This window comes from Oryx dammah, unplaced genomic scaffold (genome assembly GCF_014754425.2).
Source record: "Oryx dammah isolate SB20612 unplaced genomic scaffold, SCBI_Odam_1.1 HiC_scaffold_28, whole genome shotgun sequence".
Lineage (NCBI taxonomy): Eukaryota > Metazoa > Chordata > Mammalia > Artiodactyla > Bovidae > Oryx > Oryx dammah.
This window is the reverse complement of record NW_024070212.1, coordinates 9,340,927-9,483,509: the sequence shown is the minus strand read 5'-3', so window position 1 is coordinate 9,483,509 and position 142,583 is coordinate 9,340,927. Positions and strand designations below refer to the sequence as shown.

The following is a 142,583-nucleotide window of genomic DNA, read 5'->3' as shown; positions in this document are numbered from 1 at the left end:
ATCACCAGATGGTCAACACCAAAATCAGATTGATTATATTCTTTGCAGCCAAAGATGGAGAAGCTCTATACAGTCAACAAAAACAAGACCAGGAATCGACTGTGGCTCAGATCATGAGCTCCTTATTGTCAAATTCAGACTTAAGTTGAAGAAAGTAGGGAAAACCACTAGACCATTCAGGTATGACCTAAATCAAATGCCTTATGATTATACAGTGGAAGTGAGAAATAGATTTAAGGGACTAGATCTGATAGACAGAGTGCCTGATGAACTATGGAATGAGGTTCGTGACATTGTACAGGAGACAGGGATCAAGACCATCCCCATGGAAAAGAAATGCAAAAAAGCAAAATGGCTGAGGAGGCCTTACAAATAGCTGTGAAAAGAAGAGAAGTAAAAAGCAAAGGAGAAAAGGAAAGATATAAGCATCTGAATGCAGAGTTCCAAAGAATAGCAAGAAGAGATAAGAAAGCCTTCCTCAGCAATCAATGCAAAGAAATAGAGGGAAACAACAGAATGGGAAAGACTAGAGATCTCTTCAAGAAAAATAGAGATAGCAAGGGAACATTTCATGCAAAGATGGGCTTGATAAAGGACAGAAATGGTATGGACCTAACAGGTGGCAAGAATACACAGAAGAACTGTACAAAAAAGATCTTCATGACCAAGATAATCACAATGGTGTGATCACTCACCTAGAGCCAGACATCCCGGAATGTGAAGTCAAGTGGGCCTTAGAAAGTATTACTATGAACAAAGCTAGTGGAGGTGATGGAATTCCAGTAGAGCTATTTCAAATCCTGAAAGATTATGCTGTGAAAGTGCTGCACTCAATATGCCAGCAAACTTAGAAAACTCAGCAGTGCCCACAGAACTGGAAAAGGTCAGTTTTCATTCCAATCCCAAAGAATGCTCAAACTACCGCACAATTGCACTCATCTCACATGCTAGTAAAGTAATGCTCAAAATTCTCCAAGCCAGGCTTCAGCAATACATGAACCATGAACTTCCAGATGTTCAAGCTGGATTTGGAAAAGGCAGAGGAACCAGAGATCAAATTGCCAACATCTGTTGGATCATCGAAAAAGCAAGAGAATCCCAGAAAAGACATCTACTTCTGCTTTATTGACTATGCCAAACCCTTTGTGTGGATCACAGTAACCTGTGGAAAATTCTGAAAGAGATGGGAATACCAGACCACCTGACCTGCCTCTTGAGAAACCTATATACAGGTCAGGAAGCAACAGTTAGAACTGGACATGGAACAACAGACTGGTTCCAAATAGGAAAAGGAATATGTCAAGGCTGTATATTGTCACCCTGCTTATTTAACCTATATGCAGAGTACATCATGAGAAATGCTGGGCTGGATGAAGCACAAGCTGGAATCAAGATTTCCAGGAGAAATATCAATAACCTCAGATATGCAGATGACACCACCCTTATGATGATGACACCACCCTTGCAGAAAGTGAAGAGGAACTAAAAAGCCTCTTGGTGAAAGTGAAAGAGGAGTGAAAATGTTGGCTTAAAGCTCAACATTCAGAAAACTAAGATCATGGAATCCGGTCCCATCACTTCATGGGAAATAGATGGGGAAACAGTGGAAACAGTGTCAGACTTTATTTTTTGGGGTTCCAAAATGACTGCAGATGGTGATTGCAGCCATGAAATTAAAAGACGCTTACTCCTTGGAAGGACAGTTATGACCAACTTGGATAGCATGTTAAAAAGCAGAAACATTACTTTGCCAACAAAGGTCCGTCTAGTCAAGGCTATGGTTTTTCCAGTGGTCATGGATGAATGTGAGAGTTGGACTGTGAAGAAAGCTGAGCACTGAAGAATTGATGCTTTTGAACTGTGGTGTTGGAGAAGACTCTTGAGAGTCCCTTGGACTGCAAGGAGATCCAACCAGTCCATTCTGTAGGAGATCAGCCCTGGGTGTTCATTAGAAGGACTGATGCTGAAGCTGAAACTCCAATACTTTGGCCACCTCATGCGAAGACTTGACTCATTGGAAAAGACTCTGATGCTAGGAGGGATTGGGGGCAGGAGGAGAAGGGGATGACAGAGGATGAGATGGCTGGATGGCATCACTGACTCAATGGACATTAGTTTGGGTAAACTCCAGGAGTTGGTGATGGACAGGGAGGCCTCACGAGCTGCGATTCATGGGGTTGCAAAGAGTCGAACACGACTGAGCTACTGAACTGAACTAAACTTCAAAATGTCCCATGCACAAAGTGCCTCACTCACTGCCTCTGACCCTGCAGCAGGCCACCACTGACCCACCCCTCCTCTCATACCCAAAAAGGGAAAAAAATTACACCAAATTGAAAATGGGATTTTATAGCCACAGATTAAAACTAAAGGTCTAAGATTAACACATCAGATTAATTTTTTTTAATCGATATAAAACCTCATGTCAACTTATTTGCAAATATAAACAAAATGGGAAATTTATGGGAAAATAAAAAGTGTCAAAATTGACTTAAGAGAATGTAGAAGGCCTGAAAAGACTAACAAACAGGGAATAATTTGGGAATCATTGCCAATGAATCTGTCCTCCAAATATAGTAGGTCTAGGTATAATCCCCAGGTATAATGACAAAAACCATATATTTCAAACCAACAGCCAGTTGTTAAGGCTAACAAAAAAAAAACTACAATATTAACAGTAGATGAAATAGATTTCAAGTCAAAAATCTGACTAAAATAGCACCCAAAAGAGAAAATTACAGACTAGCTTGACTTATGAATATAGATGCAAAAATTCTGAATAAAATATTAGCCAATTAAACGCAGCAGTGTGTTAAAAGAATAATGCACTGTGATCAAGTAGGTTTATTTTTATAAGACTACAAGGACTAAAATTAGAAAATCTATTAATATGTTATTACCCATAGGGAGAAAAATAAAAAGATCAACTCAATAGATACTAAAAACATCATTTTCTGATATTAGTAGAGAAAAGCCTAAATAAACTGGAGATGAAAATAGACTTATTTAATAGAAGAAAGAATATCCGTTTCAAACCATTAGCCAATATTGTATTTAAAGGTAAAACGTTAGACTTTCCCAATAAAGTAAGGAGTAAGATAATGATAGTTGTTATTGCCATTGTTAGAAGACATTGTTGTGGTAGTTTCAACTGTATGCAACACGACAGAAAAAGTGCATAAATGTATAAGTATTGAAAAAAGAAAAGTCTTCATTGCAGTTCACATTGTTGTCTGCCTGTAAAACCCAAGAGTATTGTGGAAATGAACAAAGGCTACCCAGGTGAAAACAATTAGGAGGCTATTTACTCAGAACTTGCTGTAGGAGGGGCATCAATCACATTCACTGGATTTGGTGGAACTCAAATGCAAGCAGGAAAGGTTTATAGTCAACAAGAGGTGGGAAGGTTTCAGATATGCTTTGATAGAAGATTGTTGGCACGGGGATGTTGGCTAACTAGATACATCCTATGTGATTGTTTGGGGCAGTATATTTGTTGGTTGGTCTTTCTGTGGTTGGTCTTAAGCTGGAATTGTAGCAGAAATTTGGCCTCTGTAGACTGGTACCAAATTAAATTTCGGAGACAGAGTTTTGGGTGAAGTAGAAAAGAATAGCTTTATTGCTTTTCCAGGCAAAGGGGGACAGAGTGGACTATGCCCTCAAAACTGTATGTCCTGACCGAGAGGAGGTAGTAATGGTTCCAAGAGCAGGGCATGGTCAGCTCATGAATATTCTTCTGATTGGTTGGTGATGAGGTAAGTCTGAGTCAGCATCTTCAACCTTCTTGTTCCAACCAGTCTAGGGTCTATGTGCTTGTGGGTAGCATACATTTAAGTTCAGTATCTGCAAAACAGCTCAAAGATACTGCTGTGAGTATCTCTTGAGTGGGAACCAGGGCCCTGGCTCATGGTTGTACTATTGTTTCTTTTCTTTCTTTTTTTTTCGGGGGGTGGGGGGCGGCGCTGTGCAGGGTCTTCATTGCAGGTGCATGGGAACTTTTCTAGTTGCTGAGTGTGGACTTGGTTGCCCCACAGAATGTAGGTGTTAGTTCCCCATGGTGGCAGGTGGTAGTTCAGTCACTAAGTCGAGTTTGACTCTGCAATCCCATGGATTGTAGCTTGCCAGGCTCCTCTGTCCATGGGATTTCCCAGGCAGGAATACTGGAGTGGGTTGCCATTTCCTCCTCCAGGGAATCTTTCCAACCCAGGGCTTAGAACCTGGGTCTCCTACTTGGCAGGCAGATTCTTTAGCACTGAGCCACCTGGAAAGTCCAAGGATCAGACCGTCATCCCCCGCATTGGAAGGTGGATTCTTAACCACTGAACCACCAGGGAAACCCCGTACTATTGTTTCTTGGCTGCTTCTCCCATGTCTCTGCATCCCCTCCTTCCCTGAGTAGCAACTGTATGAACACGCCCTTTGGAACTCACAGAAGGTCATGGAGGCTGAATGAAGTCTGTTTCCCAAACACAAGAAACAGTAACACAGAAAGGCTTTTGTGTCCCACAGGGTCCTGCTCAGTTCAGAATCAGGAGCAAAAACTGGAGGAACTGATCACCACGGATCAAGTCCTGACTGTTCTGGTCTGATTGTCGCAGAGTCTGGTTCAACTTCCCAGGTTGCTTGCTACAAAGATTGTGGGTCATAGTGCTGTGATCATATATGGTCTAACCATTTCCATTTGTATATTTAGTCTCTTAATGTGCTCAGTTGCTCAGGCATGTCCGACACTTTGTGACTCTATGGACTGTAGCCCGCCAGGCTCCTCTGTCCATGGGATTTCCCAGGCAAGAATACTGGAGTGGGTGGCCATTTATTCCTCCAGGGGGTCTTCCCAACTCAAGGGTCAAACTCATATCTCCTGCATCTTCTGCATTAGCAGGTGGATGCTTTACCACCTGAGAAGCCCTGTTTCTTAATATCGACCAAAAAATAAATGAAAACTAACCACAAATTAAGGTAACAAAGTATAGATGTAATCTAGATTTCTGCAACTAGAGTCTCTTGAAGTCATCAGACTTCTTGGTTATGTTTCTCTACAATTCAAACAAAACAGTTTGATTCTCCATCCCATGTGGAAAATCCAGCATCCTTCCAATTAAACAATATTGTATTTCTCCTGGTTATGTCTTGCTATAATTCCTAGACTAAACCAGGTTCTTTGTCTTTGCTTTTAACTGGTCTCTCATAACAACTTCATTTTCCCATCATGTCTTAGTCCCACACTGGACTTTGCCCCTATTCCTTCATTCATCCAAACCCTGTAATCCAAGCCTGTTATATACAACAGATTTTTCATCAAAGCAACTGAGAAAATAGATTTTTTATTGCAGAACAGTGTAAGTGAAAATATTGAAGGCAAGTTTCCATTGTCCTAAAGGACAATGCATGCCTAAAAGGAGTGCATTTCCATTCCTCAGCGTGGAGATGTCCCTGCTAGCCTTATTCTTCCTTAGGCACCAAGTACGCTCATATCTCCACTGCTTTCTCTCCAGTCCCACTCCCATTCTGTCTCTAGGCATTCCTCACACTCCTCTTACCTTTCTGTTCTTGGCCCCGCAACCATTCTTCCAGCCTCCCTGCAGACTCTTGAAATTCTTCCCACTTTATAATAATGCATTCAGGCCTCTTTGAGTCTAGCCAACCCAAATGATTGGATGGCATCACTGACTCAATAGACATAAGTTTGGGCAAACTCCAGGAGATAGTGAAGGAGAGGGAAGCCTGACGTGTTGCAGCCCATGGGGGTCACAAAGAGTCAGACACGACTCAGCGACTGAACAACAAAACCCAAGTTTTTTTGTTTGCTATAATTGACTTTCTCAACCAGAGTGCCCATGGAGGCATTTTCTTAAGACAGACAACCATGAACCCCAGAGGTGAGTTATGACATTCCTGTAGGAAGCAGAAGTAGCTGAGTTGAATTTTTTGTCTGTTTTTTTCCTACTCTCTACACAATATAAATTTGCAAAAATCAACTACATTTTAGAGTAATAATTCATGGGGTAAGTTCCATTTGCAATATAAACAGTTTAAAAAGTTAGTAGTAAATATAAGAAGTATATGGCACACAAAAAAAAAAGTATATGGTAACTCAGCTCGTGAGCCCCAACTACTGAGCCCAAGATCTAGAGCCATGAGCCCCAACTACCGAGCCCACATGCCCTAGAGCCTGTAACCCACAGCAAGAGAAGCCGCTGCAGCAAGAAGCCCCCTCACTGCAACTAGAGAAAGCCTGTGCACACAAACAGAGACCCATCAGAGCCAAAAATAAATTAATTTAAAAAGTATATGGACTGATACAAGGAAAAATTATACCGAGGAATATAATAAAAAAACTTTAAGAGAGATGTACTATATTCCTGGATGGTAAAATCATAAAAATAACTAATTTTATACTAACTTATAAATTTAATGCAATTTTAATCAGAATTCCAAAGGAAGTTTTTGTTTTTGAACTGATTTACTTATCATAAAATGTACCAAGAAGAATAACAGACAAGAATAATTGGCAAAATATTTTAAGAGAAGTATCTGCATTGCCACATATTAAAATATGACACAATGTTAAAATCTAATTTCATAGCCTTGTTACATGAATATGCAGATACCAGTGGAGCCTAATGGAAAGACTCATCAGTTAGAATTAGGTTCACCTGCAATGACCAATAAAAACAATATAACAACAATGTATCAGTCAGTTCAGTTCAGTCTCAGTCCTGTCTGACTCTTTGCGACCCCATGAATCGCAGCACCACAGCACGCCAGGCCTCCCTGTCCATCACCAACTCCTGGAGTTCACTCAGACTCACGTCCACGAGTCAATGATGCCATCCAGCCATCTCATCCTCTGTCGTCCCCTTCTCCTCCTGCCCCTAATCCCTCCCAGCATCAGGGTCTTTCCCAGTAAGTCAACTCTTCACATGAGGTGGCCAAAGTACTGGAGTTTCAGCTTTAGCATCATTCCTTCCAAAGAAATCCCAGGGCTGATCTCCTTCAGAATGGACTGGTTGGATCTCCTTGCAGTCCAAGGGACTCTCAAGAGTCTTCTTTAACACCACAGTTCAAAAGCACCGATTCTTTGGTACTCAGCCTTCTTCATAGTCCAACTCTCACATCCATACATGACCACTGGAAAAACCATAGCCTTGACTAGACAGACCTTAGTCGGCAAAGTAATGTCTCTGCTTTTGAATATGCTATCTAGGTTGGTCATAACTTTTCTTCCAAGGAGTAAGCATCTTTTAATTTCATGGCTGAATGTATACACAATAGAAATTTATTTTTCTCTTCTTTATTAGAAATCTAAAGGCAAGCAATCCACAGCTGATAGAAAGTGACCAAGATCTCCTCAGACACCAAGACTTACTCTATTTTGCAATAATGCTCAACATGTAGCTTCTACCTATGGTCCAGAATGGCTGCCAGAGTGCTTGTCATCACGTTTACATTACAGTTGTCAGAAATGAGGAAAAGACCTAAAGAAGAGCATGGCCCTTCTTATTCAGGATCTATCTTGAAATTTACAAATAACATTCTCCTTGTATCTCAGTGAGCAGAATAAGCCACATGACAACACCCATCAGAAAAGGAGGCTGGGAAACACAGTTTTGATTTAGGGGAATCAGGTATCCAGGTAAATTAGAAAGTTTTATTACAAAAGATGAAGGGGAGAAGGGATATTGGGATGTCTCTTGTAGTGAAGCCCAGATCGACGTACATATGAACATTTAACATAATCCCTGGAGGAGGGTATGGCAACCCACTCCAGTATTCCTGCCTGGAGAATCCCATGGACAGAGGAGCCTGGCGGGCTACGGTCCATGGGGTCACAAAGAGTAGGACACGACTGAGGATTAAGAACGGCACCACACAGCATACTGTAGAGACAGCACTTACATCAGTAGAAAAAGATGGATTATTTGATAAAGGGTGCTGAGATACTTGGATAGCCTTTAGGAGAAAAGTTAAGCTAAAGTTTCCCCTCATTCCTTAAATTCCAAAAGGAATAAAGAATTGAACATTTAAAAAACTGAAATCATAAAAAGACTAGACAAAAACCTATAATTGTGGGTTTTGAAAAAGTTGAAAATAACTATAACATCAAATGTAGAATCCATAAAGGAGTAGGCAGATATGACTGCATGAAAATTTAAAATATCTCTTGGTCCCAAAACACTAAAAGTGTTTTAGCCAAAAGTAAAAGCAAGTGACAAATTAGGACAAAATGCCTGCAATGTATTAACCAACAAAGAGTTAATATTCTTATTTTATGGGATCACAAAAATCAATAAGAAAAAAATGAACCCTCTAATAGGCAAAGGATAGAAACAGACAATTCATAAAGGAAAAAAGCAGATGGGCAGAAAAGTGTACAACCTCACAAATAGTGATCAAAAGTAAAAATAGAAATGGTTGTGTGCTTTTTTAAAACTATAAACTGTGAAAAAATATGAAATAATGTTGATACTCAGATTGAGGAAAGACAGTTGGTTTTTTAAAGTAACATTGCTATCGGACGTCCACTCATCTCCTCCTGCGAGAGCACCCAAACTGCAACTAGCTGTTGAACAACCATCAACAGGAGGACACTGGACCCACCAAAGAAAGGTACCCCACATCCAAAGACAAAGAAGAAGTTGCAGCAAGATCGTAGGAGAGACACAATCACGATAAAATCAAACCCAATACCCACTGGGTGGGTGACTGGAAAACAATAATCCCAAAGAAGTTCTCCCACTGTTGTGAAGGTTTTGAACCCCATGTCAGGCTTGCTCAGCCTGGGGATCTGACAAAGGGACTGGGAATCCCCAGGGAATCTGCCCTGAAAGGTCAGAGGACTGGGAGAAACAGAGACTCCAATCTGGGAGGGCCCAAACCAAATCTTGCATATACCAAGACCTAGAGGAAAGGCGCAGTGACCCCACAGGAGAGTGAAGCAAAACTACCTGCTCGTGTTGGACAGGAAGAGGCTCACCGCAGGGATGGGAGCGCTGGTGGCAGCAGGCTGGGAAGGTCCCCGTTGGTATAAACCCTCTTGGAGTTTGACTTTAACCCTGCCATAGAGCCCATAGACCCCAGAGCTGGGTCACTTCAGACCAGACAACTACCGGGGAAGGAGTGCCACTGCACCAATCAGCAGATAATTGGGTTAAAGCTTTACTGAACAAGGCCTCGCGTCACCAGTCCCTCCCACCAGGAAGCTTACACAAGCCTCTTAGCCTCATCCATCAGAGGGCAGACAAAAGAAGGAAGAAACAGCACAATCTTACAGTGGCTAAAATAAAAACCGCATTACAGAAAGGTAATCACGATGAAAAAGCAGAAAGCTGTGTCCCAGATGAAGGGACAGGATACAACCCCAGAAAAATAACTAAATGAAGTGGAGATAGGCAAGCTTGCAGAAAAAGAATTCAGAAACATGATGGTAAAGATGATCCAGGATCTCAGGAAAACAATGGAGAAGATGCAAGAAATATTTACCAAAGACCTCCAGGAAGCGAAGAACAGACAAACAGAGATGAACAACACCCTGCTGCTGGTGCTGCTGAGTCGCTTCAGTCCTGTCCGACTCTGTGCGACCCCACAGACGGCAGCCCACCAGGCTCTGCCGTCCCTGGGATTCTCCAGGCAAGAACACTGGAGTGGGTTGCCATTTCCTTGTCCAATGCATGAACAACATGCTAGAAGGAATCAACGACAGATCACTGAGGCAGAAGAACAGATAAATGAGCTGGAGGACAGAATGGTGGAAATCACTGCTGCAGAGCAGAATACAGAGAAAAAAATGAAAAAAAATGAAGACAGCCTAAGAGACCTCTGGGACAACATTAAACACACCAACAGTCACATTATAGGGGCCTAGGTAGGCGAAGAGAGAGAGAAAGTACCTGAGAAAATATTTGAAGAGACAATAGCTGAAAACTTCCCTAACATGGGAAAGGAATTAGTCAAACAAGTCCAGGAAGCACAGAGAGTCCCAGACAGGATAAACCCAAGGAGGAACACACTGAGACAGACAGTAAGCAAACTGAGAAAAATTAAAGGCAAACATAAAATATTAAAAGCAACAGGGGAAAAACAACACATAACATACAAGGGAACTCCCATCAGGCCGTCAGCTGATGTCTCAACAGAAACTCTACAAACCAGAAGGGAATGGCATGACATATTTAAAGTGATGAAAAGGAAGAACCTACAACCAAGAATCCTCTACCCAGCAAGAATCTCATTTGGATTTGATGGAGAAATCAAAAGCTTTCAAGACAAACAAAAGTTAAGAGAATTCAGCACCACAAATGCTAAAGGAACTTCTCTAGGCAGAAAACACTAGAGAAGGAAAAGACCTACAGAAAATAAACCCAAAATGATTAAGAAAACGGTGATAGGATCATACATATCAATCATCCCCTTAAGTGTAAATGGATTAAATGCAAGAATCAAAAGGCATAGACAGGTTGGGAGGATGAAAACTTGTGTGTGTGTGCACTGACCACATCACTCTGCTTGACCCCCCAAACTGTATGTAATTATTTTATATTGTTAAGTTAATCATTTTCCCATTATGGCTCGCAATTATAATTATCTTTTACTTTGTATCTGACTATTGATTGTGAAAACTGATAAACATCTTTACTATTGCGATTATGTTAACTATTACTCAGAACAATTGTATCACGACTGGTCAACAGAAAAATAATAGAAATCTGTATCACCAAAACTGTCATTTAACAGAAAAAACCTGTAATCAGTTTAAAATCCAGATGGATATCAAAATTATCTTGAAATTTTTCGAAAAATACAAATGACCAGGTATTGCTTTTTTTTTTTCCCTCCAGAGCTCCAGATGTTTCTAATGAGAAGTCATGTTTAAAAACAACTGGATTATATGAGGCTCTTTTACTTTTATCTAGTTTATCTCACTTTTTCTACTTCATATTCAGTGCTCCCATTTCATTTCGTTTATATTTTCCAATTTCTCGACCTCTTCTTTTTTTATATTATTTCTCAAGCCTTCATCAAGTGTAGTATAAAGCCTCTGTATACACATATATATAATATGTATAATATATATATTTCAGAAAATAAGAATTTTTGCTTAACTAAAAAATTAATGACATTTTGATTCCAGTTTGACTTAGCATGAATAGAAAGCTAGATTTCCAGTTAAAAAATAGATATGCAACAAGCAACAAAGATTTACTGTATAGCACAGAGAACTATAGTCAATATTTTATAATAACCTATAATGAAAAATAATATCAAAAATAATATATGTGTATATGTATAACTGAATCACCTCGCTATGTGCCTGAAACATTGTGTCAACTATACGTCAAGAAAATATATATATTAAGAAAAAAAATAAGGTAACATCACTACCTCTTTGGGGGAAGATAATAATGCCAGTGAAATGTTCTGAAATACTTCTCTGGCCCTTGTAAAATCCACTTCTGGGATATAAAGGGAAATAACTAGAGATGTTGGTAATGCTGTGGGTACAAGGATGTTTATTATAGGTTACGTATATAACTTAGGAGCAGGGTGTCTACCTAGACCCTGGGGGAATAAACTGTAAGTGCTATTTCACTGCATTCCCGCTTGTACCATAATTATTGTGGATTTATTAAATGTTGTCTTGAGTCTTCTCCTTCTTTCAACTGTGCAGCTAATTCTAAAGGGTGCTATAAATACGAGGTTGAATACCTGGTGATGTGAAAGAGTAATGATATGCAGGCATGCTGTTGAAGTTTTTTGCTCAATGCATAAAGCTGACTACAAAATTCTTCAAGCACAGTATATCCTAGTTCTCCCTAATGTCTGCTCCCAGCCTCCACTCCCAGCTCCTTTGCTCCCTTGCCACCCCACTTTCCTCCAAGCTTCATTTCAACCAAAGCAACCAAACCCCAGGGTGTTGTTAATAGCATACTGTTACTGGAGGGTTGAGTCATGGAGTACAATTACAGCACAAGGCAAGCAGGAAATCGCTTCACATTTAATATCAGACACTATCTGCCACAGGGAATTCCTCACTAGTGTTTCTTCACAGAATCTACCCTTTCTGCGCTTCCACTGTTCCCCTCCATTGCCCTCCTCACATTCTGCATGCTCACCCCCACCCCTCACCCCAGTCTCTTGAGCTGCTAGCTTAAGCTTTCCTCCTGTTGGGAGTAATTTATTTGTCTTGCCCTGGAAGGGAGTAGGGTTTAGAGGTGTCCACCATTCACACTTTATACAGACCATTAGGAATGCTTCTAAGTCAAAATAAATCTTCCTTGAATGAGATAAAACCATTTGCAGCAACACGGATGGGCCTAGAAAGTGTCATACTGAGTGAAGTAAGTCGAGCAGAGAAGGAGAAATATTGTATGATATCCCTTATACACGGAATCTAAAAAGAAATGATGCAAATGAACTTACTTGCAAAATAGAAAGAGACTCACAAACTTAGAAAATGAATTTATGGTTGCCATAGGAAAGGGATAGTTAGGGAGTCTGGAAGGGTCACGTACACATGACTATATTCAAAATAGATAACCAATAAGGACCTATTGTATAGCACAGGGAACTACTCAATATTATGTGCCAGCTGGGATGGGAGGAGGGTTTGGGGGAGAATGGATACATGTATATATATGGCTGAATCCCTACACTGCTCACCTGAAGCTACCACATCCTTGTTAATCGGCTATACCCTAATACAAAATTAAAACTTTTAAGTTTGGAAAAAAAAAAAATCTTACTTGAGATGAATTCTATCATCCTTCTAAAGGCAGAAGCAGCTGCAGTCCTGTGAATGTATATATATAAACATGTCTCCTTTTCTAGACACATCCTATTTACATGTGCATATGGCTAGAAAGAAAGACTGAAAAAGTACACTCCAAAATGTTAACAACAGTTCATTCTGATTGTTGGAACTACAAGAGCATTTGCTTTTATTTTTAAGTTTTGGCTGCGCTGAGTGGTCATTGCTGTTCATGGGCTTTCTCTAGCTGTGGCGAGCGTGGGTGCTCCTCTCCAGCTGCAGTGAGCAAGCTTCTCACTGTGGTGGCCTGTTGTGTTGCTGAGCACGAGCTCTAGGCACATGGGCTTCAGTAGTTTCATGATGTATTTTGATGTATTTTTCCAAGTCTTCTGCAATGTGTGTATAAATTCATTTTATATTTATGAACCTTGTGTTTTTAAGGAATCATCTGTAGCAACAAAAATATTCTTTTTTTTGTTACAAAATTTTACTTTTCAAATGTAAATACCTTCCACATTATCTTAGCTTCCTTTAACCTCAACACTCACCAGTACATTTAAGGGGAAAACAGGTTTATAGACAGCTATTGTTACAGTATAAAATCTTAAAGGTGAAAGAAAAAGTAACCATAAGCTGATTTGCAACACTGATCCTTAGGTTCAAAATGTGGGTGAAGACTGGGCTGGATTTACACCAAGTATTTCCTGGATTTATACCATAGGTTGCCTCACAGCAGTGTTCAATCAGACTTGCAGGCATTTGGCCAGATTTATGGCCCATGAGTTTTAATCAGAGATAAAATTTGGTAAAATCTATCAGTCTTGATCTTTAGGTTTATAAAAATATTTGTATCAGCCATTTGTCTATGTAAAGTACATAAGGAACAATAGACTGTTAGGCTGAATCAAATATGTAATAATATCATATCTGGGGGAGGGCACAGTAAGTTGAGTGTGGATGTACTAAGTCGCTTCGGCCGTGTCCGACTCTTTGCAACCATATGGACTGGAGCCCTCCAGGCTCCTGTGTCCATAGGATTCTTCAGGCAAGAACACTGGAGTTGCCATGCCCTCCTCCTGGGGATCTTCCCAACACAGGGACCGAACCCACATCTCTTAAGTCTCTTGCATTTGCAGGTGAGACTGGACCACTGACTCCACCTGGGAAGCTCAGTAAGTTGAATAGTATCCTCCAAATTCATATCAACCTAGAACCTCAAAGTGTGTCCTAAAAATGCACAGATATAATTAATCCTCCATTGGTTGTGAATTTAAAACAGAGTGAGTGTAAGACAAAAAGTGTAGTTAATTAGTAGAAGAGATTACACCAAGGTCCATAGATGCAGGAGGTTCTCACTGGGGTGCTCTCGCCTTTAAAGAGGAGAGGGGATGTGAATATCATTGAGTTGGAGGAATGAGCACTTGGGCTTCAGTCTGGGTGCCATTTAGTCCCAAACAATATGATATTCCCTTAAAGAAGAGAGCAAGAGGGTACAACTGCACAGCCTTGGCAGCCCTGGCTGGCTGGATGAGAAGGGCTGGGCCCCCAGGGATCAGGATGGACGGGCAACTGAAGATTACCAACTCCCATCAGAGAAGAGAAAGTTCAAGAAGTCTGAAAGGTGTGTCGGTGATGAGAGAGCTGTGTGGATATTGGAACAGTCTAAGCAGAAGCTCCCCAGCTTTAGGGTCCAGCTAGAATGTGATTAGTATGGTACAGGCCTATTTGAAATACTTACCCAAGGGTGCAAGAATCTAACCCACCAATATCACCATCTGCCTCACCTGTCTCTGCAGAAAAGACTGTGAATAACTCAGGGTCAGATGCTGTTTTTATATTTACTACATCCTGCGTGGAAAGTATTCAGTTCATAAATGGTGATAATGCAAAACCTTCTCATCTTCATTGCAGGCAGAGCCAGTAGCCACAGGACCAGGTGGACTGGGTACCCAACATTGGTAGTGCCCGGCCTGGGAGAGATTTACCCCAGGTTCCTCGATTCAGAGAAGTTACCTGATTAAGATGTTTCCAACCAAATCTCAGTTAATTGCAATTGAAAATGTGGATTATTCCCTTTATGGATCATGAATAGTTTTTTTTTTTCTTTTCATTCTAAGCAGATTTGTCCTTATCATCCCAGCAGAAATTTGTGAAATGATGCCTGTGTTCAAGAAACCCAAAATGATTTAATTAATAACTAAAGAAAAACATAATGCAAGAGGTTAGAAAAAAAGATCTCCCGGGAAAAAAGGATCTATCTGCTAAAAAGGAAAAATGGAGTGCAGTAGTTTAAAATGATAATACTATTACTCTGTTTTTATTACAGCTTTTGATAGAGTGATCTACTTTTCAGGTGTGCTCCTATTACAGTCTGGGTCGTTGAGTCTGTGTGACAGACATAGGGTGGTGCCTATACTGTATTCTCTCTCTCCTGGCTTTGAATGTGGATTCATTCCCTTTCTGTAAAGAACCCATGCTATTACAGATACCCCTGCCTTCCCAGCGGCCCTCCAGTCTTTCTGAGGAACCTCGATTTAATAAGGAGAGTGGCATGGCTCCCTATCAGGCATGCTGGCTGTAGATTTCTCTGGCTCTGAGACTCTCTGGGACTAGGTATGGTCAGTGAGACCTCACCTTAGGTACAAATTTCAGAACTGCCCCCAAACTCAGCAATCAAGATCAATAATATTTTGATGCAATATTTTTAAAATCTTAAACCAGTGCCCCCCCAATTCTTTGTGAACAAAATATCAAAATTTGAAGATAGGATCAATATTATCCATTTTTCCTTTGGTTTCCAGGTTCCAATACAGCTCTGTTTGTTGATCAGTCGCTCAGTCACGTCTGACTCTTTGCGACCCCATGGCCTGCAACACACCAGGTTGCCCTGTTCTTCCCCACCTCCTGGAGTTTTGGACTTGCTGGTCTCCATAATCTCAAGAGCCAACTCCTTATAATAAATCTCTTTCTACATATATCTTTAAATGTCCATATTTCTATTTTAATTCTAATAGTTCCAACATGTATGGTTTTCTCCATACCTCCAAGCAATTAATTCTGACATTATCTACTCAGAAGCAGGTCCCACAGGTCAAGTCCTCAGCCCCATAAGACTGCTTGCCGCACCTCCCCCCCAACCCAAGCAGACTTCAGACACCAATTGCAAGTCCAGATTGTCACCTGTGCTTCTGACCAGCAACAGATTGTAGGTTCCCACAATTGAACCTTCCTCAGGTTCAGTTAATTTGTTAGTGTGGTTTACAGAACTCAGCCTCCTCACTCGATTACAGTTTACTGCAAAGCATCTAATGCAGGAACAGCCAATGGAAGAGATGTGTAGGGCAAAGTATAGGAAAAGGGGCACGGAGTGTCCATGCCCTCTGCAGGCAGCCCTCTCCCAAATCTCCAAGCGTTCACCAAGCTATAAGTTCTCAGAACCCAATACTTTTGGGGGATTATGCAAGCTTCATTACACAGGCATGACTGATTAAATCACTGGCCACTGATTTTGAACTCAGTCTGCCTCCTTTCTTGCCTCCCTGAAGGCCAGTGAATGGGACTAGAAGGTAACCAAGCCCCATCCTAAGGTAACCAAGCCCCATCCTTAGGTTACCTAGGCGCTTTGTTTCATTAACAAAAAACACGTTTACGTCTCTTACCACAGGAAATTCCAAGGGTTTTAGGAGCTCTGTGCCAGGAACAGGAATGAAGACCAAATGTCTATTCCTTATTATAAATCATAACATCAAGGGGCAGGGGGATAAATTAGGAGCTTGGGATTAACAGATACACATTACTATATATAAAATAGATAACAACAAGGTCCTACTATGTAGCACAGGGAATTATATTCAATACCTTGTAATAACCTAAAAGAATCTTCAATATATGTATTATATAATGTGCATATATGACTGGATCACTTTTCTGTACACCAGACACTAACACAATATTATAAGTCAACTATACTTCAGCTAAAAAAAGAAAATAAAAAACCCATATCACTCATCTCCATTATCTATCTATCATCCATCTGTCTAGCCACCCTACTGGTTCTGCTTCTCTGGAGAACCCCAACTAATACAGATACCCCCCAGGAGCTCTCATAGGGCAGTGCTCCTCTCCATCTTGGTGCGATTCTTCAATTAACATAAACTCCCCGGAGGCTCAGATGGTAAAGAGTCTGCCTGAAATGTGGGAGACCCAGGTTCAAGCCCTGGGCCAGGAAAGATCCCCTGGAGGGAGGGCATGGCAACCCATTCTAGTCTTCTTGCCTGGAGAATCCCATGGACAGAGGAGTCTTGCAGGCTCCAGTCTATGGGGTCACACAGAGTCAGACATGACTGAGCAACTAACACTTTCAACACTAAGATCCATGACTGCACTGCTGGGGCTCGTTTGCCCCTCACCCTGGCATCTCAAGAGCCTAACTGTTTCTGGCTTACCAAGCAGGCTTTGGTAAATATGTATTTAATATCTAATGAATAAGAACAGACCCTGCACTTATGTAGCGTACAGTCTAGTAGGAAAAGATGGCAAACAATGAGACAATTTCAGTGCTCTATGACAGGGGGTTACTTCCAGCATGAAATGCCACCACAGCTTGGAGGTACAGCTCCTAACCCAAGCTATGGGGAAGGAATAGGTCACAAAAACCTGTCTGAAGGATGTGACAGTTGAGCTGTGCCTTCATGGGAAAATAAGGGTTAATCATGAGACTGAGAGGAGGGAGATGTGCTAGGCAGAGGAGCAGCATGGGCAAAGACTTCAGGCATGAAAGCATTATGGGGACTGGACAAGCCTGACCCGGGACCTTTAGGCTAGTGTGCTTGTGTATTACCCACAGGTGGTGGGGGGCGGGGGCAGCTGTTGAAGTAGGCACGACATGCTAAGTTTGTGTTTTATTTTTTAAATATTTATTTATGGACTTGTCGGAACCAGGTTTTTAATTGTTGCACATGAGTTCTTTAGTAGAGGCATGCAAACTCTGTTGCAGTGGAATCTAGTTCCCTGACCAGGGATCGAACCCCCCGCCCCCTGCATTGGGAGCACAGGGTCTTAGCCAGTGGGCCACCGGGGAATTCCTTAGCTTTGTACTTTAATCAGGTGCATGGAAGACAGATTGCAGCCAGAAAGGGAATGGAGTCATGGAGCTCAGTTAGAAGTCTTTAAGTCTTTGCCTCAACCATGGTTGAGATGGTGTTAGCGCTAATGCTGAGAAAGACTGATATGAGCTAGAGGCAGAGGGGATGGGATTGGGGAACCCAGGGGACATAGGGCAAAAGGAGAAAATGACTCCAATCTCTGGGCTGGGCAGCCCTTGGTACCACACCCTGATAAAGGAAGTGCAGGTGGTTGCAAGTGTGAGGTCGTGAGTGGGTGGAGGAGCGACTTGAGGGGAGTTGGGAACAAGCTGTGTTTGAAATTTCAGTCACATGGGAGGGAATTAACATTTGTTGAGCAGTTGCCATATCCCAGCTCCCTTATTGGGTGCTTTCTGTTGATTATCTCAGTTACCATTTATAACTGGCCATCTAAGAGTTGAGGATGTGGTTTGGAAGCAAGGTCTCACTTTGATCTCTCAACCAGACAGAGGTCATATCTCCATTTCACAGGAGGAAACCCGGAAAGGTCAGATTTCTTCCCCAAGGCCACACAGCTGGGAAGTGGCAGAGCCAGGACTAGAACAGAGTCGAGAGAGTCTCCCGGGAGAGAGCCCCACCCCAGGCTGCCTGCCCAGACAGATGAACCCCACATTGCCAATTCTGCAGGAGAAATGGCCTGAGGTTCACTCTTGGGGAAAACACAGGACCATGTGGGGTGACCCCCAATCTCTCCTCTCCTGTCTGCCCCAAAGGTCGTCTCTCCAAGACTGAGCCACACTCGCCTTCCCTGCTGCCCAGGACCTCTGCTCCAGCTCCGCCTTGCTGTACTCTGACTTCCATCTTCACGCCCAAGCCTGGATGAAGGCCAGCAGCAATATTCCTCGGAAGACACCGCACTCGGCACAGAGGTGGGGCTTACACGGACCACACAGGACCGGAATCTTACCCTGTATTGGAAATCAGGAGAAAGGTCTCTGAAGAAAAGCTGCAGTGATGGAACGGGGGATATTTGTCCTGGGGTTGAGCGGGGACTAGGAATCGACTCCTGGGCTCTAAGAGCTGTGGTCAAAGTAGGAGTCCTTAATCTTCCTAACAGCCTCTGGGGGTGAAATGCCAGCAGTGACTCTGGCCCCCAGAGTTCCCAGCAGTGCCAGGATGGGGGCGGGGGGCGGAGACCCAAAGCGTCCTCTGAGCCGGTAACAAAAAGGGGGAAGAGAAGGCGCTCTGCAGGACATGCCCCTCACAGAAGCTGGCGGTCAGCCCAGAAACCCGAGGGGCCAAAGCAGGGCCCGCAGGGATGATGAGCCGCCCGTACTGCAGAAAGCTGCACCTCTTCACAGAATGTAGGTGTTTGAAGGGGCCTTAAGGGTCCCATTTCTTCTCCAACTCCTTCACTGTGAAGAGGAGAAGAGCAATTGCTTAGCGAACTGAATAGCCTTATCCAAGGCCACTCTGCAGAGAACACAGGCAGGATGAGGCCCAACCCTTCAGAGTTCAGGGTTCTAGTCCTTGAGAAACTTGGATCCTGAGAGGGTAACAGGCAGGAAGGCCAGGGATCTCCAAATGGAGGGAATAAGCTGCAAGTGTCAGACATTTTCTCTCTCTCTTAAGAGGCAGGAGGAATCAAACTAGTGATATATTTTTTCTCCTTCTCTATACAAATTAGCAGAGACATTACTTTGCTGACTAAGGTCCGTCTAGTCAAGGTTATGGTTTTTCCTGTGGTCATGTATGGATGTTGGAGTGTGAAGAAGGCTGAGTGCCAAAGAATTGATGCTTTTGAACTGTGGTGTTGGAGAAGACTCTTGAGAGTCCCTTGGACTGCAAGGAGATCCAACCAGTCCATTCTGAAGGAGATCAGCCCTGGGATTTCTTTGGAAGGAATGATGCTAAAGCTGAAACTCCAGTACTTTGGCCACCTCATACGAAGAGTTGACTCAATGGAAAAGACTGTGATGCTGGGAGGAGTTGGGGGCAAGAGGAGAAGGGGACGACAGAGGATGAGATGGCTGGATGGCATCACTGACTCGATGGAAGTGAGTCTGAGTGAACTCTGGGAGTTGGTGATGGACAGGGAGGCCTGGCGTGCTGCGATTCATGGGGTCGCAAAGAGTCGGACACGACTGAGCAACTGAACTGAACAGAACTGGTACAAATTTAAAAGGAGGTTTCTCTGAAAATTCTGTGTTGCCATAATGACACCTGGTTCCACCTGAACTTAACTTTTCTCAAACCCTGAGCTAACCAATGCATTTTTCTTATGGAAATGTTTGTCTTAAGCTATGCTAATGTGCTCTGTATTTACCCCAGACTCTGTCTTCAAGTTGGTTAGCCTAAAGACTCAGAACCCACTTGACAAACCAGTATGTTATACATTGTTCTCCTAAGCTATGTTAATGAAACTATATATTTGTACAGAAATCTGCCTTTCTTCAAGATTCATGTCAATCACTTTATGGCCCGGGATGACTCCCCTGGTGCCAAAGTCATCTCAAAATGCATCTTGTGGGTGAGGGGCCTGGTGCCATTCTCCGAGTTTTGAGACATTTCCTTTAATTAGCAGACTGCTAGTAGCTGCCGTCCACGGGGACGCACAGAGTCGGACACGACTGAAGCGACTTAGCAGCAGCAGCAGCAGTAGCTATATAGCATCCAGCTAAAGACTAGCAGGGGGGCACTCTTTCTGCCCTCTTCTGATGTCTATGTCAGAAGCTTTCTCTATCTCTTTTATACTTAAGACTTTATTGCACTAAAGCTCTGAGTGATCAAGCCTCATCTCTGGCCCTGGATTGAATTCTTCTCCTCCAGAGACCAAGAATCCCAGCGTCTTTCATGGTTCAGCAACAACCTTTCAATCCCTTCCTTCCCTCAGTCAACTGCTCTGGGCCCTGAGCTCTCAGGCCTGCTTGTGCAAGACCCCCCCACCCACCCACCACCACCACCTACCTCCCTGTGAGTCTGGCATAGGGAGAACTATGACCCAGGGCTGACATTCACTACCATCCTCTGGGGCCTTCCTGGGGGCCAATGAAACAGACACCAGGGGGCCAGACCTTGTTGGGAAAAGGGAAAAGCAGGCGCTGGGTGGCGATTCAGGTAATTAAACCAGATCACAAGCCACACAGAACAAAGGACTAGGGCAAGGGGGTGCCTGGCTGCTCGACCCTCCCTGGTCATACACCCCAGCCTCTGAGTCTCTGCAGCCTCCGTGACAAAGGCGTCCTTGCCCTTCCTGGGAGCATGTACGCCTGATTCTGATCACTTTGGGGTCTGCTGTTCTCTTCTGCTTGTCTCCAAATCGGGCTGACACTGTGCCTCCCAGGCCCCTGCCCCTCCCTTCCTCAGTGGCTTAGACCACGGGCACCAGGACTGCACAGGGGGCTGCACTGTGAATGGCTCCCTGACCACCTGTCCCACCAACCCTCTCACCCGCCCAGCCTCACCTGAGAGGTCAGCTATTTGTGTTTCACTGACGGAGAAATGGAAACAATTTGAGGGTCTCTGGTGCTTCCGATGGTGAAGCGTCTGCCTGCTATGCAGGAGACCTGGGTTTGATCCCTGGGCCAGGAAGATCCCCTGGAGAAGAGAATGGCAACCTACTCCAGTATTCTTGCCTGAGGAATTCCATGGACAGAGGAGCCTGGTGGGCTACAGTCCATGGGATTGCAAACAGTCAGATACAACTGATCGACTAACACTTAGGGCCCCAGCACTTGTGAACCAGACTAAAGATAATGGGCATCAGAAAAGCGAAACAAGGGTGAGTGTGTGCAGGAGGGCTCTGAGGTGACTGAGTGGTGGCTTATCATTTCCTACTTGAAATCACCTTCTAACAGGCTCCCCTGCCTCCAGCTCCCATCTCCTCACCTCTCCCAGACTCAATCTTTGTATAATTCAAATCTGACTGTGTCTCTCCCTTGAGGAAATCTTGCAATAATTTCCCGCCTGCTGGCAGGGGAATCCTGGCTCTCGGGCATACCAACCTGCAGCCCTGCCTCTCTCCATGAGAGATGGGGATTCTCAGTCCCCACCTGGGACCCTAAGCCTGGCCTTACCTGGAGCTGGCCGGCCCCAGCACTGTGTTCCATGGCACAGGGCCTCACATGTCCTTCCCTGCCTTCTCACCTGGCTGGCCCCTCTCACCCTTCAAGACTCACCTTCCCGCCGAGGCCTGCCCTGCTCTGTCCGGCACGCGCCTCACAGCTCCCACCAGTCCTCTGGGCAGACTTCTCGCCCAGCATTTGTCACTGTGTGCCAATGGTCTATTTGCCTTTCCCCCTACCTTTGAGTGTCTTAAAGGCAGGGACCACATATTACTCATCTGTACCCAGTCCTGGCTCCATAAAGGCTGAAAGATGAAACCGTAAATGAACATAGAAATGAGAGCGGTAGTAACTCCTCCCCTTACGTCCCACCAGAGCCAGCCCAATGAAGGGATCAAGGAGAGGCCAGAGGCTGAGTGCTGCCTTGGTGACCCCAGTGGTCGAATAACCACCACTTAATCCTGGGACCCTGACATGATGGATGGACGCTGTTTCCCACACACCATCAGGCTGTGTTTCCTCGGATGGGAGGGGCTGCTGGAGCTGGCCCAGCGCCACCTGGTGGACAGAATCTCCACTGCACGCCCCACCAAGGAACCGAGCAACCCGCCTCCATCCTCCTCCTCTCCACCCCTCCTGGGGGAAAGCCCTTGAAGACCCCAGCTCTGGATTGCCAGCCCAGGGGGTACCGGGGCCACCCCCAGAAGGTCAGGCCATAGGGCGTAGGGTGTCAGACCACAGTGTCACTGTCTGGAGAGAGAAAGCTGGAAACAACCTTCCTCTCTCGCCCACAGCAAAAGGTTCTCTACATTAACCATCAAGGCCTGCAATTCACCCAGGGGGTGATCCCCTGTATCCTGGAGGTCCAGGTAGAGACACCTGCCTGGAAATCTCAGAACTGCTCCAAAGGTTACTGCCCAAGGAGGGAAAAGTTGGTTCAAGCGACTGGTTTTCCTGAAATGGCCCTCGCCCCCAACCCCCAATCTGTATGAGAGGAAACACCCAGGTCCCCACCCCGAGTCCACCAGTCCAGATCTGTGATGTTGCACAGATCACAAGCTGTTTTGGAGACCACAGCAAGGGGAGTAAATGATCCATTTGTGAAGATTTGAGAGGCAGATCAGAGGCTAGAAGCTAGTGGCTGTGAGGTCAAGGTCTTTGTATGGCCAGGCCAGTTTAGATGCCCACGCCACCTCCTTCACAGTTCGCCCGAGCCCAGATGGACCAAGACTTCACCCAACGTCCACCTCGGGTCCCAGACCAGTGTCTGCCTTCTTGGACAGAAATCCTCTTCTTCCAACTTTTCCCCTCATTTCCGTCTCCACTGACAGTAAATTTAGGACTCTTGGAATTTGGAATACAACTCAGGGATACATTACGACTTTCGTGGGCCATAGGCATTTTGGCCTTTGTCAGCCTCTTGCTCAATTAGAAATAATTTTTAAAAAAATTATGTTTCAAGATTGTCAGTGTAAAAACAAATGTAATATACATTGGATTCATTATTCATTTTTATAATTACATTTATTTTTATTTCAAAAGAAATTAAATTTAACTAGTCTTCATGAGCCCCTCCCACTCAATATTCCCGTGCCTCATGGGCAAATCATGCCCTGCAGAACTGAAGCCCCCACTGCACGGGTGTGCAAACTGGCCTATCCCCCAAGGTGCTCATGCCTGTGCCCTTGGTCAGCATCGGCAACCGCAGCAGCCCCAGCGGACCTCAGGGAAGCCTAGGGAGTTTTCTTTTAAGGGGACAGTGACAGTGATCCTGGTGGCCTCTTTGCTTCTCCCTGAACTCCACGGCAACCTTCAAAGGAGCCAGCACATCATGAGTCTAATCAAACCAGTCCTTGAACTGTTGAGGTTTCTCTGAATCTGGACTATGGCGCATGTGGTGTTGCAATGGGATTCTATCATTATAAAATCACATTTCCTTAAAAATAACTATTTGAAACCTTAAGAATTCTGAGAAACAAGTTAAGTGTTAGTGTAAGGTGGGTTTACATAGAAAGTTATAACGAAATTTACTTTACATGTGAAGTTAGATCCAGAACACTTTTTAAATTATTCTTTCAACTAATAGCTATCAGAGCAACCAATATCATAAGGTCACAGATCCATGAATTCTCATTTCATTAAAACCTCCACTTGGCAGCCTACACAGCTTTTCAGTGAATGTGAAAGTCCCCAACCGAAATATTGCCAAATCAATTAAATCAAGGCATTAAATCTGTGGCTGAAAAGTTATGAAACCACTTATATTTATTAAATGATGTTTTAACTGCATCAACAGAATCATTAATTAAGCACACCATTTGTTTAAATTTTACTAACTTGTTCGAATTACTTTTGTAAGACGAACTAGTAAGATAAAAATTAAATTTTAAAATAAACTGAACTACCTGGCATAATAAATTATTAGGTGAAGAATTGTTTTGTATTTCATCAGCTTTATAAACTCACATGGTGACATATCCAGTTTCCCCAAGTAGGGAGGGATACACCTGTGAAAGATTAGGACCAGCATGACTTGCTTTACATAAATAATTGTATTGTGTCATGAAATTGTGAAACTTAATCAGAAAACGACTTAGTCTCTTAAGTCCTTCTTCCCACGTTTTTAAAATGAAAGCTTGGACTAGTCTGTAGTTTTCAAATGATTTTAGATAAGAAAACACTTTTATCAAGCGAAGTAATCGTAGCTAATAAGACAGATAATCTTTGCGGTTTCACATTGCATCCTGACCACACTGTGTGATCAGCGTCCTCATATGGAAGCTGAAGATACCGAGGCCAGAAGAGGTTAAGCAACATACCCAAGATCACAGAGCTAATCGCAGAGCCGGAATTCAAACCCAGTTCTGTCAGCTTCAAACCGCGTGTTCTTTAATCATTTGAAGCCCTCTCTGTGGAGTAAAGATGGGGACTCTGCTGATTGAAAGGAAGGGGCGGGGGGCGCTCCCCAGAGCCTCACTAACTCTACTTCGCATCCTAGGAGTTCAATTTAGGAAATATCTGGGTTTTGCCTTAAAAAAAAAAAGAATTTCAGCTAAAAGTTTAGCCTTTATATCTGGTCAAATAATTTAAATTTTTTTCATGATGATTAAAACAGATTTTTAAATTCTCATAGTTCCCTTTGGTCATCCGGCCTCAGTCTGCCTTCTTCAAAAGACTCAGGGATTCCCAGGAGTCTGCAGATCTACAATGAAGAAATTCAAGTATTAACCTAAGGGGTGGGATGGGGTGGGAGGTGGGAGAGAGGCTCAAGAGGAAGGGACATATGTATGCCTATGGCTGATTCATACTGATGTATGGCAGAAACCAACACAATATGGGAAAGCAATTATCCTTCAAGTGAGAGTTGCACCATAAAGAAGGCTGAGCACTAAGAATCAATCAGTGCTTTCCAATTGTGGTGCTGAAGAAGATGCATGAGAGCCAGGAGATCCAACCAGTCATTCCTACAGGAGATCAACCTTGAATATTCATTGGAAGGACTGATGCTGAAGCTTCAATACTTTGGGCCACCTGATGTGAAGAGCTGACTCATTGGAAAAGACCCTGATGCTGGGAAAGATTGAGAGCTAGAGGAGAAGGTGGCAGCCTAGGATGAGATGGTTAGATAACGTCACTGACTCAAAGAACAAGAGTTTGAGCAAACTCCAGGAGGTAGTGAAGGATAGAGAAGCCTAGAGTGCTGCTGTCCATGGGGTCTCAAAGACACAACTTAGCGACTGAACAACAGCAAAGAAATTCAAGTGTTGATAAAATTCAGTTCAGTTCAGTTCAGTCGCTCAGTCAGGTCCGACTCTGTGCGACATAGAAGTTAAAACTCAAGGGGAGCCCATATACACAATAATGTGGAATATGGTGCCATCTACTGGCACGGCGTGGTATTGCATTCAACTTCCTCCAGTTCAGTTCAGTTCAGTCGCTCAGTCGTGTCCGACTCTTTGCAACCCCATGAATTGCAGCACTCCAGGCCTCCCTGTCCATCAACAACTCCCAGAGTTCACTCAACTTCCTCTTAACAGGACATAAAAGAAGCCAGTGACTAAATTCTACCCTGTTGCAGGTATGTATTGATATAGGAGAAATTCCTGCTATACGGAGAGCAAGGGGGAGATAGTAGAAATTCCCAGTAGTTAAAATCTCAAGTTATGGGCCTGGATTTGCCATTAATAGCTGTATAGACTTGGTTACGTCCCTTGGTGCCTTGGACAAGAACTCGCCTTGGATCATGCGGGCTTTACCATTTTGCCCTCAAAGCGCCAAGGACTCCGGAAGGGACCGAGCCAGAGGGGCAGAGCTTAGAGAGTGTGGCTTATCTCCTCCTCTCTAATGCAGGCACTTCTCTTTTTATCTTGTCACATGCTAATTTTAGAAATAATATTCTATCGTCAAAAAGAATTTCACAGCTCTTTTCAAAAGTTTCTCAAAATTCTCTTTCTACTCTAAAGACCTGGCCAACCTATGTCAGCATTTACTGGGCCTACCACATTTTAAGGTCTTGCATAATCCTTTCCAAGTACAACATAGGAGACCCCCCACCTTCTCCTGAAGAACTTACAATATGATTGAGGAATAAAACAGGCACATCATCTGCTCCTTCCTTAACTAAGCATTTTTGTCAAACCGATTGGGATTTTTTTTTTCCATGTGATCATATTTCTGATTTTATAACACTAGTCAACGAGAGAGAGAATTCTTTTTATAGTCAATCTTGCTGGAAGGCATCTTTGCTATAAAACCAGTGTTTCAGGAGTCTCTTGGGAAGAAACTGTGATGGAGTTGAGATTCACTGTCATCACTGTGCAACAGGGCTCCTTCTCATGGGAAGCGCATCAGATCACGAGACTTTACAGGTATTATCTGCTGTAAGCAAAGTATACAAGGCTCTGAGGGTCCCAGCCCAGGCAACAGGCTATATATCTGCAACAAAGGAAGACATATAGATGCCTTCAAATTTTCCATTCATCTTCACTTAGTAATCAAGTTGCTTGATTTTTCAAACATTCCTATTAAGGAATGGACTTTCCTGGTAGCTCAATGGCTTCCCTGGCGGCCTTCCAATGCAGGAGACACAGATTTGATCCCTGGATCAGGAAGATGCCTAGAGAAGGAAATGCAACCCATTCCAGTATTCTCGCTTGGGAAATCCCATGGACAAAAGAGAGTAGCAGGCTACAGTCCATGCGGTTGCAAAACAGGCTGGCACAACTTAGCAACTAAACATCAACAACAACAATTACGGGAAAGGGAGCAGTATATTTCTCAATGATCCAAAGAAAGTAATACTACTATCATGAATTATTAGCATTGATTAAGTATATTGGCCCAGGAGTTGTTCTAAGAGCATTAACTCATTTTATCATCACAACATCCCTAAAATATTTTATTCTTATCATTTTACAGAGGAAGAAACTGAGCCTAAAAGTCATTAAATAACAAGTCAGTTATGATTGTTTGACACCATTGATCCAGACTTTCTGCCCTTGAGGAAGTTATAAAAGGGAGTCAGACTAGCTCCCCTCACCCCCCAATTGATGGGTTACTCTCAAGACCTTGTTGCAGACCCCATCTTGCACGCTGCTCTGGGTTCCAGTACTATGTGGACAGATGAAGAATCCCATCTTTCCTCTCTCTGGGGTCAGCAGTGGCACAGCCAGTGCCCGAATATTGTTTGGCATTGTATTCAGTAAGGAAAAGGACATTTAAAAAGAGAAAGTCAAGTTCTTCTGGCCTGTCTCTAAGCATCCTGTATAAATCTATATTTGATAAGATTAGATTGATCAAATCTAATCTTCCTTTAAATCAGAAACAAAAGAGGATTATCCAATCCTTCCCTGGGGGGTTCAGCCCCCCAGATTGATATTAAAGGCAAAAAGATGAGAGTTTCAAGATTCCAACAGGCATTTTTAAAAAATCAAAGAATTCCTTTACTTTCCCCTTTTTCCTCTAGCCGAGAAAATCCAAGAAGTACTTGACTATAACATGTGTAGTTATCAGATTTCGGTTGAAGATGACGTTCTCTTTTCAAGTATCTTAGACCTGTATAAGACCACCTTCCCTATTCTACCTGACCCCTGGTCTTGCAAGAAAGACCTCCAGACCGTAGGCAAGCCCTGTGGGCACAAAGGGATAACTCTTAAAGGAAAGTGTTCTCACCTTTTAATTATCTTCCCAAAAGCGGGAATGATCAGCTGGAAACTCCCAGTCATAACTCACTGACATCTTAGACCAGCTGAATAGACAGGTCTGCTCTGATAGATATATTATGCAGCAAGCAAAGAACAAAGAGACTCTTCTCACGGGAATGTCAGCATCACTATGTGTGTGTTTTCATCCTTTCTTGTAATATGTATAATTTATCTTCTTTGGGAAAGGTACATATAAATTTTAATGCAACTTGCTAAAGAATAATAAACAAAGTCACCGTTCACTACTCCCGTTCATTTCTCAGGAGAAAGGGGAAAATCTTAACTGTATGATGAGTATTAGGGGGACTTCAGGCCAATAAAGGGGAATTTAACCAGAGATCTCCCCAGAGGGAAAGCATCTCTGATTTGTTAGGTCCTTAAGACAATAAAAAAAAATCTGTGTGATGACAAGACAGCCTCATCCTTCACACAGTGACTAAAAAGCATTAGTAACATTGAACAAAGAGGCACGTATCTCAGGATTTCAGGATTAGCAAGATGGATTCCCCTTAATAGCAAAAGAAAACACCAGGCACAGAATTTCTGGAAATGAAGAGTATTAAGGACATTGTCCACCCTCCATCCAGTGTATTTCTCCCTCCCACAATAGCCTTGGCATGTGGCCAGTCCCCGTTTTTGTTGTCCAGAAGCTAAGAGGAAAAGACCATCTAATTCAACGTTAGAGACAAATGCTTATCTCCTGGGAGGCTGTAAATTGCAGGTAGCCTTCAGGGCAGTAACCTGCTGAGTGGGCTACGATTTTCACAAAGTGTGGATCAGAAAACAGAAACTGCCTACTCCTCTCTGCCCTCCCAGCTGGGCTCTGAGAGACCTCACGGATGCACAGCAGGCCCACCTTTCAATCTGAGAGTCAATGCCAATGACATAAGTGGTGTTTCCAGTCCAAAAATGACAGTCCGAGTCAATACACTTAACAATGTCCCTTCATAATTCCCAGATGAAGTGACTTCCGGGGCAGAAGAAGACAAACCCTCTACGTCTCAGAGTGACACTGATCAGAGATGAGTGAATCTAGCATTTTGCAGTGGCACTCCACTCCAGTACTCTTGCCTGGAAAATCCCATGGACGGAGGAGCCTGGAAGGCTGAAACCCATGGGGTCGCTGAGGGTCGGACACGACTGAGTGACTTCCCTTTCACTTTTCACTTTCATGCATTGGAGAAGGCAATGGCAACCCACTCCAGTGTTCTTGCCTGGAGAATCCTGGGGACGGGGGAGCCTGGTGGGCTGCCATCTATGGGATCATACAGAGTTGGACATGACTGAAGTGACTTAGCAGCAGCAGCAGCATTTTGAACAAAGAGGAACAAATGCTAGTAAGACTAGCATTTTGTGGAGGGTGGTGCCAAATTTGAATCCCACCGTCGCCTCAGAAAGGGGACAGGTACTGGAGTCCCCAAGGAGGGGCAGGTGCCAAAGCTACACCCAAGGCTTGCTCGAGGCACAGGAAGCATGAGAGATGGAGCAGAGATGCTGATGACGTCTGGGGCCACCATGTCACCTGGAGGGAGTTTTGGCTGTCCCATCGGCCTCGGGGGCCACAGGGGGAGCCCTTGAGTCAGAGGTGAGACTGGCTGCCCTTGGCCACTTCTTACTGTCACCCACCGTGAAATTTCTAAGGTGATAAGATCAAGGAAATAAAAATTTGTTTTCTTTGCTGAGACTGAAAGACTTCAATAGGGACACATAAGCTCGAACAGAACATCTATCATCTCCTTTTCTGGACAAGCACCGATCTTCCTCTGTGAGGATGGGAGCACAGGGGGAAATTACCAGATGTAGAAATAAAAGGGCCCGTATGAGGAGTGCCAGGCAAGTTTAATAAAAGAAGGTTTATACAGATACATTCCAGCAAAGACTGAATGTCAAAGATAGAGGAAAGGGGTCTGTAGCCATCCAGGTAAAAAGCAAAACCAACAGGCTATTTATACTGAAAAGCAGGTTTCTGCTTTGGAAGCTTAAATGCAAAAATGTCATTCAGTAGCAGAACAGATCGTTCATTTGTATAATGGAAGATGATACAACAGAGAAAATGCAGCATGCTTCAGCTATACCCTCAGCACCAAGGAATCGCACTCATAAAACGGGGCAAAAAGTGTCATAAAAATACAGTGTTGTTTTTGGTGGTGGTGTTCTCAGTCATGTCCAACTCTGTGAGACGCCATGGACTGTAGCCCACCAGGCTCCTCTGTCCATGGGATTTCCCAGGCAAGAGCACTGGAGTGGGGTTGCCACTGCCTTCTCCAGGGGCTCTTCCAGACTCAGCTATTGAAACCTAGTCTCTTGTGTCTCCTGCATGGGCAGGTGGATTCTTTACCACTGTGCCGCTTCATAGAAAAACAGTATGATTCTATATATTAAATGTTAAAAGTAGTCAATCTAAACATTGTATTATTAAGGATGCAAATCTAAGAGGTTAAACCATAAACAAAAAAGTGAGATTACACTAACTCAAAATTCAGGAGCTCATTTGGGAAAGAAGTAGAGAGATGCGAATGGAAACTTCCAGGTGTTGGTGAAGTTCTGTTGCTCAGGCCAGTGGTGGCTACACTGGCATTTGCTTTCTTATTAGCCTTTAAATTGTACAGATACATGTGATGCACTATTCAGCGGGCTTCCCAGGAGGCTCCGCAGTAAAGAATCTGCCTGACAAGGCAGGAGACAACAGAGACACAGGGTCAGTCCCTGGGTGGGAAAGATCCCCTGGAGGAGGAAATGGCAACCTGCTCCAGTATTTTTGCCTGGAAAGTTCCATGGACAGAGGAGCCTGGCGGGCTACGTGGGATTGCAAAGAGTCAGACACGACTGAGCACACAGGCACATATATATAATGTTTCAAATAAAAATTAGGACAGAGACATCTCAAATAGAAAATGGAATGCATAAAGGAAAAATTAACTTTTTTAAGATTTAAAGAATGTACCAGTTAATGCAATTTTTAAAAATTAAACATGGGCAGAAATAGGAATATCATATAAAGTATATTTTAAGAAAAAACTCACCAAAAAGAGAAAGAGAGGAAGATTACAATGGGTGAATCTCATTTGTGAAAAATAGATGCAAAATTTCCAATAGGTCTTTTTATAAATAGGATATTAGACTAAGAGGTATATTATTAAGGCTTATCAAGTACTGTTAGGTATTGTTAGACTTCATAATAAAAATATGCACATAGTTTGACACTGGAACATCTCATATTAAATTCAGAGAAAAGTCTCAGGATAATATCAGTAGATGCCAAAAAGTCACTCAATTAAATTCAACAAAAATTAATTTAAAATTAAATATTAATAAAAAGTTGAAGTGCCAGAGAACTATAAAAGTATACATCTTTGAAGTCAAACACTAGGGGCATTCTTATTAAAATTCAGTATAATATAAAGATGTCTGTTATCATGACTGTTACATTATTAGGAAGTTTTAGGCAAGTAAGTAAAAAGAATAAAGAAGCATACATGTTGGAAAAGAAAAGACAGTTACAATGTTTTGCATGATGATATAATTATTTGAAAAATCAAGAAAATTAACTGAAGAAAAATGATTAGTACTAATGAGAGAGTTCTTGTGTTGTGTTTAATTGCAAAATAAATACACAAAACTTAATAGCAATGATCACAACCTCAAAGGCCTTCAGGCAGACAGCAAAAATGAATGATGTAGGCTGGTGGGGATCTTCTGGGACTATAGAAGCAACAGCTTCTCAGCACCCACACATTTTCGTCAAGAGAAAAAGGGACCACGGAGTTGCTAGATATTCCGACTTTTTAAGAAGTTTCATAAAATTATGTTTTTGTATGAAAATTTTCTGATTTTATATATAGATAACTAATTCAAAAATTACATCAACTAAAATATATCCATAGGCTAGATATGACCAGGAGCCTCCAGTGTGCAATTTTTGATCAGTATCATGTTATTTTAACTACTCTGCAAATAGAATGGAGGGAAATGTGAAACAGGACAAAAACTGATTAATTTTTCAATAGCTCACCTTTTGAAATAAAACTAAATTTCTTCTTACATCACACCAAATAAAGACTAGAGGGTAAAGATTTTTTTTAAAAATATGAAGCTAGACAAGTACTGGAAAAAATATATAACTGAATATTTATATAATCTTGGGGTGGGGAAGTCTTTCTAAAAATAACAACAATATAGAGATTATAAAAGGAAAAAACTGACCAAACAGTTTTTAAACATTTCAGTTCTCAAAAAATAAAAGGCTGGTGGCAGACTAGGAAAAGTATTTAAAACACAAAAGATCAATAGCCCTTACATAGAAAGAGAGATTGTGCAAATCAATAACAAGCGCCTTCAGAAAATATCAAGCATAGGCTGCTGAGGAGTAATTTGCAAAATAAGGAATGCCAACAGCCAATGAATGTATTGTAACGTCCCATGTCACTAAGCAAAGAAATAATTTGTATTTATTATTTGTATTGTAATTTGTATTGTAATTAGCCAGTGACTCAATGCCATTTTCCCCTATCAACTAGAAAAAGATTTTTTTTACCATCTTTTAATTTCTTTGACTACACCAGATCTTACTTGCGGCCTGTGGGATATAGTTCCCTGACCAGGGATTGAGCCCCCCGGGCCGCTTGCGTTGGGAGTGTGGAGTCTTGGCCACTGGACTACCAGGGAAGTGCCTGACAAAGATTTTTGTTTGTTTGTTTGTTTTTGAGGTCCAGTGTTGACAAAGACATTTATCATTGGTAGAAGGATCTTTGAATACAGCTTATAGAACAATTTGACAGTATAGGTCAGAATGCTTTAACTCAGCAAGTCCATTGCTGGAAGTTTAGCCTAAGGAAATAAGAATATATACAAGGATTTAGTTGCAAGAATGTTATTATTGATATAATATGTGTGTGCTTAGTTGTTCCGTTGTGTCCAACTCATTGGGATCCCACGGACTGTAGTCCGACAGGCTCCTCTGCCCATGTTGATGTAATATCAGAACCCAAAAACAAACAAACCAAAAAACAGAACAATGCAAACACTAATTGAGAAATACCTAAATGAGTACATTCATAGTGGGAACTTCTTAGCATTCAGTTGCAAGTCTGAAGAAGTCTTGAAAAATATTTATTATTATTGAAAGACATTCACAATACCTTGCTGAAGATTTTTAAAATTTATTTTTAATTACATTTAAAACAAATAAAATTAAGTGTATTTTTATTTTTAAATTAGTGTGACTCCAAACTACCCAGTTGTATATACAAAGATCAGAAAGAATATATCTCAAGATATCAACAAATGTTCTTACAGTGGTCATCTCTGGGTTGTGGAGATATAATTATTGTGTTCCAAATCTCCTTTTTCAATATTTTGTTTTTGCTTTTCTATAATGAACATTTTGTTTAAATAACAAGGAGGGAAGCTTTATTTTTAAATAAAAAATTAGGAAAGCTAGGGTCCGTCTAGTCAAGGCTACGGTTTTTCCAGTAGTCATGTATGGATGTGAGAGTTGGACTATGAAGAAGGCTGAGCGCCAAAGAATTGATGCGTTTGAACTGTGGTGTTGGAGAAGACTCTTGAGAGTCCCTTGGACTGCAAGGAGATCCAACCAGTCCATTCTGAAGGAGATAAGCCCTGGGATTTCTTTGGAAGGAATGATGCTAAAGCTGAAACTCCAGTACTTTGGCCACCTCATGCAAAGAGTTGACTCATTGGAAAAGACTCTGATGCTGGGAGGGATTGGGGGCAGGAGGAGAAGGGGACGACAGAGGATGAGATGGCTGGATGGCATCACTGACTCGATGGACGTGAGTCTGAGTGAACTCCGGGATTTGGTGATGAACAGGGAGGCCTGGCGTGCTGCGATTCATGGGGTCGCAAAGAGTCGGACACGACGGAGAGACTGAACTGAACTGAACTGAACTGAGGGGTACCAGGTGGACTAATTGATTATTACAGTTACTTGGCTGTAAGTATTAAAGGAACTAGATAGCATTCAGATAGTTTAGTTTGCTCTGCATGTGTACATAAACATGTATACTGAATATAATCAGGCTCACTTTCTACTCATGTTTTGCTTGGACTGCTTTTAAAATAAAGTCATTTGCTAAATGCTGGTAAAGAGAGCCACCCCAGAAATATGCGAAATGCAATAAGAGAGCTTAGGCAGGATTTAATTTAACCTGAAAAATTAAAATTTTATTGCAAATACTCCACAAAATGGATTTTCTACATGTGGTTTATTAGAGTTGCTTATAAGTACCTGGTTTAGCCACAGTAACTTAATGGACGCTATACAAATATTTACAGGCCCAGAGAGAGGTTTATTGGCAGACTTGGCCTTCCTGCCAGGCCTAACAGTGAATTCCTGCCAACACTTCAAACACACATAAAGAAGCTAGAAAGATTTTGCCAGTGATTTAAGCAAGGAAAAGTGTGGAGCTGTGAAGGGTCTGACATTTACTAGATGAATCTGGAGTGTATTCATAAACAACGCGAGTATCCAAAATAAACTGAGTGGTACATGTTTACCTGCAAACTAAAGGCCTGCACTTTAAAAGCAAAATGGCATTTCCCTGATCTCACCAACCACTCCCTGTCTCTGTTGCCCATTGCTGCTCAGCTAGACTTTCGATTGTGACAGCGCCCAGGGCTCGGTCTTAGCTGCCTCCCGCGTGACCTCATCCTGCCTCTTGTTTTAGGTCAAGTCTGTAATCTGGTGGCTCCCAGACATACATCCAGCTGCCCACATGCTTCCCCACTAAGACATCTGACCCCTCAAACTTGACATGATATCATTCAATTCCCAACTCCATCTTCCTCCCTAAATCTGCTCCTTCTCTCAGTCTTTGCACTCAGTGAAGGGTATTACTGGGCTTCCCAGATGGAGCTAATAGTAAAGAACCTTCCTGCTAATGCAGGAGACATAAGAGACACAAGTTCGATCCCTGGGTTGGGAAGATCCTGTGGAGGAGGGCACAGCAACCCACTCCAGTATTCTTGCCTGGATAATCCCATGGATAGACGAGCCTGACAAGCTATAGTCCATAGGGTCTCAAAGAGTCGGATACGACTGAAGCAACTTAGCTCACACACACGCAAAGGGCATTACTGGTGTCTTAGCTGCTCAAGCCAAAAGCTTAAGAAACATTTGGATCAATTTCATCAGCAAGTCCTGTCAATTCTCTCTCCAAAACACAAAAATACACGCTGAATATATCCCATTCTCATCCTCTCCAGTACTACCCCCTTGATTCAAGCCACCATCGCCTCTCAGGTAGATTACTGCAATAACCTCCAAGTTGAACTTTCTAGAATTCATTCTCCATTGCCAAATTGAATTTTTAAATGTAATTTATATGTGCGTAAGTCCCTCCAGTGACTTTCTATCGCACCCAGGAAGGAAAAAACCTAACTTCCCACCACTGCCTACAACTTCAGTGAATGCCTTTACTCTACTCCCCATTCCTTGCAAATTATTCTTTAGCTACTAGAGCCTTCTTTCTATTTCTGGGATTCCAAGTTCATCCTACCCGAGGGCCATTGCATTTTTTTTCCTCTGGCTCAAAGTTTTCCCACCCCATTCCCATTCATTCATTTTTGAAACAGTAAGAAATTATGAATATACATGGACAGAAAGCAAAAAATTCTGTAAAGCAATTATCCTTCAATAAAGAAAGAAATAATAAGCACTGAGGGCACAGTGTGTCACTGGCAAACAGAAGACCTGGGTGCTTGTCTCCCATTGTTTTCAAGGTATGACACCTGCTCCAAACCAATAGTGATCCCAGCAGCCAGCAACCACCGAGGAGATGCTTTGACTCACAGCTTCCCCTTCTGTAGGACGGGTACCAACAGCTAGCTTCTCTCCTGGCGATTTAAAACCTGGACACAGAGATTTAGAGCCTGGAGGTCTCGATGGAGCCGGTCACCTCCTGTGGAAGTCCCCAGACTACCCAGTTTCTTGAGTCCCCAGATTCTCTTGTTCAGATCTCTCCTTGGAGTACAAGCGACTCGGTACCCTTCAAATAAGTCCCTTGGCTAATCTTTGTTCCCGTAATGTACAACTGAAATGAACTTTGACTAAAATAATGAAGGACTCCATCTTAATTGCCTGGACTGCTTCCTAGAACTCAGCTTCACAGAATCCTTCTTTTACAGATGACTACTGGCTAACCCGGGGCTTCCACCGTGGAGCTAGTGGTAAAGGACCTGCCTGCCAATACAGGAGACATAAGGGATGTGGGTTCAATCCCTGGGTCAGGAGGGTCCCCTGGAGGAGGAAACGGCAACCTGCACCAGTATTCTTGCCTGGAAAATCCCATGGATAAAGGAATCTGGCGGACTACACTCCATGGGGTCACAAAGAGTTGGACACAACTGAGCACAGATGGATAGATGATTGGCTAACCCAGGGCATCCTTGGAACCAAAAATCAACATTGATATTGGCATAAGTGATAAACGAAAGTCACTCAGTTGTGTCCAACTCTTTGCTACTGCATGGACTAAACAGTCCATGGAATTCTCCAGGCCAGAATACTGGAGTGGGTAGCCTTTCCCTTCTCCAGGGGATCTTCCCAACCCAGAGATCAAACCCAGGTCTCCTGAATTGTGGGCAGATTCTTTACCAGCTGAGCCATAAGGGAAGCCTGATGTTGGCATACTTGGGCATTTTGTCCCCTCTGACTGATACACACACACACTCCTGAAGTCTCTCCAGGTCCTCTTTCTCCAGCATCCTTGAGGATAAACTCTGTTCTGCTTTGATGTTTGCTCACAGCTCATCTCCTCTCTGCACTGTATGTTTGTACATGTACATGAAAGGGCCTCGTGCAAACACAGCAAAAAATCCAAACTCTGAGAAGGAAATCTCTCTTCTAGGAGGAATTTACTTCCCTTGCCTTTCCTGAGTTAATCTTTTTATTTCATTTTCCCCAGTAGTTACATTTTCATCACCAAGACAGTGAGCTTCTCTTTTTGGAATTTAAGGACTTTTGATGAAGGCTACCTACTTTTTCACAAATAAATGCACACTCCCCACAAGCACATACAATCTTGCATGCAATAAAAAGCTATTGGATTCTTGCTTGAGAATCACTTCACTAGGAACAGTACTTCTGTGACCTTCTACAAACCCATACATACACATACACACACACACACACACACACACACACACACACACCACTAATTCCCCCCTTTCTCTACCAATGACTCATCCATGCCTCTGCTGTCAAAGATACTGATAAATTAAATGTGGTTCCTCCCTTCTAGGGTTTATTCTGCTGGCGAATTAAAAAAAAAAAAAAACACCCAAAGCACCCTTAACAATTATAGGCAGTTAAATTTATGAGTCATCAGAAGCTTCCCCCATTAGAACACTTCCCCAGGACAAACATTTAAAAATTTCCTAGATTACAGTTCATCTCACACAAGTTACATTTTAAATGCTTTCCTTCACAGGGAAGCACTCTTGGACTCTGACTGAGATTAGGAAAACAGACAAGTTTTATCAGTAGCACACTTATCAAGAGTTTCTTAGGTGGGTTATTTCCTGGGTAGATTATCACAGCAATTAATCTCATCCATTTTTCATTGTCAGTTTCAGAAGGTGACATTTTTGGCCCTGTTCCCAGATTCTAGAGATGTTGTCAGTTTGGAACCTGCAGCTTCCTATATACTGACTCTGCCTTCTAATTAGAGCTTAGAAAAAAATTGGTGTTTTCTGGGTTGCCTTCTACAAGCTAAATCAAAGTCTACTAGGGGTCTGCCCTGGTGGCTCAGAGGTTAAAACATCTGCCCACAATGCAGGAGACCTGGGTTCGATTCCCTGGGTCCGGAAGATCCCCTGGAGAAGGAAATGGCAACCCATTCCAGTATTCTTGCCTGGAGAATCCCATAGACGAAGGAGTGTGCTGGGCACCAGGAATCCACAGGGTCACAAAGAGTCTGACACAACTGAGCGACGAAAGACTGCATGAATGCATTAGAGAAAGAATGGAAAAATCAGAGGCTGATCAGATGGGTCTTTTTTTTTTTTCCTTATAAAAGCCAGTGGCTCCTGGTTGGCCTCAAGCCCCTAAGGTGTCTCTTCACCCAGTTAGTCTCCCCGGTAGATGCGTTTACTTTGTATGATTATTCATTTTTGAATAGAGTCAACATGGTATAGAGTGGGGTTTCTCAACCTGTGCTCTGCTGACATCTGGGGCCAGAAAGTCTGTTGTCATCACTGTCCTGGGTGCTGTGGGAGGTTTAGCTGCATTCCTGATCTGTACCCTCTAGATGCCAGTAACAAGTCCTAGTTGTGGCCACTAAAAATGTCCCAAGAGTGGGGAGCAAATTCACCCCTGGCTGAGAATCACTCAACAGAGGAAAGTTGCAGACTCAGGTTTAGGTTCCAATTCTAGCTCCATCCTTTACATCCTTAAAAAACAAACAAACAAAATAATATTTACTTGAGCTTATTTTCTTTCTTTTTAAAAAATTTACTTATTTGTCTGCACCGGGGTCTTAGTTGCAGAATGCGGGGTCTTTAGAGGTGAAATGTGGGGTCTCATTCCCTAACTAGGGATTGAACTAGGGCCCCCTGCATTGGGAGCACAGAGCCTTAGCCAGTGGTCCACCAGGGAAGTCCCTGAGCCTGTTTTCAGGTCAGCAAATGCTTATCTCAAAAGCTGTTTTGAGAATGAAATGAAATGTGTGAAAAGCATATATTATTATTATCATTAACATTGAGCTCCCAACAGGTGTTCAGTGAGCATTTGTTCCCTCCTCATTCCAGCTTCATTCATTTAACAAATATTTATTGAGAACGTATGCTGTATGCTAAGGATACAGGCAGAGAACAATTCCTGTCCTCCAGGAGGTAACCCACTCTGAAAGGAGATAATACTGCAGGCTTCTACATGTACATGAAAGGGCATATGGACATATATTATAATAGTATAATACTACACTAGACCAAGTGCAGTAATAATGCTTACCAAATCTTACAACTGTAGTCCTATTTTTCTTTCTTTTCTTACTAATTAATGTCTCTGTATAAACTCACTTTGCATGCCTCCTAGTAGACAAAGGGGCCTGCGAGTTGGGTCTTAAAAAATGAGTGACAGTTCATCTGAAGAACAGGAGAAGAACATGTGGCAGAGAAAGAGAGAGAGCCAGGGCAAAGGCTTAATAGTGTGGTGATTTCAGAAATCCCTGCATCATTCAGCAGGTAGAGAGAGGCTGAGCAGAAGAAATTGGCCCAAGATGGAGGATGCCACAGAATTTAGACTTTCTCTTGCCGGTCACGCACGGAGTCCTCTAGGATGCTTTTATCAGGATGGTGACAGGATCAGTCTGCTTTGGAAAGCATGCTCTGGCAGCAGTCGGGAGGATAAATGAGAGGCGCAGTGGAGGGCGGGAGAGATGGGATCTGCGAGGACCAGTCAGGAGCCATCGATTCCAGATGAGAGATAATGAGGACCTGAACTGTAGAATCGGCAGTGACAATGGCGAGATGCCAGCAGGCTCCAGGGACATTAAAAGGTAGAGCTGACAGGATTCAGTGACTGATTAGATGGGAAGGCAGGCAGCAAGCGAAGAAGAAGGAATAGGAGGTGATTATAAGATTCTAGCTTAGAAAATTAGGTGGATAGACGGCATTTAGAAATGACAGGCACCCAGAAAGTGCTCCCTTTCTTTTCTCAGCTGCCACCATTGACAGTGGGCAAAGAAGCTCACTATCCCTGGTTCCCACTTGACAGATTCATGTACAACTTAATTCACCAAACCCAGGAGAATATGTGGCACACACAACAGCTCGACGACATGTGTTACTCCTGTTTGGCTTTTTTTGGTCCCGGGAACACCCAAGGAAAATAACATCAGTAACCAAGAAATAATCACTGTCCCTGGGGAACTCAGTCTGGGTAGCTCAGACACACAAGTGGGAAGTTACTGCACAGTGCTATCTGCACTGTATAATAGGGGCACTGAATCAGAGAACGTTTCATGAAGGTCATTGTTAAACTGAACAGGGGCTGGTGAGAGAGACAAGGGGATGAGAAGAATGTTTTGGCCAAAGAAATGGCAGATGAAGAGGCATGAAGAGGTGGTGTGGTTTGGTATGACTGCAGGGTGGGTTGAGGCCCAAGAGGAAGCTGGAGTCATAGGCCAGGGCCACATCATAAAAGGTCTTGTGAGCCTAAGCTAAGGATAATCTTGCTGCTGGTGCTGCAGCTGCTAAGTCGCTTCAGTCGTGTCTGACTCTGTGCAACCCCATAGACGGCAGCCCACCAGGCTCCCCCGTCCCTGGGATTCTCCAGGATAATCTAAAGTATACTTAATCACTGAGTGACTTAAGCAAGGGAGTTTCAAAGACAGCCCCCAATATTTACTCAGTATTGAAGGAAAACAGGTAAGTAACAAACATCTCAGTACCTAGTGCTAAAAGATAAACTGGCGCAATTAATTTTTTTAAGCTTATATGAGCAAAAATTGATTCAAATTGGGCAGATCAAACTGGAAGTGCTTAAGAGCAGTCTACCTACAGGAACTAGGGGAAAGACTTTTACAGGCAAGAAGCAGAAGCAGAGCAAGGAAATTATATGATTGGCTATAGCTCAAGGTGTTGCGTTATTTGGAAAAAACTTACTTAGCTGTCCGTAACTGCTGCTGCTGCTAAGTCACTTCAGTCATGTCTGACTCTGTGCAACCCCATAGACAGCAGCCCACCAGGCTCCCCCATCCCTGGGATTCTCCAGGCAAGAACACTAGCTTTCCATAACTAGCTTCCCTTAGGTTTCGGTTAGAGAGGTTAAGGCCTTCTTAACCTTTACAGGCATAGGTTTTAGCTTGCTCATGCAGGCTGCTAAGGTTTTAGAACCACCTTAGTTAAATGGTCTCCTTGTTTAGCTAATTTAACACTAATATGCACCATGTTGTGTGCTGGCTTTGTCCAAAGGGTGGATTAGTGAAGCACTCCCAGTTACTTTATATGTGTTTGCTCTTGCCATCGTCACACTGAATTATAATCACTTTTCCATCTGTGTCCTCTGTGAGACACTGTGAGCTCCTTGAAGTGAGGAATGTTGTCATAACCATCCTCACACCCCCAGCCTAGCGGAGTGCATGGAACAAGACCAAAGCATGGAACAAAACAAATTCAGGAAAAATTTACTAAATGAGTGAATGCTCTATTGGACAACTTTCCCCCAAACTTCTGCCTTCTAGAGTCCACATCTAAATGATGAGAGTAGCACAGAGAGAGGAGTGCTAACTTCGGCTCTGGAAGATGTGGGTTCTGGTCCTATCTTATGTACTAACTCTGACCTTGGGCATATATTCTGAGCCTTAGGGTTCCCATCTGTGACAACAGATTCAAGAAAATCCTCATGTCTCAAAATAACACGTGAAAGTACTTTGTAACCCTTCTCAGATTAGTTTTTTATATATATTTTTTATCTTCCTCACAAATTAACATGTGATCAAAAGTCAGGAAAAACAGAGCTCCAAGTTATTCTATTACAGGCCAATAAAAATACTAATGTTAATTGTATTTCTCAACTAGCAATCATGTTCTACTGGATACTGTGCATGCAATTCTGGTTCATCCTCGCACACTCCCATCCATTATACCGCCCTTCCTACTGCTGCTGCTGCTGCTGCTGCTGCTAAGTCGCTTCAGTCGTGTCCGACTCTGTGCGGCCCCATAGACGGCAGCCCATCAGGCTCCACCATCCCTGGGATTCTCCAGGCAAGAACACTGGAGTGGGTTGCCATTTCCTTCTCCAATGCATGAAAGGGAAAAGTCAAAGTGAAGTCGCTCAGTCGTGTCCGACTCTCAGCAACCCCATGGACTGCAGCCTACCAGGCTCCTCCGTCCATGGGATTTTCCAGGCAAGAGTACTGGAGCGGGGTGCCATTGCCTTCTCCAACCGTCCTTCCTGGTGTTCTTTAAACCTGCCAAGCTCTTTCTTGTCTCAGTGGCCTCCACTCAGCAAGGTACACTCTTCTTCAGGGAGCTTCCCGAGTGCTAGGGCTTCGCTCCCTTCAGGTCTCTGCTCAAATGCCACCTCAAGATGCCGTCTGCAACCACTTTATCTAAAATAGCACCCCTACTTCTTACTGCCGTCACTCTTTACTTTCTTAGCTTGCTTAATTTTTCTTCGTGACAGTCGCCACAGTAGTGTATTTGCTTATTCTATGCCTCCCATGAAACTGTAAGCTCCGTGAAGACAGTCTTTGCCTCACTCACTCAGAGACGCATCTACTTTGCTTAGAAAAATGTCTGGCACATAAAGGATGCTTGGGGCCTTTTGTTATATGAACAGCAGTTGGTAAATAAGTGAAGTTTCTCACTGTAATCACCTGTCACCATACAGAATTAAGGACTTGCAAAATACAGAATAAGAATCAGAACACCTACTCTTTTCACTAACAAGCCATTTGGTCTTGGACACATGCTTCTTAGCCTCTATTTTCTTATCTATAAAGTGGAAATAGTAGAATACCTTCTACTGCCTCATTTTACGAATCACCAAATTGTTGTGGAACTTAATGAGGTCTCCTATAGAATTTATTATATTGTTTGTCTTTACTATTAACTCTTCAAGAGTATGGACCCTGTCTTACTCATCTATTATTAGACTTGGCATAGGCCTGGATCTATAAATAATCACCAAAAGGATGGAGAGCAAAGGTTAAAAACTCCCTTTGTGAAATCACTGAGCTTCAAATATTCACACTACAAATTATCTTTAAATAGTCACTATGTCATTTCGTCTTATATAGCAGACATAACAATTAGCAAAGTGTCTGAGCAGCTAGAAATATTCCCATTTTGTCTGGTTTTTGTTCAGGGTAATGAATATGAATGCTTGTTTTGACTAAATGAATGGTTCTCCTGGATCAGCACTGAATAAATGCTTGCGCTATTATTCTGATGATTCTCAGCTAGACAGAGGACATGTGCTTCCATCAACATAATGCCAACCCTTGAATGACCCCTCAACACAATGGAGAAAAGAAGTGCTGTGTAACTTAGGGGCTAGAGCCAAATCTCCAATGTGTAGTGTCAGACAAGGTATGACACGAATGCACAAATACAAAACTGTCAGGTCAGAACCAGAAATCTGAAAAACCTGTGCATACATTTTCACACATAACTACTATCTTCTCAGAGAAGCAGATAAAAATTAGAAGGAATATAGCTTATATTAACAGATAGACTCATTGGAAAAGACTCTGATGCTGGGAGGGATTGGAGGCAGGAGGAGAAGGGGACAACAGAGGATGAGATGGCTGGATGGCATCACTGACTTGATGGACATGAGTCTGAGTGAATTCCGGGAGTTGGTGGTGGACAGGGAGGCCTGGCGTGCTGCGATTCATGGGGTCACAAAGAGTCGGAAACGACTGAGCGACTGAACTGAAAACAATTATTTAATACAAATCCAGGTTCTTTTCCTATATTCTAGTAAACTGGGAGAAAAGACAAGTCTAGATTCTAAAAAGAGTTCCTTCTTTAAAGGCTTGTAAACAGATGTGAAACCTGGGGAGGTGATGGGGAACAGCTTGTCCTAGGCGGGCATAAGCACTTTAGGTATATTAACTCATTTAATTCTTACAAACAATTCTATGAAGATTATATTATCATCCCCAATTCACAGATGGAAAACTAACTTATCTAGATAGAAGAAATCTGTCCAAAGTTACACACTAGGATTTGAACCTAAACTATATAAATCTGTGTTTTCTTTTGTTATACTTTTAGTATAGGACACGAGTTTTAACCATATGAATGCATCCTGCAGAAGGTACATTGTAGAGCAAGAGGAATTTAACAATAATTTGGAAATCATTGATTTATAAATAGAAGGCTAACATGTGGCTCAGCAAATCGACTTCTTAGACCAGGCTATAGAGGGAAAGGACATTACAAAGTCAGCAGTAACAAAGAAATTATACAATTTGGTGAGAGGGTTTGGATGTGGGAAGGGGTTATTAAATGTCTGGAATTACTAAAGTTGGGGAATGACATAAACTTTTGCCCAACTGCAAGAGAACTGCCCTTCAAGCAAATACATAAAAGAGTAAGGACAAATTGATTGGCAAGGCAATTGTTAATAGTGCTGAGTTTCATTTATTTTGCCAGAATCTCCACCTGTTGCATCTAGACACTTTGGAAAATCCCAAAGCCTAATATAGTGGAAAGGTTATGACATGTAGTCTGGCAAAATGTGCTTCAAATTCTAGCCCTGTAATTTATTTCTAAGCCATTTAGTCTTTGAGCTTCTTCATTCATCTATAAGATGGAAGTACAAATATCAATTCTAAAGTGCTGCTGTGAAAATTAAATGAAACCACATATGGCAGAATAGGTACCCCGAATCATTTAGCCATGAAAAGCCAGAACTTATCATCAAGATAAAAAATCAGTTAATCACTTGTTGGAAGAGAGAAGTAGATATCAAGAATCTACACACGGGGAATTCCTGGTGGCCTAGTGGTTAGGATTCTGGCTTTCACTGTCGTGATCCAGGTGCAATCTCTGATGAGGGAATTGAGATCCCTCAAGGCTCATGGCCCAGCCAAAAAAATCTAAACATGTAATCTTTTATTTGGAAAACTTTTAGGGATGATTACTGCCCTGCATTTTCTTAGGAGGAAGACAGAAAGATTTGCACAAAAGAATTGTTCTGTCGACGTTGATAGAAGGTAAATCTCTTAGTTCTCACTTTGCTTTCAAAAACAGGGAAAGATCCAAACTTCCTAATTATGGATTATTTATCATCTCTTTCAGGGACTCTTTGAGATCCAAGAATGTCTATTCTTTAAAATTAAACACAAAATAATTGGAGAAACTTGAAAATAGACAGGATACAAAATTATATTAGATAACAATATAATAGTTTTACAGGAAGAAGAGTATTTTTACGCAATGCATGCTGATGTACTTAGTGGTAAAGTTCAATGATGTTTTCAACTTTGTGTGGTTCAGGAAAAAATTGTACATAAAGCAAGCATGGCAAAATGTCAGTTGTTGAACTTAAATATGGTAGGCATATGGATAATGTTTAAAACTGTTCATGGTAAAGCACTGGGGATGGGGGGTGGGGAAACAAACAAGAAATCGCTTTTAAGGGTCCCACATGAAATTTTCCATCTTTTCCATTTCTACTCATTGCTCAGATGGTTGAGGTAAGGGTGGTACAACAGAAAACAGCTGGAGAAGTAATATATTCAGTAATATATTCAACAAGTGAACTAACTAAAAGACAAGTACTACAAAGCTTTTGAAACCATGTTATGTCACTCAGAGTCATAGCAAGGTGATGAGAAGTCAGTAACTGAAGAATATGGTTTTAAGAAAGAGGTCCTTGCCAATGGACCTAATTCAGGGACTTTATCTAGGGATATTTAGAGACCACATTTTGAAGACATTAAGGCAAACACAGAAGAAAATAAGTCATGCAGTCCCTCTGTTTAGAACCCAGACCATCTTGAGAAGCATCCTTCACATGTTAATAATTAATGTTTATCTAGAAATGGGTATATTGATCTTAAAGGGTGGCATAAGAACAAAAAATATCACATACGAAAAAATCTGAAGTGCTATTCAATTTTAAAGTGTTATAATAGGATTAACAATGAAACCAAAGGACTGCACATGAAAAGAAGACAAGAAATTTTACAAAACCAAAAAACAAAAACAAATGAAAAAAATTTAAAAGCCCAAGAGATCAAATAAGATTTTTTCTTGAGTTAATTTACCAAATGAGTTGCAGCATAAAAGAACACTTTCAGCATCTTCTAAGAAATGCCTGTAGTTCTTTGGTAGAGAATTTCTTATAAGGCAGGATTTGCTGATGATATTCCCTCCAAAATCCCAACAGAACCCCACTGATTTCTAAGAATGTTAAGGTAATTTAAAATGTGGAAAATGTTTACTCTTATGATGCATTTATAATGTGAACATTCAGATGATAGAGTATTATTTAGCAATTTCAATGTAAATATGAAGAGTAAGGCACAACAAAGAATGTTAAAGTAAAAAAGAAATGAATAAGTAAATACACTTGTGACTATTAAACATACCAAAAAACCAATTATATTGAGATGTTGGAAATCTATTTCTGATTCCCTTTCCCTCCCAGTTCTACCAGGAAAAAAAATTTTTTTTAATTATTATTATAAAAGGATGAAGAAAAAAAAAAGTAAGACTGCTATGGCTGGAAGGCCACTATTGAACAGTCATATATAAACGTTAATGTTGCATATGAGACTGTTACAAGAAAGGTCTCTGTCCTCAACAATTAATTCTCTCTGTTACTTTCATCCAAACAGCAACCCATGCAAAGTCACCCATTCTCCCCTTCTTCTTCTTCTTTTTTTTAATATTTATTTGGCTCTATTCTGCCAGGTCTTAGTTTCAGCACATGGGACCTTTAGTTGCAGCATGTGGAATCTAGCTCCCTGGCCAGGGATTGAACTCAGGCCCCCTGCATTCAAAGCACAGAGTCTTATCCACTGAACCACCAGAGAAGTACTCTTTCTTTTTAATGGTGGGTTGTAAAAGGTATCCATTTAAGAAGTGCTGCCAGTAATAGCATTCTTAATTATGACCTGTCTACAGACATCTTATTTTCAGACTTTTCTAGGCTTGAACTGACATGAAATGTACTACTTCCTCTGCAGTTTTTTGGTTTTAGCGAAGAACAATGTTGTCACATTACTCATCTTTTACTATCAAAATCATAAAACCAAACTCACTCATTGCTAATACATTTAGAGTGTTAGGGAGTCCACAATCTAGATGGGTTGGTCTTTTTAGCTTGCTTGTTTGAAACTCACAAAGCATTTTTTCCTAGAAAATTAAGAGTAATAAGGAAAGTGCATCTGGCTACCAAAGCCCATTTTCACAATCTCTCCGTCAATTTCCTGGTCTAAAAGACTAATGGCTATTAGAATGCTTCTTATACTTTTTAGGAGCCTCCTATGCAGGTCTTCATTTCTATCATAAAATTTTCATAAGTGAGGTATTTTTAAGCTGGTAAATGCCTATTAATGATTTTTTTATCACCTAAAATCTCTAATCATTTTAACAACACTGATAATACTTGATTAACTTATATTCTGTATCAAAAGTCTTTTCTAGTGATTAGAAAATTAAAAACAAAGACAAAAGAGAGTTCTAAAATGTCATAACAGTATGTGACCTCAAACATCAAAAGCAAGATGCGATTTTAAAATGTTGACAAGTTTAAAGATGAATGAATTTATCTTTTTAAAAATATATATTTCTTTATATTTATTTGGCTGCACTGGGTCTTATTTGCAGCATGCGAGATCTTCATTCTTTTGTTGTGGCACATGGGCTTAATTGCTCCGAGGCATGTGGGATCTCAGTTCCTTAACCAGGGATCAAACCCAAGTCCCCTGCATTGCAAAGTGGATTCTTTACCACTGGACTACCAGGGAAGTCCCAAGACGGATGAATTTAAATTTAACCCTTTTTGTATAAAACCAAACAGTAAATTAATACCACTAGAATTAAGTGCTGAAAAACTAAGTTATAAAACAAATAAATGAAACATAACTATAATTTAAATTCTTTGCATTCTTTATCTTCTAAGCCCCTACTTTTAATACAGAATTAACTTTCCCAACCTCAGTAGTATTACTTAACACTTTATATCTAAAAGCTATACTTTAGGAACATTTTGAGTTTTCACAGTTATCAGGAAAGCCTTAGAACAAAAAAGTGGGGGATAAAAGACAGTTTCAGACAGTACCACAGTATAACTGTAACAAATACTGGCTTAGATTTCATATCTTGACTGTATTCCTCTATCCTTTCTACAAAAACCTTTTAGTATCTGATTATTTCATTAGCCCTTCCATTTTCAAACAAGAGGACTGCAAGGAGATCCAACCAGTCCATTCTAAAGGAGATCAGTCCTGGGTGTTCTTTAGAAGGACTGATGCTAAAGCTGAAACTCCAATACTTTGGCCACCTCATGCGAAGAGCTGACTCATTGGAAAAGACTCTGATGCTGGGAGGGATTGGGGGCAAGAGGAGAAGGGGACAACAGAGGATGAGATGGCTGGATGACATCACTGACTCTCCGGGACCTGAGTTTGGGTGAATTTTGGTGATGTACAGGGAGGCGTGGCGTGCTGCAATTCATGGGGTCGCAAAGAGTCGGAGACGACTGAGCAACTTAACTGAACTGAACTGAACCTTTACTTCCGTCATGTCCCAGATGAATGAGTCCTGAGATTTCCCAAAGGGTGAAACTCAATTATTGAGCGCTCTATAAGTAAGGCAAACATTCATTAAAATTTGTTGGAATAGTTTTATGCTCCCAAACTGAACTTTCACTAGAGTGCTTAGGATGTTCAAAAAAATTTTCTCCAAAGCTCTCTCTGATCCATTCAGAACAATCAGAATCCAAGTCGCAGAAGGATTGGAGCATATCAGTCATATTTGGTTCTGTCTGTCAGGGGTTCCTCCTTGTAATGGGAAATGATTTGAATGAGGATGGAACAGTTGATAAGGAGGAAGAACAAACCGGCTAACCAGATAAACAGAAAGGTGTTCTTTCCTTGAAACTCAAGAACATAAGCAGGAGCCAGCCATAAGGCCTGCCCGATGAACCATAACATCAGGAGAACCACAGCTCTTCTCCAAGGTATTCTCACTAGTGGCATCACAAGAGGCAGGAGGCAGAGGTACCAAAGAAAGTACTGGGAGGTGCAGACTTTGTTAAATGTCACAAAAATTGACGTATGAAGAAAACAGCAAAAGACAAGGTCTCTATAATAGGCGAAAGACACTGCTGAAAGTAAGATGAACTGCGGCAGGAACGCGGCAATTCCCAAGGAAAAACTCCACTTGCTCTCTGCGGTCAAATACAGCATGTAGAAGTACGGAGAGAAGTTGTGTCGGATATCCCGCCTGGTCAGGTGATAAAGGTAGGCGTGCTCCAAAAACTCCCAACCATATCTGTAATAAAAACCGAAGCTCAGGGCAAAAAACGTGAGTCCAGCAACTGCTACGAAAAGCAGCACAGCCCGATGACACAACCTTTTCAGGAATTCGTACAAACGAGCCTGGAAAGAATATCGGGATTGACGGAGACCTTCGTCACTGTCGCGTTCGGGAAGCAAGTGGAGGGCAATGGGAAGGATATAGGTCACCGGATACATCTTCAGGTGTACTGCGAAACCATAGGATACAGCGGCACACGCGATGAGTCTTTTTTCTATTAGGTACAGGGTCATAAGCACCAGGGAGGCGACAATCGCGTCCGCATTGCCTCGGCTGGACACCGCCATAGGTAGGGGATTAAGAAGCCAAAAGACACAGTACCCGCAAGCCTGGCGGCGACCCAGCCCCTTAAGAAGCAGTAGCCGGTATAGGAGGAAGGCGGTGAGGAGGTCGAAGCTGATGAAGAGAAACTTTCCAAACAGTTCATTGAGATAGATGTTGGGAGTGAGTAGCCATCCCAACAGGGGAGTGTATCGGTATGTCGCCCTGAGGTAGGGGGAGCGCCCCTCCGTGACGAAACGCGCGGCGTCCGTGAAAACCTGGTAGTCGATGTCTGTATACCTCACTAGCAGGGTCCGGTCCTGGAAGACCCCATAGAAAATCAGGGCCACTCGGGCAAGGAAGGCCACAACAAATACCCCAGCGGGGGGAACCCGCAGATTCAGGAACTTATCTCCCCAGTGTGTGGTCGGGCTCATGATCTGACGGCACCACAGCAGCTCAGTTCCCAGCATTCAAACTGCCCCGGAATGTTTAATCCTCGCTTCGGTTCCTCGCTTCAGAATGCCTGCACATCTATCAGCTAGGCGGCCAATCGAAAACAACTTCCGGCAGGAAGATCCGCCCCCGTCCTGCTTCCGGCCACATACCAGGGGCTGGATTCTCAGCGGCCCCTGCGGCAAAACTACCTTCGTCGGCACTGGCTGTCTCGCTTCCGCTCCTTCTCCGGCGAAGGCGGGATTTCCGGTCTTTGGGATAGGCGACTTCCGCTTGCCGGCCCGGCTGGCTCTGGGTGGACTTTTACAGAGCTGGAAGTGTGTTATTTATCGGTGGCCGTGTACTTCCCTCGCCTCAACTCCAGTTGGGAGAGACTGACTCCTAGAGCGGAGCAAACTTCTAGCCACATCCCTGTGGCCTGGGCGGGAGACCCGAGAGTGAAAAAAATAGGAGTGAAGGAAAAATAAACCTGTGATGATTTCTCACGCTTAACGTCTCCTGCTCGAGGGTAATCCGGGGCCCGGGGGCGGAAATGAGGTGGGTTGTGGGCTACCAGAGAGCCGAGCTGGGATGAATTGAAAGGAGGCCCAACGTGTGTGCAATATTTGGGACATATTTATATTTTGAAATTATTGTTTATCTAAATTTGAATTGAACTGGTCAGCCTGTATATTATCCGACAACGCTTGATGGAGGAACGGGAAGGGAGAACGGGAAGCTTCGTAGGGTTCCTAAAATATGTCATGCCCTCGTACTTCAGTGTCATTGTATTTGCTGTTCTTTCTGTCAACGTTGCCGTTTCCTCTTCAGTCACTACGTAACCCTTCAAGCTTCGACTCACCTGTTAACTCCTGAAACCATATCCTGGCTGTCAGCTCACTTTTTCATCAGGCATTGTGATTTAGATGCCATTCCGCTAAGAGACTTCCCTGGTGGCTCAGACGGTTAAGCGTCTGTCTACAATGTGGGAGACCCGGGTTCGATCCCTGGGTCGGGAAGATCCCCTGGAGAAGGAAATGGCAATCGACTCCATTACTATTGCCTGGAAAATCCCATGGACTGAGAAGCCTGGTAGGCGACAGTCCATGGGGTCGCAAAGAGTCGGACACGACTGAGTGCCTTCACTTTGACTTTTCTTTCTTTTCGCTAAGTGAGGATGTACGGACAGAGGCCAGGGGCCTCTAAGTTCTAGAAAATCAGTCACACAGAAGCTCCTGTGTCCAGTGCCTGCTGTCCCGTTGCTCTAAAATTCCCTTTTGGAATCACTGTCCCTTTAATATACCATTTGTCAGTGATAACTGTTTTTTGGTTTCATTTTCCTAGTTTTCTGTCAGGACACTGAGTCCTTTGAGAATAGAGATGATCTTGTTCTTCTCTGTACCTCAGCGAATATCACATTACCAGACTTATGGCATTCGGTTCACGTTGAATTGATTTTCCAGGTTACTCATAGCAGAACCTCTGGAGTGTCATCTTTGGGGATGCTTCCAACTCCCAGTCCTTTTGTCTTTGAAATATCCGTTATTTCAAGTTCTACCCCGTTTACTCATCCCACTCCAAAACCCTGTTCCCATGAATTTCTCACCAAGGACTCTAACCCATGATCTCTTGCCCTTCTGTGGGCACTTATTGAACTTATAGTCTGCACTTCGGAATTTCATCATTTATTTTATATTGTATTCATAACCCTTTCACTGAGATTGTAGGGTTTTTAAGGCTAGGGGTTATATCTTATCCTTAATTTTTTTAAATTACTTGTAACTTATTACAGGCTTAGGCACATGGTACATGTTCAGTAAATGCTGACTTTCTTGACTTTACAGATTGATCCTACTTCCTAGGGGAAGTCTTCTATACTAGCATAAGGAAAGTAAATGACTCCATCTAGTCTGAACATGCAGCTCCCAGGACTACCCTCCATTCATCCCTCATACAATTTACATTTATTCTTTGGATGAACTGTCTTAATCTCACACAGCCTGTATTCATATTCTGATATCTCTTTGTCAGTATCTGTGTCTTGCTGCTGCTGCTAAGTCACATCAGTCGTGTCCGACTCTGTGCGACCCCACGGACGGCAGCCCACCAGGCTCCCCCGTCCCTGGGATTCTCCAGGCAAGAACACTGGAGTGGGTTGCCATTTCCTTTTCCAATCCATGAAAGTGAAAAGTTAAAGTGAAGTTGCTCAGTTGTGTCAGAGTCTTCGCAACCCCATGGACTGCAGCCTATCAGGCTCCTCTGTCCATGGGAGTTTCCAGTCAAGTGTACTGGAGTGGGATGCCATTGCTTTCTCCAATCTGTGCCTTAGTATAAATATGTACCTTATATTAATAGTTACTTCAATTTTTTTGGCTGTGCTGGGTCTTCGTTGCTGCGGGAGCTTTCCTCCAGTTGTGGAGAGCAGCGGCTACTCTCTAGTTGCAGTGTGCAGGCTTCTCATTGTGATGGCTTCTCTTGTTGCAGAGCGCAGGCTCTAGGGCACATGAAACTTCATTCAGTATTTGCGGGATCTTCCCAGATCAGGGATGGAACCCGTGTCTTCTGTCTTGGTAGGCAGATTGTTTACCACTGAGCCACCAGGGAAGTCCCAATAATTACTTTTAACCTTTTTTTTTCCTTGCAGTTAAGTTTCTTGCATCATTCAAATGATGATGATGATTTCTAATAGCCAGCTTTGTTGACAACTTATTTGCAGTATGTCCATCATCACACTAAATACTTAAGTAAGATAGTCCCACATTCACAAATGAAGAAATCAAGGCTTATGGAGGTTAAGTAATGTTGCTTAGTCACATAGTCAGCTAGTGGCAGAGCTGGAACTCAAAAGCAGATGGTCCAGGGTATTCTCAACTACTGTATGGCTAACCTGCAAATAGAATGTTAGTTATGATACCTAATTTTCCCCTCTCCCTCCCTTCATCGATCTCTTGTTTGAATCTTTCTGATATTTTCTCTCACTGTGATTTATCTCTGATATTCTTTTTCTCTGCTAGTGATAGATAAGTGAGGGCTGGTCCCAGAAGGTAGAGGATATGGGAGGTAGACGTCTGAGTATTAACTTAGTTAATCCCCCAGAGGGAGAAAGGGGTTCCTTTGGTCGCATTGGTTTAGATGGTGTGGCAGAAAAGCCTCAACCAGTTTGTCCCTACAGAGCTTAACCTAGTAAACATGAAACACATCAAATCTGGGGAATTAAGGAAATAGTAAACAACTAATCAAAAGAAACTTAAGTTTGGCTCAGCGAGATGTAGATAGTGTTTGTGGGACTTAAGCAGGGTGGAGATTAGGGAAGGTAATCCTAGGCAACATTCCTATTTCTAGGTGAGACAGAAGTATCACTGCACTAAGGACCCCATATTGAGCTTTCTGCATTGGGCATAGGAGTTGTGTCTTCTCACTTCTCCCTGAAAAAGCTACATTTTTTTCAAATGCTCCACTGTTCGTTACCTCTTGAACTATTACTTAAAATCCTTCCTAATTCTCCCTTTCATTGTCTGTCTCTTGGTTTCCAGTTTTTTAGAACGAGTGGCTAGGGAAAACACACAGACACGCATACCTCAGCCCCAGCATCGTTAGTGAGGACCTTGGCATTGGTTACTGCGCTGTGTGTGCTCTCATTAGCTTTTTAGGTCCACTCTGTCTATTCGTCCCTGTTCTTTCAGCATCACACAGTTTCCCTGGCCCCCTGGTTTCTCATTGGAAGAGGCCAGTGGCAGGCATTAGCAGAACTTTGGCAGTGGCATGAGTTCCTCTACCTAAGGCCAAGGCTTCTGCTGAAATTATAGCCCTCTCCCTTGGCTACAACTCTCACCAGGTTTCAATGACAGTCCCTTCAGATTTAAGACTAGTAAAGCTTCCTTAGAGAAGGGCATGGCAACCCATTCCAGTATTCTTGCCTAGAGAATCCCATGGACAGAGAAGCCTGGCGGGGTACAGTCCATAGGGTCAAAAAGAGACATGACTGAAGCGACTTAGCAGGCACACACACCCTACTGTTCCAAGTCCCTGGGTGCTTTACCAGCCCTGACCCTCCCCATACCTTTGCAGATAATCTCTTCATTAAATCATGTCCAGTTAGCCCTTTGAGTGTAAGCATCTGCTTCCTGCTGGTGCCTTAATTCAATCCCCTTCTTTTTTTGTCTGGATCTTGCTTATATTTCCTGCTTTGTAATTTCTTTTGAGTCTATCCTTAATTCTTTTTGTGCTCAGCATCCTGCACCTCAGTCCAGACTTCAGCAGCTCAATTTGGTAACAGTATTGACACTTGTATTACACTAGGATCTGTGGCAGTTACCTTTCCCCTAAGGTTTTGCCAGTCTCTAACTGGTTTAGTGTCTCCTGGTTCTCAATTTTGCAGCCAGATTGTTATTCATAAACAGTATTTTAATTAGATGCTTTCTTTTCTCAGACATCTTCAATAGCTCCCAAGCCTGTAGAAAAAAATAGTAAGCTATTTAACCTGATATTAAATCCTTCCATTATCTTGTGTTTTAAACCTATTCACCAAGAAAGCCCTCTATTCTAGGGTGTTTTTTATAATATAATTTTTATTTTATACTGGGGTACAGTTAATTCACAGTGTTGTGCTAGTTCCAAGTATACAGCAAAGTGGTTCATTTATACACACATTTTTTTTTCATTCTTTTTCAGATGCTTTTTCCATGTAGGTTACTTCAGAATATTGAGTGCAGTTCCTTGTGCTATACAGTAGATCCTTGTTGATTATATCTTAGGTTATTAACCATTCCTTTTTTAGCTTTTTTAACTGTGATACTTTTTTTCATGTTGTCCTACCTACAGAGGTTCCTGTTTCTCCTCACTTATTTATCTATTACTTGTCTTTCAGCACGAGAACAGACTCGTCTCCCTCTTTTCTTTCCATCCTTCGTTCTCCAGTTCTGAGCATCGCACCTGCAGGTGGGCTTCCCAGGTGGCACTAGTGGTAAAGAACCCACCTGCCGATGCGGGAGATGCAGGAGACGTGAGTTCAATCTCTGGGTCAGGAAGATCCCCTGGAAAAGGAATGCAACCCCCTCCAGGATTCCTACCTGGAGAATGCCAGGGACAGAGGCGCCTAGAGGGCTACGGTCCATGGGATCGCACAGAGTTGGACGTGACTGAAGCAACTTGGCACGCGTGCATGCATGCTGGTGCAGTGCTAGATGCCCAGCTGTACTGGTGACCCAGCACTGACAAGAGTCGCACTTAAAGTCACGTGGCACTTAAAGTCTAGTGAGTGAGGCAGATATTAGTCAGATAACGGACAAGTAGCAAAACTGCGGCTGTGACAAGTGTAATGAAAGGAGTACATGATGCAGTCACGGCTTTTACCAGGGTTTTGTCTACTGAGAGTTAACATGGGAGTTTGCAGGCAGGGAGAGTTCCCCAGAAGGAATAGCAGGTATTAAGTCAGAAAAAACTGTATGCACCTTGATGGTATGTATCATGTCTTGTTTGTCTCTTGAATGGTACATTTCTTGTAATAGGAACTCAGTTTTTGCTGATTTTTCTTGAATCCTGTCAGATGTGTTCTAACCACACCTCTTAGATTGATACCATCCCTTGCCTAGTGCCCATCCTTGGGGAACGTTTCCCACAGAGATCTCACTGTTTAGAATATATTGTTAATGGTGTATCTGGCCCTAATGTATGCTACATTTATCTTTTTTTCTTCACAAATTGACAGGTTTCTTCAAATGTTATGGGTCTGTATATTTCATATATCTTATATATCTTCCCTGTTTTATGTGTGCATGCATGAAGTCGCTTCAGTCGCTTGTGTCTGACTCTGTGACCCTGTGGACCATAGCCCACCAGACTGCTCTGTCCATGGGATTCTCCAGACAAAAATACTGGAGTGGGTTGCCATGCCCTCCTCCAGGGGATCTTCCCGACCCCAGGGATCAAATTGGAGTCTCTTACATCCCTTGTATTGGAGGCGGGTTCTTTACTTCTAGTACCACCTGGGAAGCCCCATGTCCCATGACTCATCCCTAAAACCTAATGTTTCCCAAATGTTGTAGGTAAGTATTTATTGATGATGGTAAGAGACCCAGTCTTCTCCCTCTGTCCTTCCTTTTCTGGGGAACAAGAGTCAGTAACCATGGGGGTCTGTTTTTTCAATTCAGGACTGGATATTAACAACCAAGCCTTTTTCAGACTATTGATAGATAAGCATAGAAGAGAAACCCACTTCTTTGAGAACTGGGGCAAGAAATACCTAATGATTAAATGCATAAGCATATAGAGCCTTGAGGACATATAAGGAACTATTCCATGGTAGCATGGAAGGGAAGTTGCATTCGTGATCGCTGGCTAAAAGGGGCAATGCCTGGGTTCCAAAGCAATTTGACTTTCCTGGATTAAGCTGAGACAGTTTTCAGATTTCTCATTCTTAACTTTTTTGTAGTCCTTTTAAAACTGAGTGTAAAAGGTATTTGCTAGAGGATCCTAAACTTAATGAGGGGAGGTGTGGGAAAGGAGTTGGGGGACTGATAACACTAAAGGAGAAAGACCTGACCATGTTGTCAGCGGCTCTTCCAGCACAGCCCAGTTCCACCCTCCTTTCCCAAAGGAAGGCCAGTGAGTTTAGGCCTTAATAACAGGATTGGTTTTGATTTCTAAAAGAAGCTGGAGCGAAGAGCAGAGATTCAGCCATTTTATTTAGTAATAGTAACTTGTTCTGAACAGGCAAAAATAAACCAAAAAAAAAAAAAAAAAACCCCACATATTTTTCCTAGGCACGTTTGACCTGGTTTAGTCTTTAAGGCAGTGAATGAAAAAACCATCCCTAGATATTTCTGCTTTCAATAGAGTTGGCCATGACTGAGCCCGAAGCCCAGGCTAACTTTACAGCAAAGGTAGTGTGTTATGTTATGTTACAAATAAGCTAGGTTAACTAGCAAGGGTAAAGGATCAGGGTAGCAGCCTTGGGAGGGGGCAGTGTCCTTGACTAGTAGCAGTAGTATAACTGGCTTCTTTTCTCTGCTCAGGTCTCAGAGAGAAATCCCTGATGGTCTTACTAGCTGGGTTAGGGGGTTAGGCGGGTAATGAGGTAAAGCACAGAGTAGGGATTTCAGAAGCCTCTCCCATCAAAGCTAAAGCACCACGCCCTGCCCCATGCCCAGGTGCTGGAATTGGGACTCTTCCAGCACAGAAGGCATTATCTTTGGGCTGCTTGCAGCCAAACAGAAAGCTGGGCCTCTGCCTTGAGAATATCTTGGGTCCAGCAGCTCTTTAGTCCTGGCATTTAGATTCTAGGCTTGAGGCTTCCCTTTAGTACCTCTGACACACCAAAGTGCTCAGCTTCTCAGTTTAATAGCCATCACCTCCTGGGGCTGGAGCTGCAGTTGCCCCACCCCATGACAGCAGGGAAATAGAGAGGGGAACAGGATTCTTAAGTCCCACAGGGACAGGACACTGGGAGTGCAAGCACACTGGCTACGCAGTAGACCGTCCTAGATTTCCATGGATGGAGTGTCTCCCCTCCTCCTGGTCCTGTCAGCAGCACAGGGTTTATCAGAAGCCTCAGTGGACACCTCTTCTGAAGAGCAACTTCCACCCCTCCCTTTCCCAACATCAAACCTGAAAGCATTTGTCAGGCTTTGCATGTTGAAATCAGGATCACTGGCTGTAAGTTCTGGGAACCTGGGAGTCCTACCCCCAAAACGAGAGCAAGATACCTGCCCCCATGCTGAGCTCTCTGAATACTTTCTTTCTGTACATTCTGTATATTTGGTCCTATGTACATCTATATTACACCTCTCTATATATATGTGTGTGTGTGTGTATGTGTGTGTATATATATATATATATATATATATATTATCTCTGTTTCTCTTTCTTAGATAAACCTTTCATTTATTTATCATAGCTTAATTCCCCGAGCCTCCAGCTACTTCTTGTCTGCTAGCCCAAGTAAGACTCAAGGGTTTCATCGATTTCACTAGGTCCCCCCAGTACCACCCTTTCTCATCTTTGCACCCTGAGTATCCTCCCACATGAGTCATGTTGCCCATCCTCTGAAATCTCCTCCCTTAAGATCTGTGCCCAGTGCTCTCCTGACAGTCCAGGTCCATGGTTGGTGTGGTCAGGGATCCCATTGCTCACCAGACCTGGCTGCTTCTAAAGCTTGCCTGATAGCCTGAAAGATTATTTCAGCTCAGAAGAGATGGGGGCTGTAGGCTAGAAAACCACTTAGGGTTGAGGGCAAGGGAGTGTTGTTCTCTGATGGGGCTTATAAGCCAGGTTGTATCAAAAGGATGGTATGATTTAAAGTGCAATTTAGAGCAAAGTCAGGGATTGTGCAGGAGAATGAAAAAGGGTAAGTCAGAAAGTGTTCATTTTGTTATCCAAGAATCTGAGGAGTCTGGAGGCTTGGAATAGACAGCGAGGGAATGGGAAGAGCATTTCTCTCAGGAGGGAAGCAACTGTGCAGAAGAAACTAGATGGAGGATAATTTGCAAATAGATAGATAAGAAGATACACACACATACACACACAACGCAATGCTCTTTGCCCTTACACATTGGAAGAAATCAGGTGAGTCAAACATTGAATAAAGTGTAGAGCCCAGAAGGTGACTCTTTGCCTTCTGTTTTCTGTCTCAGATTTTCAAGTTGTTCTGGTTCTTGTTTGCTTGAGAGCTAGGGAGTAATGGCGGGGTTTACAGTAAGTGGAGAATGAAGAGTTAGTTGAGTTCAAGGAGAGATCAATATAAGAGGATCTTGGGCAGTTGTAGTAAATGATAACCATGGGTCCACTCTCCGGATTTTGTGGGTTTCTCTGTAAGGCTCATCTTTACACAGATGCAAATACACATTCTGTATAAGTGTGTAACTTATAACAATCATGTGTGTGTGTGTGTGTGTGTGCATTAGTTGCTATAGCCCACCAGACTCGTCTGTCCATAGGATTCTTCAGGCAGGAATACTAGAGTGGGTTGCCAGTTCCTTCTCTAGCTCTTCCTTACCCAGGGATCAAACCTGGGGCTCCCAGATTGCACACAGATTCTTTACCTTCTAGGCCACCAGGGAAACCCATAATAATTGGCTGGTCCACCTTAAATAATTTGCCACTTGATTCAAACATTGACTCTATGCAAATCCATCTGGGGTGGGGGAGAGTATTCCTTGGTACCTAAATGAGAACAGGGAGCACTCTTGGGATTTGGAGCTTTAGAGAAAGTTCTGGCATCCATACACCCTTCATGACATCATACCACAGTCCCCATCAGGGAACAAGGAACGGCCTGAGTCTGATCTTATAAAATATGCCTTTTAACTTGCCTGAAACTGGCTTCATGGCAGAGGAGAGAGAAGACTGATAACTCATTTTATACCGCCTTGGGAATGGCTGAGGGAGACCATAGTTATTTGAACAGGAGGTGTAATTTCCTCCCCTCCCAGCACTGCCTAACAGAATAGCTGGCACTTTTCAGAAGGGCACTGGGAGGGGTAACAGTGAATAGTGTCTGCCAGCCACAGAATTCTGCCTCTGCTCAAACCTTAAAGTCATGCCAATTCCCAGAAGCTGTATACAGCAGTCTGGAAATCTGAGAATGTACTCCTCGCATTTGGTGTGTTGGTTTAACTTTCCTGCAACTCTGTCCTGTGAGTCTAGTTTTAGTCAAGCATCAGTGTTAAGAGAGGAAGGCCGTTGCATTTTCCATCCCTTCCTTCAGAGCTGGGGTTAAGAGGAGAGTGGGCTAGGAAGGAAAGAATCAGGGAAGCCAGGGTCAGAGTAATCAGGAACACTATTTCCAGACCTTTCTCTGGGGCCTGGGTATTGGACTTTTTCTAGGTGAATGAATTGGGGAGGGTCATCACTTTATGGGATACAGGGAAACAGGGCTACCTGGAAGACAGGTTCAAGGTTTGAAACAGTAGCTCTGCGTTAGTCACCCCACAGTGAAGAATTCAGTATTCAGGTTGGGTACAGGTGTGGTGGTTGTGTCTTTATGCTTTATATTCCCTGGGAGTAGAGGACATCTGTGTAGGAGCTGGGTATTCCAAAGAGAGAGTCCAGTTTAGAAACTAGAAAGGAGAACAGTGAGGACCAAGATCCTAGGTTAGAGTCAGGAGTTGCCAACAGAAAGTAAACTACACCATGAAAAACCCTGGCTTCTCTCCACAGGCTTTGGTGGAGAAACATTATTCTGCAGACTATATTTCTGAGGGCATATACCCCATCAGAGAGAGTCTTGCCTTAGGTAACATGGTAAATGGGAAGATAGAGAGGGAGGGGGCTCCAGCCTCAAAGTACCAGACATTGGTGGTAGTGGGAGGTGGGGGGGAGTCTATTCATCCAGCCGCACGGTCCTTCTAATGGGAGTCTCCAAGCATGGCTGAGGCCTGCTAAGCCACTTCAGCCTAATCTTCCCTCTCCTTCCCTCATCCTGGCTTAAGGGAGTTGTGCATCTTGGGGCCAAAGTGGGGTGAGGTGAAGGGAGGAAAACGTGGACTCCAGGTGGCCTCTGGGTTAAAGAAGAAGTGGAGAAGAATGTTTCTGGGGCTCCCCAGTAAGCCTGGGTAACAAACATCCCTCACCCAGGAGCCACAAGAAGAAGAGAAACCAGAGGGATGGGGAGGTGGGACTCCAAGCCGTCAGACATTGCTGATGCGCACACTAACAGCACTGCCCTCCTTCTCAGCCTGCTCCCTTAATGACTCCTCCAATTTGAGCTTTTCGGGGTCTCCATAACGTACAGTGCTGTCACGGAGGCCGCTTGGAGAGGCTACTTTCACCACTTGGTCAAAAAGGCTGAAGTCTGCTATGTATTTGCCACTGGCTGACAGCGAGATGGCGGGTATGAACTCATAGCCCCAAAGGATCTCCTCCGGCAGGTAGGAAGTGCGCACCTGGCAGGTGGCACTGGTGGATTCCACTGTCCCACTTAGGATCAGCACCAGCTCGAAGTCGCCCTCACCACTGCGGAGGGGGAGGTCTTTCAAGGGACTGGTCTCATCTACCACGTGGTAGAAAGTAAGGGGGAGGATGAGGAAGGGGCTGTCGGAGGCTGTATCCACTTGGAAAGTCACATTGACCTGGTTGAGGCGGATGTTCTCCCCCTCCTTGGTCTGGTGGGTCTGAAGCAGTTTGCCTGTCACCTGGCAGCCAATGAGGAGGCTCTTGCGCATGTTGGCCACTCGGATCATAAGGCAGGGCTTCCCGTTGTGGGCGGCTACGACTGCGTGCTGGCTGAAACGGATGGTCTCCGCCCGCTTCTTGGGCCGGGCAATCTTTGCCAGGAAGGTACCTGTGATGAAGATTTCCAGGATGGTGGTGAGCACCAGCTGGGCAATAAGAAGCACAATGGCCAGTGGGCATTCCTCACTGATGTAGCGGAAGCCATAGCCAATGGTGGTCTGGGACTCGAGGGAGAAGAGGAAGGCCCCGGTGAGCGTGTGCACCTGTACCACGCAGGGGGTGTGGTTGGCCGGGGGGCCCAGCTCCAGCAGGTCCCCATGAGCCACGGCTACCAGATACCACACCACACCGAAGAGGAACCAGGTGCCTGCGAAGGTGGCAGAGAAGAGCAGGAGCTTGTAGCGCCACTGCATGTCAATGAAGGTGGTCCACAGGTCCTTGAGGTAGAGGAAGCGCTTGTCAGCGATGTGCTCCATTCTCACGTTGCTTCGGCCATCTTTAGTGAGGACTCTCCTCCTCCGGATCCCTGGGCCCATTAGGGGCCGGCTTTCCGTCTGAGTGGTCTGGCTGTAATACACCTTGGCAACCGAAGTCATCTGCAGAGAGCAAGACAGCATAAGGAGAGTTATTGCAGAAATCCAGCCAACTCCCAGCCACCCCCTTCCCAACGGGAAGGAAGAAGAAGTATTCATTTCAGTGCCACTGATCTGTTCTCTTATTAGCAAATGTTTACTGAGCACTTGCAACATGCCAGGCCCTGTAGTGCAAGATGCTGGAAAGTCAAAAATGAATCTGACAGCTGACAGCAACCTTGCTCTCCAAGAATTCACAGCCTAGTGAGAAAGATACTTGTTCAGCAAAGCAAACAATTGCAATGTAGTCTGATATTTTTAATTATTAGGAGAGGCAGAGAAGAAAAAGTAATACGTTCCCAGTTCCTTGAAGGTGGCAGTGGGTCTAAAGAGGGCTGTGCTGGTCTCCTTTCACCACAAAACTGGTTCTGTGAAGATCCCTAATTCTGAAATAGGATCCCTCCCTACCGTCTTGAATGACACCGGCAAGGAAGACTATTCTGTTGTTATCCTTCCAAGTCAGTCCCCCGAACACACATATGCCCTGAATTTCTCCATTCTGTCCTCAACCTCCACATCAGTGCTCACTGGTGATACTAAGATACTCTTCTAGCTGAGAAGATAGCAGAAACGACCCGTTCTTCCACCCCTCAAGATGTTCTCTAAGCACCCAGCCCATTTCACTATTTATTATTGTCATTATCATTATTATCATCATCTTTTTTCATTATCTAGGTTGGGGTCTGGAGTGGTGTCAGAAAGAGCATAAACAGAACTGAGCAAAAGTAAACAAGCGATGGTGTCGGAAAAACATCAAACTGAAGCCTCCTGGCAGCACTGGGCTATTTTCCCAAGGACTGGGAGAGATGCCAGATTGTAGTGGCAAAATTGTCTTGACTGAGTGAAGTAGAGAGTTGGGAGTGTATATTAGCTTGTGACTATGTGTGCTCAAGTTCAGATTCAGGAATGCTGTTTGTCCTGATAGTAGAAAGTGGGACAAGTCTCTGAAATAGAAGACAACTCATTTAATACAAGGTGCTTGGCACCTCTGCCCAAGGAATAACTTGTTTTTTTTCCAGCAGAGAAAGAATTATAATAAATTGAGCCCTTGGACTTGAGATCTGCCAGCCAGACCTTCTGGGAAGGAGCAGGTGATCTCTGGGGAGTTTGTTTCTTCTTGGAGAACACAGAGAGGCTCATCACATTCCCCATTCTCAGAAGTCTGTCCCATTGCATTTTATCCTTCTGCACACTGCCCCTTAGCCTGTATTTCCATGGCCTTATTGCTAGAAAACTCTAAATTATCTAGGTCCATTCATATATTCACCCAGTCAGTCAGTTCAGTTGCTCCATTGTGTCCAACTCTGCGACCCCGTGGACTATAGCACACCAGGCTTCCCTGTCCATTACCAACTCCCGGAGCTTGCTCAAACTCGAGTTTGAGTCAGTGATGCCATCCAACCATTTCATCCTCTGTCCTCCCCTTGTCCTCCTACTTTCAGTCTTTCCCAGCATCAGTCTTTTCCAGTGAGTCAATTCTTTGCATCATGTGGCCAAAGTATTGGAGCTTCACCCAAGTAGACACAAAATTGGAGATCACCAACAGACAAGAATCCAAGAATATTCAGAGACAATCAGCAGTGCATTTTACACTGCCCACTTGGAACTCATCCACCTGAGACTCCTCAGCCAGACATGGCTATTTGGAGAAGGAGACCCTATAATTCTGAAGTTTGAAAAAATCTTATTTAGGGCCCAAGTAAAGCCCCATTCAGTACTCAGTAGTAATATTAATAAAAGAAACAATCACCACAAAACTTGGATCTGTGTGCCATTCACAGTTTACATGTTAGCATGCTTCTCATTTGACCCTGAAACTCTTGAAAGAAGTGAAACTTCTATAGAAGATTTTGAAGAACAGGGGAATCTAAAACAGGCATGCTAGAAAGTTGTGGATGAGTGAGCATGATTTTAATTTTCAAAAAGAAAATTTAAGTGCATTTCACAAATTACAAAGAGGTAGACCATAGACAAGACTCTAGAATGGAACATTAAGATAGTGAATACTTGGACAGGGTTGGGGAAAGGCAGTTATCAGTAGGACCCAGCATGGTGTTACTAAGAACAAGTCAAGTGACACTAACCTAATTTTCTTCTTTGACAAGGTTACTAATTTGGCACATCAGAGAAATGCAATAGAGAAAGTGCATCTAAGCAAGATTTTTTTTTTTTTATAAGATCTCTCATTTTGTCCTTGGGGATAGAGACAAATGAACAAAATGCTTCTCTAATTGGTGGCTTAAAAATAAAAAATCAGTGTTACTGGTGAGTGGATCATGAGAGCCTGAAATAAGCTTTCTAATGATGTGCCAGAGAGCTTTATCTTTGGTCTTGCCCTTAGTCAGTGTTTTTAACACTAATATTATTCAAAAATATAGAACACATGGCCATCGATTATACAGATGACACAGAGCTGGGACAGATCAAAAAGAAGCCAGATGAGTGGGCCAAATATAACAAAAAGGATAAACATTGGATTACATATTTGGGTCTAAAAGTTACCTGAGCAAGTTCTGCAGTTGGAAAGATGTGATTTCATAAGCAGAACCATGAAAGTAAATGTAAGCATTTTAGCAGAAAGTAATCCAATGTGAGTTACTTATGTGTTTTGGTTGCCAAAAAAGCAGTGCAATTTTAAGTTCCTTGAGTTGAACTAAAGTATCTAAGGATTCAGTTGAGTCTGCTCTGTTCATCGCACATCTGCAGTATTGAGTCTCAAGGAACAATTAGGACATGAGGGTCTTCATAACCAAATCACGTGAGAAGTGGTTGAAGGTATGGAGAAGTTTACTTGAATGCACTGCCATGTGAACAGAAGTTTGAATTTGAGCTCCAAGAGGAACAGCCGGGACCACTGAGCTTAAACCATCAAGAAAAAGATTCCAGATTGATATGAAGAACACTGTAACAAATGCAGAAAGAGCATCTCAAAAGGTAGAGAGTACCCTGTCCCTGGAAGTGTTCGACGCCAGGTAGGATGAGAACTTTACAGAGATTCTATAGAGGAGATTAGAGCTTTTTTGGATGGGAGGTTTAAAGACTGTCTTTAAGTTTCTGACTACATTCATAGAAGATCAAGATGCCTGCCTCCTCCCCGTCTCTATCCCCTCACTTTATACCATGACATCCAGAGATCCTGCACTGAAGTCCTAGCTTTGCTGGTGCTGAGGAGAGACCCTCTCTGGGGAAATGGAAGCTCTTGGGGCTCAAGGAAAGTCTTGCTTATCGTTCCCCAAGATTATATATCATTTGGGGGCTTCCCTAGTGGCTTAGTTGGTAAATAATCCGCCTGCAATGTGAGAGACCTGGGTTCAATCTCTGGGTTGGGAAGATCCCCTGGAGAAGGGAAAGGCTACCCACTCCAGTATTCTGGCCTAAAGAATTCCAAGGACTGTATAGTCCATGGGGTTGCAAAGAGTCAGACACAACTGAGCGACTTGCACTTTACTTCACTTCATATATCATTTTACAGTTTATGTGACATATAATTTGACCCCCACACCATGAGGTAAGTAGGAAACGCATCATTAAAAACTAAGGTTCAGAGACGTTTGCTCCAAGTGGATTTGGAGCCAGAACCCGTCTTCTGGCTCCAGGACTTTTAAATTATACCAGCTGCTTCCGTATATCCCAAGTTCATTCTCACCATCTCATGTTCTCAGGAGGTACCTCTGTAGTCTCCTGTATAGAGGAGCACAGCTGAGACAGAGAAGACGGGGCCCAGAGCTTCTAGAGGCCAGTGTTAAGGCTACAGTTTCTTGCGCAGTGGAGGTTTTGGCTACTGGCTAATGGTGACTGCCGCCTCCAACTGTGGGCCTGCTGTTGCCAGCCTTTGTATCTGCCTGCTCCAGCTGTTATATGCTGCTCCCAGCTATTGCGCTACCTCCCACCACCAGGCAGCTTTGTTCTCCACAGTAGTGAGAATCAGAAGCATATAAACAAATCTGCTACACTCCACCCCCAGGGCTGGCTGGGCCCCGGAGAAGGGGGCAGCATAGAGTTCTGGAAATGATTTGTTGCTGCCCCACCTGAAAAATATGTAACTGTCTCCTCTAGAGGGTGCTGTTTCCCCAGAACAGTCCTAGCCAGATAACAGGGACAGTAACTGAAGAATTCTGAAAACAAAAGCAGCCTCTCAGCTGTCAGACACAATCACCTTCTTTCTATTCCAAAAATTAAGCTAATGAGTCCCTAAAACAAAGGCCAGTCACACCTACAGTGATGTCCGGCACGTTCCCTTAGCAAACACCTCTCCCTCCTGATTCACACCTGCAGATGGATCTAAGCTTTATTTCTTTATCTGAGAGCTCATGAGTCATTTAGTCTCCAGAATGGATTTATCAGAGCCTTTCTTGAGTACCAGACTGCTCTGCAGTATGCACACTCCTCCTGTGATTAAAACTGATTCCTGGCTCCCCATTGCTCTGAGCACAACATTCAAGGCTCTTCGTGATTTGGTTCTTGCCTCCTCCTTAGCTTTGGTCTGGCCACATTTCTACTCATATCCTAGACTCCAGCTCCATAAAGCCCCTCACATCTACCTTTACCTCTGGATCTGCTTTTGCTCTGCCCCGCTCCTTGCCCACCAGGATGATGACCTTCAGCTTATCTTTCAAAACTCACTCAAGTGTTACTTGCACCCTTGGAAGCCTGCCTGACCATTGAAGAAACAGTTCATCTCCACCTCCCCGCCTCCAGCAAGAGTTTACTAAGCATAGTTTGTACACATTCCTATTTTCAAACATCATGGTGTTTTGCAACGGTTTGTTTACAATTGTTTGCCATCTGTGAGTTCTGAATTTAAGGCCACAGACTGCACGTCACCTGTTTCACTAGTATTGAGTGCAGTTTGTTAAAGTCTGAGTAAAAGGAAGACTAGAACCCTGATTTGGACAAACAGAGGCCTGAGTCAGGGCTGCAGCCAGGTCTACCTCACAAGGACCCAGGTTTACACATGCACAGATGTTTACAAATTTTTTTTTCAAAAGGTGGGATAGAGCAAGCCCCAGGACAGGTCCCAGCTCCCTCTGGATCTGCAGTTCCCTTTCCAAGAGGATGAAGGAGGAGAACATGCCTATACACAGCTGTGGGCATTGGGGAGGACTCTGCCAAATGGCATGACCAGAAAGGATGCTTCAGCCCCCTCCCTGAGGCAGTGGAGGAGGGGCAGGTTAGAGCTGTGTGCCTGTTAGGCTGGGAGTGGGGTGGGCGGGGAAGCAGCCCTGAGCAAAGAGCTTTATCTGTCAAGCAAGCCGAATGAAGAAGCTTTGGGATACGAATCCTAAATGCATCCATTTCCACGTGTGAATGAATTCTCTTTCTTCTACTTCTGCCCCTCTTTCATTTCCTAAATAGTTAACAGTGCCAGGACTTCCCTGGTGGTCCAGTGGCTAAGACTTCGTGCTCCAGTAAAGGAAATCCTCAGAATGGGAGAAAATAATTGCAGATGAAACAACTGACAAAGGATTAATCTCCAAAATATACAAGCAGCTTATGTAGCTCAATACCAGGAAAACAAACAACCCAATCAAAAAAATGGGTGGAAGACCTAAACAGACATTTCTCCAAAGTAGACATACAGATGGCTAACAAACATATGAAAAGATGCTCAACATCACTCATTATTAGAGAAATGCAAATATGAGCTACAATAAGGTATCACCTCATGCCAATCAGAATGGCCATCATTTAAAAATCTACAAACAAATGCTGGAGAGGATGTGGAGGAAAGGAAACCTTGCACCGTTGGTGGGAAAGTAAATTGATACAGCCACTAAGGAACAACATAAAGATTCCTTAAAAAAAAAAAAAAACTAGGAATAGAACTACCATATGACCCAGCAATCCCTCTACTGGCCATATATCCTGTGAAAATCATAGCTGAACGGGGCACATGTATCCCAATGTTTGTTGCACACTTTTTTACAGTAGCTAGGACATGGAAGCAGCCTAGATGTCAATCAACAGATGAATGAATACAGAAATTGTGGTACATATATACAATGAAATGTTACTCAGCTTTTAAAAAGTATGCATTTGAGTCAGTCCTAATAGGTGGATGAACCTATAGCCTATTGTACAGACTGAAGTAAGTCAGAAAGACAAATACTGTATATTAAGCTGTATACTGTATATGGAATCTATAAAGATGGTACTGATGGACCTATTTGCAGGGCATCAGTGGAGATGCAGATATAGGGAACAGACTTGTGGACACGGTGTGGGAGAGAGAGGATGAGACGAACTGAGAGAGTAGCATGAAAACATACATTACCACATGTAAATTAAATGCCCAGTGGGAACTGGCTGTGTAACACAGGGAGCTCAACCCAGTGCTCTGTGACAACCGAGAAGGGCTGGCTGGGCAGAGAGCTGGCAGGGAGGTCCAAGAGGGAGAGGACATATGTAAACCTGTAGCTGACTCATGTTGTTGTATGGCAGAAACCAGCACAATATTGTAAAGCAAATACCTTGCAATGAAAAAAATTTTTAAAAAGACTCTGTACTCCCAATGTAAGTGGCACAGGTTTGATCCCTGGTCAGGGAATTAAGATCCTGCATGCATAGTGCAGCCCCAAAATTGTTTTAAATAGTTAACAGTGCCATAACCTCCCAGTTAACTGCATTGAAAATGTTTGATAACATCTCAAACTCTGCTCCTTGCTCATCCCAATATTCATCAGGCGCCACATGCTGTGGATTTGTTACTTATGTCTCTTCCCCCTCATTTCATTGTCTGAGTTCAGGTCCTTAATACCTTTTGGCTGAATCATCAACCTCCTACTCATCGCCTGTCTCTACTCTTTCTCTCCCCAAATCCTTCCTACACGGCTGCTGGATCACTTTTCCTAAGCTACGCCTCTGATCACGAACCAGTGCACACGCATCAGTGCTTCACACAGCACGTCTACTCTCATGGCATTCCTATGAGGTACTACGGTTGCGATCCTCACTTTACGAATGAGGAAACTGAAGCTAAGGGAGGTGATGTGCTTGGTAAATCGAGATCTTTGGCCTCCCGAACCTTTCTGCCTCCAGACTCCATTTGTCATTGTACTGTAACTATCTCAGATCCTTTCCCAGCTCAATCCCTTCTACTCTTGGTGTAGGTTTGACAGATGATGTGTCCACTAGGTATCAAAGAGAGGCCAAACTCAGTCTGGAGCATTAGCAGAGTCTGCTTCTGTACCTTCTTTCCAGCATTATTTCCTGCCTCTTCTGTCCTTGGCAAATTTCAGACAAACCAGCAGTCCCCTGCTCCCTATTGCACAAACCCAGGCTTTCCTGCCTTCAAAGGATTGTTCATGCTCTTGTCTCTTCCTGGACTCCCTTTCTCCTTGTCTTCATATAGCCGAGATATCTTTCAGAACCCATTTCAAATGATTCCTCTTCCATAAGGACTTCTCTGACCCCCACAGCCTTACATAAAGCCTCTGAAAAAAATATATATATGTGTGTATATTTATATTCCATCTATATCTTCTATTGCACATCTACTTGGTATAGCATGTATCTTCTACTACCAAGAAGCTTATTGAAATAAGGATCCAGGTATAGCATATTTCGATTAGCCTGACATATGATTAACACAATGTTTGACACACAGTAGGTTCTCAAGAAGTAGTTTCAGTCAGTTCAGTCACTCAGTCATGTCCAACTCTTTGCAACCCCATGAATCACAGCACACCAGGCCTCCCTGTCCATCACCAATTCCCGGAGTTCACTCAAACTCATGTCCATCGAGTCGGTGATGCCATCCAGCCATCTCATCCTCTGTCATCCCCTTCTCCTCCTGCCCCCAATCCCTCCCAGCATCAGGGTCTTCTCCAGTGAGTCAGCTCTTCACATGAGGTGGCCAAAGTATTGGAGTTTCAGCATCAGTCCCGCCAATGAACACCCAGGACTCCTTTAGGATGGACTGGTTGGATCTCCTTGCAGTCCAAGGGACTCTCAAGAGTCTTCTCCATCACCACAGTTCAAAAGCATCAATTCTTCAGTGCTCAGCTTTCTTCACAGTCCAACTCTCACAACCATACCTGACTGCTGGAAAAACCATAGCCTTGACTAGACAGACCTTTGTTGGCAAAGTAATATCTCTGCTTTTCAATATGCTATCTAGTTTGGTCATAACTTTCCTTCCAAGGAGTAAGCGTCTTTTAATTTCATGGCTGCAATCACCATCTGCAGTGATTTTGGATCCCCCCCAAAATAAAGTCTGACACTGTTTCCACTGTTTCCCCATCTATCTGCCATGAAGTAATGGGACCAGATGCCATGATCTTATTTTTCTGAATGTTGAGCTTTAAGCCAACTTTTTCACTCTCCTCTTTCACTTTCATCAAGAGGCTTTTTAGTTCCTCTTCATTTTCTGCCATAAGGGTGGTGCCATCTGCATATCTGAGGTTATTGATATTTTTTCCGGCAATCTTGATTCCAACTTGTGCTTCTTCCAGCCCAGCATTTCTCATGATGTACTGTGCATATAAATTAAATAAGCAGGGTGACAATATACAGCCTTGATGTACTCCTCTTCCTATTTGGAAATAGTTAGTTGTTCCATGTCCAGTTCTAACTGTTGCTTCCTGACCTGCATATAGGTTTCTCAAGAGGCAGGTCAGGTGGTCTGGTATTCCCATCTCTTTCAGAATTTTCCACAGTTTATTGTGATCCACATAGTCAAAGGCTTTGGCATAGTCAATAAAGCAGAAATAGATGTTTTTCTGGAATTCTGTTGATTTTTCGATGATCTAGCGGACGTTGGCAATTTGATCTCTGGTTCCTCTGCCTTTTCTAAATCCAGCTTGAACATCTGGAAGTTCACGATTCACGTACTGCTGAAGCCTGGCTTGGAGAATTTTGAGCATTACTTTACTAGCATGTGAGATGAGTGCAATTGTGCAGTAGTCTGGGTAGTCTTTTGCATTGCCTTTCTTTGGGATTGGAATGAAAACTGACCTTTTCCAGTCCTGTGGCCACTGCTGAGTTCTCCAAATTTGCTAGCATATTGAGTGCAGCACTTTCACAGCATCATCTTTCAGGATTTGAAATAGCTCAACTGGAACTCCATCACCTCTACTAGCTTTGTTCGTAGTGATGCTTTCTAAGGCCCACTTGACTTCACATTCCAGGATGTCTGGCTCTAGGTGAGTGATCACATCATCATGATTATCTGGGTTGTGCAGATCTTTTTTGTACAGTTCTTCTGTGTATTCTTGCCACCTCTTCTTAATATCTTCTGCTTCTGTTAGGTCCATACCATTTCTGTCCTTTATTAAGCCCATCTTTGCATGAAATGTTCCCTTGGAATCTCTAATTTTCTTGAAGAGATCTCTAGTCTTTCCCATTCTGTTCTTTTCCTCTATTTCTTTGCATTGATCGCTGAGGAAGGCTTTCTTAACTCTCCTTGCTATTCTTTGGAACTCTGCATTCAGATGCTTATATCTTTCCTTTTCTCCTTTGCTTTTCGCCTGTCTTCTTTTCACAGCTATTTGTAAGGCCTTCCCAGACAGCCATTTTGCTTTTTTGCATTTCTTTTCCATGGGGATGGTCTTGATCCCTGTCTCCTGTACAATGTCACAAACCTCATTCCATAGTTCATCAGGCACTCTATCTATCAGATCTAGACCCTTAAATCTATTTCTCACTTCCACTGTATAATCATAAGGGATTTGATTTAGGTCATACCTGAGTGGTCTAGTGGTTTTCCCCACTTTCTTCAATTTAAGTCTAAATTTGGCAATAAGGAGTTCATGATCTGAGCCACAGTCAGCTCCCGGTCTCGTTTTTCCTGACTGTATAGAGCTTCTCCATCTTTGGCTGCAAATAATATAATCAATCTGATTTCAGTGTTGACCATCTGATGATGTCCATGTGTAGAGTCTTCTTTATCAAGAAGTAGTTTATGAGTGAATAAATGAGGAGGAGGGTACTCCCAAGTCACTCCAGCCACAGGGGCCAATGTAAGCATACTGAGAATCCTCCTCCATGAGGACCGAGGGCATATGGAAGCTCTTGGCCTGAGGACAACAGATAGAACTTCACTCTGGTTCAGGGTCTCTCTTCTTCTGGGGCCTTCTCACTCCCCATTCTTGTTTGTATCTTCTTCTGATTTTTTCTTATGATTTTTCTCTTTCCTGTATCCATTGAAATGCCAATAACTAATTATCAGCACTATTAGATATGCAAACAAACCAAACATCCTCATCTGTAATGATGCACCCGCTGCATAGGCATATTTATGCAGTCTCAGGTGTGTGTTCATGCATTTATACAATGAATATTTACTAGGTGCCAGATTCTAAACAGGACACTGAAATTATGGAGGTAAGTTGGATATAGACTCTAGCCTTGAGGACCTAACAATCAAAGGAGGCAACCACACAGCAGGCAAGCTGTGATAAGTGCCACAGGGTGGGGGGAAGATCCTTGAAGTCCTAGGGGACTTTGCAAAGGGAAAGGTGACATCTAGCTCAAAGTGATGGGGCTGGAAAGACAACCAATATGTATTGACGGAGCACCTATTAAGTGCTAGGCACTGGGCTAAGTTGTTGGGGATATTTTAATGTTATATAATTGCTATTATCCTCATTTTTTTTTTACCAGGAAACATAATCAGTAAGTAACAAGCAAGAGTTGAGATTTTTCCTCCACAACTGACTGTTTCACCCAGGGGAGATTATGTTAGAGAAAGGTGGCACTGGGACTGAGCCTGAAGGCAAGGTTTGGACCCTTAGAGATTGGAGTTTTGGGGTGGGGTCAAAGAGAAGGCCCCTCAGGGAAGGGAGCGGTAGGAACAAAAAGTACAGCGTTGAGGCGATCCAGGGCCAGCAGGCGAGAGGAGCCAGTCATTTTGGTAGAAGTGTTGAGAGCACATGAGACTTAATGGGACAAATGGGAAAACAACGATGGGTTCTGATCCCATAACACCCTCCTACCTTGTGGCCAGTTTCATGGATTTAAAGGTTGGGCTGTTAGAACGAGGGGCAAGAGCCACATGGCCTGGGTATGGAGCCTGGCACCTCCCACAGGGATCAGATGCAGGGACTTGGTCCCCTCCCTGTAGTGCACACCCATTCAGAGCGCCCCAGGGGAGTCTTCTTCAGGGAAACAGAAGGAGAGAGAATGAGGGCAACTATCATTTCCTGAATGCCTAGTTTAGGCCAGCACATCACATTTCATCTTTGCAGCAATTCGGGAACAGAGTTTTGTTTTGTTTCTTTCTTTTTTTTTTTTTTTTAAGATTTTTTTTTTTTTTTTTTTTGATGTGGACCATTTTTAAAGTCTTTATTGAATTTGTTACAATATTGCTTCTGTTTTATGTCTTGGTTTTTTGGCCACAAAGCATGTGGAATCTAAACTCCCCAACCAGGGATCAAACACGCACCCCCTCTGTTGGAAGGCGAAATCTTAACCAATGGACTGCCCAGGATGTCCAGGCCAGAATTTCCATTCTTCAGTTCCTTATGGAACTGGGGTTCAAGGAGCCCAGGTGACCCAATCAATATATAAGTAGCAGAGCTGAGATTAGTATCTAGTTCTGGATACGTTACAAAGTTCTCTCCACTATAGCTTCAGTTAATATTACAGGGACCTTGCCTTTGCTGAGCAGATTTCACACTCAACAACCAGAGAAGATGGACACCTGGAGCAGGATGGGGGCTCGCAGGAGCCAGCCAGGTGTGAAGAATGCGCAGTAACCACCCAGGGTGCGTCTGAGGGTTGGTGGTCATGCTCTGTTGTGTGACCGCTCCGTCCTAGTGTTCCTTCTAGGTCCGCATGACAGGTCTTTGCTCTCCCCATTCCTTCCCAACTCTCTTCTCATCTCTTCTATCATCTGCACTGCCCTGCTCATATTTCATACTGGCTGTTTTACCAAAATGTGTCTCCCCGTATCTGTCCTTTTCACCTTCCTTTCTGTCTTTTCACTCCCCCTACATCTGTCTGGCCCATCCCTCCTTCTCCTCCACCTTTCTTCTGCCTCCTGTCTTACATCCTAGACATGTGATTTTGGAAGATGGTGATATGGAGGAATACTGTGTGTGTGTGTGAGTTGCTCAGTCGTGTCCCACTCTTTGCCACCCCATGGACTATAGCCCACCAGGCTTCTCTGTCCGTGGGATTCTCCAGGCAAGAGTACTGGAGTGGTTAGCCATTCCCTTAACCAGGGGATCTTCCCGACCCAGAGATCAAACCCAGGTCTCCTGCATTGCAGGTGGATTCTTTACTGTCGAGCCACCAGGGAAGCCCGAAGGAATACTGTGCTGTCCATCAAATCACAGCTCTGACCTCGAAAATCTGTCACACTATATCCCCACCCACATCCCAAAGCCAAGGTGCCCATGTTAGTAGAGGCAGTCTAAGCCCCAGAACCTCCCGTTCGCCCTGTTTCTTCCCTCCAGAGATAGCTTCTTGATGCAGGGATTTGGAAGTGGGGTCAGAAAGGGAGGCAGTTTCTAGAAAGATAGGAAGAGTTCCCACTATCCAATTATTCTACACTTGAAGGCACAGGAATACCTGAACCAATCACAGTGGGGTATAGATAAATGAATGGGGGGCTAGAAACAGGAAGTCATAGTGCCAGCTCACTCGCTGTCCCAACAACTGCCCATCATGCTCAGCTGCTGTGTGCTGGGAGAGCCCTGTGCACAAACAGTGGGGTTGTGAGCATGACTGGCCTCAGAGCTGGAGGCTGGGCGGGTCTCCAAGCCCATACACGTCTTAAGACAGCTGAGTTAGGTGTGTGTCTGAGCCTAGCGTCCTGGAGACGGAGCCAGGGTATCAGGAACTCATAGGTAGGCCGTGGGCTGGACTGGGAACAAGAACTTTCAGTACCTGCCTCAACTCTGCCTCTGACTAACAGTGATCTTGGGTAAGTATTTAAACTTCTTCGGCCATTATTTCCTTAACTGTGGAAAAAACAGCATCAGATTAGCTCCATACTTCTTAAACTAGGGTGCCAGGAGGTGCTCAAAGCCACAGGATTAAATTTAACATACCTTCCTAAGATATCAATTTCACTCAAGGATTCTGAGGGGAAATCTTATTTTACTATTAAACATAGTTAATATTACAGTTAAGTGTTAGTCGCTCAGTCGTGTCCAACTCTCCGACCCATCGACTGTAGTCTGCCAGCCTCCTCTGTCCATGGGATTCTCCAGGTAAGAATACCGGAGAAGGTCCCTTCTCCAGGGGATTTTCCCAACCCAGGGATTGAACCCAGGTCTCCTGCATTACAGGCAGATTCTTTACTGTCTGAGCCACCAGGGAAGCCCCAGTATTCAACAAACGATGTAAAACGGAGTAGAGTGAAAATTTTATGTAATTTAAAAGACAAAACAGATTTCAAGGATATCCAGGGTGTGGGAGCTTATGACCCACCCCTGTATCTTCTGGGATAAAATTCCTTCTGCCTTTTAGAACCTGTTGCTGGGTCAATTTGGGATGCACTGTGCTTGAGAGTTACCAAGGTCACGTCCTGCTTTAAAAGTCCACGTGTGGGCCTGAGCCTCTCCCCGTGCAGATGGGTCCCGTCCCTCCCACTGGCCTTGGTGGAGACAGGAGACTACTACTTAGCCTCCTCTCACCAACCGTATTATCTCTGTTTTGGATACCAGCTCCAACTTGAATAGCGACCTTGGAGACCTCCAGGAGGAGATCAGCTGCACAGTGGGGACTGAAAAGAAGCATTTCTAGGCTTCCAAGTGTTCCAAATGCGAGTGAGGGGAAGAGAGGAGAAAGGAGACGGTGTCAAGGAAGGCCTGGAAGAAAAGCACTGCAGGATTATGTAAGCCCTCGAGGTTGGGAGAGGAATGGAGCTGGGTTTGGGGTTCTTTTGAAAGTTGACATCTTTGTTCATTTATCTTCCTCCTGTCCTGCCCCAAAGAAAATAAACAAATAGAAACCCAGCCAGATGCACACAAATCTTGAGGTGGGGAAGAAAAGGGCCGTGTGTGTGTCCGGGGCCTGCCTTGCCAGCTGAGTCACTGCAGGCTCTGCCTCCCACCCTCCTGTCTCCTTCCCCTTCCCTCCCATCTTCTAGCCTCGGCCTGACACTAGGCCCTGGCCCAAGGAAGAATAGGCTTTTCTTCCCTTGTGTCAACGTTTGGAAAGTTCTCATAGTCTGATCAAAAGAAAGGATAAAAGCCTTCAAAGCATTTCCTGGGAGCCTGTGACCTCCATCTGGCCCTTCTGACCCTCTTGTGCTTTCCGGTCAAGAGGGAGGAACACAGGGGTGGAGCCCGGTCAGATGCTCTCTGTCCAGACGCCACCCCAGTCAGTGTGGGCTGATTAGGACCACAGCCCTTTCCTCCACCCCAGTTCCCTGGGAGTGACTTGTGTCCCATACGAGAAGGGAACAGCGTTCCTGCAAAGAACTACCGGGGCGGGGGGAGGTGGGTGGTTCCTCGGGGACCTCCTTCCCCCAGCTGGAGAGGGAGAAGACTTCCTGGCACGTGCAACCGGTGACGACTGCCTCTTTGATGCACCTGCCTCCCCTTGCCCCCGGCGTGCGCTCCCTCTGTGAGTCACCACCCGGCCACAGCGTCTGCCCCTACCCATTGTGTGGGGCCGCAGGGCTGCACATCCTGGTCCTGTGTGAGGAGCTTGGCACCATCCAGAGTTCAGCTGAGGACAAAGGATGCGCCAGTGCCTCCTCAGCCCCAGCTCCAGCCATCCGGGGAGCCTCCCGGCCTGGCCCCGTCTGTGTCCTCACCTCAGAAGAACATCTCAGAGATATTAACCCACCCCGCCTCACCTCGACTGAAGAACCAGACAAAGCAGGCGCTAAGACACCGCTGAGGCGCTGAGAAGCAATGGCATTAATACAAATAACATCTGTTGTCATCGGTAAGATCTGAGACACCGAAGAGGTCGCCACGGACACTGGGGGAGGTTTCAGAGGAGCTGGGCTGGCGATGACCAAGGGGTTGGTTCAAGACCTCGTGTTCATGGGTCAGCCTGCCCGGACTCTTTAATCAGGCACCACCTGGCCTGGATTCCTGAGATTGTCCATAGAACCCAACTGATCCCCAGTGGTACCAGTTGAGAGGATCACCCTAGTTTGGAAGTTAGAAGTATTCTTCCAGACAGAGCCCCGCTGGGAGAGTTCACCCCCACGCCCAGCTGCAGTTAGCATAGAGGGTGCTGGCAAGATTACACATGGCTGGAGGGGAGCAGAGGAGATGAGAGGACTCCACAAAGTCAAGCTTCACCAGGTTACCTGCCCCGGACACACCCCCCCCCACCCCCCACCCCCCACCGCGTCTGTGCTGAAGCTCACCTTCCCACCACCAGGGGGCAGGGCACCCCAGCCCCAGGAGCCTGCCTGTGCCCAGGGCAGCTGGAGTCTCCCCATTCAGTGCCCTAGCCACCCTACCTCCACCCCAGCCCCTTCCTTTTACTATTAGGTTAAAGCATACAAAATTACCCGTTTTTTTACATGTCAGCAATCTCAAGTGGTCCAAGCTACTGATATTTAATAACAATAAAAACAAGAGTACCAGTCTCCTTCAAACTACCAGGGTCTACGTTCTGCAAAGCATGTTAGAAGCAATTTCACTTGATCCTCACAGCCAGCTGGGTGGCAGCTAGAGCTCCAAGAAGCTCTCTCCAAGGTCACAGCTGAACTTCCAGTCATCACATCCAAGGGCGTTTTGTCAGCCCTTGACCCCAGCCGTCTCTCTACATCACGTGAGACTGATGACCAGTCTGTCTGTTCTGGACACTCTCTCCTTTGACTGCCCTTTGACTCTTAACTGTGATGTGATGCGGACCCACTGATCTGGAGACCTTGATTAGCTCTTAGTAGCTCTGCCACGTCTAGGCTTTGGGATTTGGGAAAAATCACTTAAACTCTTTGAGTTTCCTTTTCCTTTATCTGCAAAAAAAGAAGGGTCTAATGATGCCTACCTCACCAGGGTGTTGGGAGAGTTAGATAAGCACACAGATGTACCAAGAGCACTGGGTGGGCCAGTACAGACTGTGTGGAGGGTCTCACCATCACTCTCTGAGTTGCTCCTCCAGGCTTTCTCCTCCCTCTCTTTCTTTTTTTTTAATTTTTCAGCCGCACAGTACAGCTTGTGGCATCTTAGTTCCCTGACCAGGGATTAAACCTGCATACCCTGCATTGGAAGTGCAGAGTCTTAACCACTGGACCACCAGGGAAATCCCATCTCCCTGTCTCTTTACATTTGGCCCATCTCTCTTGCTGTGGCCTCTCGCTGACGCTGAATTACTGATGTTTCTCAGGGATCCTCCTTGGCTCCCATCTCTAACCACTCTGCTCTCACTTCCTCGGCTGTTTCAGCCACTCCCACGGATCTCCCCTCACCTCTGCCCTCTAGGTCCAACCCTTACAGGCTCCCTCTAACTGGAGGTAACAGTTTTACCATGTTCAGACTCATGCACTGTCCTCAAAAGGGAATCTCTTCTGTGCTTCCCCTCTTGTATGCAGAATCACCCCCCATTCAGTGCCCAAGCTGCAACCTTAGAGTCACCCTCCGTTTCTCTCTTGCCCCTCATCCAGCGGCTAACTAGGTCTTATCAATTCTGCCTTTGTGGGCTTCTCTCCGTCTCCTTTGAGGCTGCCTAAGTTCTCTTTCACCTGAAACACTGCAATGATCTTCTGTCTCCCCGCCCCCAGCCTCGCCTCCCTCACCTCCACCTCCTCAGCCGCAGCAGCGCGTTTCAACAACGCAGTTACATCCCATCACTCTGGCTTTCCATCCTCAAGGAGTTCCACAGCTTCTGCAATAAAACCCAAACATCTAGACATAGAATTCTGAATCCTTCCCTATCTGATGCCACCCTGATTTTCACAGCCTCTCCCTCTGGTTCTTTTCCCCTTTGGACCTCATATTCTAGCCATACAGAACTGCCATCGACTCTTCTGCACCCCCACTTGCATGGTCCCCAAGCTTTTATCAAGCAGGCCCCTCCACCTAGAATGCCCTCTAGATGCCGTCTACATTCCTGGGACGTTTTACCACGTCATCAGTTTAGCACTCCTCTGTCCTTGAGAGATGCTGAGCTCTTTGAAGGCAGAGGCTATATCTTAGTTCTCTTTTAAGCAGGTGCCTTTGAACTTAACCTAATTGATTAGTATAGGGAAAGGATTTAGACATGAAGTCCTGGTCTGACTCCTGGCTGGGATGCCAACCATACTGCAGGCGGGCCGTCACTTACTCCACCTCCCGCCCTTCAAAGATATCACCAGTTCATCATAGTCCATTTTTTTTTCTCACTGAGCCTCAGAATCTTTCTCAGCATGGTGATACAGAGAGCCATTTTCCAACGCAGTTAGCCTTACAGAGGAAACCTGTTTATTATCTTGGCAGGTCTGAGTCACAGCCAGAGGTCCCTATCTATTCTTCTTTGCCACTATTTGCCATCCTGGTCTGTGCCATTTACCAGGCATGGGAACTCCAATCAATCTCTTCCTCTCTCTAGGGCTCCATTTCCTCACCTAAGGAGGCAATAAAACCTTCCATTGTGTGGTTGGGATTACAGAAGTTAAAGTTTGTGAAATCTCTGTGGCCCTTATATAAATATAAGGTATTCTTATTAGCCTACTTTGCAGATGAAAGAAGAAAAATATCTACCAAATTAGCGAAACCAAGGCTCAGAGAGGTAAAGTAACTTGCTAACGTTTATATAATGGCAAAGCCGGACCCTCTGTTCTCCAAGCCCCATGGATCTTTACTCATGGTGCCTCTCCACACCTCCTCGGGCTTGAGGGTGCTCCAGCTCCCCCTGTCTTAGTTTTCCTTTCTCCAGGGTAACAGTGCTTCATGAAGTAAGACTTACTATAGCACTGGAATTGGAGGAGGCTTTCAGTCCACCTCCTTCATCCTACTTCCCTATAATTCCCAAGGCGAAGCTCCCTCCAAACCCATTCACCCTACCAAACGGTAGGAAAGGTGTTCAGTGAGGGATGCCCAATAGAATCCAGTTCCTCCATCATGCCCTGCAGCCCTTTGCCCTTCTGCTCCCCCCACCCCCCACCTTGATGGCTCCAGGCAGCTGGCAGGCTGTTCAAAGCCCAGGATGAGGGGTAAAGCATAGAGCTGTTTTGAAATGCATCTCTGAAGAGAGCACACTGGATTTCAGTTCAGTTCCTTATGTCTTCACCTGAAATTGCTACTTTCTCACGTGGGCAAATGAAATACCAGGCTCTACCAAAATCTATAAGGACTACAAAGTGTGGCCGGGGGAAGTCTTGATAGGAACTGAGAATTCTCCTGGTGTGCAGGCTACAGAGGAGCAGGAAGTTGTCCAGAAGGGTGTGCAGACCCTTGTGATTGGCCAGGGGGTGACTGAGGCCTGGAAGGTACCCCCGTTAACTGTGGAGCACCTCAGGAAACAAGGCACTGATGTGCGGGTCCAAAGGACGGAAATGCCTTGCTTACCCAAGGTGTCAGGGCGGAAGCGGTCTTCCATTCCCCCTCCTGATGGAGCCTTAAAAGAATAAATCACTAAGCAATGATCAAACAAATTTTGTTTAAAACTGTACGGAGCCCAGGATGCCAGGCCCCAGGAGTTAAGGTTTCTGGGGTGGAGGCCAGGGAGCCACTGAGCTATCACCAGGTCTGCCACCAGAACCTGGGAGACCAGAGGCAAGATTGATGGGACTGGCTCCTTAGGGTCCTGGGGCCAGTGCGACTTCCCACCTGAGAGAGAACAGGGAGGCTGACTACCTCCTGGCTGAGGGGCCCCTTCTCTATCCCCTTTCTTGTCTGGGACCTTAGACATTGTGTGGCTAGTCGGTGGAGGCTCCAAGAAGCAATGTAGGCAGCGGAGGAGGTATGAGCGTTACCACCAGTGTGGAAGCACCCTCAGAAGCTGCCAGAGGGGGCCTTTTATCTGTTCCACTTCTTCCAGGAAGGATCATGCTCCCCTTCCCAAGCAGGAGGATCATTTCTTTTATCTTAAATTATTTATTTATTTGGAAGCTCTGGGTCTTAGCTGCAGCATGTGGGATCTAGTTCCAGACAAAGGATGGAACTCGGGGCTCCCTGCCCTGGGAGCATGGGAGTCTGAGCCACTAGACCGTCGAGAAAACCCCAGGAGAATCATTTCTGAACTGCTTCCTGACCAGCAGTGTTCATCTTTGTAACCTCCTCAGTGCCTAGTACAGAGCTTTTGCTAAGTAGTTTTTGGCTTTAAAAGAACCCATAGGATTGATATTGTACATCTCTTTTCCCTCCCTCAGGCCCCCTTTCTGGCGTGTGACCTGCTTCATCCTTGGGAAGCCCTTCCTCCGAGTTTCCCATGACAGTGCCAGCCTTTGAACAGCGGAAGGTGCTGACTCGGTCTCCCCATCAGCCTCTACTCCAGGCTAAAGACCTGTCTTCCTCTGGTTTCCCTCCGTGCTCACTCCACACTGCCCTCAGCCCACCTCCACCAACACTCTCACGCCTCTATATCATGATGGGGCAGCGTGGCAGCCAGGGTCCACAGTGGGTACACAGGGAGCCTCAATGCCAGAAATCCAGAGTCTTCAGCAGAAAGCAGATCTTTCTTTAATGGCAGGAAAGGAGAGAGGCAGAAAACTCCAGGCCTGGACCCCTGACTGGGCCCAAGTCAGACGACCGGGGCCCAGAGATCCTCCCGGAACCACCCAGGTCCTCTTGGGGAGCCCAGTGCTTCCCTGTACCCACATGACCAAAGGCAAGGGGACCGAGCTTAGGGAAAAGAAAAGTAGGAAAAGGAAGCTGCAGTAGAAGTGGAGGGGCCCAGCTCTCAAGCTCCTAGGGTTACAGGCAGCACAGAGTGTGCAATAAGCTGCCTTCCGCTGCCCTCTCCAGCATCAATGTTCTCGGCCCTCCACGTGCCCCTCACACACGGCCTCTGTCCTCCAGCCACACTAAGCTGCTCCCAGCGCCTGAACAGGCCATGCTTTCTCTCACCAACAGTTCTCGGCAAACAGCAGGGCCTCTTCTGTGAAGCTCCCTTCCTCTCCCCACTCTCCTAGGTCGATCTCTACCCCTCCTTCAAGCCTCAGTGTGGATGTCAGTTTCTCTGGGAAGCCCTTCTGGATGCCCACAGCCTCGTTGTGAGCTGCCGCCCCTCGTCCTTGTCCCCGTGTGCTGTGGACTTCCCTGCCTCGGTCCTTACAATGAGCCAGGCCAAGTACTGTGTGTTCGCACACTGCATCATCCTATATCCTCCCTGGGAGCTAGGTGATGCCATTGCCCTCATATGAATGGGGGAACCACACTCGCCCAGGAGGACCACTAGTGAGGAGGAGGTGACTGCAAGGTGAACCCAGGCCCGCTGAAACCGAGATCTGTGCTTTTCCTCTGACCACCCTACCGTCATGGCGTGTCGGCGCTGGGAGGCCCCCATGGTCATCTTGTCCAATCCCCTCATCCCACCGAAGGGGAAACCAAGTCCCAGAAAAGCTGAGTAACTTTCCCACAGTCACAGAGCTGGCTTGTAGCAACAGAATCAGAGAATGACCCTGGCTTGCTTCTTCACCCCACCTCCCTCTTCCTACAAGATCCTTTCTTGATCCTCGGGTGCTGAAGGGCCAACCTGGGAGCATTCGCCACTGAGGTCTTCCCCTCCAACCACAGCCCCAGCCCAGGGTGAGCAGTGTGCCCCACCCATCAGCAGGCCTCAGGAGTCTAACCCAAACCCTAACCCGCCCTCCCGCAACAGCAGCTGGCCCAGAGATAGACCCAGAAGAGCTGGAAGGAACAGCAGATAGGAGAGGGCAGATACAATGATACTCTCTGTGGGGTTTGTGAAGCTGATCAAGAGAGTTTCTCTGAGACAGCTGGAAATCACGCGGCCCACAGGGGCTCTGAGCCCCTTTGGAACTGTCTCCTAGACGACCCCCCCGCCCCGCCACCTCTGTTCAATAGGAGACTTAACCAGGCCTCTCTTTCTCCTCAAAGGGAGTGGGTTGTCCACCTCTCTCCATCCTTCCCCTTTGCCTGGCAACCCCTTACACCCAGGAAGTGCTTCCCGTTAAGACAAAATTGATGTGCTGCTGCCTAAGCAATTTCCTCTTATTTTTACCCTCAATGGAGATGGAAACCCATAGGTGCCCTGTGCTTCTGATGTGTATTCAGGACACTGATCCACCTTCCCTGACGCATGTCCTCACCACTCCCTTTCCTTCTCAGGTTTCACGCATGAGAAACAATCCCTGACCCTCATACAGAGAAACCTAGGGAAGGCCGACTGTCACCCTGGGAGGGAAGCTCTCCGTCCTTCCCCAGCTGTCCACTTATTCCTCATCCACAGTCCTTGTTTGAGTAGAAGTTTGGGGGCAGGGTGGCATGAAGATACTGACTAGATGCAGAGCTATATTCAGAGGTGGCTTCCCCCTATCCCTCCTCTGAGCCAGAGTGCTGCTGGAGGGGCTGAAGATTTTGGCCAGGCCCCCTTCTCCAACGGGGAACACTGGCAGGGGCAGTTGGAGACAGAAGAATCAGAGAATAAAGACTGGGGCAGAGTGTTCATGCATGGAGGAAGACAGATGAATCACGCAGCTTAAGCTGAATCTGGTAGCGAGCCGGGGAGCATCCAAGATGAGCAGTGGGGTAAGGAATAGAAGGGTCCTACTGGGGTAAGGAATAGAAGAGTCCTACTGGTAAAGATTTCGCCAGCCATGCAGGAGACCTGGGTATAATCTCAGGTCTGAGCCACCAGGGAAGCCCATGAATACTGGAGTGGGTAGACAATCCCTTCTCCAGGGGATTTTCCTGACCCAGGAATCAAACCGGGGTCTCCTGCATTGCAGGCAGATTCTCTACCAGCTGAGCTACCAGGAAAGCCCATAGATCCTTATACAGACACAGGATATTAACAGGGAAGGTCAGAGTCAGGTGTCATGGACTTAAAATCAATACAGATCTCAATCCCTAAACCCTAGCCCAGAAGGCCATGTGGCTTCTCTCTCCAGTGATTCCGTCAGCAGCAGGGAGTGGGGCTCATGGGAAGGCAGGAAATGAAAGGAGGTAGACTCACCCTGCCCAGAGGCGGTCAGAGGTCAAGGTGACCTTTCAAAGTTCTTTCTAGACTGAGAATCCCGTTTAAGCTTTTTTCCCCCCTCTACCACCCATCCCAATATGCCCTGACTCTTCCCAACAAAGATGGGCAAAAGACAGCTCTGATAAAATTCCACACGGAGTAGGTCATCTGAGGAAGTCAAGCAGAGAGTGCGTGTGTGTGTGTACTCAGCCCTTTCAGTCGTGTCCGACTCTCTGCGACCCTATGGACTGTAGCCTGCCAGACTCCTCAGTCCATGGGATTTTCCAAGCAAGAATACTGGAGTGGGTTGCCATGCCCTCCTCCAGGGAATCTTCCTGCCGCAGGGATCGAACCCGAGTCTCCTGGGTCTCCTGCATTGCAGGTGGATTCTTTACCACCAAGCCAACCAGAAAGCCTGTAGGCAGACAGTGACCAACACCACCCCCCGCCCACCAAAAAAACAACAACAGAGAAACACCAAGCAGCAAGAAACCCCCATTCCAGAATAGAGTCCAGTCTTGCCAACTGGATATATCATGTTAGCTGGTCAGAGCCTTCCCGTAAAATGGGAACATAGTAACGCTGCCGTCTACCTCACAGGGTTGTAAGAGGCTGTGACCCCGCTTGCACTGGGCGGGCGCAGAGGTGGTTGCCCTGGGTCTGGGCTGGGGCGGCTCCGGGTTCATCTTCCCCACACTCTCCATTCAGTGTCTGGCTGAGCCCTGGGGCCGGGGGTCCTGGGCCCACCACACCTCTCTGTGGGCGGTGAGACGAGGGTGGGGGTGAGCCTGTTCAGAGTTCAGCGGAGGCGGTGTCTGTGGTTAACAGGTAAGCAGGAGCGGTCTGGAGCAGTGGGACATTTCCCGCCTCAGGGCTACATTCTTGAAGTCACAAGTGCAAACTTGTTATAACCTGTGTTGGAGCAGCAGGGGGCAGCGAGGGCATGGTGGGGGGCGGGGGCACCGGCGCTGAGCTGCCCGAGGCTGGTGGAAGGGGCGCAAAGAGGGTGGAGGGCAGGTGTGCAGGTGCATATATGCAAGTGGGGGGTGGGTGGGTGCGCCTGAGTCGGCCTGCTGGGTCCAGGCGCCTCCTCCGCTCAGATGTGCGGACGAGAGCGTGTGTGGGGCCGCATACAAGAGCGTGCGCCTGTGTGTCTCTGCATATATGAGCCTTGTGGTGGGAGGGGGAGGAGAGGCGGGCAGCCACCGGCCGTGGTGGCTGGGCCTGTGGAGCCAAGGAGTGGGCAGGCTGCGTGCCCCTTCCCCTGGCCGGCCTCATGGAACCTGAATTCCAAGTCCGTCCACAGACTGCCCGGCCCCGCCCCACTGGGAGCCGGGGCCACTCCCTGCCGGGTGCCCATCTCCCCAGCCTGCCCAGAGAAGGGGGGGTCGCCTCCTGCCCATCCCCCTGGCCTTGGGCTCATTCCCCCGCGCTCACTGGGCCCTCTGGACACTGGGGTGGGTGGGGTGGGGGGGGGAGGCTCTGAAAGCAGGTGACTGTTTGGGGGAACTCGGGGACAGAGCCCCCATTGTGCCCGCCCCGGAGCCGCCTCAATGGAGCTCCCAGGCACAAAGGGGCTTTGACAATGGGCAGGACATTAGTATGCAGGGCCAGCCCCTCGGCCCTCTCCCTGTCCCACAGCCCAGGGGAGGCGGGGGGAGGGGGGGCGCTGCTGCCAGCCTCGTGGGTGGAGGCAGGGGATGGGGCAGGGCTGAGGCTGTAGAGACCTTAGCCCCCAAGGGCTCCCCTGGGGGCACTGCCCAGGAGACAGGGAAGGAGACTAGACCAGGGCCCCCAAACCTGCCACTTGTCAGGGCTCTCCAAGTGGAAAAAGCCAGGGAGACTGGGAGGAGGATGGGCAGTGCTGTGGGAGACCAGGATCCTTCCTCCCAGGCTGGACTCTTGAAGAAGCACGTGGGCTGTCTGAGCCCACCCACTTTTTGGCCTCAGTTTTCCCATCTATTCAAGGGAACTGTGTGGGTGGGAGAGGCAAAACCAAGCAATAGGGAGCAAGGTCTCAAACCTCAGCCTGCCATGTCTGAGAGTCGCCAGGCTGCATGTGGGTCCTGACCGTCCAGAATCCTTCTGCTCAGGGTGTGTGCCTGGAGTTCGAGGTGTTTAGGCTTCAGACAAGGTAGTGCCTGCGACTCAGCCCAGGGGGATTTGGCTGATAGACGAAGAGCCGGAACTAGCTCCCCTTCACCCCTGCCCCCACCACCACCATATGTTTGTGTGTCTCCCGCATCTGCCTCATCCCCTTCCCCAGGCTGTGGGAAGAGGCTTCTCCTCCTGGCCAGGGACCCCCACCCCCATCCCTCCTCCACCTCAACTAGCACCTTCAGCACCACCCCTGCCTTCCCAAGGTGCACTGCCTGTGGCACCACAGGACAAAGGGCAGGGTTGGAGCAACGCGGAAAGGCACCCCAGGGCTGGGAGACTGAGAGGGAGTGACGCTCGAGAAAGGGCTGCAGGCAGACAGCAGGAAAGGGACAGGAAAGGGACCATGGAGAAGCAGTGTTGCTGATTACAGACATCCTCTGCCCTGGGTCAGGAACCCACAGGAGAGAGGGTTGGGGCCACTTTACAGAAGTGCTCCCCGCAAGGCACAATGGAAAACCTGGGCTGAGGAATGTCTTCTCCTGGCTTGCTTTCTCCTTTTGCAGTTGCTGTTGATGTCAGGAGGTCCTCCCTGCTACCCGCCTTCCTGCTCTGCCCTTAGCCATGGATGGCACACTTGGGATTGCTGGGGGAAAGGTAAGGTCTGCTACCCTCTCTGAGCATCTTGAGTTTTTTCCCTCCACTGAAACAGTCTGATGGGGAACGTGCAGAACTAAGAATTAGGACTCCTGGGTGCAGGCCCAACAACCCTGTTAACTTTTTCTGGGACCTCGCACAAATCACTTTTTCTGTCTGGTTCAAGAAGCCCACATCTGCAACATGGGAAAGGTCAATTCTGCATCACTGTCTTCTGGGCCCATGGGCAGGAGATTCAGGGACAAGGCTCTGGGATTTAGTAAGAGCTCATATTATTCAGCATTATGTTAGCCCCTTTTCTAGCCTTACATCATCTCATTCTCAACAATTCTAAAAACTAGACACTATTTAAAAGTTCCATTTTATAGACGAGACAACTGAAGCCCAGAGATGTTAATAATTTGCCCAGGCTTGTACAACTAGCGAGTGGCAGAACTGAGATTCAAGCTCAAGCAGGTAGTCTGTCTCCAGAGCCCACATGATGAATCACTACCCCATACAGCCTCCCAAGTGAAAATATTCAGAAGACCATGGGCAGCTGGGAAAAATCAGCCAGGATATTCAGATCACTGAGGGCTTTTCCAAACCTATCTTCATAATAATGCTAATATGTCAATTGCTCTTTTTTTTCACTTTCATTTTCTCATGGATGTTCAGTAGAATTTTCCAGAATCAATGTAATATTGTAACATATTGAATGCAGAAGCAGATATGAGATACCAACTGTCTTCTGTTAAGCCAGATATCACACAGATTTGAGACAGTGAGACAGTGCCACTTACTAAATTTTGTTTGTTTTTAAATATAGCTATCTTTCATTAAAAATATATCATTAAAGTTGACATCCAAAACAGGTTGATTGTTATTTTTGAATGAATTAATACATATTTTAAGTTTGCTCTCCTTTCCAACCTATTAGCAGATGTAATCCACATGAACAAAACTCAATAAATTTTAAGATGTGAAGGGAGTCCTGAAATCAGCAAGTGTCAGACATCCTTACCTTCTCCTCTTGCTGTTGCCTGTGGCTTTTTTTTTTTTTTTTTAAGCAGATCAACTAGGGAGATTTGGATGTGGGGAAAAGGTCTTGGGGTTGGAACTAGGATGAGGGCTGAAGCTGAGTATATAATGCTAAAAGGTCAGGCCTAACCCCACTTGAGAACTATCTCCACGTCTCCTAGCCTGCAAGCTCCCGCCCAGAAGTATGCTCAAGACCACGGGCCTGTCTCAGGCTGGATTCTGGTCTCCGCCCCTTTCGCAATCCAGATGCCTGCTGACAAGTCCAACATCAGGCAGGGGCAGACCTTCCTGGTGAGGAGAGAAAACTTCTGTGGATACCCATGTGGATTTTTGCGTTTGGGCCAGCAATGCTTAATCTGCTTCCTGTAATCTTAGGATGAAACTGTCTCCACAGAATGGGGAGCTTGGTAGGAGATAAATGTCTCTGGCAGTCCCCAGGAGAACTGGATAATAGGGTCTTATGTATACCCTAGTCTGGGCTTCCCAGGTGGCACTAGTGGATAGAACCTGCCTGCCAATGCAGGAGATGTAAGAGATGCAGGTTTGATCCCTAGGTCAGGAAGATCTCTTGGAGGAGGGTATGGCAACCCACTCTAGTATTCTTGACAGAGTTGGACATGACTGAAGTGACTTAGCATGCACGAATGTGCACCCTAGTCTAGGACACTCCTAAGTTTCTAAAGCCTTAAAAGTCAGAATCCTCCCCCAGAATTAGCAACCAGAAAGACTTTTTACCTAGAATCAAGCTGGTCAGTAGACACTCTGTGCCCTGGGGTAGAGGGATCCAGGGAGGGAAAAGATGCGCTTGCTTCAGGGGGTCCACAATCTGACAGGGGTGTAGGCCCCTCCCTAGAGGAGCCCCCGTTATTGAAGGAGACGGGATGTCCCCTCCAACATTACCACTGCCCAGGTTGTCCTGGGCAAAGTCACAGACACAAAGGACAAGGGACAGGCAGGATGCTGACAAGAAGGGGTACAAGATGATAGAGCAGATAGGGAAATAGGAGGATGGAGATTCAGGAGGTGCAAGGTTAAGATCCATAGGCCTGTGTGAGGGCCCAGGGTAGAAGGCTGTGGCTCAGGGATTGTCGTGGGATGTGCTCCCTCTGTACAAAGTCTGAATAGATTGGGGTCCCTAAAGAGGGGGTGCTGGAGGGGATAGGAGAAAGGCTTATATAAAGCAGGTTGAAGACTGTGATTGGGAAATTTAGTCTGAAAACCGATAGAGATGTCTGGGTAGGAAAGGGGCAAGGTAAAACTAATGCTTCATGATGACAATTCCAGTGATGATTCCATGAAGTAAAGGGAGAGAATCAAGGAGGAAGAAAGGTGGGAGTCAGGAAAGTCCTACCGAGGCTGCTGTGGGCACCCAGGCTCATGGGATGGACAGGCTGATCGGGGGGGCAGGGAAGAGGCTGGCTCACACACCTGAAAGGAGTTGTGGTGGGTGGGAGAAAATGGGCAGGGAGGGGACAGGCAGGGCCAAGCAGGGACCAGGGTGAGATGTGGGGACAGAAAGAAGCTGCCATCTTTGGCTGGAAGAAATAAGTTGCCCAGAATAAAAGACACTCTTTTAGGGAAGCTCACCAGTTCAGTTACATTTGTCATATCTGAGTTGAACACAAGACATCTGCTAGGTAAAAACTTATGGAAAGAAAGGGCCAGGAACATGGAGACCCAGGCTCTGGCTGTGGCCAGACTGTTGGAATGAAGACAGGAAGCTCATCTTAAACAACTTGATAATTCTCTCACCCTTCCAAAGTCTAGAAGGGTGGAGAGATAGAGACCCAGGGCAGACCTCAGAAAAAGCCCCAGGGAAGGGCTGTGGCAGGCCCAGGAGCCAGGCAAGATGGTGGGGTAGAAAGAGTCACATACGTGGGGGAACCACGACAGCCAACAGCTGCACTTTTTAGTTTTCACTTGCTGAGCACCATTCCAAGCCCTTTACAAATACTGACTCTGTTAATCCATAACTATAACTTTTAGCCCCATTGTAAGGATGAGGGAACGAGCAGCTATGAAGTGGCGGAAGATAGATTGTAAACCCAGGAAGTCTGACTCCAAGGCTGTGTTCCTAACTGCTATGCCTCTGCCTCTCAGGCAACAGAAATGCACCCTGGGATGCACTGTGGGTTGCACCTTCCTTCCAGAAGAGGCCTCTTGACCTGTTACAGTAATCCTTGCATTTCTCTGAGTTTCCCAACTCCCCTCACAAGCCTTAATGATGGGCTTATTTTGTTTGTTTGGGAGCTTTTTTGTTTTTGCTAGAGTCCACAGGGTGGTCTCCCCCTCTTTTCCAAACTCCATTTCAGATCTCTTTCCTTCTATGGACATGCTTCCTGAAATCTAGCCTAAGTCCTTCAAGTTGCAGCCCCAACCCTTTCCCCAGGTCTTCTGCCACTGGCCACATCCACTCCTTCAATACTACACCTTTTCAGGGACCTGAAATGCTAATTAAGCCCTCTCAAGCCCATGCTTCTCCAGCCTCCTTCTCCAGGCCACCATTTCAGTTCTTACTTCCCTCCTGCATTCCACAGCCAACCCCTCCCTTCTCCCCACCACCTCAAATCCAGCTCCCAGCTGGCTGACACCCACGGGAGGGTTTTCCCATAATTCCTTTCTCTCTGCCCTTTCAAGGTTCTGATGGGAGGAGGGGATGAAGAGGGACCACGCAGATCCACTTTCTCCATGAAAATGGAGGCAACACCTATAATAAATTTGGATGAAGGGAGAAAAGCATTGAACGCAGCCTGTGGAAGAGAAGGGGTGATGTGATAAACTCAGAAAGTTCTGATTCCCAAGATCTGCCCCTTCCAACCACCCTTCACTGGGTGCTAAAACAGTTGGATTCCAGATCTCCCATCTCTCTAATCTTTCTACAGTTTCATCTTAACAGTGTGCCTTGGACTCTCCCTTCTCTCTGCCCCTTCCAGGGCCTCACCACCGTCCTGGACAGCTTGGCCTCAACCTGGACCGTAGCACTGACCAGTCAGGCAAGAGAAGAATCTAGGCTGGCTGGGGAGGGGATTGAGAGTGGAAGTTTCTTCGTTCTGTCCTAAATAACCCTTGGCAGGAAAGCTGAGGGGCTCTGTGGCCCAACATCTCCTTCCCTCCCCACCAATGCCAGGGGGTTCAGCCTACCTTCTTGTGTGCAGAAACCAAACATTTTACTAAAAGGTGCAAGAGGCTGTTTCTCCTTTTTGTAGAAGTGGGTCTTTCTGCCTGACTCACTCCCCTACCCAGAGCCCTAAACCCCTTATTCCATCAATCCCAGCATGGCCCCAGAGGACTACATTTAAGCTCACCCAGATCCAAGTGTCCTAGGCTTCCTGGTCCCTAGGGAGGACTGGGGAAGGGGGCCCCTGGGTCTTATGCCATGCCCTTCCCTTTTAGCCCAAGCCAGTGTGCACAGAGGTGCAGCTGCAGAGATGGGGCACCCACCGTCCAGTGGGGCACAGGGATGAGGTGGGAGATGCCAAGGGCCTGACAACTAACCCTCCCACACAAGCAGACATGTCCACAGACTGCATGTGGGGCAGTGTTGGGGAGACAGATTTTTTCCCCCAGAGTAGGGGGCAGCAGTGGGATTCCGCATTGAACCACACAAGGGATGAGACCATAACCCTGCCCCCCAATCCCCCCCCCCCATCATTGCCATTTGATATCCACTGAGACAAGTTGGCTGCTCTGCTCAGGGTGGAGGGTGGGGGGATGGCTCAGAAAACAGCAGCTCCTTTCAGGACCTAGGTTGGCAAGGGCTTTGGGAGGCTGGACTGGCCCAGATCACCCCCAACACCCCCTCTCTCCCTCCCGCGCCACCACCACCAAAGGACTGGAGGGCAGCGAAAAGGAGTTGGCACTGCCTGGGCCATGCCTATTGCCTCTGTAGACCAGCCCTGGCCCCCCTCCTTGGCATGATGCCTTCCCTCCCCTCCTCCCTCATTTCCTCCTCCCTGAAGAACTAACTATAAACCAGGACACCTGGTTCCTTCTACACTTGGTCCCTAGTACCCAGCTTATACTATAAGGAATTAACAAGCCTGCTCCTCAGCACAGGATGGTGCCCACCATCATGCCAGGAACATAGAACAGAAATCCTTGGAGATTAGGGAGACAGTTTCAAGATGAAACTAAATGGAACACAGTTGTAGCTGCTGGTCTCTCCTCAAACCAGTTTCCTGATAGCCACCCCAAGCCCCCCCTCATTCCTAAACCAGCGTCACTCCTCACAGGACACCAAATCTCTCACCATCTCCTTCCCACCCAGAAATGTCTAAAGCAGTCCTGGTGGGGAAAAAAAAAATTCAAGCACCACAACCAAGGCAGACAGGCTAAAAATCTTTAGCCAGAATGTGTATCGATAAGCAACAGCATCAGGCTTTAAGCCTAGGCCTCCTTGGGGTCCAAATTTGTATTGGCTTATTCACCACCCCACTTTCCCAACTGTCTCACTTTGCAGTGGGGAGGGGGTTATTAACGGGGAGGCAGGTCTTGAAATGGGAGGCAAGTTGGAGTGGAGGGAAGAAATTAAGTGGGCAGGGGGTCCCAGCCATACCAAGCTACTACATCTCCCTAATCTGAGCTGTATAATCTGAGCAGTGGTTACACATACAGCTTTCTTCCCCTGTGTGAATTATGTGTGGGTGTCACTATGTGTCACAGCATGGGGAGGGGGAAAGGGGCTGGGCATGGGAGTGCGAGTAACCTGATGATCCTGGGAAAAGGGGGCGCTGTCTGGAGTGCCTGTGGGGCGTGCACGGTTATATGTGGTAGTTACTGTGTTAGTTGGAAAGCTGTGATGCAACTGCAGGTCTGCCCAGTAGGAAGGGGTATTAGGAAAGCCCCTTCCTGGGCTGAAAGCGCTGAGGTGACCAGCTTAGGTAAATTTCCCTTCTTGGAGAGCCCTTCCCAGACGCCCAAGGTGGAAGGCTAAGGAATAGGACCATACCACTGAGGCCAGTCAGGGTAGGGACCCAGGGACTGCGGGCCCCAGTATCTCTGAAGAGTGAGGTAAACAGGACCCCGGCCTAGGCGGCAGCACTCTTTCATTAGGGCCAGGGTCTTACCTTGGGTCCAGGGTGGAGTGGCCCCTCGGATGGGCAGCGGGACAGACGGACGGATGGGGTGGGCAGCCGTGAGGAACGGAGCTGTGCGACCGGCAGGGCCAGGACTCTTAAACCAGGAGCTGGGATCAGATAAGGGCTGGTCCAGGGGCCGGGGCTGGGGTCGGGCCGGCCGGGGGCAGAGCTGGGCCGGGCCGGGCCGGGCCGCCCCCTCCCTCCGCAGCGCAGAGCCAAACTTTGCGTGAATGGAGGGACCTGGAGGGGCCGGGCGGGCGGGGGCGGGGGGCTCCGGACAGGCCAATAGGAACGTGGAGCGCCAGGCCCGAGCCGCCGGGATTGGAGGGGCCTGGGCAGGGGGCGGGGCGTGTGGAGCAACGAAGCGGAGCCCCAGACAGCTGCAGGAACGGGGCAGAGAGCAACACCCAAAGACAGAGACCCAGACAGACTCAGGAGAAAGAGATGGAGAGACGATAGGCGAAGCGATAGAAGCCGAGCTGGCAAGGTGACAGAAGAAAAGAGAAGGAAGAAAAAGGAGGCGGTCGTGTCAGGGATGGGGAACAGAAGCGGGAGCTGGCGGGGGCGGGCCTGGGGCCGAGTTAATGAGGTGGAAATGAATTCAGCACCCGCCCAGTGGTCCGACAGGCAGCGCCGAAGGGGCGGGCTCCGGGGGCTCCGGGGTTATATCCCTCGGCACCATTTCCACGCTGTTTGCCGTTTTCTAAGCGCTGAGTGAGGTCCTGCGAACTGCGCAGACATCATTCCCACCTGCAGTGGCTTGGTTTGAGAGGCGGCAGAACACGCAACCCTAGTGCCTGGGAGGTGCTAGAGGATGCAGAAAGGGAAAGAGCACTCTACTTAGGAGGTCTTAGGTGGGAGGACAGACTTCCGATAAGGTCCCTAAAGAATGCAGAGGATTCAGGTACTAGGAGATGATGGGGAGGGAATTTAAGGCAGAGACAACTGCATTCAACAGTTCTGGGAGGACAGGAAAATGCAAGTAGGCTTGGGAAAGAAACAGCAGCAAAGTGGTCCATTGGACTGGAATATAGAGTGGTGGTTCTCAACCTTATCATCACAAGGGACTTACTTGATTATCTGAATCCATGTTTTGAGAGGTTTTTCTCCACAATCTACCATTCTTGGCATGTATTAAGAAAGAAAACATTTACTTCCCCGTTTCTATACATCATAGATATTTAACTGCTACTGCTGCTGAGTCGCTTCAGTCGTGTCCGACTCTGTGTGACCCCATAGACGGAAGCCCACTAGGCTCCTCTGTCTCTGGGATTCTCCAGGCAAGAACACTGGAGTGGGGTGCCATTGCCTTCTCCAATACATGAAAGTGAAAATCGAAAGTGAAGTCGCTCAGTGGTGCCGACTCTTAGCGACCCCATGGACTGCAGCCTACCAGGCTCCTCCGTCCATGGGACTTTCCAGGCAAGAGTACTGGAGTGGGGTGCCATTGCCTTCTCCGAGATATTTAACTACTAATCAGTAAACCGTATTATCATATTGAGTTGATAAACATCTTGGGGGGAGAAAAGGAAAGAAACTTGAAATTTTAGCTTAGTTCAACTTCTAAATGCCCTATGATGGATAAATGTCCATTCAAACAACCCCCATGGGGCGGGGCACGGGGGCAGAGGGGGTCGTACTGGGCTGAAGGTAAGCGCCACAGGTATAGTGATTGTGGTGGGGGAAGACCTGGACCAAATATAGAGCTGTGCCCATTCAAGGTCAACTCTGAAGGCGATGGAGAGCTATGAAGGTGTCTTGAGCAGGGGGGAGACAAAGCTAGAGCAGAATTTTAGGGAGGTTAATCTGTACGTGAGCAGAATGGTGATTCAAGAGGGAATCTGGCAGCAATCCTAGACTCTTCCTGAGCAAAAAGGTGGGTCAGGAGGGAAGCTGGCAACAATTCTAGGCTTTTCCTGAACAAAAAGGTGACTCAAGATGAAACCTGGCAGCAATCCTAGACTCTTTCTTCACCTCCTTTATCTAAGCACTGCATCTACTTTCTAAATCCCCTAAATCCCACTGCCTTCCTCCCTAGCTCATCAGCCTGCCAGTGGTCCAGGACCCATCACCTCTCACCAGGATTACTGCAGCAGCCTTCCAACACTTACCTTTAGTCATTCTCCACTCTAATAATCCTTCGAATCATGAAGTCCTTCTTTTAAAAAGAAACACCAGTGCCTCTGAAACACAAATCTGACTGTTTCACTTAAGCTTTCAATTTTTCACAAATTTAAGCTTTCAATGACTGCCCATTGTCTACAAATCAAGTCCACATTCATAACCATGGAACAGAAGGCCTCTGATGACCCAGAACACTCCAGTCTCATCTTCTTCCACTGCCCCTACATCCCAACCTGCAGTTTCCTCCTCCGATACTCAAGGTTTAGTCTTATGTTCTCTTTCCCCACCCTGCCGCTGGAGCCTTCATGGCGTACATGGCTTAAATGTTTCCTGAATTATACCCAGATCTCTGCCTTCAGTCTTAGGCTGTCTTTAGAGGGTTACCTCCACAATTCCAGTTCCTTGCTGGGAATTTCCACTCTTAACTGGACAGGCACCAAATTGAACGCATCATCTTCCACCCCAAGTGTGACACTCCTCATGACTTCCGTGACTTCTCATGGCTTACTCTGTGTTTCTCCTGGTCAATCAGATTAAAAAGTTAGAAGTCATCTTCATTCTCACCCTTACCCTGTGCTCCATCCATAGGCACATCAACTAAATTCTGTCATGTCTCCCTTTGGCCTATTTCTCTAGGATATTCTTTTTCATCCCATGGCCACTTTTAGGGTCAGGAAGATCCCTAGCAGCCCAGGACCTTGACCTGCCCTTCACCTTTCCCTCCAGTCTCAAAGGAAGAGGCAGCCTGTATTCACCATGTCACTCCTTGTGTCCTTGGATCAAAACTCCAAACTGGTGGCCCTTGCTAACAGGTCACAACCCAAACTCGCTAGCTTGATGCTTAGAGTACTCCTCTGAGGAGTTGGGAGAGGAAGAATCAAAGGGCAGAAGCAGAAAGAGATACCTAGTGGTGAAGAAGTCTCTGGAGAAGTTCCTTACAAAAAGTCTTCAATTCTGTGTAATTCAGAAAAGTCATTCATGGAAACTCAAGGTGTGGCAGGACGGGACAGTTAGAAAGCACTTAGATGTTCTAGAAGAGCAGGTGTGTGGAGACTGTAGGAAGTGCACGGATAACTTGAAAGGCACTGTTAAGTTTTCCATTTTAAAATAGTGATTTAAATAAAAGTTTTGTTCTTTCTATGTTGTATACAATTATAGAGATATCTATTATGTATATTGCTTTTTGCATAGTCAGTTTTTAATTTTTGTCTTGTTACAAAAGAGAAGTCTAAAAACAGTCACTAGGAGACCAATATGGAATCAATAGTACAGGCATAGGAAATTCATATGTGTGAGTGTTGCAAGGTACACATATTACTTGAGATGGGAAAACGGAGAGGTTCGGCAGCTCACCTATGGTAACAGAGCAGAAAGTGTTAGATTTGGAGTTTGAATCCACGTATGTTGGACTCCAAAGTTTGTCTCAAGGTAATACTAGAGTGAATTTGCATGGCTGAAACATAAACTCGTCATTATGAGCACATGTTGGTATGAAAAATTTGCCAGGGTTGCAATGTCTAGTGTTTCCCAGTTTGGGGAACCGTCATCCTTTGAGGACCTCCCCCTCACCCCATTCCTCACTTTAGCAAGTTCTATCTTTCTTACTTTCAATGACTCCTTTCCGACTCACTCCTTCCAACTTTGGCCTCATCTCTTCCTTTATCTCATCCGTAGTAGGGCAGGGGCTTCCTCAGAGCACAGAGCACAGCAGAGGTGAGAAACCTGTTCGGGGAGGAGAGTCCACAAGTGGGCAGCAGTATGAGGGGCTCCTGCTGGGAAAGGCCAGTGGACACAGAAAAGGGACTTTTGCGTCGGGAGGCATGAGGAGGCTCAGAGCAGACAACACTTCACAGTCAGGGGTGCCACCTAGAAATAGCAGAGACGTTGACAATGCTCACCACAGGATGCCAAGGGGCATTTTAGGGTTCAGGCCCCATAAGGCTGAACAATTTCCATTAGTAGTAGGGTGACTACTAGCTGGATAATTCAGACCACAGAAGAGAAAGCCAAGAGAGGGACTGAGCCTTCCCCCTGCCCCCCGCAGTCATGAATGGATCCATTATTTAGATATACCACTTCCTTTCAGTAAATGAGATATCCACAGACTCACACTTATAAGACATAAGTTACGGGATGCTTAATCACACTACCGAAGTGTTCGTCCCAGAATTTCTGTAACTACGCGGTTCCTCTTGTGTCGCTCAGTCGTTGAGTTGTGTCTCGACTCTGCGGCACCGTGGACTGCAGCACTCCAGGCTCCTCTGTCCTCCGCTGGCTCCTGGAATGTACTCAAACTCCTGTCCATTGAGTCAGTGATGCTATCTAGCCGTCTCATCCTCTGCCACTCCCCTCTCCTTTTGCCTTCAATCTTTCCTAACATCAGGGTCTTTTCCAACGAGTTGGCTCTTCACATCAGGTGGCCAAAGTATTGGAGCTTTGACTTCAGCATCAGTCCTTCCAATGAATATTCAAGATTGATTTCCTTTAGGAATGACTGGTTTGATCTGCTTGCTGTCCAGGGGACTCTCAAGAGTCCTCTACAGCACCACAGTTTGAAAGCATGAAGTCTTCAACACTCAGCCTTCTTCATGGTCCAACTCACATCCATACATGACTACTGTAAAAACCATAGCTTTGACTATACAGACCTTTGTTGGCAAAGTGATGTCTCTACTTTTTAATACACTGTCTAGGTTTGTTGTAGCTTTCCTACTAAGGAGCGAGAGTCTTTTAATTTCATGGATGCAATCACCATTCACAATGGAAACAGTGTCAGACTTTATTTTTTTGGGCTCCAAAATCACTGCAGATGGTGACTGCAGCCATGAAATTAAAAGATGCTTGCTCCTTGGAAGAAAAGCTATGACCAACCTAGACAGCATATTAAAAAGCAGAGACATTACTTTGCTGACAAAGGTCCATCTAATCAAAGCTATGATTTTTCCAGTAGTCATGCATGGAAGTGAGAGTTGGACCATAAAGAAGGCTGAGTGCCGAAGAATTGATGCTTTGGAACTGTGGTGTTGGAGAAGACTCTTGAGAGTCCCTTGGACAGCAAGGAGATCAAACCAGTCAATCCTAAAAGAAATTAATCCTGAATATTCATTAGAAGGACTGATGCTGAAACTGAAGCTCCAATACTTTGGCCACCTGATGCAAACAGCCAACTCATTGGAAAAGACCCTGATGCTGGGAAAGATTGAAGCCAGTAGGAGAAGGGGATGACAAAGGATGAGATGTTTGGATGGCATCACTGATTCAATGGACATGAGTTTGAGCCAGCTCTGGGAGATGGTGAAGGACAGGGAAGCCTGGTGTGCTGCAGTCCAGGGGGTCGCAAAGAGTCGGACATGACTGAGCCACTGAATGACAACAACCACCATCCTCAGTGATTTTGGAGCCCAAGAAAATAAATCTGTCACTAGTACTGTTTTTTTTTTTTTAATTAGGACCTTTCTAACTGGTCCAATGGACAGAAATTCTATTAACACCCAATGTACTGCAGTAGGAGGGAGGTAACATGGAATACACAAACAACCAGGGACCAGGAGCCAGGCAGCCTGAATCTCAGTCCTGTCTATTCTCTTGGGACCCATCTCTTACCTGTAAAGTGAGGACTAATTCTGGACTACCTCTAAATGCCTTGACTTTTAAATCCTGGTCTACTTCCAGCCAATCCTATAAAGCAAGATAGACCTGTGTATGAGAAGGCTCTGATCCTCTTGCTCTCCTGAACTCAGCCAGAGGACAGAAAAGCCCTCAGCTTCAGAAGCCCGCTGGGGCTCCGTGTGCCTGGATCTGTGCTCCACTTCTCCCCACTCCATCCTAATCTCCAGCCACATGCACTCCGGCAAACATATGCTCCCTCTCCTCTGAATTTTCTAGGGCCTCATCTCCCTTGAATCTATAGAAATTGTTATGATCTATCTGATTGGCCTCCTTGCTCCATTAAGCTCAGACCCTCAACCATTTCCTGACTCCATCATGCTTCTCCCACTTCCAGCCTTTTACCCAAGAAGTTTCATGATATTGATCAAGGAAACCTTCCCAGATTGGTTGATCCCAAGGCTGCCACATACAGTTGCACAGTTTGTGGACTGCACAAAGGCATCTGCTGAGGGGGCAAACTGAGGACCGGCATTCAGTTTGTCTTTTGTTGCACCATAGCTCAGAGCAGTGTTTACTGAAGGGACTCCCGTTTTTACTTTTTTAACCCCAAAGTACCATTTGCTACATGTCGTAAGGAGTACATCTGCCCAGAGAGGGTTCCTTTTTGCTGTTTTGTACTAAGTTTCTTTATAGACCAGCAATGTGGCCCCAGCTGTGACCCTCCTGCCCTCAATATTTTCCAGTTACAAACCCAATCTCCCATCATTACACTGTACTGACATATTTAATTGGTTCCTTGTAAAGGTGTTTTCTTCATCCCATAATACTGAGAGCTGGGATCTTGCCTATGTTTCTGTCTCCTGGTACCTAAGAAAATGTTTTTTCCCTCGCTCTGTTCAAGTTCAATGATAAACAAAGAGTTGAGGTTAGATGCCAGGTAAAATCCAGGACCAGAAGGATCTGCAAAGCAGGGCAGGGGGTTGTGGGCTTCTTCTTTGTCAACAAGGCTATGCTCAAGGCAGCCTAGACTGAGGCAGGGGGCTGGCTGATACAGCTTCTGGGGGGCCCTGTCAGCCCTGCCATCTCCCCCTCCAGGAAATGGGGCCAGTTCTATGCAAATACGTTCTTGCCCAGGAGTTTGGTTTCTTCTCCCTGGGCTCCTGGCACAGTGGCACCAACGTGAGTGGCTGCTTGGCAGGACAGAGAAGGGCGGGCTAGTAGTCCCGAGGCTCGGGTGACAGGGCTAGGCCCAGGAGACAGGGATGCTGACAGGGCTCTAGCTGCCCTCCTGATGCCAATCTCAGGCTGAAAACTCGATATTTCCACTTAGAACCAGAAACACAGGCGAGGAGGCGAGGCGAGGAGGGCAGTGTACCGGGAGTGCCCCCTGCAGGTCTCACTAGGTGGCCCTAGAACAGGAGAAGGTGGCACTGGGTGGGCAGGGATTTCAGGAGATGCCTGGGCGGAGGATAATGAGAAGGAGACCATAGCTAGCATCTCCAGGTGGCGCTAGTGGTAAAGAACCCGCCTGCCGATGCAGGAGACAGAAAGGCCACAGGTTTTTCCCTGGGTCAGGAAGATGCCCTGAAGGAGGGCATGGCAACCAGCTCCAGTATTCTTGCCTGGAGAATCCCACGGACAGAGGAGCCTGGTGGGTTACAGCCCATGGGGTGGCAAAGAGTCAGACACGACTGAGGCCACCTAGCACACACACACGCACCGAGTGCTTACAACGTGCCAGTCCCTGCCTTGTGTAATCCTCACGACAACATCCCCAGAGATGAACAGTACAGGTGTTCTCAGTTCTTAGATGAAGAAACTGTTCACAGAGGTTAAGTAACTTGCTCAAAGTGACCCAGCTCCTAAGGGATAGCACTGGGACTTGAACCCAGGACTCTGCCTCCTGAGACTACATTACTCAGCGCTCCTTTTTCCACCTTGCCGAGCCATTTCAGGAACTTCTAACTGGCCAGTATCCATTTCTACATCTTCCCACTCCTTTAGCTCACTGTTCCAACTTTAAGGCAGCTGGAGAATTGATCAACACATAGGCTATAATAATACTGATGTCGTCTACCACTCTGTGCTTTTAATCATTTCCCTGGGGAAAGTGAACATTCAAGTATTTGCATTCCTCCAATTTTTTTCTTGATTTTTTTTTTTTATCGTTGCTCCTAAAGCTATGTCTTTACAGTTATGATCAATGAATAAGAATACTTTTGGGATTCCCTGGTGGTCCAGTGGTTAGGAGTCCACACTTCCATTGCCCAGGGCACTGATTTGATCCCTAGTTGGGCTTCCCTGGTGGTTCAGACGATAAACAATCTGCCTGCAATGCGGGAGACCTGTGTTCAGTCCCTGGGTTGGGAAGATCTGGAGGAGGGCACGGCAACCCACTCCAGTATTCTTGCCTGGAGAACCCCCATGAACAGAGAAGCCTGGCGGGCTACAGTCCATGGGGTCGCAAAGAGTCGGACACGACTGAGCAACTAAGCACGGCGCAGGGAACTACGATCCTACAAGCTGAGTTGGTGGCAAAAAAAACAAGAGAGAATACTTCCATGTTCTGGTTTTTACGTAACAGTGTGCCAACATGCGTGTTTACATATACGAACATCGTAACTGCTTATATTGCTTTGCCATAGATGTTGCATTACCAAGGGAGTGGGGCATTGGGATGTGACACAGATGTGTGAGTGGGACCACTTCTCTGCCAACTTCTCTGCATGCCAACTCTGTGACATTCAGTAAACCATATAACCTTTCTCAGTTTTAGTTTTCTCATCCATAAATAGAGAAAATAGTACTTATCTCATAGGGTATCACCCAGGGTTTTTAAATGAGGTGTGTCTAGCTCAGAGCTGATACTCAAAGAATCCTTAATAGTAGTGTCAGTATTTGGAGAAGGCAATGGCACCCCACTCCAGTACTCTTGCCTGGAAAATCCCATGGACGGAGGAGCCTGGTGCGCTGCAGTCCATGGGGTCGCTAAGAGTCGGACACGACTGAGCGACTTCACTTTCACTTTTCTCTTTCCTGCATTGGAGAAGGGAATGGCAACCCACTCCAGTGTTCTTGCCTGGAGAATCCCAGGGACGGGGGAGCCTGGTGGGCTGCTGTCTATGGGGTCGCACAGAGTCGGACACAACTGAAGCGACTCAGCAGCAGCAGCAGCAGTGTCAGAATTCTGTGCTAATGTGTCTTTCTCCCGAGCAGCCATGTGCTTCTGGTGGGCAGGGACTTATTTCTGTAACTGCTTCCACCCAGCACATTACCTGGCACTTGGGCTCCATGAGAGTTTGTTGAATGAAGAGTTATAAGCCCTAACCTAGCCTTTTCTGTTGGACATCTGGGCTGTTTCTAGACTTTTCACTGTTAATAAACTACACTCCAAAGCCCTTCTATTCACATTGCCTCATTCAATCTGCACACCCTGTGAAGTAGGTGGAAAGAGGCTATTTGCACATATCCACGTCCTGGGAAAGATGGAGCAACTGTGGCTGACTGAAATGGGTCACCTCGCAAATCAGTGACAAAGGTTAGAATCCCTGACCCTACGTCCCTTCCTTGGGTGGATCTCTTTTCTCTCTGACTACTTTCTTCTGGATCAGAGTGGCCTCTCCAAAATGAAGACTGTGATGGCGGGCCTGACCAAGAGCCTGACTTGAACCTGGGAAACTGCCTCATGAGATCGTATTACTCAGCACCGCCTTTTCCATCTTGCCAGGCCATTCCAGGAACTTCAAACCTTCCAGCACCCAGAAGCCCGACTGGAGGTGAATCCCCGGAAAACCAAATGCCTAATTCCCAAACACATCAGGGCTTGTATTTTCTCAGGGCAAGGAGCTTCTTAGGAAAGAGCCAGCATGTCAGCTTTTCTTTTTTTTTTTTTTCTGAGGGGGTGAGGAGGCGAGCATTGAGTTGTCCAGGAGGAGGGACTTTGGCTAAAAATAGCTATGGCGTGTGGATCAGCCTCTAGTGGTACCCAGGACTGGGGAGGGGAGGGGGATGCTCTAGAGCTGTCGCCAGACTGGTTGCTGTGGAAACAGGAGAGGAGCAGGGGAGCCTGGGAAGTGGGGATGACACAGATAGCAAGTCCTAGCCAGAGCTGCCGCTACATTTAGGAGAAACAGCAGTGCTCGCGGCTCCCACCCTCCAGGGGTGCTTGGGGTGAGGGGGAGGCGGTGTCAGGGGCATGGACGCTACCCCCCAGGGGTCTCTGCTGCCGGCTACTCTCCTCTGCACACGCTGTGAGTTGAGTTGCGGGGGACTTGGGTTTGGGCCCCTATTTCCAAAGCAAGTGGGGATTTGGGAAGAGCTGGTTCCTGAGGGAGTTTTCATCAGATCCCCTTCCAACAAATAAGCCCCCTTGCAGGCCAGCACTCTCAAGTGGGAGAAAGGGAGATTCAGTAGAATGCAGCACTGGGGTCTTCTGAAAAGGCGCACAGCATGTACATGAAATGAGGAGGAACAGGCTGGAGGAACAGGACTCTTTGGAGGGAAGCTGCAGAAATTGAGTCTTTGCTCCTGGGATGGAGGCAACCATTTCACACCTTTCCTGCCCCATTGAGGAAAATGCAGCCCCCACTTAAGGAAGATGGGAGACAGAAAACAGTCAAAGTGAGGCTCACCTAGATCCCCAGGGCAATGGAGGGTGAGAGAGTTCTGGGGACTCTGACTCTGGGGTTTCTTCCCCACACATGGCAGAGAAATCTGCCTAAGCAGGCAGATTGGGGGTCAGATGACCTGAGACCTCAAGAGAACATCTGAAAGCCCACCTGGACGGAAGCTGGAATAAGTGGGCTTCAGGCACTTTTCTGCAGGACCTGTGATCTCTAAGCCAATCAGTGCTTGGAGATCACTTCTCAAGGATATCCTGGGCTGCGGGGAGAGAAAGGGATGCTCACCACTGGGGGAGGGGAAGACCCTAACCTACCATTGCACTGGGACTCGTGGACGTGTCCCCGGTTCCTCCTGAAAAATAAATATAGGGGATGCCCCCAAGCTCCAAGCCATCTTGTTTTGGTTTTTCCTCCTGCCCTCTACCCCAGCAACACACACAAACCACACATACACCCACACCCACACCCACACAGCCTCCAGAGATCTGCAGAACACCTCACTCCAGAACTTAAATTCAAGAGTGCTGGGTTTGGAGTTACATATCCAGGCAGTGTCTCCCCAGGACCTGGTCAAATGTCCAGACCATCTGTGGTCCTTATGTCACATCTTCCCATCCACCACTCTACTACAACCAGCCCAGGATTCCTTGGAGTGGGAGAAGAGGATGATTCCCAGGAAGAAGGGAAGCTTGAAAAGCCTTGAATCTTTATTCTTAACCTTTCCTTGTATGGGCCATACCTCCTAGGGGTCCCTAGATGCCTACAGAAGGGCTCTGGGTCTCTCTCTCTCAGGGCAGATTGCAGTCCAGAGAGCTGCTCACAGGGAAGAATTTAAAGCAAAATCAGGTAGGCTTCTCTTGGAATGTGAGATCTGGGACATATGGAGGGGGGCTGTTGTCAGGATAGTCAAGGGAGGTGGGAGGCTGGGGCGGGGAGAGAGCTGAAGGGAGGAGAGAGGTAAATGCGGGAGCTTCGATCACTTATCTGAGTTAAAGGCTCATTAACTCAGGCTCATACTCTGAGTTAAAGAGTAGGTTGCTAGAGGGTTACAAGCCTAATCCTGATGAACTTTGTGCTTCTTTTACCCTGGCCGTCTGTGTTGATCTCACATCCTCCGACCCTCCTGCCCGTTTGCAGGCTGTCTCCACTGTGGAAATAACCCAGGGGAAATGGGGCTAACACTACAACTGCAATGACCAGCGTCAGTCCTCAGGGAGAATTCTCAGTGGGAATTTCCTAAGGTGGGAATGTTCAACCTTTGCCCACTGGAGATTTTTCACTCGCTTTCCACCACTTTCACTTCTCCTTTGTAAGCTTCTTGAGAGGAAGAAGATGTGCGGGGAAGGGAGCTGGGGGTAGAGTAAGCAAGGTCCAAAAAGGGAGAAATGGGAAAGACTTTCTGTGTCAGTCTCCTGGTGAATGGTAATAGAGCCTGGTTAGCCGGCAGGCTGAAGGCGGAGATCAGGGATAAGCGGACTGCCTGACTTTAGCCTGGGTGGGGTGGAAGCAAGAGACCTTTGGGCAGGGAGGGCTCTGCACTGGCGAGGAATATGAACCACCACCTGCTTTCAAGAAGCTCACAGTGCACAGATCTCAGGAAACTCCCTTCTTGCCCAGGGCCTTTTGCCTGGGGGTGGCCCTGAGGTGCTGCACAGCCCAGTTAAAGGCAATGGGACCAAGATCTCTGTTACACGCCCCCCCTTTCCTTCTGAAATAATCAGTCATGCAGAGTGCAATCCAGTTCACACACCCTATCCCACTGGATCCTCATGATTTTGTGAGCTGCGGGTGGGGCCAGCTAGGGCTGTGTGTATCGTTCCCATTCTACCGATGCGGCAAGCCGTGGCTAAGGGGCAGCAAGGGACTCGCACAGGGCCCCTCGGCCCCTGCGCGCAGGCCCGGACGTCTCGGCCTCTCCGGCGGGTCGGCTAATACGGGCCACCTCTCAGCCCCTCCAGGCCCCGCGCCGCCGCCCGGGCAGTGACCTCGCCGCCCGCGGCCACGGCCATGGCGCAGGAGAACGCCGCCTTCTCGCCGGGCCCGGAGGAGCCGCCGCGGCGCCGCGGCCGCCAGCGCTACGTGGAAAAGGACGGGCGCTGCAACGTGCAGCAGGGCAACGTGCGCGAGACGTACCGCTACCTGACCGACCTGTTCACCACGCTCGTGGACCTGCAGTGGCGCCTGAGCCTGCTCTTCTTCGTGCTGGCCTACGCGCTCACCTGGCTCTTCTTCGGCGCCATCTGGTGGCTGATCGCCTACGGCCGCGGCGACCTGGAGCACCTGGAGGACACGGCGTGGACCCCGTGCGTCAACAACCTCAACGGCTTCGTGGCCGCCTTCCTCTTCTCCATCGAGACGGAGACCACCATCGGCTACGGGCACCGCGTCATCACCGACCAGTGCCCCGAGGGCATCGTGCTGCTGCTGCTGCAGGCCATCCTGGGCTCCATGGTGAACGCCTTCATGGTGGGCTGCATGTTCGTCAAGATCTCGCAGCCCAACAAGCGCGCCGCCACGCTCGTCTTCTCCTCGCACGCCGTGGTGTCGCTGCGCGACGGGCGCCTCTGCCTCATGTTCCGGGTGGGCGACCTGCGATCTTCGCACATCGTCGAGGCCTCCATCCGCGCCAAGCTCATCCGCTCGCGCCAGACGCTGGAGGGCGAGTTCATCCCGCTGCACCAGACCGACCTCAGCGTGGGCTTCGACACGGGCGACGACCGCCTCTTCCTCGTCTCGCCTCTGGTCATCAGCCACGAGATCGACGCCGCCAGTCCCTTCTGGGAGGCGTCGCGCCGCGCCCTCGAGAGGGACGACTTCGAGATCGTGGTCATCCTCGAGGGCATGGTGGAAGCCACGGGTGCGGGCGGACCCGAGGAGGAGGAGCAGGGGAGGCGAGCGGGTGGGCGGGGAACTGGACCCAGAGGAGCCAGGGCGGGCGAAGCAGGGGCCGAGGAGGGATGGAGGGACTGGAAGAGAATGGATGGAGAGGCTGGTAGAGGATGAGAGAGGCTGAGGTGAGATTCGGGACCTGGGTTGGGAGAGGTGTGTGAACAGAGGGATTCCCCAGAGAGCCGAGAAAAAGCAGGAATTCTCCGAAGTAGCCTGGCCGGGTCCCTGGCTCAGAAGTGGAAATAGGGCAGAGTAATGACGGTAGCCAACCCAGTGCTTACTCCGTGCCCTGCACGGTTCCAAAGCACTTTACCCCTCTGAGTTCATTTAATCCAAGCCCAATGAAGGACCTCGCTGCGGTTCTCATTTGGGGGCTCATTTCTCAGGGAGCAGAATGCCCCAGTGAGAAGTTAAGTTGTCCACAGTCATAGGCTAAATAAGCAGTGGACACAGGCAGTCTGGCTTCAGTGTTTAGGGTGCAGAGTAGGAGGGAAGGTTTAGGTTTGCAATCTTTCTCAGTACTGAGAGGTCCAGGCTTCTGGAATTTGATGATGAGGGTTTTTCCATGACCTGAATTATTCCTAGCCTGAACCTTAAGGAAAGGTTGATAGCTGCCCGCAGCTCTACCTGGGTTTCCCAATCCATCAAAAGGCTCAGTTTCCACTGACGAAGGAAACAGATGACCTGAACATTTCAAGCCCCTTTCCAGAAGGAATTGGCAATGTACCTGTAATGTCAGAACTTCCAACTCAGGCCTCCACAGTGAAAGGTTTGGGAGCAAGTAGGACAAGACCAGTGTAGCAGGACCAGCAAATGAGTCCTTTGATACTTGACATCCAGAAGAGGGAGAGAGTACTTCCCTGGCAGTTCAGCGGTTGAGACTCTGAGCTGCCAGTGCAGGAGGTGGGGCTCGATCCCTGGTCCGAGAACTAAGATCCTATATGCTTTGGCGGGGCCGCAAACATTTTTTTTTTTAATGGGGAGAGAAATGGGAGGAGAAGATTGCAAGTGGATAACCAAAGGCCCACCAGGCGGCCCTGCGGCTCCTGCCTGTGTTGTCCCCTGCTGGCTTATCCTAGGTTGGTGCCAGCAAACACGCTTCACTCTGAGCCTGCACCACTGTCTGCCCCAGTGTTCCTCCCTCCTTCTCCCACACCGTACCCCTCGTTCCCTTCGCTTCCCCCACTCACCGTGGTTTCCTTTCCTCTCATCTCACCAGCTGGCACTCTTGCTGGTACCTGGGAAATCCCTGCCCAACCCTCTTCTCATGTACCGCCAGCCCTCACCCTCTTCCTCGAGCCCCCTCTCGCCAGGGTCACTTCTGCTTCCTCTGCCCCTCCTCTCCTGGACATTCCCTCTGCCAGCCAAGGGAACAGAGAATGCCATCGTCCCCACACTGGCTCGAGGCGGGGCTTTCAGTGCTAAGAGCCTGTCTCTGATCAGCTAGTGTTCACGCTTCTGTTCCCCTTTGTTCGAAGGTAGATATGAGCTGAGGGGGATGCGAGAGACCCCAAGTAGAGGAGAAGCATTTGCCGCAGTGGCTGTGGCCACCCCACAGGGAAAACAGGACACACGGCCATGGCAAGGAGTACGGGGGAAGGGCAGGTGAAGGAGAGAGGGAGGGGAGCTTGTCGGATTTTTCTAGAGAGACAAAGTTGGAAAGGATGGTATTTTGGGTGAGAGAGTCAGTATCCAAAATGCTTCTGAAAAGCAAGTATAATGAGCCAAAACCCCAACAAGATGACATTTAAAAGGAATAAATATAAAGTTCTAGATTTAGGCTTTAAAAAAATCACTTATGTAAGCACAGCATGGAAGCGCTCTGGTGAAAAAAGAACTGGGGGTTTTAGTTGGCCACAGGCAATGTGATACAGCTTCCCAAAATGTTTATATAATGTGATCTTGGGCCCTATTAGCTAAAGAATCATGGGCAGAAGGAGAGGCAGTGAGCCCTCTCTTATGCATGCATCAGGCCACGGTTGGAGTATTTATCACATCCAAAGTGCTTAAAGCATCCTTTGGCCATTCTGGTTTGCAGTCAAGAAAGTAAAATTTTTGGAAGCCAGGTCACAGGAATGGTGAAAGGAGACAGATATTCAGTCTGAAAGAGAGAAGACATGATGAAACCGGAGACTCCTGCTTCCAGTTACTTGAAGGGGTGTCATAAAGCAGAGGAAAGAGACTAAGGGAAGCAGATTTTGGCTCTGTATAAAGAACAACTCAAATAGTAGTGCTATTACACAAAAGAGGGGATTCCTTGTGAGGTGGTGAGGTCTTAATCCTAGGAGGTAATCAAGTGCAAGCTAAATGCACATTATTGGGAATGCTCCAGTGGGGTACCCTGTATGGAGAGGCAAGTTGGACTAGATGGTCCCCAAGGTCAGTCTCAAGGTTAAGCTTGTCTGATTGGCATCTCCAATGGAGGGGAAGGGAGAATGTGGGCCAGAGATGAAGAGTTGGGATAAATGGAGGAGAGGAGGGGTACAAAAATTGGGAAGGAAGAGAAAGTGGACCAAAGCGGGTTGTGGGCCCTTGAGGAGGGCTACAGGCAAGAGTTTTAGGAATAGGGTCGTGGAATGACACAGGAGAAGTAAGGCTCTGCTGGGATCCCCTTGACCTGTGCCCCTCCCCCCAGGAATGACATGCCAAGCTCGGAGCTCCTACCTGGTGGATGAGGTGCTATGGGGCCACCGCTTCACCTCAGTGCTGACCCTGGAGGATGGCTTCTACGAAGTAGACTATGCCAGCTTCCACGAGACCTTTGAGGTGCCCACACCTTCATGCAGCGCCCGGGAGCTGGCCGAGGCCGCAGCCCGACTGGACGCCCATCTCTACTGGTCCATCCCCAGCCGGCTGGACGAGAAGGTGGAGGAGGAGGGGGCTGGAGAGGGGGCTGGAGAGGAGGTGGCAGAGGAGGCGAGAGAGGGGGCAGGCGAAGGGGCTGGGGTTGACAAAGAGCAGAATGGCTGCCTGCCACCCCCAGAGAGTGAGTCCAAGGTATGACCAGATTCCTCCAGACCCCTGTGGCAGGGCCAGACACAGGTACCTGGGCAGCTGAATATCGTAGGTGGAGAAGGAGTCCGGCAAGGTCCCTATGAATGCACCAAAGCTGGAGAGCCCCCTCAGAATCTCAGGTCTGGGACCCAACTTGGACAGGAGAGATCCTGATTTCAGGAGAATGGAGGGTGGGGATGGGTGAACTTACCCAGCCTGTCTGTGTTTGACCTTCCTGTCTGTTCATGGGTGGATATGTGGACAGAAGGATGGGCCTATGTGAGCCGGATGAGAAGATGGAAGCAGAGAGAGACAGCTAGTAGATAGATAAATGGGCTGACAGGCTGGTGGAGCACTCAGGGCTGCCGCTAACTCACAGAGCATCTTTGTGCAAATTCTAAAAAGGCACCCTTTTCCTCTAGACTGACACCACCCTAAACCAGGGTGCACAGCCTGGGGAGCAGATGTGGGCTGCACTTTAGTCTCCACTCTTCTCCTCAGCCAGCCTCCCCGAGTCTGGCCCATCTATTTCACTGGACGCAGCAGCCCGAGCTGGCCCAGGGCAGAGAAAGCTGGAAGGAGGCAGGCAGAGAGGGAGAGGCTGTCCTCTCACCTCCACCCCCACCACAGTGACAGGCTGGGGGCAGGCTGAGAGGCTGCAGGGGCAGCTCAGTAGGGTGTGAAGGACCTCGTCCCTGATGCAGGGAAACCAACTGTAGGGGAGATGCCAGAGCTGGGGCCCTAGGGCCCTGGGGCTGGGCCTGGGCAAGGCAAGCTGAGGGTGCCCATCTTCTAACAGCGGAGGGAGACCTCAGAAGTGCTACTGCAGAGGCAGGAGGGGAGAGCAGGGCTGTGAAGAGAGGAACCAGGGGAGACACGGAGCTCGTGAGTTCGCTAGAGCTGGGACACGGGGCCCTCGGGAAACAAGACTCAGTCTTGGGGTACAGTGAGAGGGAGTCACTCACATGGCTCCCTGGGTGCCAGCTGGGGCCGGAGCGCTGACCCGGGCATGTGTGGGGAAGATGGCCAGAGATCCGAGTCCTATTCTGGGAATACAGCACGTGCATGCGGGAAAGACAGGGACATATGCCTTTGGCAACTGTTTCAAAGCAAGAACCTGGGCAGTCTCTCTGAGTAGGGGTGGGAGTGCTCGGTGATCAGAAAGCCGAGAACTGAGTCACACCTAGAGAGAGAGTAACTTGAGCCAGCAGTTGTGAACTGGGGTGGGCATCGGGGTCAGCCTGGAGGGCTCGGGGACACAGACGGTTGAACCGCACTCCCAGAGTTTCGGACACCGTAGGGCTGGGGCAGAGACCAAAATTCTGCATTTCTAACACGTCAGGTCCTGATGCCAGAACAGGAACCACGCTTTGAGAAGCCCTCCCCTAAGCAGACTGGGGCTTCTGTCAGGAAGTAGGCATCAAGCTGAGGAGGCTCTGAGGATCCTTGGAAAGGAGACTGAAATATAACAGGTGGAGAATTGTGGTGGGGGGAAAGGGGACCCTGAAACCCAGGCTGAAGAGTTTAACTCTGGACTCAGGGACTCACCCGTCAGTGAAAATAGGGTGGCGACAAGCTAGAGATGGGGTTTGGTGAAGATGAATAGGCATAATAGATAGACCAAAGCAGCTGGGAGGGCTTCAGGGAGGGTCCTGGAGAGGCAATGGGAGCTGGAGGAGGAAGGGCATCAGTGACAGAGGATGGAATCCCACGTGGGACTTGAGGTAGGCTCAAACGTGGGAGAAGGTTGAGAGAGAAGCGAGAGTCCAAATATCTGGATGTGGCTGTGGCCTACCATTTGCCCAGCTGGGACAGGAGCCCCTGGAGACATGTTCCCATGCCACGTGTATCCCCTTCCTGGCCTCATCCCAGTCATCAGCGAGGCCCTCCATCCCAGGATGATGAAGGGAGAGCAACAGCGAGTCAAGAAGGGGCCGAGACGGGGGGCCTGTGGCTGGGAGAGACGTGTACACACGCACAAGCGCACCGTCCCCAGCGGCGACCTCCAGCCCTTGGCCCTGGCCACATCCCACTCCTGAACTTTTAATAAAAGTCTGAACTCCTTGGGGGGGAGCACCCCACTGTGCTACATTCCAGGCTGCGCAGCTGGGGTCCTATGAGACGCTACCTCCTGGAGGCAGGAAGGAGCCATGCCAGCTCACAGAGGACGTCTTTGCCTCAGATTAGGGTCACTTGGGCCACCATCAGTCAAAGATGAGGTCCCTGCACCCTGGCATCAGTTGTTCACAAAAAAACAAATGTTGGGGGGTGGGATGGGGTGTGCTTTTGGTTCAATTTGCTGAGACAGCTGGAGTTGGATAGACGGGAGGGGACTGTTGGTGCCCACAGTTGCTCATGTGGTAGTTCACCCACTGCAGAGAACGAGGCTGGACCCTGCCGCCCCTCTCCTCACGCTCAGCCACCTCTCAGGGCCCTGCTGTGTGCAGCGCAGGGAGTTTGGAGACCTGGGTTCGAGTCCTGACACTGCCACTACTTAGTTCTATGACTCTGGGCAAGTCGCGTCACTTCTCTGAGCCTCGGTTGCCCCATCTGTAAAAACAACACTTGGCAAATTGGTAATGCTCAATAAATGTTTAAATCACTGAGTTGAAAGAGATCAGAGAATCCTTAGGCAAAGACAAATTCCGGGAGCCCCAAGGGCACAAGAGGGGATGGGGGGGCCAGCCAGGAGGAGCAGGGGGTTTGTAGGGGCTCCTCTGAGTGCTGTCCATCCGCCACCCAGGCGGCTGTGTTCTGGGGCTTCCATTCTGCTGCTGTCAGACCGAATAATGAAGGTCAGGAGGGAAAGGCTGAGGCCCCAGGGTCTGTGGGGAGGAGTCAGGTCCAAGATCAGCCTGATCAAGAGGCTGAGATTGTAGAGTAGTGCGGGAACTCAGAAAGGGGGGACGCTGGGCCCTGGAAGCCCCTGCCCTGCAACCTGGGAGAAGTCTTGAGGCGAAGGCTTGCTCAGCTGGAACTCACCCCTCTTCCTCCCTTCCCGCCCCAAGCAAAAATCCCAACAGGAATCAGCTCTGCACTGACAGCTCGGACAGCAGATGGGACCCAGGTGTCCCTCCTGGGGTGGGTGGCATGGCCCACGGAGGCCAGATGGTGTTTGTAGGGGGAAGAGCGGCCTGGGTTGTCCAGAAGAGGCCATCAGCCCCCAGCAGCCTCCATGCCACCCGTCCCAGCACCCCCGGCAGGGAAGACACAGCCAGCCCGGATTTTATAAAATAAGTTTATTCACATTTTAGAAAAACTAATTCTAGGACAGGGAACTGCCTCCCTTAGGGCTGGGTATGAGATCATGAACAGAAGGCCAGAGGGAGGAGCTTAGGAAGGAAGGCGTGGGGGATGGGGGGCCACGTCTCCCACTCTGGGTGGGAGTCGGTCAAATAAATTAAAGGAAGGGCAGGCAGAGGGAGAGGGTATTCAGACACCAGAGGCAGGCTTGCGGCTGGGCTGGAGGACAGTCACATCTGCAGGAACAGGAGAGCACGCGGTGAGGGGGCTAGGGAGAGCGTGACTCCCTCCTGGCCCTTGCCAGGGTCCCGCAGAGCTGAGAGCGGCTGGGCAGGGCCAGGGAGGGAGCCATTCATCTCAGGACTGGGGAAGACAGGGCTGGGGGTTCTCACCCCTACCTGGGGTGCAAGGAATCACCGTTTCCGCAGCCTCTTCATGAAACAGCAGGTGATGGAGCCGAGGATGGTGGCTCCGATGACTAGCGCAACCCCCGCGCCCACCAGCAGGGGCACAAACAGAGTGTCCAGGGCTGGGCGAGAGAGGATGGCTCTGCTCAGCCTGGGGTGTCCCTGCTCTCCACCCACAGTCCCACCCATCTGCCAGCACCTTCTGTCAAGCTGTCCACATCACCTCCCCCCCACACACAGTCTTCTGCTGGCTCCCTGCCCTCTCTGCACTCAAGCCAGTACCCACCACCAGGACACTGGAGCAGCTGGGTGGCGAACGGCCGAAAGCTGGACTTTTGGAGGAGAAAGAGGGACCAGAGGGACAGCTAGTGGGAGGATCAGATGCAAAGGAGAGAACAAGAGCGGGGGATAGGGGGAGGCCTGAACAAGGAGGAGAGGGCAGGCATCACTCACCATGCGTGTACGGGTAGACTGTGACAGGCCCCGAGCGGGCACTGCCCGCCTGGTACCAGCTGTAGTCAGCGTGCTGCACCCAGGCGCTGGGGGCACAGTGATACACGCCTTCGTCCTCAGGCCCCAAGCTATGCAGTCTCAGCCGATGGCTTCGGGGCCCCACCAGCTCCACGCTGACGGGGCCTCCTCCAGGCCGGACCCCCAGCTCCGCCACACCATCCTGGCCCACCCCGCCCACCAGTTGGGCAGGGGCAGAGCTCAGCTCCCCCTCCTCTGGCCGCTCCACCCACCAACTGGCAGCGAGCCGCAGCCCAGGGGGGCCGCCCCGCACGGAGATGTTGCAGAGCAGGGAGGCAGTCTCCCCGCGGTACACTGCGCCTCCCGCTAGCCAGGCCACGGCCTCCAGCACCACACCTGCACAATGAAGGTCAGAGGTGAAAGGTCAGGGCACATGGGGTTAGGACCACTGTCCAAGCGAGCCCCCAGAAATTCAGTGTTCCCACAATCTTAGAAGAGGAATGTGAGGCTCAGACATGGAGGCAGCTGATGGAGAGGGAGAGAGGCTCAGAAACAGAAGGGAAAGTTTCTACAGACCCCGAAACCTGTCCAGGGTCCAGCCTGCCCCGCTCACCTTCTTCTCGGACGTGCACGGGGAGGGGCCGGGAGCGAGCACTGGCGGCTTCGCGAAGCCGGGCCCCAGACCCTCGGACGTAGGCCTTGGCTAGGCAGCGGTAGGTGCCCGCATCCCCAGGCCGGGCAGCCTCCAGCCGTAGCCGGTAGGTTCGGGAGGCCACTTTCTCCATGGCAATGTGCCGGCCCTCGTAGCCAGGGCCCAGGCTGCCCACTCCCTCCGTGTCCAACTGGGCCACCAGGCGGCCGGGCCCAGGTGCTCCCGCGGGTGCCATCTCCCAGCCCACGGAGTACGCGGCATGACGGCCCGGCGGGGGCAGGGCCCCCGACACATTGCACAGCAGCTCCAAGGGCTCCCCTGGGCCGACCCGACGCTCACCAGGCCCTACTGTCACTGCCAGCTGGCTGGCTGAAACACAGGCAGGAAAGGGGTATCAAGGAGCCAGGAGAGGGCACGGAGCACCTGTCCCTCTTGACAAGAGGAAGCTGCCCCCCATCTCCCCCACCCGGGGGCCCGACTCTCACCCTCAGTCGCAGCCCTCCCATCTCCACACCCATATTTGAGCAGAGAAAACCCATCACGGGGACAGATGTTAACGGGAAGCAATGCTAACGGGAAGCAATGCTAACGAGACTGCTCACTCAAGGTCTCGGACCACGGACGGTCCTAGTGTCCCTGAGATACTCTGGCTCCCAGCTGGCACTGGGGGACCCCGGGCACTCACACAGTGTCTGAACATCCACATGCGCCAGCACAGCCCTCTTCTCTGCGATCTGGGCCCAGCTGCCATCCGGATCCTGAATCCACTCGGTGGCCGTGCAGTGGTAGGTGCCTGCGTCGTCCGCCTGGGCACCGCCCAGCACCATGCGGTACCGCTCGGACCCCTCCTTGCCCAGCCGCAGCTCCCCGGCTGCCAGTCGCGCGGCATAGGGAGCTCCAGCGTCCACTGCCAGGTCGGGCCGGAGCCCCACCACTTCCTGCAGAGTTGCTCGCCCCACAGGCGCCTCGGGCACGGCTCGCCCAAAGGACACGGCCAGGTGTGTGTGCTTCTGCGTGCTCGTCCTCGCCAGGCAGCCCAGTGCCAGCTCCTGCCCCTCGTGCACTGTGAGGCGAGGGGGTGAAGTCGGGGCCTGGCGGCCTCGGGGCCCCGGGGGGCTAGCTGACACCTGCAGCGTGTCTGGAAGAACTAGAGAGAGCAGGTGGAGTGAGGCGGCGCTGTTGACCTGCGTGAGCTGTTTTCCACCTACAACTTATTTCCCTAAATAGACCGTGAGATCCTAGAAGGCAGAGACTTCGTGTTGTATCATTCCTTCTGTAACCCAGTGGTGCCAAGCACAGTGCTGGCACACAGCAGGCACTCAGTAAATACTTGCTGAGTTTCATAGAACCAGCTTATCGCCTACTCACCCTTATGTTTGAGAGTGACCCCTGTTTGAAATACTCAGCTAAGCGGCTCTGTCTTCCTTCCCGGAAGACAAAGAACCTTAAGAGAGCAAGAATGTCGCATGGTCTCCCTCTTCCTACCCTGCCTCTACTTTCCCCACTCCTCCCCCAGATCTGGATCTTGAAATCTCCAGGAATGGAGCCTGTTCACCCTATGGGGCTCCCCTACCCTCCAGGACACTTTCCCGTCTCCCAGCTTCAGGACACTTTCCCGTCTCCCAGGAAGCCGCTTGATAGAGTAAGAGCTGTGCTGTGCTTAGTCATTCAGCTGTGTCTGACCCTGTGTGACCCCATGGACTGTAGCCTGCCAGGCTCCTCTGTCCATGAGGATTCTCCAGGCAAGAAGACTGGAGTCGGTTGCCATGCTCTCCTCAATAAGAGCTGTGGACTGGAATGAAGAGTTCTGGGTTAGAGTCCCAGGCCAGTCACTAATTTGCACAAAGTCAAGTTAGGGGACCTCCTTGGACCTCAAGTCCCTCTTGAGTTGCGGCTGGCCCTGACTTCCTGCCTTTGGGAGAGAGTGGCCCCACCCTCTCAGGGCCCAGTACCTCTCAGTTCCACTTTGCCGCTGTAGCTGCCCAGGTAGCGGGCATCAGTGGAGGGTGTGTAGCATTCGTAAATGCCAGCATCCTGGGCCTGCAAGCGGGAGATCCTGAGCACCGCGGCATCACCCTGCAGACGCTCCACCTGAACCTCGCCAGCTGCCACTCGGGGCCCAAAGATGGCGTAGGAGAACCGGGTGTCTCTGGTGCTGACAATGCCCAGGGCGGCCTCCGGGGCCTCGGGCCTGTACAGGAACCACTCAAAGTCCTGCTGGGCAGAGCCCTCGTAGCCAGTGACATTGCAGGAGATGGAGATGGCAGTGCCAGCCACGCGGTACAGGGGCCCCTGAGGGACCAGCACTTCCCGGGCACAGCACCCAATTCCTACGGGGAAGGACAAAGTTAGGCACGCCTGGGTCCTCACTGCATCCCCCCGGCACCCGCATCATCCTTGCTGCCTGCTTGTGAAAGGAAAGGAAAGGAAACCCGAGGACACTCGGTGTACAGCTTGGGCCCCGTTCTGAGAACCAGGAAAGGATGCTGGGAGGCAAGACACCTGGGTCTCAAGGAGGTGGTGGGAGAGAGCCTGGTTAGCCTCAGAACGCAGAATCATCCCTGTTCCTGGCAGGCCAGAAGCAGAGCAGCTAAGTGCAGGAAGGGGTGTATCTGCTTTCTGATTTAACCATTCCTTGATTCCAGCTGCACCTCCCCTTGTTACCCCACTCTCCTGTCTGCGGACCAGGTGAGCCTTCTAGCTAAGGGATCCTGAGACCACATGTCCCCCTCCTTTATTTAAAAGGAGCTGGAAAAACTTTGATCAGAAGGGCTGGTTGGCCCAGCTGTGTCACCTGGGCCAGGGGACTCCAGACAATGGAGCCACTGGCCGGCCGCAGACGGTACAGGCCCAGTCAGTTATCACCACAGCATCCCTGCCCCCTCTCCAGCTGTGTCGTGAGCTCACTGCTTCTCCGCCCCCTGGGGCTGCCGAGGCAGCTGAGGCTCGTGGGGCAAGAACCAGCCTCTGCCCTGGGCTCTGGGGGCAGAGGCTCCCCTCCCCCACCAGTGCCTGCCAACCTTCCCCGAAGGCCCAGCTGACACACAATCCTCCCCCCACCCCCTAAACAAAAGCCTTAATTTGCATATAGTGTGCACTCATTTACATACCGCTCCCTTTCTGTAGGGAGGCTGTAACCACCACCACCCCGCCCCCCCACCCGCCCTCACGGTTGTCCCCTCCCATCTTTCTCTCCTCAGAGAGGCCAAAACTCTTCTTCCTGCCCTCAAAGGGTAGCCTTGTGGCCTTGGAGGGCTCAGCTTCTTCTTCTGTCTTTCCACAACCCCAAATCACAGAATCTCAGGACACAAGGAGGGCTGGGTCAACTCTCTACCTCCATCTTACAGATGAGAAAGGTAAGGTATGAGAAGTAGAATGTCTTGGCCAAGTTCCTACTATCCTTGGCTGGCCTCCCCGTGCCCCTGTAGAAAGGCAATGGGAACACACAAGGGGAGGCCTGAGGGCAATGGCCTCACCAAGCAGAGCATCACTCCAGGGACAGACCCCAACCTTTCTGCAGGGGCGGGAGGAAAACACCTAGTCTGTAGTCAGACTGTCCTCCAGAAGCCCTCCCCATAGCTCCGTCTTCTCCCTGCGGCTGAGTCATGGGGAGACCTCGTGGTTGCTCAGTTAGAGCATATAGGCTGGGAGTCCGGAAGCCGAAGCCGAGTTCCAGCTCCATGCCCAACCCCAGCTGTACCGTGTGGACTAGCCCCATCCCCACTACACTGGAGGAGAGCTAGGAGCTTCCACTTTGACAGGGAGAGAGCCTGTGACTCAGAAGGGCCCTGCCCCAGGGCATTTCATAATCAGCATGACAGAGCTGACACCTTCGCTGGCCTAGGGGCAGACTCTGCTCAGGAGGGCCCCCCTCCCATCTTCCTGGCTCCACAACTGCTGATGCTTGGAGATCCCCATGGGAAAGTCACCCTCACTGCCTTGGGAAACCAGCTGCCAGGCAGCTCTCTCTAGGCCCCCTCCTGTGGGTTAGCAGAGAAGGAAAGGAGAGCTAAGAGACCTGCTTCGGGTCTCTGGTGTGAGTTCAAATCCAAGCCCCAACACTCACTCAATGTGTTCTCCAGGGCAATTTATTTCATTTTCCTCACCTTCAAAGTAAGAGTAAGTGCCCACATCCAGGACACTCAGATCCCACAGACTCTCTTATCTCTCTGCACCACACTTACCCTGGGCTCGTCTCTGCGCCACGCTGCCCACTGGGGAAAAGAGGCCCAGTGCTAGGTAACCAGGGCCCACAGCTCCCTGCTCTATATGGCCCCGCCTAGGGCCCCAAGGAGAGGACTCATTCTAGTCCCACAGGGCCCTGGGACCTATGCAGTACAGGGAGGCCGCTTGGCTCTGAGATGGAGTGCTGGTCTAGAAACAGGCGGCTAGGGCTACGTCAGCTTCTGCCTTAACTATGGCAGCTCCGAATCCAGGCACCAAAGCCACCCCCTCGCCACCCTGTGTTCTGATTTCAAGGGTTGCAGTCTCCTGAGTCTGTGTAGGCAGCCACCGTCCCATCCTCCTCCCCAGGTCAGCCCTCCAGGGAGCCCTCCAGTCCACACCCAGAACAGTCCCACTGTCACTGCCCTCATGCACCCTTGCAGCAGTGGCTCAGACAGCCCACCGTGAACACCCACCACAACAGACACGGGGTGCTTGGGGGTCTCAGCATCAGTCTCCAGGGAGCCTGGTTTCTCCTGAGGCAGGGAGGCTGGGACTAAGGGGGTGTGACAGCTGGTGGGAGCCTACAGAGACAAGTGCTATCTGAGAGACCCGGCCCAGGATGAGGCTGACGCGTCAGATAATGAAGTTGGAGAGGGGGATGCAATTAGGGGAGACTTACTTCAAAAGATCGTGGGCACAACGGGCCCCTGGGCCTCCAGCCAACTCGGGCGATTATGAAGATGGCCAGGCACTGCCCACGCAGGGCGAGTACCTAAGGCCGGGCCTGAAGCTGAGTGTGAGGCAGACAGGAGTCGCAGCGCCCCCCGGACCTGAGTGTGCCAGCAGGGAAGCGGGACCCGGCCCCCGAAGGCCTGGCGGTCCCTGGGGACCGCACTTTGGTGGGTCCTCACTGTGTCCCAGCCTAGGGCCTAGAACCGGGGAGCCTCATCCCACCCCCAAGACTGGTTAGGCCGGCGGCCACAGAGGGAAGCTTAACGCCAGGCCCGGGAAGGCTGGAGGCGCCGCTGAAGAAGGGGCTACCAGGGGCTCCGAAATGCTGGGGAGACGACAGGGCTGAACAGATAGCAGGCACCTGCCGGGCGGGGCTGGGAGCCGGGGCGGGGGGCCGGGCTTACCCAGCATTAACAGCAGCAGTGGCGGCGGCGGCAACTTGGGACCGAGGGCGCCCATCCTGCACAGCCGGCTCTGGGAAGGCTCTGGGGGGCGGCGCGGGCTCTGGGTGACCAGGGGTTCGGGGGGCGCATGCCCGGGTGGGGGTTACGAAGCGGAGCTGCGAGGCGTGGGTGCGCGGAGCGGAGCTGAGCTAAGCGGGAGCTGCCAAGTCCCCGCCCTCTTCCCTCCTCCCTCCTCCCTCCTCCCTCCTCCCTCTCCCCTCCTCGCCACCTCCTACTGCTTTCCCTCCCGCCTAGGCTACTAGGAAGACCGTTCCCGCCCCGCGTTGCCCCGACCCCTCCCAGCCTTGCCCAGGCCCCGCCCCGGCCCTAGGCTGCCGGCCCCAGTCTGGCCCCGCCCCGGTTCCCAACTCCGCCCCAACCCCTTCCGACCCTGGCCCGGCTCAGGTCCCCGGGTTTGTCCCGACAGGGTCCTGGACCTCGGCCCCGGCTCTGCCTGCCCCGGTCTCCGCCCCGACCTCAGTGTAGGCCCAGCCCGGGTGCGGCCCGAGTACTCGGCTCCGCCCAGACCCAGGCCCGCCCCACTCAGCCCTAGCTCCGCCCCGACCCCGGTCCGCGAGCTGGAGGCACAGGAGCTTGGCCGAGTCCCCACAAGCTCCGCAGAGCGCACAGGTGCCCTGCGCAGTCTTGTTTTTCTCTGAGAGTTAGATGCTAGGGCCCTGGGATGGGCGAAGTGACGTGCCTTCGCATTCAGAACCTGGCTATTTGCTCTGGACCTCTAGGCCTCGCCGCAAATCCTGCTGAAACGGGAAGGGCGGATCTAGACGTTGCGGAACTAGGAGGATCTGAGCTGAAGGGCTTTACCGGGCTCCACAGGGTCACTGAAGACCTGTTTGCCACCCCCTCGGGGCAGAACAAGAGGAAGAGAGTTAGGAGGCTGGGCCGTCTGGGTGCCGTCACTTCCTGGCTGGCAATCCTGGTCAAGTTGCTTAACATCCTTTCACTTTTCTTGTTGGCAAATTGAAATGAATGACGTCCACCCCAAAGGATTTTTGTGACAATTGAGATAATGTACAGAAGGTGTCTGGCACAGAATACACTACATAGGAGCTGCTGCTGCTGCTGCTAAGGCGCTTCAGTCGTGCCCGACTCTGTGCGACCCCATAGACGGCAGCCCACCAGGCTCCCCCGGCCCTGGGATTCTCCAGGCAAGAACACTGGAGTGGGTTGCCATTTCCTTCTCCAATGCATGAAAGTGAAAAGTCAAAGTGAAGTCGCTCAGTCGTGTCCGACTCTTCGCGACCCCATGGACTGGAGCCTACCAGGCTCCTCCGTCCATGGGATTTTCCAGGCAAAAGTACTGGAGTGGGGTGCCATTGCCTTCTCCGAAATAGGAGATGGGGGAGGGGTAAATTATTACAAACGTTTGCTAAGAGATTTAGTTCAGACCTAAAGAGGGGGTGATCCTGGGGTTTAGGTGAAGGAGTCTCTAGTTCCAGTGAGGAGAAATGGGTGCTGGAGAAGACGCTTGAGAGACCCTTGGACAGCAAGGAGATCAAACCAGTCAATCCTAAAGGAAATCAATCCTGAATATTCATTGGAAGGACTGATGCTGAAGCTGACACTCCAATACTTTGGCTACCTGATGCGAAGAGCTGACTCATTGAAAAAGACTCTGATGCTGGGAAAGATGGAGGGCAACAGAGGAAGAGATGGTTAGATGGCATCATCAACTCAATGGAAATAAGTTTGATCAAACTCTGGAAGATAATGAAGGACAGGGAAGCCTGGCACACTGCAGGTCCATGGAGTTACAAAGAGTCAGACTCAACTGAGCGACTGAACAACATCAATAACTGCACTGGGAGGGGTGGAGCCTGCCCAGAGGTGGGAGAGTGGAAAAGCCATCTTTCCCAGGTACTCTGTCTCTTTCTCTGCGGTGGAGAACATGGGAAGCGAGGAGGAACAGGAAGGGTGGGGCCAGACCAGGAAAAGGGACAACCAGGCCTGCTAAGCTAAGGCTGTCAGAGTGGCCGTCCATGGGGGGTGACCCCAAAGCTCAGCTAGGACCTTCATCCTCAGACTTTCACCTGTTCCCACTCATTGCCCCCAACCCTTCCTTTCACTCCTTACTCCCTTTTACAGAGGAGGAAATGGAGGCCCAGAGAGAGGAAGTGGCACAGGCCAGACGACCTTCCTTGACTTTGTCTTCTCAAAGTCTGGCATAGAGTCTAGATCAGAGGAGGTGCTCAGCTGAAGCCACATTAGGAACCCTAGAGAGACTGGAGAAATTCTGAGACAGAATCCTGGGGACCACTGAGGGAACCAGAGGTCCAGCCCTCCCTCTCAATACTTCCAGTTCTGCCCCAAGAATAGGGCAGCAGGGTGCCTTTTCCTTCACACTTTATCATATCTACAGCCTGAGATCTCCAGGCTCATTTTATCTAAATGAATCCACAGGCCAGACTGAGTTATGTGAAAACTGAAATGTGTCAGGAAGCTTTTGGAGAAAAGCCACACTCCTTTTATTTGGGAGTGGAGTGGACATGACGCCTTTCTGATGCTTGAGAGATGAGAGATGTTGCCAAACATCATTATCATCACAGATGCAATTTATGGGACGTGTTGATCTTAAAGATAACAAGGTCTTAAGCTACAAAAATGAGTTTATCCAGGAATAGTAGAGGAATTACAATTCAAGAGACACAAACTATGCTGAACCATAGGCATGTTGGAGAAGACAAAGAGAAGCTCAGCTTTCATAAGGAAGAGCTTTCATCTTAAGGAGGAAACGAGAGGGCAGATTTCTTTTTCATTTTCTGCAAGCGGTGAACAGCTTGTCATTGCTGAGTCAGAAGGAAACTGTTTCTCCTGTTTGGGTGGGATCTGTAAGCTATAGTTATGTGTGTAAGAGCCGTCTCTTCATGGCTTCCTGACTCCATTTGGACTTAGGTGTCCTTTGTTCATTTTCACATTTTCCCCTTTCGATCAAAATATTTCCCTGAAAGTGTCTCATTGAGTCAACATTCTATTTGGTGCTTTGTTTCTGCAGAGGTTGGACAGGCAACAGTTGCAAAATTTTTAAATTATACAAAGCAAAATTGAAAGTGGTTTTGTTTGTATGATGCTTTTAAATCATGACCCTAAAGTAGTCAGCTGACAAATAGCAAGTATACTTCTTCCCGATCTTGTATAGTTGAGTTTCTCCTTCTCCAGAGGCATTTATCCATGGGCAACAGGTGGTGTCTGCTAATGCCATCTTGTTTGGAGTCAAGGCTATTGACTGTCTACAACTACTTTAGCCAGGAATTCAAGTGATCATTGTTAGGCTGCAGAATCAGCTAGCTCTCTTAACATTAGGGAGAGATTTATATTCATATGCTCAATGGCATTTTGACCCAAGAAGGCTAGGCTCTTGCTAAGGAGGTGGGCCCAGAGTCATGTATGGGCCACGTAGCTTCCACTTGAGATGCTTATGAAGGTTTAATGGGGAAAATCAGTAGGAAGCTTCAGATTTATTATAGATATTAAGAGGGGTGATTAAATATCCCCATAAACTCTGGCCTCCCATTTGCCAGCTGTGCAAATATTCACAGACTCATTGAGAGTTTCATTTACCACAGACAAAGCTAAAGGCAGGTGGTGCACATAAACTTATTAATAGTGCCACTAACTGGAATCTGTCAATTGGTCTTTTAGAGCCAAGCGTCAGTGTGTTTGGGGGATATTTAGGGAGAAACCATTCTGTTCTGTAGATTTCATCACTAAAGTCTGCAACAAAAGGGGGCTTATTTTGTTACAGCAATCAGACTTAAGATAATACTAGAGGGTCACCACTGGCATGGACATATTGAGGTTTCCGGTACAAATCTGACAATAAGAAAGTTTTTCCTCTTTGGCGATGGATTGAGAAGTATGGGTAAGAGCATTGTCTTTCCAAGAAAGAGAGGGAAAAGATAAGGCAGGAAGTAACAGTAGGGGAAAGATGTACAGGCTGGTCATATTGGGAAAGCTGTTTCCTTCATCTATTCAGTTCAGTTCAGTTCAGTTCAGTTACTCAGTTGTGTCCGACTCTTTGCGACCCCATGAATCGCAGCACGCCAGGCTTCCCTGTCCATCACCAACTCCCGGAGTTCACTCAGACTCACATCCATCGAGTCAGTGATGCCATCCAGCCATCTCATCCTCTGTTGTCCCCTTTCCTCCTGCCCCCAAAAATCCCTCCCAGCAATTCTTGGAAATCTTTACCTTTAGGTCACCAGTTGGGGTATAGGGCCAGTTGGGGTTTGGTGCTTTCTTTAGATGTGACACATGGATCCAAGTGCCTATGCCTTGGGAGTTTCATGGCACAAGGGTTGGTTAACAGTACTTGATAGTGGCCTTTCCAGTGGAGTTGAAGAGAGTCTTTCTGGAGATGTCTTTTCCAGTAGACAAATTCTCCAGGTTGTAAGGTGTGGTGCTTAAGGTCTTCATGCCCCAGGAGCATGCCATGATTGTTTTAATATATGGTTAAATATAGTTTTTGGGTTCCAAAAGGAGTGTCCCTAAGGTTCAGAAGAACCAAATGGCAATGTTTTTGGCCAGGGGCCTCTACACATTTTTTCTTTTTTTTTTTAATTTTTAAATTTATTTATTTATTATTGGCTGTGCTGGGACTTACATCATGAGAAACGCTGGGCTGGAAGAAGCACAAGCTGGAATCAAGATTGCCAGGAGAAATATCAATAACCTCAGATATGCAGATGACACCACCCTTATGGCAGAAAGTGAAGAACTAAAAAGCCTCTTGATGAAAGTGAAAGAGGAGAGTGAAAAAGTTGGCTTAAAGCTCAACATTCAGAAAACGATCATGGCATCTGGTCCCATCACTTCATGGGACATAGATGGGGAAACAGTGGAAACAGTGTCAGACTTTATTTTGGGGGCTCCAAAATCACTGCAGATGGTGACTGCAGCCATGAAATTAAAAGACGCTTACTCCTTGGAAGAAAAGTTATGACCAACCTAGATAGCATATTGAAAAGCAGAGACATAACTTTGCCAACCAAGTTCCGTCTAGTCAAGGGTATGGTTTTTCCAGTGGTCATGTATGGATGTGAGAGTTGGACTATGAAGAAGGCTGAGTGCCAAAGAATCGGTGCTTTTGAACTGTGGTGTTGGAGAAGACTCTTGAGAGTCCCTTGGACTGCAAGGAGATCCAACCAGTCCATTCTGAAGGAGATCAGCCCTGGGATTTCTTTGGAAGGAATGATGCTAAAGCTGAAACTCCAGTACTTTGGTCACCTCATGCGAAGAGTTGACACTTTGGAAAAGACTCTGATGCTGGGAGGGATTGGGGGCAGGAGGAGAAGGGGACAACAGAGGATGAGATGGCTGGATGGCATCACTGACTCAATGGACGTGAGTCTGAGTGAACTCTGGGAGATGGTGATGGACAGGGAGGCCTGGCGTGCTGCAATTCATGGGGTTGCAAAGAGTCGGACACAACTGAGTGACTGAACTGAACTGAACTGTGCTGGGACTTCACTGCTGCATGGGCTTTCTCTGCTTGTGGCACACAGGGGCTACTCTCTAGCTGCCGTACATGGGCTTCTCCTTGCAGTGGCTTCTTGTTGCAGAGCAAGGGCTCTAGTGTGTTCGGGCTCAGTAGTTGCTGTGGGTGGGCTCCGTAGTTGTGGCTCCCAGGCTCTAGAGCACAAGCTCAGTAGCTGTGGTGCACAGGCTTAGCTGCTTTGCAGAATGTGGGATCCTCCCAGACCAGGGATCACACCCATGTCTCCTGCACTGGCAGGAGGGGAGCCACCAGAGAAGCCCTCCTATTGTTTTTTTTTTTGGCTGTGCTGGGTCTTCATTGCTGTGTGGGCTTTTCTCTAGTTCAGGGGCTACTCTAGTTGCGACGCGTGGGCTTCTCATTGCGACGGTTTCTCTAGTCGCAGAGCGCTGGGGCGAGAGGGCTTCAGCAGTTGTTGTGCATGGGCTTAGTTGCTCCTCGGTATGTGGGATCTTCCCGGACCAGGGATCAAACCTGTGTCTCCTGCATTGGCAGGCAGTTTCTTTACCACTGAGCCACCAGGGAAGCCCCTCCTATTGGGTTTTGATGATGCCGTTGGTGCATTTGACTAGTCCTGAAGACTGGGGATGATAAGTGCCATGAAAATGCTGCAGAACTGGTCAAACAGCACAGACTTCTTGTTGCACTTGACCAGTAAAGTGAGTTCCCCAGTACTAGGAAGTTTGAGGGTGGTTCCCTCAGGTAGGAATGATCTTTTCCAATAGGATCTTAGCCACTGAGGAGTCAGAAGTTTATCTACATGGAAAAGCTTCAGTCCAATAAAAAGACATGCAAACCATTGCCAAGACCTGTGAGCTTAGGGTAGCTGTATGAAATCCATTTGCCAAATCTCAGATGGTCCATCAGGCAATTTAAAGTGCCTAGAAGCAGTGAGGACATTTTTTCCTAGATTGTATTTTAGGAATAAACATCAGCCCTGAATCCAACATCTTCCTATGCAATGCTGCATAATATTGCTCTGATATCATCTGCTAAGAATTCATTACTTGGGAAAGCAACATTAAAGCCTGCCTACTGGTGTTAAAATTCACAGTATGTAACACTTTAAACAGCATGTCAACCTGCTCCTTCACTTTGTCATCAGTAGGCTGTTTAAGCATTTTTGGTTCAAATTTTTCTTGACTTGTTAAAGTTTATTAGAGTACCCCACTACTTGAAATGGTTTAGCATTCTGAAGCAGGGGCTATTTAATAGTAGCTCCAGTAGAAATTCATTTCCAGTCTGGAGAAGGGTTGGGGAAAGCCCCTGTGATTTCTTAAGTCCCATCACTGGAATGTAGGAAGACATTGGAAAGATTGGTTGCAAGACTGAAGACTCCTGAAGTGTTTAGTTTATAGCAGTCTTTTTTTCAATGTCCTGGCTTCTTACAATAATGACAGGCCAGGAGGATTTTTACTTAAAGGCCTCCATCTGTTGAAGCTGGAGATTAAGGATTTTAATGGTCTTTTTCTTAATATAATCGTCTAGGGTACAGGCTAATCAGTTTGCCAATTTATGTCTGGAATAGACATGGTTTCCTGTTCTGTTCTGGTTCACTTCACCAAGAGAGAAAGGTCCTGGTTTAGCCTATTGATGAACACAAAGTTGAAGGCTACCCAGATGGATTCAACATCCAGAGGTAGATCAAAAATCTCAAAAACATTTGGTATTGATTCTAAAGAGGGGCTTCCCTGGTAGCTCAGATGATAAAGAATCCTGCAATGCAGGAGACCTGACTTTGATCTCTGGGTAGGGAAGATCCCCTGGAGAAGGAAGTGGCAATCCACACTAGTATTCTTGCCTGGGAAATCCCATGGACAGAGGAGCTTGGTCTACTGTCGCTTGGAGCTACAATCCATGGGATCGCAAAGAGTCGGACATGACTTAGCAACCAACACTTTCACAAAGATGTGCATAGATTCATTGGTTTCTGAGTGTAAGCCTGAGTCTTATTCCAGTTAACAAGTTTGGGAGGTTGCCAGGTGAAGTTATCTAGCAACTGGTGAGTGTGACTCTGTGAGGCAGGGGGTAGGTCTCTCGTTTGCAGTTCTAGAGCTTTTTTGGGGTTATTCCAATTAGCTGTGTTCATTTAGTGTTGGGCTTGTCCTTTGCCAACAAGCATGTGAACTAGCTGGCATAAATTTGAGGAACCTGATTGGTAAGTCCGGATAACTGTATTAAATACCTCTGCAAAATCTATAAGGATCTTCAGTAGCTCTAAGAAAATCCTTGACTATGGCTGTAGTTGGGCCTTAGTCTAGAAGACATGAGAAATTAAGGGCTTAGCATTGGGACCCTCAGAGGGACTGATTTTAAAACAGCAGGTTCTAAGAGGTTCCGATGAGGAGAAAGTAAGAAAGAGAGAGGCTTGGAGTAAAAGGGAAATTCAGTGAGAGGGTTGGAATGAGGATGTGGTGAGTACGAAGGAAGCGGGGTACATGCAGAAGAGGAAGAGGACGGAGTCTTCCAGTGCCTTTTAATCTTCCTGGAATGGTTTATTCACCTCAGTCAGTTTAGAAAGGTTATTTTGTAAAGCTTCAAGATGTCAGTGGAGGACTTTCCTGGTGATCTAGTGGTTAAGAATCCACCTGTCAATGCTGGGGACACAAGTTTGATCCCTGGTCGAGGAAGATCCCACATACTTTGGGGCAACTAACCCCATGCACCCCAGCTACTGAGCCTGCGTGCCCTAGAGCCTGCGCTCTGCAACAGGGCAAGCCACCGGAATGAGGAGCCCGTGCCCCTGAACTAGAAAGTAGCCCCTGCTCGCCGCAACTAGCCCCCATGAGCTGCGACAAAGACCCAGTGCAGCCTAAATAAATAAATAAGGTGTCAACTGAGATAAGCATGCCCTTCAGTTTGCTGTGTTTTGGAGCCACAATCCTCAAGTTTCGTTCTGAGAGAAACAAACTGGGGAGACTGAAGCTTGGCCATTATGGCCACTGAAGTTCTAAATTATCTTTGGTGAGGTCAGTCCATTAGATTAAAAATGCACACACGGAGAGACCATAGTTTTTAAACACAGAAGGGGCCAGGGTCCCAAAGGAAGGGCCATCCTCAGAGTGTTTAGAGGACTGGGATCCCATAATCCTTATTTAAACGTTCAGGGGGAATAAAAGAAAGAAAAAGTACTCACCAAACGGACAAAAAAACAGATCCTGAATGAAGTCAGAGAATTCAACCAAAAAGAGGGAGCTTAAATCTGAAAAGAAACTTGTGAACCACAAGGAATAAGGCAGCTCATAGGAGCAGAGAGCACGCTGTTCTAGGGGGCTCATCTTCTTTGGGTCCCTTAATTGTCACTGTGAAATGTTGACCTTAAAAATGAAACATCAAAAGTGTGTTAGTTGCTCAGTCGTATCGGACTCTGCGACCCTGTGGACTGTAGCCCATCAGGCTCGTCTGTCCACGGAATTCTCCAGGCAAGAATACTGGAGTGGGTTGCCATTTCCTTCCCCATGAAACAACAAGGTCTTAAGCTAATCAAATTAACTTTATCCATGAATAGCACAGGAATTGCAGTTCAGGTCATGCAAACTATGATGAACCACAGGCAAATCCAAAGAGACAAAGGGAAACTTAAGTTTTACTAGGTTTTAGGAAGAGATGGAGGGCTTCGCAGGTGGCTCAGTGGATAAAGAATCCAGCCGCAATGCAGGAGATGCAGGAGACTTCAGCCCGATCCCTGGGTCTGGGTCGGGAAGATCCCCTGGAGGAGGGTGTAGCAATCCACTCCAATATTCTTGCCTGGAGAACCCCGTGGACAGAGGAGTCTGGCAAGCTATGGTCCATAGGCTTGCAAAGAGCTGGACACGGACGCAACAGCATGCACACACGCACAGGAAGAAATCAAAGGGGAGGAAGCTGTGGGCAGGGAATTTTTACTGGCTCCAAGCAGTGGACAGCTTGTTGCTGAGTCAAAAAGAAGACTTCCTTCTTGGTTCTGGGATCTGTAAGCTGTGGTGAGCAATGAATGCATGAGAGCTCTCCCTTCATGGCATCCCAATTCCATTTTGATTCAGGTTTCCTTTGCTCATTTTCACAGACACCTGCACACTAAGGCCCTTTTGGATATTACTTACAGCCTTTATAGTATGTTGTGGCAGATGGTGTCATTTAACAGATGAGAAACCTGAGGTCCAGAGGGGTTGAGCATTTTGCCCTAGGCCACACAGCTTTTAAGTGGCTAAGGTATAACAAGTTCAGGCCTATCTGTCCAAAAGCTCCCAGGCAGTGACCACGATTGCTACTGCTGCTGTTTTTACCACTGCTCTAGGAGTGGTCATTTTCAATGAAGTCTACCAAAAGTCAGAGGAATTTACTACTCCCTAAGTGGAAGAATCACAGAGGTATAGAATTGAACAGGTTAAAATTTAGGTGAGTTGGTGATGGACAGGGAGGCCTGGCGTGCTGCAACTCATGGGGTCGCAAAGAGTCGGGCACAACTGAGCGACTGAACTGAACTGAACAGAGATATCAACAGCACCAAACTTTCATCTTATCTGAAACCTGTACATCCTTAGGACTTTGGACCTTTTTAAAGTCTCCTAAGTATTTTAAAAGGAATAAACATGGACTTTTTAAAAGCTTAAAAAATATTTTTTTCCCATATCCCATTGTCTTCCCAAGCCTCTCCACCCTATAAACTTTTCATTGAACAAATACCGATTGGAAATAGATAACTGTTAAGGACCTACTGTATAGCACAGGGAACTGTACTTAACACTCTGTAATGACCTATAAGGGGGAAAGAATCTAAAATAGAGTGATATATGTATACTTACTCACTTGGATTGATTTACTTTGCTATATAGCAGAAACTAAAACAACATTGTAAATCAACTATACTCTAATTAAATTTTTTGAATGGGCATGCTGTGGAAGCATACACACACACACAAATACCAGTTGGGCGACACTTCTTGCTGGGAGAGCAATGGTAAACAGGTGGACGTGTTTCCTTTACAGAACATACAGCCATGCCACAGAGATGTACCATAGCAAGTGATAACCAACCCCCTAGTATGACTGTCATGAGAGGGACACTCAGAAGTAGAGAGCACCCCAGGGCTTGGGGCTGGGAAGAAGCTAAGGGCAGGCAGTCAATGAGGACTGGGCGGGCCTCCCTGTGGAACGAGGCCCTGGGAGACCCGCTCTTCCTGAAGCCACTCCCCAGGCTGCGAGTTCCAGAGGCTACCAGTAGGGGGAGCCCATTGCCCAGGCCTGAGTAGCCCCTCAGTTGCTTATGTAACCTGGAAACCTGGGGGAGGAGAGCAAACCGCAGGCAGAGGCGCATCACACATACAGACACACGCGTGTACCCACAATAACACAGAGAGGCTTCTTACAGAATGACGTCACGTCGCCAACAGAGCGATGCACAGACGCAGCACGCGCGCGTGCGGCAGAGGAGGGATATATCTCGGGGAGTGGAGAGCTTCCCATCTGGTCCATAAATAAAAATCCCCCCAGGCTGACCCAGCACTGAGGCAGATGCCTGCGGTGGGTTGAGCAGAAAAAGGGGAAATGTGGCCTCTCTAGGAGTCTCAGGCCAGCCTGAGCCTTTAAGGGAGGGAGCCAGGGGCTTGTCTGGTGGCTCAGACAGTAAAGAATCCGCCTACAATGCGGGAGATCTGGGTTCAATCCCTGGGTTGGGAAGATCCCCTGGAGAAGGGAATGGCAACCTGCTCCAGTATTCTGGCCTGGAGAATTCCGTGAACAAAGGAGCCTGGCAGACTACAGTCCATGGAGTCGCAAAGAACTTTCACTTTACTGAGGTTGCAGAAACGTGAGTGAGCCAGGACATAGTGCTCAGTGATCATGGGGAGCTGTCCTCACTATGCCATCCCAGCCTGCCAGCCCTCCTCCTCGTACCACCCGGGGTGGGCATACTTCAGATACCAGGCCCGTGTTTCCCAGGCTTATTTGATTCATTTCCCCTAAGATGAAATATGCATGGGGCACTGAGGCGGCACCGAGGTGTCCCGAGTCCTTGAAATAATTAAGACTCATGCTGTGTCCTGAAAGAGTGTATGTATAACCTTGCTCAGATGTCACACTTTACAGTCACAATTGTGGAGACAGGGTTCTCAGAGAGGCATATTCACGGACGGGGCTGCTGATGTATTTTGACCTCCATCAGGTGTGATCTCATCTAATCGTCCCAGCACCCTGTGAACTTAGTGCTGTTGTTATCCCCATGAGGAGACCGAGGCCTACAGGAGTTTAGGAACATGTCCACAGTTAATGGATTAGTTACTGTCCAAACTCAGGTTTGATCCCTGGATTGCCTGGTGTGAGGAGTCGGTAACTCTTGTTACACGGCTTCTTTTATTTATTCATTTGGCCACACCACGTGGCAAGTGGAATCTTAGTTCTCCAACCAGGGATTGAGCCTGAGCCCCCCGCAGTGGAAGCACAAAGTCCCAGCGATTGGACTGCCAGGGAAGTCCTTGTTACATGGCTTCTTAAAGGCAAACGTGAGGGAGGGAGGTTCAAGAGGGAGGGGACGTGTGTATGTCTATGGCTGATTCATGTTGATGTATGGCAGAAAGCAACACCACACTGTAAAGCAATCGTCCTTCAATCTAAAATAGATAAATTATAAAAAAGGCAGACATGGAGCAGCATGTATGTAAAATACGTACTCTACTCTGGACCCAGAGAGCCGCTTGGGGACAGCGTGACAAACACACCCAAGCAAAGAGCACACACACACCCCAGACACTGATGTGGAGAAGCGCCGCCAGCACACAGCCCTCAGCTCTGCTTCTCTTGCTGCTGCTGCTGCTGCTGCGTCACTTCTCTTAAGTGTGTATAAATCCCAGTTTGGTGGGGGCTAAGAATCACACACAAGAATGTCCTGTGATTTGTGTGTGTTTATGAAAGCCTTGACCCGTACTGCCCCGATGAGCCATGTTTTCCCACCCTCCCAGAAGGGAACGTTCTCTCTGCCCACTTGCTGAGAGGCTCAACTCAAAGAGCCAAGACAGAGATGCTGCCTAAAACCTACCTTTACCCAGACGCCCAACTCGTGCAGAGATGAACCAAGACAGATATGCCAATCAGGGACCTGGGTGCCCCAACACACAAGCACACAGACATCATGCATGCCCAGACCCACTCACTCCACCACAAAGCTGTCTCCCACGACCACGCACGCTCACGCCGGACCCGCCTTCCTCCCTAGCCAGGCATCTGCACCGTCATGGGGAACTGTGTGGGTATCTCCTCCCTGCACCCTCCTCCAGCCCTGGCTGGGCCCACACTCCTTCTCAAGTTCTTAAACCCTATGCCAAGTGGGTGGCACATCTGTTCAAGAACGGAGAAGCCGCAGCACCACTGCCAGCCTGGCCCTGACTCCTGAGGAGACCCTGCCGTCTCACCCAGATTAGGGCCAGCTGCCACCCACTCTGGAATGCTGTGGATGGATCCCTCTCTGCTGGAATCCCCTTATCCTCCCCGCCCCGCCCCCCCACCGACAGTCCCTTCTTCCCTAGTCCCATAGGGCTGGGTGCCCGGGCCCCACCCTAAAGGCTCCCCCATCCCTCTACTCCATCCCCAGCCAGCTAAGAGGGAGCTGGTGCTGCAGACATATGTCTGGAGGGTGGCACGGGGCTGAAGCAACCCCCGCTGTGTGAGATCACTTCTTCCCCACCCGAACAGCTGGCGTGGGGGAGTGGGGGCTGAGTAAGGGCAGAAGATGGCAGCGGTCTGGCTAGACAGATCTGTGCGCTGCAGGTTGTGGCTGAGCCTCTGGGGGCGGGGGCAGGAGGTGGTTAACTCATTGCCTCTGAGTCAGTGAGCGGGGGTCAGATTTGGAGAACAGGTTGTTCCCAAGTCTGTCCACACCCAGCTCCGAGCAAGGTGAGGAGGAGGCACCAGGAACTGCTGATAGTGAACACCCGCTGTGTGCCCGGCACTGCTCTGCGGACCCTGCACGTGTGTGCTCACTCCCTGGGCCCTCGCAACAACCCGGAGGGCTGAGTCCCATTGTTACCTATTTACAGATGGGAGCAGGAGGCCTGGGGAGGATACATCACTTCCCCAAGGTCACCAGGCTAGCAAATGGTAGCACCTGGATGCCAAAGCCAGCTGTTTAACTCCCCAGCTTAAGCTCGTAACATTCCTCTTGCTCCTGCTCCCCTAACGCTTCCTCCTCACACACTTATTCATACACGCACATGTGCGTGTGCGCACTCAACCACACACTCTCTCCTGGCGTCTATGCAACCTTTTGAAATAATAGTCTTTTCCCACCAGTGTATTTCCAGCTCCTGACACACAGTGGGTGTTCAATAAATATCTGTTGGATGAATGGAGGTGGTGCTGAGACTCAGGAAAAGAGGATCAATAAGAGGCAGGTGTGTATGTGTGCAGGGTTGGGGTGAGGAAAGAAGAAAGGGGTGGGGAGAATTTCACGAGTGTACTTACACAGCCCTCGAGAACGGCTGGTAGTATGGAAGGCTCGCTTCTACCCCTGAGGCCCGGCATTTCCAAACGCCCTGGATGGGGAAAGGGGATTGAAAGTGGGGTTCACAGGGTTCCCTGAGTGAACGGGGACCTTAACTCTTCCCCTCCAATCAGGACAGAGTTTGGAGGGGGTGAGGTAAGGTCTGGGAGGAGGGTAGGGAGCACACAGCCACTTGGGCCATTGCATCCCCTGCTTGTCACTATTCCCTGCCCCTGTGCTTCAAGCTTTCCCCAGCCCCTCCCCTCCAAAAGCCCTGGCCTCCCGCCATCCACACCTGGACTCTCCAGGAACCTGGCACCCCTTAGCTCCTCTGGCCGAAGAGTGGACAAGTCCCCTTTTCCCTAGTCCAACTGAAACAAGGGTGGAATTTTTCCAAAGGCTCTCTGTTGGGAAAGGAAAGGGAAAACAAAGCCAGAAATAAAGATTACAAAAACAAAGAAACAGATGGGTGCAGGAGCTCACCACGGGAGGGAGTGGGCCTGGGGCCCTGATCCCCCGCTCTCCCAGCACCTGTTCTCAGCCCTTGGATGGTGTTCTCCACTCTGCATTGTCATCCCAGCCTTGGTTTATACCTGCCTCTGCATCCTGGCTGTGAGCTGCTCAAGGCCACTGTTGGCTCTTGGCTCTGCCCCCAGGCCTAGTACAGTGCCTTGCAAAGAGTAGAAGTGCCACAGACACGTGCCAAGCAACCGAGGAAGCGAAGGAGCAAGAGAAGGAAGCTGGGTTCTTTCTCTCTGGTGACCAGATTGCCTCCATGGTGGGCACCGCTGACCCCTCTGGAGCTTGTCTCACACCGGACACTTCCATCCACAGCTGACAGAAAGCTTCTCCTCCTATTTCAGAGCCCAAACCTGCCATCCCTCAGCAGCAACCCAGCCTGGCTTCCCGGGCAGCTTGGGACCGGCCCAGCTCTGTCCTCTGGGGAGGGACAGGTCCTGCAGATCACATTCAGCTGAGGAACAAACGGCAGGCCTGAGACCAGGACATGGAAAAACAAGGGCAGGAAATCGTAGCAAACATGCACTGAGGGTTTGAATTCGCCAAACAACCCTCTGAGTTAGAGCTGATGAGGAAATGAAAGCTCAGAGAAGTTAGACTTTCGGCCAGTGAGTGGTAGATCTACAGTTTCTTTTCTTTTTTTAGTTATTTGGTTTTATTGAGCATGGATTTGGTGGGGCTTCCCTGGTAACTCAGCTGGTAAAGAATCTGCCTGCAATGCGGGAGACCTGGGCTCGATCCCTGGATTGGGAAGATCTCCTGGAGGAGGGCATGGCAACCCACTCTGGTATTCTTGCCTGGAGAATACCCCTGGACAGAGGAGCCTGGGGGGCTACAGTTCATGGGGTCGAGAAGAGTCGGACACGACTGAAGTGACTAAGCACAGCACAGCACTGTGCCCCGAGGCATGTGTGATCTTATTTCCTGCGATCAGGCATTGAACTGGCACCCTCTGCAGTGGGAGCGTGCATGGGTGCTAAGTTGCTCCAGTCGTGTCCAGCTCTTTGTGACTCCATGAACTGTAGCCGCCAGGCTCCTCTGTCCATGGGATTCTCCAGGAAAGAATACTGAAGTGGGTTGCTGTGCTCTTCTCCAGGAAATCTTCCCAACCCAGGGATCAAACCTGCATCTCGTACGACTCCTGCATTGCCAGGCAGGCAGGTTCCTTACCACTAGCACCACCTCGGAAGCCTCTGCAGTGGGAGCATGAAGTCTTAACCACTGGACCAGCAGGGAAATCCCAGATCTAGGGTTTCTTATCCAGGCATCCTGACTGCACAGCGGTTCCTGACCATGTTGCCAATCAGCCTCTGCATGGGACAAAACACCACACTGAGAAGAAGCTGACATCTCTGGGAATGACAAGGGAGCAGGTCCAGCCAGCTAGCAGGACAGGGTGATAGGAGTCCAGATGTGCAGGACTGCCTGCTCCAGGGGGTAACAAGTCTCCGAGCACTGGCGCTCAGGATGCCAGCTCCTGAACCGGATATCCCTGGGGGAAGGCAACCGGACGGAACACACCCGCAAAGAGGGGGATCAAGCCAGTTACTTGCAGGAGTTCAGACATATGAAATAGAATGTCTGTGTTCTCAACAGAGTCAAAAATGTCAGGGCTGAGATTCCAGAATCAGGCAACATAGGCCGGGATGAGCCTGGATCTACCAGCTGTGTGGCCTCCACCCCATCCCTGAGTTTCTCTAGTCTTGATTTCACTGTGTGGAATAGGAGAATTAGTATGGTCTTGACCTCTTGCTTTTTGAGATTGCTGTGAAAATAAATGAGAATGTAGGAACCACGGTGCCTGGCTACGATCAAAGCTAGGGCTCCTGCGGCAGATCGAGGGGGGAGATTCTTCTCGGTGAACCGTGTCCTTCCCTGGCTCCCACCTATTCTGCTCTCTGTTCCCTGCTGTCTTTTCCATTCCACTTCCTGGACTCCTCTTGAAGAGGGTAACCTCCACCCCTGCTTCAGTTTCCTCACCATGCACTCCTTAACCCTTCACAATTTTATTTGCAAACTCTACCCTCCTGGCTCAGACAGTAGAGAATCTGCCTGCAATGAGGGAGACCTGGGTTTGATCCCTGGGTCAGGAAGATCCCCTGGAGAAGGAAATAGCAACCCACTCCAATATTCTTGCCTGGAGAATTCCATGGACAGAGGAGCCTGGCAGGCAAACAGTCCATGGAATTGCAAAGAGTCGGACATGACTGAGCGACTGACACACACACATACCCTCTATGGAAATTGTTTTCTGAAGGTTACACCAGTAACTTCCACATTTCCCCAGGGTGGCCATCTTTCATTTCCCCTTGGCCTTCTGTAGCATCTGAAGCTGCTAGTTTCTTGCCCTTGAAACTTTTTCCTCTGTCAGTTTCCAGGCCTCCTCCTGGGTCTGGTTCCCCGTCTCGCTGGCTTGTCTACTTCTCTGTCTTTTGATCCTCCTTCTCTGTGCTGAGTGTGACCCACACATCTGTCCACGACCGCTGGTGCTCTCCTCCGCTCCCCTGGTTCAGTGCTCATCTCTGTGAAGGTGACTTCCATGACCTGTCCTCTCTCCCAAGCGCCAGTCCCCATTTCACCACCCCCTGGGCACCTTCACCTGGAAAGCCTGCCAGCAGCATCTCACGCTGAACATGCTCCAGGGCAAACACGCACCTTCTCTGCCACACAGCCTCCTTTCAGCCATCCTCCGCCTTCTTTTTTGGGTTGTACTGGGTCTTTGACGCAGCACGCGGGCTTCTCAAGTTGTGGCACCAGTTTCTAGAGTGTGGGCTCAGCAGCCGTGGTGCACGGGCTTAGATGCCCCGTGGCATGTGGGATCTTAGTTCCCTGAGCGGGAATGGAACCTTGTCCCCGGCGTTGAAAGGGTGGAGACTTTACCACTGGACCACCAGGGAAGTCCCCATACCCTTATGGTAGTTAATTCTGCATCCACTTCCATCTCCAGCTCCTTCCTCCCATACAATCAATTGCCAAATCTTGAAATTCTACCTCGCAAAGTCCTTCTCTCTTCATTGTCATTGCAACTCTCTTGCTCCAGACCTTCACGCTAAATTTTGGCCATAACCTCGTTTCTGTCTCTCCCAGCCCAACACCCCAGTTCATGCGCACACACCGCCTGCAATCATTGAACCATCTGAGACCATCCTCCTCCCTGCTCAAACCTTTGAAGTGGCTCCATGTCGCTATAACAATATTTTTCAAACTTGCTTGGTGGTAAGAATACTGAATCCCACTCCCCACCCCTGCCCTTTTAGATCAGGATTTCTAAGAGATGTGACTGCTTTCCTGTATTTGTAACAAGGACTCCAGGTGATTATTATCATCAGAGGCTTTACAATGGCATTGAGAATGGCACCTAGCTGGTCTTCAAGGCCCCGCATGAAATGACCCCCACCTCCATTCCCAGTATTGGCTTCCGTGTTTCTTTTCTTTTTTAAAAACATATTTGTGAGCTAAGTAGCTTCAGTCATGTCTGACTCTTTGCCATCCTATGGACTGTAACCCACCAGGCCCTCTTGTCCATAGGATTCTTTAGGCAACAATACTGGAATGGATTGCCGTTTCCTCTCCAGGGGATCTTCCCGACCGGGATCCAGCCACTGGCAGGCGGGTTTTTTATTTATTTTTATTTTTTCTTCTTACTGCTAATGCCGTTATTTATTCGGCTGCTCTGCTCTGGGTTTTAGTTGTGGCATGCAAGATCTTTAGTTGCTGCCTATGAACTCTTAGTTGCGGCATGTGGAATCCAGTTCTCTGACCCTGAACCCAGGCCCTCTGCATTGGGATCGTGGAGTCTTAGCCATTGGGCCACCATGGAAATCCCTTGGCTCCCATGTTTCTTGGCGTGCTGGGAGTTCCAGGTTTCTGTGCCTGTGACCGTGGTGTTTCCTCTACTTGGAGCATGCTCTCTCTGGGTCTCTAAGCTAGACCCTACCTGTCTGTTGAGGCCCAATTAGAATGCCAGCTCCCCCTGCAAGCCTCCTAATTCTTCCAGCTGAGAACCATCTCTTCCTTCACCAAGCTTCCCTCCCACTCTAAACTGAACAGTGTGCAGCCCGCTGTACTGTTCCTCTCCTGTGTCTTCTGGGGGCACTCTTCACTCTCACTACTGCAACCTAGAGGCTTCTGCACATGTGCTCGTGGGGATGAGAACCCAGAGCAGATCCTTCTCTGCATCCCTATACCATGGAAATTACACATCCGGGTTCCAGAAACAAACTGCCTGGGTTTGAATCCCAACTGCCTTGCTTGGGTTAGCATCTTGGGATCTTGGCGTTTCAGTTTTTCCATCAATAAAAGATTTGTTTGTAATTTAAAAGTTATTAAACTGAGGAACTCATGGAAAGTACACAAGTGCTTATGGAGGTGCCTCATTAAACTGTTAACTCTAATGAGCTAGAGTCCTTAGACACAATTGGTTCCAACTCTGCCTGCACATTGAATCATCTGGGAGCTTTTAAAAGACACTAATGGCTGGGCCCCATCTTAGACCAGCTAAAACATGATCCTTGGGGTAAGCCCCAGGCATAGAACCTTAATATAGAGCTGGGAGTGAGAACCTCTTCGCAGTCCACCCCCTCACTCTATTGATGGGAGGTAAAGGACTTATTCAGGTCCACACTGTTAGCCCATGGTGGAGTGAGTCCTAATCCACAAGCCTCTGCCCTCCCTCTGGTCTAGCCTCAGTGATGTCCAGGGCTCTGTGGCCTAGCGTCTTTGGGAGAGGGGAATTGCCCAGGTGGGAAGCAGAGCCTAGGTCCACCCAATCTCATTCAGCAGAAATGGAGGTGAAGAAGTATGATGAGCTAGAGGAAGTGAGGTGTCCCCAAGGGCTCAGAGCTGCCCTGGGAGCTCAGGTCAAGGGATGCGGTGGAGGGTGGAGGGATTTGGAGTCTAAAAGGCCATGAGATTCTGACAAAAGGACCATGACATGGTGACCTTGTTCGCTTTGATTGCAACAGTCTCTCTAGCACCTGTGTGCAGGGAGCCTGGCACACAGTCAGCGCTCCAGAAATGCTGGGAGAGTCTGAAGGGGGCGGTGGCCTGACTGGGAACTTGCCCCACTGGTTGAGTCGTCTATGGGGGAGTTCACATTCCCCAAGAGGGAGGGCTGAGAACATCAAGAGAGAGCACAAGGGTGAATGGGTCAGGACTTACAGAGAAACTGAGGCCCAGGAGAGGCCGAGCGCCCTGAGGTCCCAAGGAGAGCTCGTTGTGCAGAACGAGGCTGCTGCCCTGCGTCTCAGGTGTTCTCAGGGCCTCCTGGCCCATCTAGGGGTCCAGAATGCCTAAGAGGGCAGGAAGACAAACAGAGCCATGTCCTGGGCCAAGTGGAGGGGGCCTGGTTAGGGAAGGAGGAGGCTGGTGGGGAACCAGGCTGCCTCTTGATAGGGGGAACGGAGAGAGGCGGGGAGCTCTGGGTCAGATCTCTAGCCAAACCAAACCTGCCCCCAGGGGGCTGGGGGCCGCTCCCTCCCTACCCAGATGGAATCAAAGGCAAACAGGAACCCTAGCGGGCCCAGCTGTGACCCCTGCCCCCCACACTCAGCAGGGCCCATTAACCACATCCTTCCCATTACCCCTCACAGACTTTGCCCAGCCCAACGAAGCTCTGGAAACAGACTCATCTGGGTTTTGTGGGTCAAATGTCAGCCAAGAAATGTCCGGTTTCTCCAACCTCACCCTCAACCTGGCTCTTCTCCCCCAAAGATAGCCAGACCCTTTCCCTTCTCATGCAGGTACTCTGTAAGAAATCAGGGTAGTCTTTGCTCAGACCCTGAGCCCTTCCTTCCCTCTATGCCAAGAGCTGAAGGGATCAGACTCATTTCTGAGAGTCATACTAATGAACAAAATAGGAGTGCCTGCCCCTTGGATCTCCTTCTGAACCCTGGTCTCCAACTGATTGTTGGAGATACAAACACAGGTAATTTTTCCTGTTTACCTGGGTGGAGCTAAGTGCTAAGAAGGAAGTAGCCTGGAATTTGGGGATCATCAGAGCTGTAAAGAAATCTCAGAGATTTTCTAGCTCTGCTCATTATTCAGATGAAGGATGCCTCTTCCCTAAGGTCCCCTGAGTGGTTCCACTGGCACCAGCCTCACTGGCCTGACGTGCAGACATGTCCCCTTTGCATTGGACCATGGTTGGGGCTGCAGGTAGGACTGTGGGAAGACAGGCCCAGAGCAGCTCTGGGCCATCATGCTTAGTGGGGAGGTTGACACGCATCTCCCAGGCCACACTGTGATCCTTTCCTGCCCCTCCATATGCCTTCCACTGTACTTCCAGGACACAAACATGGAGCCATCCCAACCCAGAGAGCATCAAAGAGAGCCAAAAGAGGTGGGCAGGGAGCAGAGGCGGAGAGATTGAGGAAAATTCCTCCAAGCGCTCTTACTTCTTGTCCATTTTCTGAATTCTGTATAATGTGGTTTTACCAACATATATAATCCAGAGGAAAAATTTTAAATGACAGAAGCAAAGAGAAACAGAGGAAGAGGTTTCTAAGATGCATTCTGAGTGGTTTGAAAAGACAAGAAAGCACAGAGGCACAGATGTAAACAGAGAAAGAGAGAAAAAAAAATCCACCACAGCCCTTGTGGTCCAGTGGGGGAACTGAGGCAGCAGCAGGACCTGGACAGGCTCTTTGCAGCTCCGAGCCCAACCTGCCCACCACAAGATCACTGCAACCTGTGGGACCTGCGAGGAGAGAGGGCTGGAGAGGAGGAGGGAAAAGAGGCACCTTTCTGGGACAGCCCAGGCCTGCCCTGCTCCCAATCATCCTGTCACCCTAGACAGCCTCCCAGAGCCAGGGGAGCTTTTTCACTCACTCCCCCAGAAGGCCCCAGAAGCCTGGCAGTGGTGACAAGACCCTGAAGAGCGATGTGGGGGGGGGGTGCAGTGGGGAGGGGAGGGAATGACGGAAGGGAGAGGAGAGACTGCCTGGAGCGAGCTGACAAAGGGAGAGGAGGAAGAGCAAGCAGGACCGGGGAGCCAGGCCCAGATAGGGAGGGACTGGGGCAGAGAAGTGGGGTGAGGGGTGGGCGCAGGGCCAGGGGCGGCAGTGATAGCGCCTCCCAGTGCTTCCTGCCTCCCACTCGCCCTCCCTCGCGCTCTTTCATGATCTTGAAACAACCTTCAAGTCTGGGCTGGAGGCCCCAGGAGGCCAGTCACTTAGGAAACAAAACTGTTTCTTGGAGACCTTGAAAGCCCATCTGCAGCTGAGCAGCGTCCCCACCCCCTCCCCGTGCACACACACATTCTCCCATGGACTCTCACGTACACCCGCCTGACTCCACACGTGCTCCGCACCAGCCACACACGCACACCAGGAACACAGGACGGGGTGTTACCACACTAACGACACCCTCTCTTCAGGAGTTTACTCGGCTCCTTCCCACAGGCTCTTCCCTACACACAGCAGCCCTCCGTCACTGACTGGTACACGTCTGCACACACACAAGAATATACCCTCCTCTGCCTGTCTCCTGTCTCGCTCTCACGCACACACCTCCTTCCCAGATCCTCCCATACCAACAGAACACTTGATTCAGGACCACACAGCCTCTCCTTCGTGGATCTGCTTTCTGATCTAAGACTTTCTCTCAGATCCAGCCCCCAGCCCAGTCCCCCTGGACTTCCCACCTCCAACTTTCAAGTCTTTCTTGCTCTGCTTCCCTCTTCTTACCCCAAGGGCATTGGTCCAAGCTGGCACCACTGGCTGTGTGCAAAGGAAGCAGGAGCCCAACCAGGCACCCCAAATCAAAAGACCAGGTGGCATCTACTCTGGTTGATGTCCTGGAGTTGGAGGTCCGCAGAGGAGGAGGAGGAAGGGGTGACCTCCCAGAGCCTCCACACTGTCCTGGGCAGGGAGGGAGGCCAGGGACACCCTACACAGGTGAGGGACGGGCCCTGGGTCCTGTGCTCCTTTGCTTTGTCTGAGTCCCAGATATGCACGTAGCAGCACCCTTAGGACTGCGTGTATGTGTGTGCGCGCTAAGTCGCTTCAGTCGTGTCTGCCTCTCTGCGACCCCATGGACTGTAGCCCACAAGGCTCCTCTGTCCATGGATTCTCCAGGCAAGGACACCGGAGTCAGTGGCCATGCCGTCCTCCAGGGGATCTTCCCCACCCAGGGATCCAACCCACGTCTCTTAGGTCTCCTGCATTCTTTACCACTAGCGGCTAGACTTACCCAACTGCAGGGCTAGGCAGGGACCCTCCTCCCTTCACCAGGTTTGTGTGGGCAGAGGAAGGGCACAGCCCCTTCTGGTGTTGGGCCTGGCTACAGGGACCAGAGCCAGGACCTTGGAAGGACTGGGCAGTACTGGGAGGTGCCAGCAGGGATGAGGATGGGGTGTGAAAACCCTGAGAACCCAGTGCTGGAAGCCGGCCTGCCCTATCTCACCTTGTGTCCTGCAGAGGGCAGGGCAGAAGATAACCCGGGTACTCTGACCCAGGAACCGATGAGTAGCTGCTTCCTAAATCCCAAGTCATCTCTGGTCCACCCAGGGCAAGGCTGCCCCCCACCTGTGGGTCTCTCTTTCACCGACTTCTTCAGGCGGTCCCTCTTGTTGTCTAACCATGAGCCTTCTTGCTGCATCTTCAATTACTTCTCTCACTCTCCTCTCTACACACCGAGGCTTGAACTGGGATCTGTTTTCTCCTTGTTGTTTCCTCCCACTACCTGATCTCCCCAGGTCCGAAGTCAAGGTCGGTGGAGGGGCCGGTGCAGAGAAGGGAGTTGTCCCCTTCCACTCACCCTTCCTGCTGTAACCCAGGAAGAGAAGGAGGGCAGATGCTGGGCATGACCTACCGGATCCCTGTAATGGAAAATCCCAACCGCTGGCCCGGAGGGGGCCAGTTATTTGGGGAATTCAAACATGAACCCTGTGCCCTGAGAGTGGACTTGCTGGAGGAGAGGTCGATAATCCCTCTGTGGGGCGTTCCCTCTGGGGCCAGCAAGGACCAGTCCTGCCAGCAGACACCTCAGGCGTCTGGCTGGAGGGCCCCACTCCCGCCCTCCTCTCCTAACTTCCTTTGAAGCTTACTCGCCAGGGCTCAGACCTGACCCCAGCCCACTGGCTTCCCTCCACCAGGAGAACCCTATCCTCTGACAGCCTCCACAAGAAGGCAGGACTTGTTTTTTCTCTCTGCCCCTTCTGATTTCCCTTTCTTCCTTCGCCCCCAGTACTTTGGCTTTTTTGACAGATGAGCAGCGACACCATGGGGTCCTATCTTGGTCACCTCCTCTACCCCTGTTTCTGGCTGGTGTCAGCTACCAGAGCCCTCCCGCCTCCCCAGG

General features: G+C 47.9%; 4 protein-coding genes, 1 long non-coding RNA gene, 1 other non-coding gene and 1 pseudogene across 8 annotated transcripts; 3 read left to right on the top strand and 4 right to left on the bottom strand.

Moving 5' to 3' along the window:
* Positions 1–45,307: 45,307 nt before the first annotated feature.
* Positions 45,308–49,947, bottom strand: PIGM (phosphatidylinositol glycan anchor biosynthesis class M). Its single transcript, XM_040230132.1, has one exon. The coding sequence runs from the start codon at positions 49,855–49,857 to the stop codon at positions 48,550–48,552; it is 1,308 nt and encodes a 435-aa protein (XP_040086066.1). The 5' UTR covers positions 49,858–49,947; the 3' UTR covers positions 45,308–48,549.
* Positions 49,948–50,000: 53 nt separating this feature from the next.
* LOC120855590 lies at positions 50,001–75,652 on the top strand. 3 transcript variants are annotated; one of them, XR_005719278.1, is made up of 3 exons: positions 50,001–50,377; positions 54,737–55,545; positions 75,234–75,652. It is a non-coding gene; the product is annotated as an uncharacterized LOC120855590 (long non-coding RNA). The 3 variants fall into 3 exon arrangements; XR_005719276.1 differs by lacking the exon at positions 75,234–75,652 and having other exon boundaries at positions 54,737–58,417; XR_005719277.1 differs by lacking the exon at positions 75,234–75,652 and having other exon boundaries at positions 50,074–50,348; positions 54,737–58,417.
* On the bottom strand, positions 56,485–92,563 carry KCNJ10 (potassium inwardly rectifying channel subfamily J member 10). Its single transcript, XM_040230131.1, has 2 exons — positions 92,439–92,563; positions 56,485–61,584 (listed from the first exon to the last, which is right to left on the bottom strand). The coding sequence occupies exon 2, from the start codon at positions 61,582–61,584 to the stop codon at positions 60,445–60,447; it is 1,140 nt and encodes a 379-aa protein (XP_040086065.1). The 5' UTR covers positions 92,439–92,563; the 3' UTR covers positions 56,485–60,444.
* TRNAG-UCC lies at positions 77,709–77,781 on the bottom strand. The gene has a single exon. It is a non-coding gene; the product is annotated as a tRNA-Gly (tRNA).
* Positions 79,737–80,086, top strand: LOC120855424 (annotated as a pseudogene).
* Positions 92,564–104,812: 12,249 nt separating the features above from the next.
* On the top strand, positions 104,813–111,301 carry KCNJ9 (potassium inwardly rectifying channel subfamily J member 9). Its single transcript, XM_040230130.1, has 2 exons — positions 104,813–105,662; positions 108,330–111,301. Exons 1-2 carry the CDS (start codon positions 104,813–104,815, stop codon positions 108,695–108,697), a joined length of 1,218 nt encoding a protein of 405 aa, XP_040086064.1. The 3' UTR covers positions 108,698–111,301.
* Positions 111,302–111,910: 609 nt separating this feature from the next.
* IGSF8 (immunoglobulin superfamily member 8) lies at positions 111,911–119,114 on the bottom strand. The gene is made up of 7 exons (XM_040230128.1): positions 118,765–119,114; positions 115,414–115,791; positions 114,147–114,608; positions 113,423–113,830; positions 112,792–113,205; positions 112,330–112,460; positions 111,911–112,167 (listed from the first exon to the last, which is right to left on the bottom strand). The coding sequence occupies exons 1-6, from the start codon at positions 118,817–118,819 to the stop codon at positions 112,345–112,347; spliced, it is 1,833 nt and encodes a 610-aa protein (XP_040086062.1). The 5' UTR covers positions 118,820–119,114; the 3' UTR covers positions 111,911–112,167; positions 112,330–112,344.
* Positions 119,115–142,583: the final 23,469 nt, after the last annotated feature.

Bases quoted from the DNA above. Each gene is read 5' to 3' on its own strand.
- PIGM (XM_040230132.1), bottom strand. From the start codon at position 49,857: ATGCTGGGAACTGAGCTGCTGTGGTGCCGTCAGATCATGAGCCCGACC.
- IGSF8 (XM_040230128.1), bottom strand. From the start codon at position 118,819: ATGGGCGCCCTCGGTCCCAAGTTGCCGCCGCCGCCACTGCTGCTGTTA. The intron at 114,609-115,413 runs GTACTGGGCCCT...TGCTCTCTCTAG, and splicing joins CGGCAAAGTGGAACTGAGAG to TTCTTCCAGACACGCTGCAG. The intron at 113,206-113,422 runs GTGAGCGGGGCA...TTCATTGTGCAG, and splicing joins CGTGCACGTCCGAGAAGAAG to GTGTGGTGCTGGAGGCCGTG.
- KCNJ9 (XM_040230130.1), top strand. From the start codon at position 104,813: ATGGCGCAGGAGAACGCCGCCTTCTCGCCGGGCCCGGAGGAGCCGCCG. The intron at 105,663-108,329 runs GTGCGGGCGGAC...CCCTCCCCCCAG, and splicing joins GGGCATGGTGGAAGCCACGG to GAATGACATGCCAAGCTCGG.
- KCNJ10 (XM_040230131.1), bottom strand. From the start codon at position 61,584: ATGACTTCGGTTGCCAAGGTGTATTACAGCCAGACCACTCAGACGGAA.